Source organism: Macaca fascicularis, chromosome 10 (assembly GCF_037993035.2).
Source record: "Macaca fascicularis isolate 582-1 chromosome 10, T2T-MFA8v1.1".
NCBI lineage: Eukaryota > Metazoa > Chordata > Mammalia > Primates > Cercopithecidae > Macaca > Macaca fascicularis.
The window spans coordinates 65,924,238-66,064,479 of record NC_088384.1 but is presented as its reverse complement, the minus strand read 5'-3'; the positions used below and the strand labels follow the sequence as shown (position 1 = coordinate 66,064,479).

General features: G+C 39.7%; 3 protein-coding genes across 11 annotated transcripts; 1 reads left to right on the top strand and 2 right to left on the bottom strand.

The window, feature by feature from the left end:
* Positions 1-38,310: 38,310 nt before the first annotated feature.
* On the top strand, positions 38,311-125,347 carry XRN2 (5'-3' exoribonuclease 2). Of its 9 annotated transcripts, none has more exons than XM_005568202.3 (30): positions 38,311-38,454; positions 60,612-60,739; positions 60,823-60,934; positions 62,900-63,011; positions 65,174-65,232; positions 65,309-65,398; positions 66,305-66,377; positions 66,513-66,563; positions 67,028-67,185; positions 68,336-68,410; positions 68,495-68,628; positions 68,735-68,792; positions 68,876-68,983; positions 73,829-73,873; positions 75,497-75,628; positions 78,987-79,105; positions 81,278-81,413; positions 82,977-83,084; positions 83,185-83,274; positions 84,247-84,319; positions 89,240-89,323; positions 90,515-90,612; positions 91,206-91,285; positions 92,350-92,406; positions 100,104-100,172; positions 100,256-100,387; positions 102,992-103,119; positions 117,550-117,613; positions 122,392-122,530; positions 124,791-125,347. In XM_005568202.3, the coding sequence occupies exons 1-30, from the start codon at positions 38,380-38,382 to the stop codon at positions 124,854-124,856; spliced, it is 2,853 nt and encodes a 950-aa protein (XP_005568259.1). In that variant the 5' UTR covers positions 38,311-38,379; the 3' UTR covers positions 124,857-125,347. The 9 variants fall into 9 exon arrangements, with proteins under 9 accessions (XP_005568259.1, XP_065378771.1, XP_073860738.1 ...); XM_045362404.2 differs by lacking the exon at positions 38,311-38,454 and adding an exon at positions 38,786-38,822; XM_005568204.4 differs by lacking the exon at positions 38,311-38,454 and adding an exon at positions 38,786-39,138.
* A 5,373-nt stretch (positions 125,348-130,720) lies between these two features.
* Positions 130,721-132,459, bottom strand: LOC141407887 (homeobox protein Nkx-2.4-like). The gene has a single exon (XM_074004635.1). The coding sequence runs from the start codon at positions 132,331-132,333 to the stop codon at positions 131,485-131,487; it is 849 nt and encodes a 282-aa protein (XP_073860736.1). The 5' UTR covers positions 132,334-132,459; the 3' UTR covers positions 130,721-131,484.
* LOC102134026 (homeobox protein Nkx-2.4) lies at positions 130,721-133,114 on the bottom strand. Its single transcript, XM_074004636.1, has one exon. It carries the CDS (start codon positions 132,970-132,972, stop codon positions 132,436-132,438), a length of 537 nt encoding a protein of 178 aa, XP_073860737.1. The 5' UTR covers positions 132,973-133,114; the 3' UTR covers positions 130,721-132,435.
* Between the last annotated feature and the right edge of the window lie 7,128 nt (positions 133,115-140,242).

Sequence of the window (140,242 nt, the reverse complement as noted above, 5' to 3'; positions counted from 1 at the left end):
ATTTTGGGATAATGTCAAAAACTGAAGCAAAAAGGAGAGAGTGCATCAGTATGCATTTGCTCTACAGATTTTTTAAAATTCTATCATCCTTCATAGGAAAAGAAGGAGCGGGTTCACTACCTCCTTGGTGAAAGAAGACCACATAAAATCAAATTATATCTAGTAGACCTTACCTATTTTTTCCTTCCTTCCTTCCTTCCTTCCTTCCTTCCTTCCTTCCTTCCTTCCTTCCTTCCTTCCTTCCTTTCTTCCTTCCTTCTTTCCTTCCTTTCTTCCCTCCTTCATTCCCTCCCTCCCTCCCTCTTTTCTTCCTTCCTCTCTCTCTCTCTCTCTTTCTTTCTTTCTCTCTTTCAAGACAGAGTCTTTCTCTGTTACCCAGGCTGGAGTGCACTCGCACCATCTCAGCTCACTACAACCTCTGCCTTCCGGGCTCAAGTGATTCTCCTGGCTCAGCCTCCCAAGTTGCTGGGATTACAGGTGTGTGCCACCACACCCAGCTAATTTTTGCATTTTTAGTAGAGACGGGTTTTCACCATGTTGGCCAGGCTGGTCTCCTGACCTCAAGTGATCCACCTGCCTCAGCCTCCCAAAGTGCTGGGATTACAGGCATGAGCCACCATGCCCAGCGTTAGCCTATTGTTATAGCAGAAAATTCTTAGACTGACCCCCTATTTTTTTCTACTCCTTTGTCACAGATGTCTGACATTTCTTTCACTGAATAAAAAGGTTCTTGGTTCATGAAAAGAGATAACACTTAAAATACAATTGCCTGGTCACCATCATCACTTGTAATGGTCAGAGTCCTTAGTTGCAGGCAACAGTGTCCACTCTAGCTTAGATTAGGTAGAAAGGGATTTATTGAAAAATATTTGACAACACCAGAATCTCCAGGAGAACTAGCCAACTAGGCTGTGTGTTCATATGGTCACTACAATGAAACCAGAAAAAAATGCCTAGTTCTCGTTCTAGTGAAAATGCTGCTGCCTCCACTGCCTGCCAACTGTGATGTCACAAACTCGGCCTTGACTGCTTGGGAGGACCTGACTCCTCTGCCACTGTGCTTGCTGGAAGGCCCAGTTCTTCTACAGAGGGATGGTCCTGTAGTTTGCTTCTACATCCAGTTCTTACAGGCGTGCACATGATTGGGAGGTTCGAGGTCATATGCTTGCATCATAGCTGCATAGGAGTCTAGAAAAGATCATATTGCACACTCTCACCTCTATGACATAGGCAGACAAATCCTATAGGGATTGAAATACGAATGTGAGTTGAGCTGGCAAACCTAACAATAGCTGCCAAACTCCTGGACTGAAACACAAGCTGAAATATAAACAATGAATCAAGAAGCATAAATAGGCCGGGCACGATGGCTCATGCCTGTAATCCCAACACTTTGGGAGGCCGAGGTGGGAGGTTCACTTGAGCCCGGGAGTTTGAGACCAGCCTGGGCAAAATAGTGAGACCCTGTCTCTACAAAAATAAATTAGCTGGGTGTGGTGGTCCCAGGTACTAGGAAGGCTGAGGTAGGAGGATCACTTGGACCTGGGAGATTAAGGCTGCAACCACTGCACTCCAGACTTCACAATAGAGCAAGACTCCGTCTCAAACAAAAATCAAAAAGAAGAGGAAGAAGAAGAAGGAGGAGGAGGAGAGAGAGGAGGGGGGAGGGGGAGGAAGAGGAGGAGGAGGAAGGAAGAGAAGAAGGAGAAGGAGGAGGAGAAGGAGGAGGAGGAGAAGAAAGAAGAAGAAGGAAGAGAGAAGGAGAAGGAGGAGAAGGAGAAGGAGAAGGAGAAGGAGAGAAGAAGAAGAAGAAGAAGAAGAAGAAGAAGAAGAAGAAGAAGAAGAAGAAGAAGAAGAAGGAGGAGGAGGAGGAGGAGGAGGAGGAGGAGGAGGAGGAGGAGGAGGAGGAGGAGGAGGAGGAGGAGGAGGAGGAGGAGGAGGAGGAGGAGGAGGAGGAGGAGGAGGAGGAGGAGGAGGAGGAGGAGGAGGAGGAGGAGGAGGAGGAGGAGGGGGAAAGAAGAAGAAAATATAATAGTTAACTTTCTCAACTTCAATAAGACAGGGTCCCAAGAAGAGACTAGGGTTTCTTGGATATCTGAAGTGAAGGAAGCATCAACCTTAGAGGAAGAAAAGGAACCAGACAAAACAGGGGACTAAGGCTGGAATAGACAAAACCTCCCCATTCATCATTTGTTATAGGAGAGCCTGTTATCTTCAGCGAGATAGGACTAATAGGAGTTGTCATCCATTCTAAATCCAAGCTCTGCCGAGTCTGCATTATGAAGTTTTCCCTCCGTTTTTAAGGGAGATTTACTTATACATTGACTTCATGCCCAAAGGATTCATTGAATGAATCACACAAGGAGTACAGCATATAATCTTATTATTAGGTTGGTGTAAAAGTAATTGTGGTTTTTGGCAATAAAAATGGCAAAAACCACAGTTACTTTTGCTCCAACCTAATACATTAGACACTTGTAGCTCAAGAGATATTTTCTCCCTGAAGATCTCTGATAATTTACAATATTTGGGCTCCATGAAGCCAGGTATCAAAGACATCTGCAGAAGTCACCACACACCCCACCACCTTCAAGACCTGTGGCATGACTTGGCCTCCAGAGAGATAGCTGACAGCTTTAAGTCAACTTCATAGAGGCACAATTTACATGTAATAAAATGCTCCATGTTAAGTGTACAGTTTTGATAAATGCATACACCCATGTGATCACCACCACAATTAAGAACAGCCAGCATGGGCTTTTAAAAAGAGAAGCCCAACAAGCAAGTATTTGTAATGTGTCTTCTCCATGTTCCCAGTCAGTGTACAAAATAGATTCATTTGGCATGGATATTAGGTTTAGTGGGGAGAAATGCACAAGGCCATCACAGAAATGCCACCCACTCATTCCCCTTGCTGCGTTGTTGCTTGGCAAGTTATCTCCTGACTGTGGTTGGCTTCCCTTGTGGCCATCTTGGACTTCCTCAAAGCACAGTGGCTTCAAGGCAGCAAGACTTTCCGTGTGGCAGCTCAGTCCTCCAAGAGCGAGAATTCCAAGAGGCCCAGCCAGAGTGGCAATGCTTCTTATGACCTAGCCTTGAAAGTCACTTCTGCTGCATTCTGCAGTTCAAGCAAGTCACTGGGACCAGCAAGGGGAGGAGTATGAGACCTCACCTCTTAATGGGTAGAGTTACATGTGTATACAACAGAAACTATCACAGAGCTGTATTTGGAGATTCTCTACAACAATAGGCCATAAAATGGCTTAAAGACTTTTTGGACAGAGTATTGGACAGACCCTAAGGATCTGGGCTTCAGGCTCTGCCAGGCGTACTCAGGTGACACTCACTGAGCCCATAGAACACATCAGGGTTTCCTCTCTCCAATCACTTGGGGTCAGATGCAAATGAGGTGCATACAAATAGGGAGAGCCCTGTGAGCCTGAAGGAGGAGCCCGGGCCTCACCACTGTTCTTAATTGTGGTGGTGATCACATGGGTGTATGCATTTATCAAAACTGTACACTTAACATGGAGCAGTTTATGACATGTAAATTGTGCCTGTATGAAGTTGACGTAAAGTGGTCAGCTCCCCCACCAAAGCAGAGTGTGGGCATTTCCCATAGGAACTTGGCATACCACAGCAGAAAGTCTCAGAACTGGCCTGGCGACAGCAGCATGAGCTCTGGATGAGAAAGCCACCGTGAGAGCAGGGCCTGGGCTTCCTCTGACTTCAGCCCTCTGAGGCCACCTGCTGCCTGGGACCCATCTGTTCCCTGCCCTGAGGGTTACTGTTGGGGACGTTCTGCTAAGGCTGAGTAGAGAGGCCTCAGCCACGCTGGATATTGAGACCAAAGTTGAAAAAGAGGATTGGATTCTGGAATAAACAAATTGGAAAGAAGAATTCTCTGGCAGACTCAAGGGTGAGATTCCAGAGGCCAGTGCATTTGGGGAAGCCCGAGAAGCAGGGAACAGAGGAGCAGAGCTGTTGGAACAGCCTGCAGGGGAGCAAATGGGGAGAAACGAAAAGACACCAGGCAGGCCCCAGGAAAAGAAAAGAAATGTCTCCCAGGAGAGAGGCCAGAACCATCTGGAACTCGGGGAAGTTGTCCGCCTCAGCCCCAGCCTGGCCACCGCAGCGGGAATCTCTATGCACATACTGAAGGTGGCACCAGGGGGTGCACACAGGGGAGGAGCCCTTCGTCTGCAGCACATGCAGCAAGGGCTTCATTCAGGGCTCCAGCCTCCCTGTGCACCAGGTGTGCACACAGTGTGAAGCCATCCATGTGCCCTGAGTGCAGCAAGACCTCAACCACAGACAGCTCTTGCCTCCTGATGTACCAGAGGAGCCACACGGGCAAGAGGCCCTTTGAGTGCTCTGAATGCGGCAAGGCCTTCACCTGCAGCTCTGACCTCCTGGTGCCCCAGCGGACGCACGGTGGGGAGAAACCCCATCACTGCACCCAGTGCCCAGTGCGGGAAGGCCTGTGGCCAGGGCTCCCACCTCATCTTTCACCAGACCACTCATGCCCGGAGGAAACACCAGCTGGCTTTCCTGATGAGAGCCCAGTGTTGATGCCCCAGGGCTTCAGGTCCAACACTGAATCCAAGTAAGAGCAAGCTGAGCCTTTGTCAGCAACCTAGCTCCGTGCCAGGGCTGCGGAACAAGGCTGGGGCAGGCTCCCCCAGGGTCTTTGGAGAGACAAGATACACGCACATGTAAACATACACAAGTGACCAAATGCACCAGGTGACAAGACAGGATAAAGGCTGACGTGTGTGAGAGACAGCCAGATTGGCCTGGAGTGGGTGCCGAGGTGAGGCCTCAGTGGGCCGGTTCTGGAAGAATGGCTTGGGACCAGGTTGATGGGAGGCAACCCGGGGAGGGGACCAAGCTAAGCACAAGGATGACTGCATGTGGGCCCCAGTGAAAGGAGAGACTGAATATGGAGTCTCAAATCCGGCTTGAGATGCACATGGGGAAGTGGAGGATTCAGGTTGGAAGCCCTGGTGTGTGAGGGCTACAACCAAAGCCACAGTCCCACCCACACTACTGGGCTTCCTGTGCCAGGGTGACCCGAGGTGAGCCACTGAGCATCACTGTCATAGCTGTCCAGGACAAAATGGATGTTGTGTGCTCTGATTCAATGCCCTGTGTCCTCCACTGACACTGCCATAAGCAAGCTTTCAGCCCCAGGAGCAGTGGCACAGCTCTGCCTGCTTCCCACTCTCCAAATCTCTTACAAGCACATCTGATTAGTAGGACCTACCTAGAGCACACCAGAACCCTAGCTGCAAGGGAGTCTAGGAGATGTAGTGATTTGCTTTCCATGCTCTGTAGTGTAGCTAGACATACCAGAAGGGGCTGGAATGGATGTGGAGTACCATTCTACTATATCCACCACAGAAATCTGCTGGTACTGGTCCTGGAATACATTTGAGAAGGATTGTTCTCGTCAGGGAATGAGGGGTAAATTCTGTGAGTTTGAAGCACTAAAATCGACCTCACTGAACCCTGTCCTTAGGGACCCATCCCTGCAATCCCCAGCAGAGACCAATCCAGGGTCTTCCATCAACATGGGAAAGCACACTTTCTCCAGGCATAAACACACCAAGGTAAATCTTGGTGGGTTTACCTTACCTCACACCGATGAGACCCATAAAATCTCCTGCATTTGCTACCACTAGGACTTGGCTATCCTTGAACTTTTCATTTCAATGAATTGCTTTTCTAAATTTACTATGTGTGCTACTCAAGTGAACACAAGGAATCGTTTGCCTAATTTTGCCTCCATTTTAAAGCGTCACCATGCCCCTCCGTCCCCTGACTTTCCCCATTACCATGTGGTTTAATAGCTCAGCATGGACTTGTGTTACCAACACAAGATTTATTCAGGCCCCAGTTCTTTATTTATAACAGCTTGTAAGCCTCCTCCTCCTTTTCCTCAACAAAAAAACAAGGAAACCGAACAACTACCAATCCTGACAGCTTTTATCCAATACTCAAGCTTTCGTCCGCTCTCGATATTCCCGTCACTAACGGCTGTGTCATTGGCAGAGTTCTTCCGCAACAATCAGATCTTGATGGCTCACACTGGCAGAAACACATTTAAAAACACTGCATTAATTCCAGCCCCAAACGCAAGCAGATAAGGATGATATGACTCAAGAATTTACCCCAAGTGACAGAAACTGAACTCCTCCTAAGGAAAGACTCTTTAGCATTCAGCAGCTGAAATTTCAAGTCTCACTGCTTTTGGTGGTAGTTTTATATGTGTATTTCAAAAATCACCTGGAAATCTCCAGCTCCTTAAGGTGGCTCCCTTTAAATCTTTTTAAATGACATGGTGTGTCAATTGCCTCCTTCCACTGACATCTTCCATGTCCTCAGGCCAGTCCAGCCACTGACACAGACTAGTATTTGGTGACAGATGGTTCCGTGAGCTTCCGGGAAGGCCATATCTCACTTTTGGAATGCAAGTGGTAGCCGAGTTCCTCCAGAGCCTTGTTTATTATACTATTACTGCACACAAACTCATTAGATGTAAAACCCTCTGCCAGTCAACTTGATCCCGCTCTTCCCCAGCTGTCCCACTGGCAGCCCGAAGATGATGACAGATGATGAGACTGACAGACAGCCCGACTGCCATCTTCTGCCTTCCCAAATTTAAAGCCGGGCATTACTCAAGAGAGGGATGTGCCAGGGAAGAGAGCTAGAAAGCCTCTCTGGAGCACGCTGAGGTTTCATCACCATAGTAGTTCATGAAATGGTGTTCACAGGGTGCCACTGGCCAAGGCTTCCCGACATTTGCAAGCACACTCATTGCCACTGTATGAAATCAACCGAAATCGGATGCATCTCTCCCTCCAGTCCCCTGGGAATGCTGTCAGTCTTGCCTCCTGGTCCCAATTCTCACCAAGGACCAGTCTTTCTCTCTGTTCAGATATACCTGCATCTAGTCTCAATGCACAAACATTTCTCATTGGCATTTTTGCAGCAATATAAAAAGTAGCACTTTACTTATTCACACATTCAACAGGAGCATCACTGGGGAGTACTTGCTGTGCCCCAGGCACCATGTCAGGCTGGATACATGGAGAAATGAATTTGGCATAATCCCTGACTTCAAGGACTTCATTGCCTTGTAGGGAAAAACCAGATCATCTCAAGGTGAACTGTTTAGGGCAATGTCTCAGCTGCTGTGACAAACAGGCCCCGAAATACAGTGGCTCAGAGAACAGGGAAGTTCATTTTGCTCTCATTCATTAACAGCCTCCAGTTTGGCAGGTGGCTCTGCTCCGCACGTTCTGAAGCCCTTCCATTTCATTGCATTTCATCCCTCCACCAACCCCAGGGGACCATCCTGGTCTGCATGGCCAAGCGAGTTCCAGGCACTGGAGAAGGGAGAGAGTGGAAGTCCTAGGAAAGAGATGTCCTTTTAAGGAGGACCATGGGAATTTCTCCAGTTCTACTGGTGAATGCTTGGCTACTTGGCCACACCTAGCCATGGGGTAGGTCAGGAAACATTTACCACCTGGACAGCCGTATTCTCAGGAAGAAGAGCAACGTGAATTTTGGTGGAACACTGGCAGTCTTTATCACACAATGCTATGTGCTAAATACTGGTAGGGGAACAGCTCAGGAGAGGCCAGACCATGCAATGGTTAAACAATCTGGTTCAGGAGTCAGACAAATCTACATTCAAATCCCAGTACTCAGCACAGTGTCATATACATAGTAAATACCCAACAATTATTAGCTGACAGCATTATTATTTACTATTCCATGGAAACGCACTTGGATTCGATAGACTGCTTGTGAGTGGTTCCTGTTAGGCTTAGATAAGGAAGGAAACTTTGGGCTGAGTCTTGAAGGTCCAGTAAGAGTTCAGCATGTGCACAATTGCGGGTTCAGTCATTCTGGGCATGGGTGTGCCAAGGGAAGTGTGTGACCACGATATTATTTTTACCTGTCAACAGTAAGAATTTTCTCATACCAAGGGAGCTCATATTAGGTTCCTGAGGTTCACATTCTCACCATGTAATAACATCGAACCTCAGCAAATCCCCTTGGGAGGATGACAGAGAAGAGAGACTATCAACATACATCATGAGAATCAGTGAACAGGAACGTGCTGAAACTGAGGACAGACAGCAGAAAACCCAGGACTGTGATCTAATGAGAAACTCATCCTTATTGGAGGATTAGAATCCAAACTGGAGTCTTTATAATCCTAATGTCTCAAATGATAGTCTTTTTTAAAAAGTGTGCACTGCAGTCAGATAGGTTTGGCAAATGCTTTATTTTTTTAACTTTTATTTTAGAATGAAGATATTTTATTTTAGAATTTAGAATTAAAATATTTTATTTTAGAATTAAAATACATGGGCAGGCTTGCATATAGGTAAATTGCATGTCCTGGGGGTTTGGTGTACAGATTATTTTGTCACCGAGGTAATAAGCATAGTAGCCAATAGGTAGTTTTTCAATCCTCTCCCTCCTCCCACTCTCCACCATCAAGTAGGTCCTAGTATCTGTTGTTCCGTTCTTTGTTACCATGTGTACTCCATGTTTAGCTCCCACTTATAGGTGAGAACGTGCAGTATTTGGTTTTCTGTTCCTGCATTTGTTTTTTTGGGATAATGGCTTCCAGCTGCATCCATGTTGCTTCAAAGGACATGATCTTGTTCTTTGCTATTGTGAATGGTGCTGTGATGAACATACGTGTTCATGTGTCTTTATGGTAGAATGATTTCTATTCCTTTGGGTATATATCTAATAATGGGATTGCTGGGTCGAATGGCAGTTCTAAGTTCTTTGAGAAATTGCCACACTGCTTTCCACATGGCTGAACTAATTTACATTTCCACTAGCAGCGTCTAAGTGTTCCCTTTTCTCCACGACCTCTCCATTTTTTGACTTTGTAATAATTGTCATTTTGACTGGTGTGAGATGGTACCACATTGTGGTTTTGATTTGAATTTCTCTAATGATTAGTGGTGTAGAGCATTTTTTCATATGCTCATTGGCTGCATGTGTGTCTTCTTCTGAAGAGCGTTCATGTCCTTTGCCCAATTTTTGATGGGGTTGTTTTCTGATTGTTAATAAGTTCCCTATAGATGCTGGATATTAGACCTTTGTTGGATGCATAGTTAGCAAATACTGTCTCCCATTCTGCAGGTTGTCTGTTTACTCTGTTGATAGTTCTTTTTGCTGCACAGATGCTCTTTAGTTTAATTAAGTCCCAGTTGTCAATTTTTGTTTTTGTTGCAATTGCTTTTGGCATTTTCATCAGGAAATTTTTGCCAGGGTTTATGTTCACAATGATATTTCCTAGGTTATCTTCCAGAGTGTTTATAGATTTAGGTTTTACATTTAACTCTAATCCATCCTGAGTTGATTTTTGTTTGTGGTATAAGGAAGGAATCCAGTTTCAATCTTCTGCATATGGCCAGTAAGTTATCCAAGCACTATTTATTGAATAGGGAGCCCTTTCTTTATTATTCCTTTATTTATTACTCCTAGTGTGTATGAGCTTCTTAAATTCTTGGAGTAGTCCTGTAATAAGGAAACTCTTGTTTTCCCCATTTTTCACTGAACTGTTTGATCACTGCATTCAACTTAGGTGCCTTGTAGGGCCAATGAGCAGATAATTTTGAGACACGGTCTTATCAAGTACCCTGTTCCTGTGGATGTTGGCCCACAGTAAATTTCCACTAACCATAGCTCTTCATCCCTATGTGTGGTTAACTGTCTGTTTAGTGACCCCCACCCGCATAAGCCTCTCCTTGTATCTAACTCCTTTGAAGCTGGCCCGGCTTTGTGACCGTGGCAGAAGTGACACAGTGCTTGTTCTAGGCCTAAGCCCTGTGAAGCTCTGGCAACTTCTATTTTTGCACTTTAGGGGAAGCCAGCTGTCGTATAAGAAGTCCAGCTACTCTGAGACCACCATGCTGTGTGGAAGCCCAAGCTCACTACATGGACAGGACATGTGGAGAGAACCCAGGAACCAGGCAATAGCAAGTGACTCCTTTCAGCCCCCAGCACTGGAGCACTAGAGGTGATGCCACAGGACCAGAGAGGAGCACCTGCCCGAAGTGCAGACTGGGAGCAAAGAAGCAATTGTTGTTTTTTATGCTCCATATTCTGGGCTGGTCTATTACACAGCAATAGATATTCAGAACTGTGTTTTCCACTCTAGCTGAGTGGAGTCCTGAGCAGACCAGCTAGGTCCTCTGATGCCTTCACTCTCCTTTCCTCTGTGGTCACTTCTTTCTTTATGGCCTAAATCCCCCAGCCAGCATCTCCAAAGAACAAGGACGGCTCCTTCCTAGTCACAACACGATCATGACATGAGGACCATTGACACTAATTCAAGAATGCCACCCAACATATAGTCCATTCACAATTCCCAATTTGCACAAAAATCTTCTATTCTAGCATTTTTTTTAACTCAAGGAGCTACTTAAGGCTTCCTCATTGCATTTGGCTTTCATGAATGTGAAGAATTCCTGGAAAGCATTTATTTCACTAAAGAAAAAAGATCCTCACTAGAAGTCAGCTGGGAGTAGTGACTCACACCTCTAATTTCAGCACTTTAGGAGGCAGAAGTGGGAGGATGGCTTGAGCCCAGGAGTTTCAGACCAGCTTGGCCAATATGGTGAAACCCCATCTCTACTAAAAATACAAAAATTAACCAGGCATGGTGTCATGTGTCTGTAATCCCAGCTACTCAGGAAGCTGAAGTGGGAGGATTGTCTGGGCCCAGGAGGTTGAGGCTGCAGTGGCTGTGATAGTGCCACTGCACTCCAGCCTGGGTGACAGAGCCAGACCTTGTCTCACGGTGTGATTATTACCTGGGCAACTCTTTGCTGCTCTCTGAACTGGGAACAACACCTGTTCTACCTATTTCTCAGGTTATAAGTTTCAGTAAAAGTCATTTACTTGTGGTGAACACTATTCTAACTGGTCTTGTCTGGGTGAAAATGTGCTTTCACAGAAACTGTTTTCATTTCCGGTTACACATACACACCTGGTATGCTCACTGTCTGGCATATTGGCTTCTTCATGGGCCTCATCCACATTCTCGCTTTACTTCTTGATGGCTCATGTATTTCTCTGTATAGTAATTCCACGCTGTGCATTTCTCCTATGGAAACATCTGGTTCCTTCAGTGGATCTTTTCTGGGTAGAGACGCATCCCTCTGCAGGGGGTTGCTTAGAAGGAATGAGACCTCGAGTGGGAGAAGGGAAGAGGAAGGTAAAACAGTTTTTGCAGTGCAGTATCAGGAGAGAGGGATAGTAACTCAACACAGGGCTTTCCTGCCCCTGTTGGTGGAAGAGGCAGTAGGACATTTCCAGAAACCCAGAGGAGTCCAGGATACATGAGTCTAGAAACGCTATCATGGCGTTGAAATCAATTTTTTGTTTGCATGAAGAACCAGGCATACACACACTAATTCTCCTTGGTTTGTGCATTATCTGCTCTGCTCCCAAGCTGAGTAAATTCACAAGCTTCTTACTGACATCGCAGAGGAGGACCCTGAAGGTTACTGGTGAGTTTACACTGCCTTTACATGGTGTGGAAGTCATTATTTTACTGTAATAAACATTAAACAGTTCACAAAGATATGCAAAGGTTGACTGGTGATCTCAATCGTTTTATGTTGTGAGTCCCCATTCTGCAGTACTCTAAGGAGGGAAAGGAACCATCACCCTTGGTTTAGATGGCTCCCCTCCTCCCTGCTCTCCCCCAGGAAACCATAAGAAAACAGAAGGCTGTGGGACCCCACTGGCTATAACTAGGACCTTGGGAGTCTGATGTAAATGTTTACCTATGTTTTCCCAAGGAAACAGCATTGTCAGAACCGGGAAAGGAATTAGAGAAAAGAAGGCGAAAGAACAGATTGCAGTCTCCATCTTCTGTGTGGCCTCGGGGGACGAACCACTGATTAAAAATGGAAGGTCAATATCATCTCTGCTGGGTAAACTTGAGATCCTTGAAGAGCCTCTCAGCCCAGTAGGACTCTCAAGCCCTGCTCTGGAGTGAGCAGAAAGGAGACGCAGTGGTTTCCCCTTGAAGGCTGATCTTGGCCTGAGCTCATCATTAAATAAGAGGCACGTAGATCTTTACACTGCCGGTGCTGCCCTGGTCAGAAAGGCATTCGTCACAGCTCCAGGCTTTAATTTCCTAAAGAGGCCAAGGTGGAAGTCACTCCAAGGCTCTCTTTTCAGAAAATGGGAAATGACGTTGGCCCTGAGTCCAGAATAGCACATGGGTGCCTATTTGCATAGCTTGATCACAAGGCTTGTCTGTGACCACTCCTGACCCCTCCATGCAAACTCTGCCTCCATCTGCTGAACACAGCCAGTCCCTTTTCTAGGGCAGCCAAAGCTTTGTTCTGAGATTTCAAAATAGATGTCAAATATTATTACAGCTGCAGTTTGGGATCATGGCCATCTTAGTGGTTATAAACAGAAGTTCTGAGGTGGCCACATTCCCACTGTGGGGTGGGGGTCCAGGAGAAGCTCCTCCCTCTTTGCCCCCACCCACCATCCCTGAGCCCTTGAACCTCTCCCCATAAGGATGTTCTGCAGGGCTTTGCATAGTTGTTTGCTCTGAATTCCCTGCTTCCTTACCTGTTAGATGAGACACAGTCAGGCGATGGTGTCTGATATCCCAAGAAGATGGCTCTGAAAACAGAATCAGGTGTAGCGTGGGGAACCACTGGAGACAGCAGATACCCACGCACCTTGGCTTGTCCCATCCAGTGTGAATTTTCTGTGAACATAACCGCTTCCTGGTGATTTCTCCTGCAGGTCCTGGGTCACCTGAACACTTGGCTCTGGGCACACCTGGGAGTGGCCAAGACCTGAGGCAGGAACAGTCCCCGTTCCCGTGGTAGAAGATTCTCCCCTTTCCAGATCCCTGGCTGGCTGCTTGCTGGGACGCCGGCTGACTCTGCACCCTTCTTTGAGCGGCAGTTCCCAAACCTGAGTGACACTGGGGTCTCCTGGCGAGCATATTAAAACCTGGATCCTGGCCGGGCGCGGTGGCTCAAGCCTGTAGTCCCAGCACTTTGGGAGGCCGAGACGGGTGGATCACGAGGTCAGGAGATCGAGATCATCCTGGCTAACACGGTGAAACCCCGTCTCTACTAAAAAAATACAAAAAACTAGCCAGGCGAGGTAGCGGGCGCTTGTAGTCCCAGCTGCTCGGGAGGCTGAGGCAGGAGATGGCGTGAACCCGGGAGGCGGAGCTTGCAGTGAGCTGAGATCCGGCCACTGCACTCCAGCCTGGGCGACAGAGCGAGACTCCGTCTCAAAAATAAATAAATAAATAAATAAATAAATAAATAAATAAATAAATAAATCAAACCTGGATCCCTGGGACCCACCCCAGAGATTCAAATCCAGAAGTCTGGTTTAGGGCCTGAGGATATGAATATCTCCTACAAGTTCCCAGGAAATACTAATGCTGGACCAGGGACCACACTTTGACAACCACTGCCTTAGATCTCCGTGGTATCCAGTAATTACTCTCTGTCTCCTTGTTTTCTGAGCACATCCTCACACTGTGCGCAAACCATGGGACCCTTTTCTCTCCAGAGTTCATTTGACAGGTATTTTCTGAATTGACCCCTGGTGGAACGTGGAAAGGAATACAAGCGCCACCAACCGCAGGAGTTGACCTTTGAATTGGTTTCTGGTCAAAGGTAATCATAGATGAATAAAAGCAAAAGAATTTTATGGCCGGGCGTGGTGGCTCACGCCTATAATCCCAGCACTTTGAGAAGCCAAGGCAGGCAGATCACTTGAGGTCAGGACCAACCTAGTCAACATGGTGAAACCAGTCTCTACTAAAAATACAAAAACTAGCCGAGAGTGGTGGCGCATGCCTGTAATCCCAGCTGCTTGGGAAGGTGAGGCAGGAGAATCACTTGAACCTGGGAGGCTGAGGTTGCAGTGTGCCAAGATCATGCCACTGCGAAACACAGTAAGACTATGTTTCCAAAAAAAAAAAAAAAAAAGAATTTAGGAATGAAGGAGAATTTAAACTTCACTGACTAGTTTAACCACCTGTGAGCCCATCTTATAAATATCCCATCTTCCAAAGTCCATTTATAAATTGGTTGTTTCATGCTCAGAACTCATCTCATGCAATCAGGATTCTACATGGTGGCTAATTGAATGTTTAGATCAGTTCACAAAAGCTTAGTCACCCCATAACATGGCTGCAATTACTAATTTTGCACAAAAACAAAAAGTAGGAAGATAAATTTTATTCTAACTTTCATAAGATGTTTAAACATAAAGAGTAAATCAAAAGTTTATCTTCTAGGCAGGGAGTGGTGGCTCACGCCTGTAATCCTAGCACTTTGGGAGGCCGAGGGGGGTGGATCACCTGAGGTCAGAAGTTCGTGACCAACCTGACCAATATGATGAAACGCCTTCTCTATTAAAAGTACAAAAAAACAAAAAATGAGCTGGGCATGGTGGTAGGTGCCTGTAATCCCAGTTACTCATGAGACTGAGGCAGGATAATCGCTTGAACCCGGGAGGCGTAGGATACAGTGAGCTGAGATCACGCCATTGCACTCTAGCCTGGGCGACAGAGCGAGACTGCACCTCAAAAAAAATAAAAATAAAAGAGGCCAGGCGCGGTGGCTCACACCTGTAATCCCAACACTTTGGGAGACTGAGGCAGGCGGATCGCGAGGTCAGGAGGTCGAGACTATCCTGGCTAACATGGTGAAACCCCGTCTCTACTAAAAATACAAAAAAAAAAAAAAAATAGCCAGGCATGGCGGTGGGCGCCTGTAGTCCCAGCTACTCGGAAGATTGAGGCAGGAGAATGGTGTGAACCCAGGAGGCAGAGCTTGCAGTGAGCTGAGATCGTGCCACTGCACTCCAGCCTGGGCGACAGAGTGAGACTCCGTCTCAAAAAAAAAAAAAAAAGGAAAAAAAGTTTCTCTGTTAATAAACAATCATTTTACAATGTGTCATATTACAAATAATTAAGATAAAATAAAATGAGATAAAATTTAATTTGATATGGCATGTTAGTGGGGAGCTCAGTGGATATCCCACCAGAGCAGCCAGCATACTTTTGAGAGCTTTAGACAGGGACTAACTTCATTTCTGAACATGTAGACTTCTAGGGCAACTTGGAGAAATGGCTGATTCCAGAGCTGGCACAGCGAAAGTTCAAGATGAGCCTGGAACATCTTATTGTGCCAGAAGAAAAGGGCAAACTCTAAAAAGGTTGGAAACATCGAAAGGATGCAGGAGCTAATTTGAAGGGGCTCCCACTGACCACATTTGAGACAATATGAACGTTAACATAAGCCAAAATAAGACCGGGTTCAGTGGGTCATGCCTATAATCCCAGTACTTTGAGAGATTGAGGTGGGAGGATCCCTTAAGGCCAGGAGTTTGAGACCAGCCTGGGCAACACAGACCCTGTCTCTACAAAAGAAAAAATTTTTTAACTAGCTGGGCATGGTGGTGCGTGCCTATAGTCCCAGCTACTGAGGAGGCTGAGGTGGGAAGATCTCTTGAGCCCAGGAGTTGGAGGCTGCAGTAGCTATGACTGCGGCACTGCACTCCAGCCTGGATGGCAGAGAGAGACCCTGTCTCTATAAAAAAAAAATTTTAAAAATCAAAATAAAAAATGACAGCAAAGGATTATAACCCATAAATAAAAGAAGAATCCATCTGTCCATGGTTATTATACACACATACACTCTTTGTGTGTGTGTGTGTATATATGACAACTAATAGCAAATACATATAACATATATATACATATACATTATTAGCATATTATGTATATTATTTATGTGTATATAGTAGTATACATTACCATACTGCATTATACTACATAGTATAACGTATTCTATATATAAATGGTAAAAATAATTTTTAGTATATTATATATGTGTGTATAGTATTATACTACATAGTATAATGTGTTTTAGTATATTTAGTGTATTATGAATATGTATATATGTGTGTTATTTTTGTATATTATGAATATGTATGTATGCATGCATATTTGTATATAGCAGTTATACATTATTAGTTGGCATTCTCCTATGAAGAGCTTTCCCTTCTGGCCGGGTGCAGTGCCTCAAACCTGTAATTCCAGCACTTTGGGAGGCCAAAGCAGGTGGATCACTTGAGGTCAGGAGTTTGAGACCAGCCTAGCCAATATGGTGAAGCCCCGTCTCTACTAAAAATACAAAATTTAGCTGGGTGTGGTGGCACACACCTGTAATCCCAGCTACATGGGAGGCTGAGGCAGGAGAATCACTTGAACTCGGGAGGCAGAGGTTGTGGTGAGCCGAGATAGCACCACTGCAGTCAAGCCTGGGCAACAGAGCAAGACTCCATCTCAGAAAAACAAAACAAAACAAAACTTTCCTTTCTCTCCCATTTAGGTAACGAATGTAGAAGGAATGATGAAGTTAGAAACATCACCATTTTGGACTGGGTGCAGTGGCTCACGCCTATAATCCCAGCACTTTGGAAGCCCAAGTCAGGCGGATCACTTCAGACCAGGAGTTCGAGACCAGTCTGGCCAACATAGCAAAATCCCGTCTCTACTGAAAAATACAAAAATTAGCCAGGCATGGTGGTGCACACCTGTAATCCCAGCTACTTGGAAAACTGAGGCAGGTGACTAGCTTGACCCTGGGAGGCAGAGGTCGCAGTGAGCTGAAATCTTGCCTCTGCACTCCAGTCTGGGTGACAGAGAGCGAGAACTCTGTCTCAAAAAAAAAAAAAAAAAGAAAAGAAAAGAAAAAGAAAAAAAGAAAAAAGAGAGAAAGAAAAAGAAAGAGAGAGAGAGAAAGAAGAAAGAAAGAGAAAAGAAACATCATCATTTTGCAGCCATCATGATATTGAGTCACACAGGAATCATCAATGGATGTTAAAAGTAGTGCATGAACATATGGTTAAGAACAGGGCATTTACATATTCTCAAAATATTAACTCCCAAATTACTTATTAATTACAAAGAGAAAAATAATGACTTTCCAGTGGAGAACCCTGGGGGTCACCACCTTACCCAAGAGATCAACGTTAGTGCCGCCAGCAGTGGGACATATCGACCTTCAACGCACTATACAGACAGCAGTGTACTGCTGTGCTGTTCCTCCCCAAAATGCGTGATCTAAAACTAATGAGGAAATATCAGGCAAGCTCACACTGAGGAACAGCCTACAAAAGAACTGTTCTGCACTTTTAAAAAACATTAAGGTCAAGAAAGGCAAAGAAGGAAGAAGGAACGGTCCCAGATGGAGGTAGGGTAAAGAGTCCCAGCAGCTCAGTGCAAATGTGTGACCCTGGGGTCCCAGACTGGAAACATGGCTGTAGAGGACATTATTAGGGGACAAAGGACAAAAACTGAACATGGACTGTTTATTTAGTAGTAACAATGTATCAATAGTTTTGCTGATTTTTATCAAAATCAGGACAGAGGTTTAGAAAATGCTGTCAGATATTCAGGGATAAAGGGGAGCATGATCTCTCTGTCTTAGTCTGTTTAGAGTTGCTATAAAGGAATATTTGAGGCCAGGTAATTTTTTTTTTTTTTTTTTTTTTTTTTTTTTTTGAGATGTGGTCTCAGTCTGTCACCCAGGATGGTGCAATTTCGGCTCACCGCAACCTCTGTCTCCTGGGCTCAAGTGATCCTCCCACCTCAGTCTCCTGAGTAGCTGGGACTACAGGTATGTGCCACCACACCGGGCTAATTTTTTTTTTTTTTTTTTTTGGTATTTTTAGTAGCGACAGAGTCTTACCATGTTGCCCAGGCTGGTCTCAAACTCCTGAGCTCAAGCAATCACCCACCTCAGTCTACCAAAGTGCTAGGATTACAGGTGTGAGCTACTGCACCTGACCAAGTCTGGGTCATTTGTAAAGAAAAAAGGTTTATTTGACTCTGTTCTGCAGGCTGTAGGAGCAGCATGGCATCAGCGTCTGCTCAGCTTCTGGGAGGATCTCAAGCTGCTTCCACTCATGGCAGAAGGCAAAGCGGAGCTGGCTGTGTAGAGATCACCTGGCAGGAGAGGAAGCAAGAGAGAGTGAGAAGGGGAGGGGCCAGCTCTTTTTAGCAACCACTGCTTGTGGAAACTAACAGTGAGAACTCACTCACCCTGCTCCCAGGGCATTAATCTATTCATGAGGGATCCTCTCTCGTGTATGACCCAAACACCTCCTGTTTATTCCCACCTCCAACACTGGGGATCAAATTTTAACATGAAGTTTGGAGGGAAAAACATCCAAACTATAGCGCTAACTTTACTCAAATGGTTCAGAAAATATGTGTAATGTGTGTGTGAGAGAGACAGAATGACAAAACAAGTGTGGCAAAGTGTTTACACATCATCAAACTGAATAAAGAGTATATGGGCATTCTGTGCACCATTCTTGCAGTTTTTCTGAGAGTGTGAAATTATTTCAAAATAAACAAGTTTTTCAAAGCATAGGTTTTCTTTCTTCCTGATGTGGGACATCACTAACCCTCTTTTGTGCTCAGAGGTCACTGTCAGTGTCTCCTCACTCCCAAATAAAATCAATGTGTAAACTACTTTATTCAGATGGCAAAGCAATTTCTTTGCCTTCCCCCAGGGCACTGTTTGTGCTCCTTCCACCTTGAATCTTTCTAGCCTTGAGTGCAAGCTCTCTTTCAATTCAGGATTTCTTTCTTTTGGTCCCATCCAGGATCTTTGACTTGGATTGGAAACCAGGTCTTAACATATGGGTGTTAATGCTCAGACCTCACTTTCTGTTTACACTGTCCAGACACACCCCATCGTTGTGCACTCTCACCTTTGGGCGCTACCAGGGTCCAAGGCCATTGGTCAATTAATGTGTAACCAGGACCATTAGAATCCAGAGGATGAGGAAACTAGAGATGGGAATGTGGCGGCCTGGACCCCAAACTAGTGCTAGTGAAAAAGTGGGCAGCCGTCACTCAAGGGAGGACATGGCTTTACTTCTCCTGATCTCAGAAGATCAGCATTATAAGAAGGGAACAGAGAGGGACAGAGCATGTCATCCCTGTGCAGGGGCAGGCCGTTCGCTGGCTTGCATAGCAACCCTGCCTGCTGAGCAGACAGGCAGGAATAGAAGCAGAAGGAGAGAGAAGGGAAACCTTAGCAGCCTGGCAGTGGGTGGAGGTGCAACTCCATCTACCCACAATAAGGTAGTGGTGTTGATCAGTCCTCCCTGTGGCCAACAGCTTTGCACTGAAGCAAGGCTGGTCCTAGCTACACAGTTTATTGTCTGTGGAACCTGTTTTCTCTCTGGATCAAGACAACTGGTCCCACAGAGATGTTCCTACCACCTGGCCATATTAGGCTACTGTTCCAATTCTGGGTCCACAAAGAACAATGATTTCAGAGGCCCCTAGCCCCTTTTCCACCCCTGCTGCCATATCCAAACTCTCTGGGAAGGACTTATACTTAATGAGAAGAGTCTAGAACACGCTCAGGAACTCTCACTGCACAATTTCATCTCCTTTAATGAGCATATCTTTTTTTTTTTTTTTTTGGTGGTCTTGTTTCTTGACCTGTTATTATTTCACCACTGTCTTTTTTCCCATATAAATAATCATTCTAAAAATGTACTCAGTGGAAAAATAAAAACACAGGGGAAAATGAACGCAAAAGTCTTACCTTTCCAAGCAGGCGCTATAAATATTTAGCTTCACTTTCTTCTAGTTTCTCTACCAAATTTTGTTTTAAATGCCCACATATTAAGTAGATTCTTGTTCTATAATATTCAAATGATAAATAGCTAAGTATCCTTAGTGTTGTTTTGGTGTGCATTTACAAACATATGCTTACATTTAGGAATTTTAAGTTTCATGGTTTGTTACGAAAGTGCTACAGATTACAAAATATTACTATCTATAGATCTACCTTGGTCTTTAAAAATTGCTAGAGTATTTCCATATTAACATACCATGTTGACCTAACCATTCCTCCTTTTTCTTTTTTGAGATGGAGTTTTATTCTGTTGCCCAGGCTGGAGTGCAGTGGTGCAATCAAAGCTCACTGCAGCCTTGAACTCCTAGGCTCAAGCGATCCTCCCACCTCAGCCTCCCTGAGTAGCTGGGATTACAGGTACACACCACCAAGCCTGGCTAATTTTTATTTTTTAATTTTTATTTATTTATTTTTTTGAGACAGAGTCTTGTTCTGTTGCCCCTGAGCTGGAGAGTAGTAGCATGATCTCAGCTCACCACAACCTCTGTCTCCTGAGTTCAAGTGATTCTCCTGCCTCAGTCTCCCGAACAGCTGGGATTACAGGCACTTGCCACAATGCCCAGCTAATTTTTTTTTTTTGTATTTTTAGTAGAGACAGGGTTTCACCATGTTGGCCAGGCTGGTCTTGAACTCCTGACCTCAGGTGACCCGCCTGCCTTGGCCTCCCAAAGTGCTGGGATTACAGGTGTGAGCCACCGCGCCCGGCCTATTTTTGAACTTTTTAAAATAGAAACTGGGTCTCTCTATATTGCCCAGGCTGGTCTTGAATTCCTGACCTCAGGTGATCCACCTGCCTCGACCTCCAAAGGCACTGGGATTACAGACATGAGCTACCACACCCAGCCTACTCTCTTCTTGAAACATGTTCCTTCTCTTGGCCTCCAGGACACACTCTTGATTTCCCTCCCATCTCACAGGCTATCCTTCTCCGTCTCCTCTGAGATTTCTCTTCATCCTTTTTTTTTTTTTTTTTTTTTGAGATAGAGTTTCGCTCTTGTTGCCCAAGCTGGAGTGCAATGGCGCAATCTCGGCTCACTGCAACCTCCGCCTCCCAGGTTCAAGCAATTCTCCTGCCTCAGCCTCCCGAGCAACTGGGATTATAGGCATGCGCCACCATGCCCGGTTCATTTTGTATTTTTAGTAGAGACGGGGTTTCTCCATGTTGGTCAGGCTAGTCTTGAACTCCCGACCACAAGTGATTTGCCCGCCTAGGCCTCCCAAAGTGCTGGGATGACAGGCGTGAGCCACCGCGCCCAGCCTCTCCTTAACCTTTAGAGTTCACAATATTGGAGTACCTTGGGGCTCAGTCTCCAGAACTCTTCTCTTCCTTTTTAACATGAAACCAAAGTAATTGCATCCATATTTGTAGCTTTAAATCCACTTATATGCTGCTGACTTCCAAATTTAAGTGTCCAGCCCAGATTCCTCCCATGGATTTCAGATTCACAGATCCACCTGCCTACTCAGCATCTCCACTTGGAAGTTTAAGTTAAATGTCAGACTTAACAAGTCCCAATTTGAATCCCTGATTTCTCCCCCAAGCCTGTCCCTCTGCCATTCTTCCTGTCTCAGTAAATGACAACTTCATTCCTCCAAGTATCAAGACCTAAATTGTTGGTTTCATCCCTTTTTCTTTTCTTCGTATTCCACAGTTACAAATCCTGTCATCTTTTTCCTCACTGCCTCCACCCCTACTAACCTAGTCCAAGCCACCATCATCTCCCACCCAAACTAACAGTCTCCTCACAGGTTGTTTCAGTTTTCTCTTTCTGTGTAATGACTTGAAATTTAGTGGCTCAAAGCAACAGCCCTTCATTTATTATTTCCCATGATTCTGTGGGTTGATCAGGTAGTTACACAGCTTGATGTGATGTCATTTGGGGTACTAGGATGGCTGGAAGGATGAGTATGGCCCACTTTCATGGCTGGGATTTGGGGATGACTACCAGTGGAAGTTCAGCTATCAAGGCCCCTGGCCTTGATTCTTCTCCACCTGCGTCTCACCTTTCCACATAACTGCTTGGGCTTCCTCACAGCATGGTGGCTAGGTTCTAAGTGGGAGCATTCCAGGCACTGAAAGGGAAACTGCATATTTCTTAAATCACAGACCAGGGAACCACTTCTGCACATTCCTTTAATCAAAGCAGTCACAGAATCTTTCCAAAGTTAAGTACTGAGAAATATTATCCAGCTTTCAATGGAAAGAGGCAAAGAATTTGTGGTCATCATTAGTCCACCACACAGGTCTCTCTGCTTCTACCATTACTCCACATAACTTCTAGAAACTTCCTTTTAAAATCATAAATCCCTGACAGGGTGTGGTGGCTCATGCCTGTAATCTAATCCCAGCACTTGGGGAGGCCAAGGCGGGATGACCGTTTGAGCCTGGGAGTTTGAGACCAGCTTAGGCAACATAGTGACACTTCGTTTCAATTTTTTTTTTTTTTTAATTAGCCAGGCATGTTGGTGTACACCTATAATCCCAGCTACTCTGGAGACTGAGGCAGGAGGATCACTTAAGCCCAGGAGTTTGAGACTGCAGTGAACTCTGATCACACGACTCCACTGTAGCCCGGGTGACAGAGGAAGACCCTGTCTCAAGAAAACAAACAAACAAACAAAAACCTACAAAAACAAAACATAAATCTTAGAGCTCATCAAGAGCTTCTCCTCTCCTGGCTAATTAGACAACGTAATCTGACCCTTGCCCCTTCTCCTGGCCCCTCTCTCCTGCTTACTCCATGCAGTCCACGTTAGACTCCACTGTTTCCCAACCTCGCCATTCACATTCCTATCTGGAGGCCCTGGCAGTGGCTGTTTCCTCTGCCTGGATCCCATGGACCTTGGCACACATAATCACTTCCTTACTTCCCACAGGCGTCTAATCAAAGAGCACTTCATTCAAAGGGGCTTTCCTCTCTAGAATAAGCAAAACTAATTAATGCCAGTAGGAGAAGAATGTGGTGTCTCTGGGTGGAGGAGAAATTGTCTGGAAGGGGCATGAGAGAACTTTCTGGGGTAATGAAAATGTTCTACATTTTATTTTGGGTGGTAATTACATGGATTTTTTTTCTGTTGTCTATTGCTGCATAACAAATTGCTCCCAAATTTAGTTGAAGAAAACCATTATTTTTTACCTCTTGGGATTTCTGTAGTAGAGGAACTTGGACAGGGCACAGCGGGGACAGGGTGTTCTGTGATGTCTGGGGCCTCAGCTAGAAAACTTGAAGGCTACGAGCTGCGATTATCCAAAGGTTCATTTACTCCCATATTTGGTGGTTGGTGTCAGCTGTCGGTTGACCTCAGCTGTGGCCAGAACACCCACTTACACATGGCCTGTCCAGGGCCACTAGGCTTCCTCACAGTGCAATTGGGTGGGTTCTGAGGATAAGCATGAGGTTGGTGGTGGTGCAGGTGGGGGGTGGGGGGACGATGGAGAGGGAGGAGGGGGCAGGGGAAACCCCAGGCAAGCATGTGCCAGGTGGAAGCTTTCTTGCTTGTCTAACCTAGTCTCAGAAATCATACCATGTCCCTTCTGCTACATTGTGTGCATTGACATCAAGTCACAAGTCCAGTCTAAAATCAAGGGATGGGGCCAGGTATGGTGGCTCAGGCCTTAATCCCAGCACTAAAGGAGGTCGAGGCGGGCGGATTACTAGAGGTCAGGAGTTCAAGACCAGCCTGACCAATATGGTGAAACACCACCTCTACTAAAAATACAAAAAAGTTAGCCAGGCCTGGTGGTGTGTGCCTGTAATCCCAGCTACTCAGGAGGCTGACGCAGGAGAATTGCTTGAACCCGGTAGACAGCGGTTGCAGTAAGCCAAGATTGTGCCACTGCACTCCAGCCTGGGTGACAGAGCAAGACTCCATCTCAAAAAAAATAAAAATAAAATAAAATCAACGAATGGGATGGGAATAGTGGGAAAGATGGGAACAGTGTCATAGAATTTCAGTTCTGTACAACTGTCACAGCTTATCAACTGAACACATAACTGTGCATCATATGGTAGGTCAGTTACACTCCAATTTAAAAAATAGAAAAATGGGGCTGGGTGTGGTAGGTCATGCCTGTAATCCCAGCAGTTTGGGAGGCTGAAGCAGGTGAATCACTTGAGGTCATGAGTTTGAGACCAGCTTGACCAATATGTTGAAGCCCTATCTCTACTAAAAATACAAAAATTCACTGGGCAGGGTAGTGGGCACCTGTAGTCCCAGCTACTCGGGAGGCTGAGGCAGGAGAATCACTTGACCCTGGGATGCAGAGGTTGCAGTGAGCTAAGATTGCGCCACTGCACTCTAGACTGGGTGACAGCATGAGACTCCATCTCCAAATAAATAAGTAAATAAATAAAAATAGAAAAATGGGCCAGGTACAGTGGCTTATACCTGAAATCCCAGCACTTTGGGAGGCCGAGACAGGAAGATCGCTTGAGCCCAGGAGTTCGAGACCAGCCTGGGCAACAAAGCAAGACTTAATCTCTACCAAAAAAATTTTTTTAATTTACATTTTAAATTTAGAATTACATTTAAATTACATCACATTTTAAAATTAGAAAAAAATTTTTTAAATGTAGTCGAGCATGGTGGTGCAAACCTGTAGTCCCAGCTACTCGGTAGGATTTGTCCCTACTCGGTAGCTGGGACTACAGGATGGCTTGAGCCCAGGAGGTCAAGGCTGCTGTGAGCCGTGATTGCACCACTACACTCCAGTCTGGGTGACAGAGCAAGTCCCTGTCTCAAAAAAAAAAAAAAAAAAAAGGAAGAAGAAGAAAAGAAAAGAAAAAAGAAAAAAGGCCTTTCCTGATCCCCAAATAGAGTCTCCAGCCCATAGTTACTCCCTGTCCCTTTGCTCTGTTTTATTTTAGTTCATAGCACCTATCACAACCCATTACAGCATGACATACCGTCTTTCCCACCTGTTTGCTGTCTCTCTCTCCCCCAACCTGCCACCCCAAGAAGACCGTAAAATCTAGATGAGTAGGCACTTTGTGCTGTCCACCCAGCACCTACAACCACATCTGGTGCACATCAGCTGCTTAGTCAGGATTTGTCGAAGGTAATTAAATGAATGGAGTAACTCCAGGAAGGGAGGCGGAGCCTACATAGCTGAAAACAAGTGGCAATCAGACCATTGATAACACAGTTATCAGTGTGTTAAATGCAGATCACCAACGTCACAGGCATTCAGACGAGGGAGAGAGCATCTCATCCTGACTCATGAGAGCTGGAAGGCTCCTTAGAGGTGACTTGGTTTAGCTACTCATTTTCTGGGTGAGGGTAGTGGGATCTAAAGCAGATGAGAGAGGCTCTTTCAAGGACACACAGCAGCAGGCTTAGAAGGTAGGCCACGTGACGTGGGTCACTAGCAAGAGCTCCAGGTTCTCGGTCTTCTGCAGCAGGGCTGCCTCCTCTGCCAAGTGCAGCATCTTTTAGGAAAGGAGTGTTCCTAGCCTGGCAGTGCAGTTAGGTAGAAACGAATGAGATGTCAGAAACAATATTGACTCTGAATTGGATGTTAAAAGTCAGGCTCATACTTTGAGGGTTCCTTTTGTACTAGACAGAAGGAAAATGCATTTTCTTTGGAGTTTTAGGTCTTTTAAATTACCTTTTGTGGTGGGATCAGCCACATAAAAATATTCCTCATCTTTGGGTGTCATAATGTCCCCTTTTTTTCTAACCATACGCTAAAGTGCTCTCTGAAAAGGTAGTGATTTCTAAGCTGGTTCTCTTTAAGCAAGTGATTCCATGATAAACAGATAGAAACATGTTCCTGCCATTCACTGGAAGAAAAGCTTTTTGATCCTCAACTTTGTTACATTTCTGAGAGCACTAATTCAAGGCATTCTTCTATTATGCTGGACTAAATTCTACGGTATAAGCAGCTCCCACATTGTCAACCACAGCCAGATAATGACTCATTTTTGCATAATTCAAGTGTCCAATTCCCTGTTTTAGTTATTATTCAGGTTTATTGACTGATTCTATTTAAGTAACATGTGTTAGGACAAAGAAATACAGTATACTAGGTGGAAGACTGATTTCAGAAAAGAGTATGGGGATTCACAGACCAGTGCAAATCAGGTTCAAAAAAAAAATAGAAGAAATGAGAAATGGTTGTTAAACATGTTGTACACTAAATTCCTAATGTATTTTCTCCTTCAAATTGATATCATTGTCTACTAAGCAAAATTGGCCATTGGTGATTTTAAAAATGCATAAGTCTTCTCCCCTCACCCCCCTCCTCTCTTGTTTTCATCTTCACCACTAGCATTACCTTGAAGAAACCACAGCTGAACCCAGGAGACATTATGGAACCAAATCTTGCCCATGACGATGTACTAACAGGCACAGACTTCATTCAAATTCAGTATCACCGAAATAGATGATTTAAGTTGTTTGCTTAAGCAATGAATGAATAATGAGACAGGGTGGGTTGCATTTTTCTTTTTCTTCCTCTTTGTAATTGTCATGAACCATACATTCCAATTTTCCAGTTTGTGCTTCAGTTAAAATCACATCAGTCCACTTAGTTTCTTCAGGCTCTCTATGAGCCTCTGCTGGTTTCAAAGGCAGTGACTCTCAGCCATCCTGCAGAGACAGCACGTTTGTATCTCCCACGAAGTTTTGCTTATAGTAGATGCTCACCAAATGGTTGTTGAATGAATCTTTGAAGAGAGAATGCCCTCTGTACTCCCTTCCTTTCAAAAAACAAGATTTCTGGCTGGGCGAGGTGGCTCACACCTGTAATCCTAGCACTTTGGGAGGCCAAGGCAGGTGGATCACCTGAGATCAGGAGTTCAAGACCAGCCTGGCCAACATGGTGAATCCCTATCTTTACTAAAAATATTTAAAAAAAAAAAAAATAGCCAGGTGTGGTGGCAGGAGAATCGCTTGAACCTGGGAGGCGGAGGTTGTGGTGAGCTGAGATCACACCACTGTATGCCAGCCTGGGCGACAGAGCGAGACTCTGTCTCAAAAAAAAAAAAAAAAAAAAAAAAAAGAAAAAAAAAAAAAAAAAAGAAAAAGAAAAGGGGGATTTCTAAAATCCTAGAAACATGTTTGGTATGGTTCTCCTTAGAGACAAATAAAATTTCAAGATGGATAATGTCTGTGAAATTTGTCTTAAGAATATAGTGAGTCACATATCCATGCTGATGCCTAACCTAGATCCTGTTGAGGATCCTGTTGATCTTAACCCTGACCTTTTGGTTGGTCATTCTGTGTCATTGGCCACGTGGAAAGTCAGGCAAAAAGCAGCACTGGGCCAGGCTAAGTCCACTTGCAGCCCTGGAGGCACTGTAATGTATGGGTCAGTTGTGGATAAGTAAGTGGTTCAATGGTGAGTGAGCAAGTGAAGCAAGCATTTACCAGGTCAGTGGAAGGCCAAGTCTGGAAAGTGAAATAAGGGCAGACAGTGGAAAGCCAAGGATGCTAGACTTGGGAGTGTGAATTCCACCCTACAGATAACCAGAGAGGCTTCTACAGTTTTGGTTTTTTTTGTTTTTTGTTTTTTTTTTGAAATGGAGTCTCGCTCTGTTGCCCAGGCTGGAGTGCAGGGGCACGATCTCAGCTCCCTGCAAGTTCCGCCTCCCGGGTTCACGCCATTCTCCTGCCTCAGCCTCCCGAGTAGCTGGGACTACAGGCACTCGCCACCATGCCCGGCTAATTGTTTGTATTTTTAGTAGAGATGGGGTTTCACTGTGTTAGCCAGGATGGTCTCCATCTCCTGACCTCGTAATCCGCCCGCCTCGGCCTCCCAAAGTGCTGGGATTACAGGCGTGAGCCACCATGCCCGGCGGCTTCCAGAGTTTTTGACAATGGCAGTAATGCTCATGGAGGCCATTCCTATAATCACCAAGCAGATATTTAGGAAAAATGGCACAAGTACTTTGGAAAACAGTTTGGTAGTTTTTTACAAAGTTAAATATACACTATTAAGCAACCTTTATTTCTAGGTATTTGTTCCAAAGAAAGGAAAATGTATTTCCACAAAAAGACTTGTGCATGAATATTCATACTAGCTTTATTCCAAGAAATCCAATAGCCCAAATATCCATCAATGGGTAACTGGGTAAACAAATTGTGTTACATCTATACAAGATACCACACAGCAAAAACAAACAAACAAACAAAACAAACCAAAACCAAAAAACTACCGATTCACACAACATGGGTGAATCTCAAAAACATTACACTTAATATAGCCAGATATAAGACTATAAATAGTATGACTTCATTTATATGAAACTCTAATGAAACTAATGTATAGGGACAAAAAGCAGATCAATGGTTGCCTGAGACTAGGGCTAGGGAGGGAGTTTCTACCATAAAGAAGCAGAAGAGACCTTTAGGGGTTACAAAATTGTTATATATCATGATTGTAGTGGTGGTTGCCCAAGTGTATACTTTTGTCAAGCCTCATTGAACTGTACACTTCAAATGGATGCATTTTAATATGTGAAAATTACACCACAATGAAGTTGACCGGTTATAAACAAAGAGACCTGTATTTGGGCATAGCTTTACACAAGGCCAAGGGGAGGAAACAGAAGAGAATTTCCTAAGGTGTTCATGGTTTAGCACGAAGCTGAGGTGCAGATTCACGGCACAAGGCCCTGTACTTAGGAGCAATGGGTGGCAGAATGGATTAAGCGGCCAAAGAAGCCTACTGACAAGAAGTAGAGAAGGAGGCAGAGAGAAAGAGACAGAGAGACAGAGAGAGAGAGAGAGAGGTGGGGGAGTAGATCCACCATGGCCTGGAGTTAAAGAATGATACATCGTTTTAGAGAAGGTCTTATTTACTTCACTCGTCCATCAAGGCCTGTTCAAATCCCACTTCTTCGCAAATTCTTGCTTGAGGCCCGACCCAGAGCAACCTTCTCATCTTTCCCTCTTTTGTACTGTTATAGTAAGTTCTGTTTGTTTAATATATGTGTAAATAGCTATGGCCTCTTTTCTCTTGAACTGCTATTCAAATTGCTTACTGCTAGTTAATTTCAAATGTGCTTATGGCTTATTTCATACATAGAACACAAGTTCCTTAAGAGAGTCCTGTACCCTGGATCTCCCCACAGTTACTTAACTACAGCAGCTGGGCAGTTTTTGTAGATGTTCTTGATTCATTGATTTTCAGTTCCTAAAACTGGACTGGGTTAACATTTTGAGGTAAGGAAGAGAAACCTACAATTCTATTATGATTGTACCTAGGGACTAAGTAGGGAGGTATTGTGGTTTGTGAACCCGTTGGTAATTCATTCCACTCCTCCTTTAACTGACAGACCATACTTTCTATCACAAAGCCAAGACCCTCTTCAGTCAAAGACTTCTGTGAGGCAAACTGAAATTGAGTTGATATAGTTACCCCATCCCATGATTTTATATCTCAGTTTTTTGTTTTGTTTTTCCAATCAGGAATTTCAGCCAGGGCAGTCACATTTGTATTCGAAGCCTGCCAACTCTGACCAGAAATCAGGTCTCCGTTTAAGACACAACTTGACAAGTGGATTACATGTTCTAGTGAAAGGCAGATAAATGTCACTCATGTCACTATAAATAAAAGTCTGGGCCTGCTTATCAGCTTGTAGGGTTGAGGTCTTACCTTCAACACTTCTCAGAGTGCTTTACACTTTATTATCCTTTAAACAAGGTCTTTTCCATCCAGCTTCTTCCAGGGAATTATTACTGTTCAGCTCTTTGAAACATACGGCTCCTGTCAACTTCCTGTCTTTTCCTTTAAGGAACAATACAACCTGTGGCCTTAAATAGGAATCTGCCAGAATTTTCTCAAATGTTGTATTAGGGAATGAAACATAGTAATGGATCTAGGACACCTTTCATAGTAATGGATCTAGGATCTTGTACCTGCTTTACAAGCAAATCATGTTCTAGCAGGCTTTGGTTGCTTGGGGTTATGGCTTAGAGCATGGGATTTGTCATCTAAATCCATGTAATAACAAGTATGGTTTGCAAAAAAGGATTGTCATGGTTAGAGAAATTTAGAAATGTGCAATCAAAAAGGCTCTAAGATGGTTGCAGAAATGTAGTATGTTTAGCTCGATTTAATCCAGAATTCTCAAAGTTATCTGACCACAGAACCTCCTTTTTACATATTTTTGGATACATTACTCACAAAAATGTTTTTGGGTGACTTAAGGCATGAACATAGATTGAGAAAATTTAGAATTGAATTAAATAAATTTTCCTTTTTTTTTTTTTTTTTAATTTGAGGCAGGGTCTTGCTCTGTTGCTCAGGCTGGAGTGCAGTGGCACAATCTCGGCTCACTGCAACCTTGACCTTCTGGGCTCAAGCTATCCTCCCGCCTCAGCCTTCCGAGTAGCTGGGACTACAGGCATGTGCCACCATGCCCACCAATTTTTGCATTTTTTGTAGAGATAGGATTTCGCCTGGTCTCATACTCCTGAGCTCAAGTGATCCACTCACGTCAGTCTCCTGAAGTGCTGGGATTATAGGCAGGAGCCACTGTACCAAGCCAGAATTAAATAATCTTTCTATATTTATCAATGTACACTTATTGAGGCCCTAAAAAGGCACATTTTTGTGTCTATGTATCTGTATTACATTTCTGTACTGACATTTCTGAGCTATACTCTAAAGTTCAATGAGGATAGAACTGGATATACACAAAAGTGTTTTGTACGTTTGCTCACCAGTCTTGTTCATTTGTACCTGTGAATTACACTTAGTGATAATGACTGCAGACTGTTTTAGGTAACAAGGAACATTTCAGACAAGATCTGAATATAACAAAATCCTGGAAATGCGAAAAATTAGCTTTGGATGGGTTCTAGGAGGAGAAACTGGTAGATTCCACTTCCAGTTTTACATTCTAAGACAGAGGTTCTCAAATTTTTGGTCTCAGGACTTGTTTACACTCTCAAAATCCCAAGAAGCTTTTGTTTAAGTGGATTATATCTATTAACTTTTATTGTGTTAGAAATCAAACCTGAGAAAATTTAAAAATACAAATTTATTCCCTTAAAAATAAGAAACCCATAAGATCTTACCATAAGCAACATTTTTGTGAAAATAGCTATATTTTCGCAAAAAGATCAGTGAGAATATCGGCATTGTTCTACATTTTTGGAAATCTTTTCAATATCTGGTTTGATAGAATAAAACTGGATTGTCACATCTGCTTCTGATTCAATTTGCTGATATTGTATGTCACAGAGTCTCTGAAAAATTTCACTGTTACACTTAAGAATGGGAACAAAGAGGGTAAATAACATTCTAATATTATTATGAAAATAGTTTCGACCTCACAGACCTTCTGAGAGAGTCTCTGAGGCCCTTGGGGTCTCTGAATCACACTTTGAAACTACTGCTCTAATAATTCAATTCAATAAAAGTATTATATTTATTGAGAACCTACTGGATGCCCACCACAAGATAAATACAAAGACACGTCCTCGCCTCCAAGGAATCTGCAGTGTCCCCTTCCATACCTTATTTCCAACCAAATCTTAATATTCCAAGACTCAGTGTCATTCCATAATACTTCCTCCTTGTCATTTTTTTATCCCATTAGATGACAAGAGCTCTACTTTTTTCCTAAGTGTCTGTAGCAATTATTATCTGTGCAATTCATTTGGGATTTTAATCATACACCACAGAGGGAGATTTGTTTATTACTGTTCAAACTGTGCTTATTAATAGTTCATAGTTCATGGTTATATTTTGTCCTTGCTACTGATGGTAGGCTCTTTCAGAGCAATAACTTATTTTACTTATGGTGCTCAAGGTAAGTAGAGAAGCCTGTGGATCTTACACCGGTATTTAGTAGTTTCATTTGCAACTACTGAGTGTGGCAGAGACAAAGCTATGTGCTCACCAATCCTATTTCCTTTTCCTGTTTTTGAGCACTCAGACTCTTTCCCAGTCTCTCCTGCAATTGGGTTAGGGCCATGTGACTGGGTTTGGGCCAGCAGAATATAAGTCACCACGAAGCCTGGCCCTTAAAAACACCCAGTGCGGCCCTCCTGCCCTGTCTTCCCTTTTGGTAGTGACTGTGGTGGCCATGTTGAGGTGGCAGAATCCCAGGAGGAAAGCAGCAGGATGCCCGAGTCACCACACGGAGGACAGCTCTGAAGAGTAGCCTGATATCACATAAACTAAGCTAATGAGGTTTCAGGCATTACTTGTTACTACAGCAAAGCCTACCTTATCCTGGAATATTAGTGGAAAAAGAATGTTCATAAATGAAATAGGAAATAATGTAAGACACAACACTATGTATGAAAAGAGTCAGGAGTGATGTGGAAGATGAGAGTGGGCAAGAGCCAGTTTGGGCTCATGTGCTGGGACAGACTTTCTAGAGAAGAGGGGAAGAGATAATTTGAATGAGTAGAATTTGAACTGTAAAAAAGGTGGTGGGAAGACTAGGAGTGTAAACTTAGCAAAGTGGGAATGAGCAGGAAATATAAGTGAGGGAAAATGAAGACAGAGTCAATATTAGAAAGTTAACACCATAGCAGTGTGGTGGCATGCCTGTAGTCCAAGCTACTTGGGAGGCTGAGGTGGGAGGATTGTTTGAGTCTGGGAGATGGAGGCTGCACTGCACCACTACACTTTCACCTGGGTTACAGAGAAACATCTTGTCTGAAAAAGAAAAAAGAATGAACGAACGAGAGAAAGAAAAAGAAAGAAAGAAGGAAATACAGAAAGAGAGAGAGAAAAAGAAGAGAGGAAGGAAGGAAAGAAGGAAGGAAGGAAGGAAGGAGAGAAGGAAGGAAGGAAAGTTAATACTAGCTGGGGAGTGGCAAAATGAGGCTCTGTTAGATTATTAAATTGTCCAAAATAAGTGAAACATGCTAATAAAATAGTGAGGCTTCTTCAAAGCAAACAGTGTGGAGCACAACAGATAGCCATACAATGGCGATCACTTCATGGTTCTGGATCACAGCCCAGTTTGGGCTGTGCACTGGGCATGGTATCACTCAATTTCCACAGAAAACCTATGAGGTCTATGATCCTCATTTTACAGATGAAGAAACTGAAGTTTAGAGAGGTGAAGCATCTTGAAAATGCATTAATCAGAATTCTCCTGAAAAGCAGTACCAACAGGATGTGAGAAAGTTTTATTTGAAGAAATTGGCTCACACGCTTGTGGGGGCTTGATGAATCCAAAATCTGATGGGGTAGGCCAGCAGGCTGGAGACCCAGGGAAGAGGTGCTGCTGACAGAATCCATTCTTGCTCAGGGAAGGTCAGTCTCAGGGGCTGTAATGCTGCAGTGTCCACTTTCAGGTGGTGCCTGCACATCACGCAGAACCACCTGTAAACCAGCTCTGAGCTTTCTCTTCTCTACGTTAAACCCAAGTAGGCCTGGCATTTCTCACTTACTTACTGTGGTCCACCTTTTGTCCATGTTTCAGTCAACCAACCCATTAGTTATAGCACTAACTCCCTGAGTTGCAACATTAAATGCAGAAATCCTGCTCAATTGGCCCCTATCAATAAATTCAGCCTGATTCAATTTTATGTTTCTTCCATCTTTATCCCACACCTTTAATTTCCATTCTCATACATATTCCCTGAATTTCTGACTAAATTAGAAAACTCAAGTAGTTCTTTTGGAGTGTAGTATGCCTCATGGATCACATTTTGTGCCTCACTTTTTGGGACTGCTAGGACTTGAGTCTAGCCATAGTTCTAGAAGCCAAGCGGGGTAATGGGGGTGTGTCCTGAGGAGAATCAGCATTGTCTTGTGAGACAACTGCATCAGGGGAGGTCATGATAGATTCCTTAAGCAATGAAAGGTTAGTTCCCTCAGGTGGGGGTGGAGAGGATATATCTACTGGGATGGAGAAAATGCTTTTACGGGCAAAGATGACTCATTGGAATTTAGGAACTCAATGTCCCCAGTGCCATCAAGGTCTTTCCATATGCCCCCATTCCAACTTTCAGGATCCTATTAGTTCCCAATCAATGCCCTCAATTTAGAAGTAGACAACCTGCAAAGTCGAGAATTCAATCTGCATTTTAATTCAGCCACTTACAGGATGTGATTTGGAGTTGATTTTTAACAATCTTGGCTCTGCAGTTACCGGAGATAAGGGGTCTCTTTCAGGGCAGAAATAGAAAGTTTCAGGTCATTTACGTTATACTTGAGTGGGAATTTGAATCCCTGAGCTCATCCTTTTCTTTTCCCACTTTGTCCAGCAACATTAGGGGCAACTAATCTCATTATACTTGTTATTTTGGCAAATATGTTATAAAGTATCATACGCATGGTCACCCAGATCCTGCTTTTTAGTTTTGGTAATATTTTGTGTAATTCTATTACTTCATCATGCCATAGACTATCAGTGTTTTATTTACTACTAGAAAGTTATTCCTGTTTTTAATCTAATCAGACTAGAGTACCACTTCCAGAAACCTCAGAACCAATTGTGAAAATGCATTCCTAAGATTCTGTTTCATTTCAGCCACTTCTAGTACCAGAATCTGTAGCTGTCAGCATTCTCTAGAGACATGGAATCAACAGGTGGGCATATACAAAGACATTTATTATAAGGGATTTGGCTCACATAACTATACAGACTGGCAAATCCAAATCTGCATTGTAGGCCAGCAGATTCAGGACTCAGGAGGCAGATTACATCTCAAGGCAGTTGGCTAGAGAATTCCCTCTTGCTTGGGAGCCAGACTTTTTGTTCTATTCAGGCCTTCAACTGATGAAATGAGGTCCACCCACATTATGGAGGGCAATCTGCTTTACTCTGTAGATTAAAAATGTTTATCTCAACCCAAAACGGCCACAATTACTGTTTTAAATACATCAGGTTATTCACAATGAATTTTGCAAGGATAAAGAGGGAAAGGAAGCACTGGATAGAGGGACCAACAGTAAGCAAAAAAAACTGAGATTTTTTTTCCTACAATAATTACAATGTTAATGGGGCTTAAAAATTGATGAATATTTTAAAAATCCTAGTTTCTATGTATTATATATTTGTCATATTGCTTTTCACATTAATGTAATCCAGATACTAGCTGTGGCCTTCCTCTCTCCCTTGGAGATCTAGGCAAAAATGTTTCAAAGCCTCTGGGTTCTCTGCCTGCATAAGCCCGAAGTCTGGTTCAGTATTTCTGCTAATTTCTTTTCTTTTTTACTTTTTTTTTTTTTTTTTTTTGAGACGGAGTCTCGCTCTGTCGCCCAGGCTGGGGTGCAGTGGCCGGATCTCAGCTCACTGCAAGCTCCGCCTCCCGGGTTTATGCCATTCTGCTGCCTCAGCCTCCCAAGTAGCTGGGACTACAGATGCCCGCCACCTCACCCGGCTAGTTTTTTTTTGTATTTTTTAGTAGAGACGGGGTTTCACCGCGTTAGCCAGGATGGTCTCGATCTCCTGACCTCGTGATCCGCCCGTCTCGGCCTCCCAAAGTGCTGGGATTACAGGCTTGAGCCACCGCGCCCAGCCTGTTTTTTTTTTTTTTTTTTGAGACGGAGTCTCGCTCTGTCGCCCAGGCTGGAGTGCAGTGGCGGGCAATCTCGGCTCGCTGCAAGCTCTGCCTCCCGGGTTCATGCCATTCTCCCGCCTCAGCTTCCTGAGTAGCTGGGCCTACAGGCACCTGCCATAGCGCCCGCCTAATTTTTTGTATTTTTAGTAGAGATGTGGTTTCACCATGATCTCGATCTCCTGACCTTGTGATTCGCCCGCCTCGGCCTCCCAAAGTGCTGGGATTACAGGCGTGAGCCACTATGCCCGGCCTTCTTTTTTTTTTTTTTTTTTTTTTTTTATGATAGCATCTCACTCTGTCACCCAGGCTGGAGTGCAGTGGTGCAATCATAGCTCACTGCAGCCTTAAACTCTTGGGCTCAAGTGATCCTCCTGTCTTAGTCTCCCAATTTGCTAGGATTATAGATGTGAACCACCACACCTGGCCTCCCTGCTAATTTCTAACACTAATAAATTCTCATCTCTTCTGCTTCTAGAGCTCTGTGTTGCCCAACCCGTGGTGGTTCCAGACCACAGTGACCCCAACTGGAGACTTTTAATTTGATTTCTACAAGAAAAACCCATACCAAGCCTGAGTCTGACAGGCTTTACCGGACACATTGGGCCAGGGAAAGTGTCACAATACTTAGTCCATATCCTCCTGCCACCTTTCAAGTTTCTTCTCTCTTTACCCGCCCCTTCTCTGAGTGCCAAAACTCCAATTTTTGTACTTCTATGCAAACCAATTTCACCGCCCAGGTGAATTAGCTTGCACTCTCTAAATTTTGTTACTGGACTCTTTCCTTTGCAAGGGATAAGAATTTAGTCTAAGCCAGCTTAGGGCAAAAGGAAACTTTTGGCCGGGAGCAGTGGCTCAAACCTCGAATCCCAGCACTTTGAGAGGCCAAGGTGTGCGCATCACGAGGTCAAGAGATTGAGACCATACAGGCCAACATGGTAAAATCCCGTCTCTACTAAAAACACAAAAATTAGCCAGGCGTGGTGGCACACATTGGTAGTCCAAGCTACTCGGGAGGCTGAGGCGCTACTCGAAAGGCTGAGGTGTGAGAATTGCTTGAACCCGATAGGTGGAGGTTGCAGAGAACCGAGATGGCGCCACTGCACTCCAGCCTGGCAACAGAGAGAGACTCTGTCCTAAAAAAAGAAAAGAAAAGAAAAGAAACTTTTTTGGCTCACAGAATCAAAGGACAGACTTAATCAAACTGCAGGAAGAGAGGGATTTAACTGGAACCAGGGAATTAACCCTGCTTCTCTCATTGTCTACTGGCAACAAGTCCCAATTCTTATCTTTTAGCGTTCACGCACTGGAAAGATGCAGTCTTAAATTTCTTATGGTTCAAAGCTCAAAAGTGCTGGTAAGGCTGGGCGCAGTGACTCACACCTGTAATCCCAGCACTTTGGAAGGCCGAGGTGGGCGGATCACCTGAGGTTAGGAGTTCGAGACCAGCCTGGCCAACATGGTGAATCCCCATCTCTACTAAAAACACAAAAACCATCGGGGTGTCACGGCAGGCGCCTGTAATCCCAGCTACTCGGGAAGCTGAGGCAGGAGAATCGCTTGAACCCGGTGGGTGGAGGTTGCAGTGAGCCAAGATCTTGCCACTGCACTCCAGCCTGGGTGACAGAACGAGACTCCGTCTGAAAAAACAAAAAGAAAACAATAACCACCCCCGCCACACACACACACACACACGCCAAAATGCTGGTTGAGGATTCTAAATGGCTCAACTTGGCCAGCTATCCCTGAACTGCCTATGGTGTGCATGTTCCTATAACGCACCTCCTAGGGAAACCAGAGGGGCTGTTTCCACGTAAAAGGAGGAATTTCACCACAGACATAATACTTTGGAATAGTTTTGACTATCCTTAAGTAAAACACGGGATGACAATTTCTCTAATTTCCACACTAGTAGTTTAAACAAAGTAGTCATCAGACCACAGAGGAGGGGCAATAAATACTGCCTGCGAGGTAACTCGGAGAAATACTTTCACAGAGGCCTCTTGAGGTGAGCATTTAGCACTGTGTGATGTGTGTCAAACCAAGAGGGGATTCAGGGAGACTTCCAGGCTTGAGCAAACGGACAAATAAACCTCCTCTTCCAGACCTCTCCTTACATATGAAAAAAATTCGTTTGAGACCACCAGAAAACAAAGGATAAAAGTATCGTGTTAGAACAAGGACGGATTAAAAATGATCTTTGCTTGAATTGAAACAAGCTATGTGCGTAAGTGACTTAACCCCTCTATAACTTGGCTTTCTTGTCATTTACACGAGGGTGCTAACAGTACCCTCACAAGGCTCAAGTGATGATTACACAGGGCAATCCCTTAGTCAATGTCTTGGTACACTGTAAACGCTCAGAAAATGCTGGAAAATCACATTAGCAATTAGTTTATACCCATAATTGTAGCTAGAAGGTTGTATTGGATGCTAAACCCCGGCTAGATTCCATTCGGTAACTATTATAATTATTTATTTGCATAAGTAACAAGCAAATTGTTGGTGCAAACCAGCCATTATTACTGTAAAATACTTTAAAATGCTCCTTTCGATAGTCCAGTTACGTACTGTGGCACAAAACCAGGAGAAACCAGGAAATGGAAATAACGAGTGAGTTTTGATGCTTCGATTCTATCCTAGATAGAGATAGGTGAGAATGGAGGCAAAAGAAGACATGTTCTTCCAAACAAGAGGTAACCAAACGGGCAAGGGAGACCTCCCCCCGGGCATGCAGAGCGCACAGATTCTGCGCTCAGGGAGCCGGAGGGCTTGGGGCTGGGAGACCCCGGCGGAGCCGCGGCAGAGTAGTCGCCCATGAGCCCCCGCGACTCAGACGCGCTCGGCTTCGCGCTCCGTGGCTGGGACCACCGAGGGCGAGCTGCAGCCTTCGCTACCCAGTCCGCCGCCGGACCCCGCTTCCGACAAGCAGCCCGGCGAGGCCCTTTTCCGCCGCTCTGTCACCCAGCCGAGCCTCCTTCCCAGTTTCCCCGGCGGCGGCGCCGTGACGTCACTTCCGGTCTCAGGGGCGCACGTGGGAGGAAGTGCTGGTGCCCTCAGCCGCCGCTCCCGTCTCTTTGGTTACGCTCGTCAGCCGGGCAGCCGCCGCCTCCAGCCGTGTGCAGCTATGGGAGTCCCGGCGTTCTTCCGCTGGCTCAGCCGCAAGTACCCGTCCATCATAGTCAACTGCGTGGAAGAGAAGGTGAGGAGGCTCCAGGCGGCCGCCACACTCGAGCCGGGGGTCCTGGCATGTTTAGGCCGCGGCCCTCGGGCTCCGCCGCCTGCCCCCGGGGAGCCTTGCCGGAGCTCGCGCCCTGCTGCCAGCCTCGCGAGCAGTCGCAGCCCCACACGCGGTGGGACGCGGGCTGTGGGATTCAGGACCCCGGGGGCTAGGGATTCGGGACCCTAGGCTGGGCAAGGGCCTATCTGGTTCTGAACTCGGAGGGCCGCTCCTCCCCTACCCGCTTTTTCCCGGCACCGGAAGGCCCCGCCCACTGCTTTGTTTCCTCTCGAGACCGCGCGTTTTGGGTCTCGGGAGAGGTTCAGAGGCTGTTGAGCAATGCATGCCAGGTCGGCTGAGCTAGCGGGTTACGGATGCACGGATTCGGAGGCCTGCTTTTTGACAACCTTTTAAAGGAATCCCTGGCGGCGAGCTTTTCGTTGTTTATCAGTCGTGCCTGAAAGGTTTTCTCCTAGTGTTCAGGACCATTTGTTGTTCTGGTTAGATTGGGCGCTGAAAGCAGTATGTCAGGTCCAGGACGAACGCTATAGAATTCTGAGAAGTTACCCTTCTCTGTGTGCCCCGACTACTGGACAGGGTGGGTGCTTGTTGAAAATTTCAAGATTGCTGGATATACTCGAGCAGTACAATTTTTGTTGTTAATATGTAAGTAGATTTTTGGCCATTATTGAGTTTTGTTTTTATTGTTTTCATCATTCCGTGCGAGTTCGATTTTGTACACTTAATTAGAATTTCTGGATTGGAAATGTTCGGAGGCACATCATGCGTACCTCACTCCTTGGTTTTTGAAGGCAGTGCTTGCCTGTCAGTGTGAACTTATTTCTGCTTTTTTTTTTTTTTTTAAACTTTCTTGGCTTCTATCCAAGGAGGAACCAAAAGCCTTGTTTTAGTGACATTCCCACTATTTCTTGTTTTTTTTTTTTTTCAAAAAGCAACTGCTAAATTGAATGCTTGCTTCCTTTGTAAAATTTTAATCGAACTTTATTGAACTTTTACGTGGGTTAAACAAAAAGCAACAGTTCTTGCTCTACCCCTTCTCATCCCATTTCTCCACTTTTAACTGTTTTGGTTCTGTCTCTAAGTATACTTATACTTTATCGCTTTTAGATCTGTTGAATTCTAGCTGGATAGGAGAGGATTTAGTCACTTATTCAGCCTCCCTCTATACTCTTAATGGAGTAAATCACTATATATATTTCATTGGTAAGCTTTATAACTAAGTAATTTGCCTTTTTCATTCCATCACCTGTGTAAAGTATCCCTTGACTTAATGCTTTCTAAGGTCGATCTTAGCTTTTCTTCCCTTTCACCTCAAGTTTGTCAGCTGTACTTTGCGTTGTGAGCATCCAAAATTAAATGATCAGGGCTTTGACTATACAGATTTAAAAAGCTGAAAAATCAAATAGGATAGTTGAGCATTGACACTGTGTGGATTCAAGTTATGTACTGCGATTTTGTTTTTTGTGCTGCTTTTGTCTTTTTCCCTGGGGATGCCTTTTTTTTTTCCACTTTACATCTTTCTGCACCCAAACTCTATTTTACCAGGTAGTCTATCAAGAGTCTTTCTTCTTGAAGAGTCCTCCTTGGGGTCTTCTTTATTTTTGTTGCTGTCATACCTGGCTATTCTGTAGGCTTGCTGGAAAGCTGCATCTGGGATTTTATTATTATTATTGCTGTCATATCTTTCTTCAGTGGGAGGTACTGTTTTCTGGATCAGCATCTTTCTTCATTTGTTTTAGAAACGGAGTCTTCTTCTGTCTCTTAGGCTGGAGTACAGTGGCGTGATAGTGGCTCACTGCAACCTCCGGCCTCCTGGGTTCAAGCCATTCTCATGCCTCAGCCTCTGGAGCAGCTAGGACTACAGGTGTGCGCCACCACGCCCAGCTAAATTTTTTTTTTTTTTTTTTTTTTTTTAGTAGAGACAGGGTTTTGCCATGTTGGTCATGCTTGTCTTGAACTCCTGATCTCAGGTGATCCGCCTGCCTCAGCCTCCCACATTGCTGAGATTACAGGCATGAGCCAACACACCTGGCTTTTTTTTTTTTTTTTTTTTGTATTTTTAGTAGAGACGGGGTTTGCCACGTTGGCTATGCTGTTCTCTGTCGTGACGTCACATGATCCGCCTGCCTGGGCCCCCCTTGTGCTGGGATTACAGGCGTGAGCTATGGCACCTGGCCCGTCTTTCTTCCTTTAAATCTTTTCTTAGTTTTTATTCTTAATTCTTAAGAAATGCTGTGTGGGATGTGAGATTTCCGAGTCATTGTAGGCCCCAAAATAGCTCCATTCTACCCTTATACACGTGAGTGATCATTAGCTAGGCATGGATTTCGAGGTTTTTTTTTTTTTCTTTGAGACAGCGTCTAGCTCTGTCACCCAGGCTGGAGTGCAGTGGTGTGATCTTGGCTCACTGCAACCTCCACCTCCCGGGTTCAAGCCGTTCTCCTGCCTCAGCCTCCCAAGTAGCTGGGACTACAGGTGCGCCACAATGCCTAGCTAATTTTTGTATTTTTAGTAGAGATGGGATTTCACCATGTTGGGCAGGCTGATCTTGAACTCCTGACCTCAGGTGATCCACCAGCCTCTGCCTCCCAAAGTGCTGGGATTACAGGCATGAGCCATCGCACCTGGCCAGGAATTCGAGTTTTAGTATTAGGTTCCCTGAAAACTTTGAAAGAAATTGTTCTTTTGTACTCTCTCATCTAGTGGTGTTGATGACAAGTTCGGTGTTAATGTGATATATTTATTTAACCAGCAGTTATATAGCATTTACCGTTGTCTTAAGAACTTCATTAACTTGTTTGATCCTTACAACCACATGACTCCTACTGTTGTAATTATTTTTATTACGTACAAATAATAGAAGCATGATATTTAGAGACAACCAATATTGTTATTATGTTATGGTGGCTCACACCTGTAATCCCAGCACTTTGGGAGGCTGAGGTGGGTGACCATCCTGGCTAACATGGTGAAACCCGTCTCTACTAAAAATACAAAAATTAGCTGCGTGTGGTGGCGTGCCAGTAGTCCCAGCTACTTGGGAGGCTGAGGTAGGAGAATCCCTTGAACCCGGGAGGCGGAGGTTGCAGTGAGCTGAGATCGGGCCACCGCACACCAGCCTGGTGATATAGCGAAATTCCGTCTCAGAAAAATAATGATTATTTTTGTTTATTATTATTACAGATGAGAAAATGGAAACACAGCAGGGTAGAGTATCATAGATACCAAGGTCCCTCAGCTGATAAATGTCAGAGCTAGTGTGGAAACCAGAAGGACTTCATTTCTGTGCTCGTATGCTTTCATTCTTTTGTGATCAGTTTTCCTTTCTAGATTTTAAAAAGATCTTTTTCTTGATAGTGTAAACTTTCATTATTAGGTACCTAGGTATAGATGTTATTTTAAATTCAGATTCATTTTGATCAGTACGTGGCTCACTCTTTGAGTCTGGAGTCTTATGTTCTTCAAACAGCATTTTAGGGAATGCTGTTTGATGATTTCTTGACGTTTTTCTCTTCCCTTCCAGACTCAGGATACTGGTTCTCCTAGACTCATGTATTCTTATTTTTATTTTCTCTCTCATTCTCTGGCTTTCCTTGAAACCTCCACCAGCCTTCGGCCTTTTTGCAGCTTTGTTGAGGTATACTTGACATAGAATCAACTGCAGGTAATTAAAGTGTACAATTTTTTTTTTTTTTTTTAACTTTCTTTAAAGATGAGGTCTTGCTCTGTCACCAGGCTGGAATGTAGTGTGCAATCACGGCTCACTGCAGCCTCAAACTCCTGGGCTTAAAGTGTATAATTTAATACAGTGCATACATCTGTGAAACCAGCACAACCAAGACAGTGAACGTGACCTCCAAAACATTCCTTCTGCCCTTTTGTAGTTCCTTTCTACCATCCCTCCCTGCCACCTGTCTTGTCAACCACTGACTGATTTGCTTTCTGACCCTATCGATAAGTTTTCATTTTCTATAATTTTTTATAAATGAGATTATTTAGTATATACTCATTTTTTGCCTCAGTTACTTTCATTCATCTTATTTATTTTGAAATTCATCCATTATTGTATGTGTAAGTAGTTTCTTTTTTTTTCCCTTGTTTTTGAGATGGAGTCTTGCTCTTTTGTCCAGGCTGGACTGCAGTGGTGCAATCTGGGCTCACTGCAACCTCCACCTTCCGGGTTCAAGCAATTCTCCTGCCTCAGCCTTCCGAGCATCTGGGATTACAGGCGCATGCCACCACACCTGGCTAATTTTTGTATTTTTAGTTGGGACGGAGTTTCACCATGTTGGCCAGGCTGGTCTTGAACTCCTAACCTCAAGTGGTCTGCCTGCCTCATCTTTTAATTTTTGGATAGTATTCTGTGTGTAGATACACCACATTTTATTTATTTATTCAGATGATTGATGAACATTGGGATTGTTTCCAGTTTTTGGCTTTCAGAAAAAGAAACCTATGAACATCTGTGTACAAGTCTTTGTAGGGAAATACACTTTCATTTATTTGGGGGAAAAAAGATTAGGAGTGAAATGGTTGGATTGTATAGTAGGTGTGTGGTTACTTAAATAGAAAAACCTGCCAGACTTTTTGTTTTTCATACTGGTTGTGCCATTTTACGTTGGCAGCAGCAGCATATCAGGGTTCCAGTTGCTCAACTTCCTCACCAACACTTGATATGGTTAGCCCTTTTAGTTTTAGGTATTCCAGTGTACTGTTACCTTATTGTGGTTTTAAGTTGCATTTCCCTCAGATGCTTGTTTGCTTTCTGTATATTATCACGGGCGAGGTGAGGCATCTGTTCAGATCTTTTGCCCATTTTTACCTTCGGTTGTCTTACTTAAATGTAGAGTTTGTTACATATTCTAGGTGGAAATCTTTAGTTTGATATATCTTTTGCAAATGTTTTCTTTTAATCTGTGGCTTGTCTTTTTACTTCTTAACAATGTCTTGGGAGCAAACATTTAAAAATTATAGTGAAGTCTGATTAATTTTTTCCCTTTATATTTCTGCTTTTTGTATTTAAGAAATCCTTTGTCAAAGCCAAAGTCTCTTGTGTTTTCTTAGAGAAGTTTTATAGTTTTAGTTCATTCTGTGGTTTCCATTTTTTGGTCTAATTATGTGGTGAATTATCGGTCTTTAAATCCTAAAGCCACCTTGCATTCCTTGGATTAAACCCCACTTGATCATGTTGTATTATTTTTATATACTGTTGAAATCAGTTTGCTAAAGTTGTCTTGAGAATTTTTATGTCTCTGTTCACAAAAGATATTTGTAGCACTCTTAATGTCTAGTTCAGGTGTCAGAATAATGTTGACCTCAAATTGAGTTCCTTCAGTTTTTTGGAAGAGTTTGTATAGAGTTAGTGTTGTTTCTTCCTAAAATATTTGATATAATTTACCAGTGAAGCCATCTGGACTTGGAATTTTGTAGGAAGGCTTTAAGCTGCAAATTAAGTTTCTTTAGTAGATCTAGAACTATTGAGGTTACCTATTTATTTATTTTTGGATGAGCTTTTTTAGTTTGTATCTTTCACAGGTTTTGCCCATTTCATCTAAGTCAAGCTTGTCCAACCTGTGGCCTGCGAGCTGCATGTGGCCCAGGATGCTTTGAATCCTGCCCAGCACAAATTCGTAAACTTTCTTAAAACATCATGAGATTTATGCACAGACTTTTTCTTTTTTTTCAGCTCATCAGCTATCGTTAGTATTAGCGGCCCAAGACAGTTCTTCTTCCAAAGTGGCTCAGGGAAGCCAAAAGATTGGACACCCCTGATCTAAGTAGTTGAATTGGCTGACATAAAGTTGTTCATAGTATTTTCTTACTATCCTTTTTTTTGTTAAAAATGTTTTCACTCCTTCTGTTTTTACTTCTCTTTTGTTTTTTCTTCCTATTAACTTATTATTATCCTTTTAATATTGTTAGAATCTGTAGTGATGTTCTGTCTCTCATTCCTGATACTTGTAATTCTGCTTTCTTTGTTTTGCCCCATTATCAGTCTGGCTATACTGTTCTCAGATAACTAGCTTTTGGTTTCATTGTTTATCGTTTTTCTGTTTTCTATTTCTTTGATTCTGCTCTTATATTTATTTCCTTGTTATGCTTACTTTGGGTTTAACTTGTTTTTTCTCCTCCTTGTTTATTAAGGTAGAAGCTGAGGTCATTGTTTTGAGACATTTCTTCTTTAATACAGATCTTTCTTTTTTTTTTTTTGAGATGGAGTCTCGCTCTGTCGCCCAGGCTGGAGTGCAGTGGCAGGATCTCAGCTCACTGCAAGCTCCGCCTCCCGGGTTTACGCCATTCTCCTGCCTCAGCCTCCCGAGTAGCTGGGACTACAGGCGCCCGCCACCTCGCCCGGCTAGTTTTTTGTATTTTTTAGTAGAGACGGGGTTTCACCGTGTTAGCCAGGATGGTCTCGATCTCCTGACCTCGTGATCCGCCCGTCTCGGCCTCCCAAAGTGCTGGGATTACAGGCTTGAGCCACCGTGCCCGGCCTTGATACAGATCTTGAGTGCCATAAGTTGCCTTCTAGATATTGTTTAAACAGTGTGCCACAAATATTGACATGTTGTATTTTCATTTTCATCCATTTAGAAATATAGTCTAGAACTCCCTTTGGCCCATTGGTTATTTAAGAGTGTTACTTAATTTTCACACACGGGAGATTTTCCAGGTATTTTTTCCCGTTAGTGATTTTTAATTTAATTCACTTATCAGAGATCATACTTAATTTGAGTTCTGTTAAAGTTTATCAGACTGGTTCAGAATATGGTCTCTATGAATGGTTTATGTGCATTTGAAAAGGATACATTTTTTGCTGCTGTGAAATTTTGACTATAAGCTTTGGATTTTCCTGTTTCTCCTTTCAGTTCTGTTGGTTTTTGCTCCGTGTATTTTGAAGCTCTTTTATTAGGTACATAAATGCTTAACATTGTTCTAGTTTTTTGATGAATAATATGCTTATCATGAAATGACCTTCACTATTTTTGGTTAATATTTGCTCAGAAATCTTTTATTCGTCATTGATACAGCCAGTTATTCTGATTAGTGTTAGCATGGTGTATTTTTTTCTATCCTTTTATTTTAGTCTGTTTGCATCTTTATGTTTACAGTGGACATTTTTGTAGGTAACATAACAGTTGGGTCTGGCTTTTTAACACAGTTTGAGAATCTCTGCGCCCTCTTTTTATTGGGGTAAAACATACATAACATAAAATTACCTTTTTGACTGTTTTTAAGTGTACAATTCAATGGAACCAAGTATGTTCACGTTGTTGTGCAACTGTCACCAATGTCTATTTCCAGAACAATTTTATCATCCCAAACAGAAACTCTACCCGTTAAACAGTAGCTCCTTGTCCCCCTCCCCACTTTCTGTCTTTATAAATTTGCCTATTCTAGCTACCTTATGTAAATGAAATCATAATATTTTTCCTTTTGTGTCTGGCTTATATCTCTTAGCATAGTGTTTTCAAGGTTTGTCCATGTTGTTGCATGTCTCAGAATTTTATTCCTTTTTAAAGCTGAATGATACTCCCATTGTATGTGGGAGTATATGTCACACTCTGGACACTTTTGACTGGTTCTACCTTTAGGCTATTATGAATAACACTGCTGTGCACATTGGTGTACAAGTATCTTTTTTAGTCCCTGCTTTCAATTCTTTTGAGTGTGTACCTATGATTGGAATCATTGGATCATGTAATTCTGTGTTTAGCATTTTGAGGAACCACCAAATTGTTTTTCTAGTCTGCTTTGTAATTGGGCCATTTAGAACATTTATATTTAAAATGGTTATTGATGGCCAGGCACGTTGGCTCACACCTGCAATCCCAGCACTTTGAGAAGCCGAGGAAGATGGATCATTTGAGGCCAGGAGTTTGAGAGCAGCCTGGACAACATAGTGAAACCCTGTCTCTAAAAAAGTGACAAAAAAAAAAATTAGCCGAACGTAATGGTACGACACCTGTAAACCCAGCTACTCAGGAGGCCAAGGCACAAGAATCACTTGAACCCGGGAGACTGAGGTTGTAGTGAGCTGAGATCATGCCACTGTACTCCAGCCTGGGCGACAGAGCGAGACTCCGCCTCCTGGGTTCACGCCATTCTCCTGCCTCAGTAGCTGGGACTACAGGTGCCCGCCACCGCACCCAGCTAATTTTTTGTGTTTTATTTATTTATTTTTTAAGTAGAGACGGGGTTTCACCACGTTAGCCAGGATAGTCTCGATCTCCTGACTTCCTGGGATTACAGGTGTGAGTCACTGCGCCCGGCCTTAGGTTGTGTTTTTATGATTTCATTTTATTCTCTTTGCTTACTTACTAAGTACTCTTTACTGATTCAATCATCAGCTTCTTCACTTCATGTACTTTAACTGCTTGGCTCATACAGTCTTCCATTTATCAGCTTTCTGACCATCGGAAAATGACTTAAATGCCTAAACTCTGGAGAGCTGGAGCTTCTTGTTAAAACCAAACCCCAAGATAAAATTTTTTTTTTTTTGAAGATGGAGTCTTGCTCTGTCACCCAGGCTGGAGTGCAGTGGGGCGATCTCTGCTCACTGCAACCTCCACCTCCTGGGTTCAAGCTATTCTCCTTCCTCAGACTCCCAAGTAGCTGGGACTACCAATGTGCGCCATGACGCCTGGCTAATTTTTGTGTTTTTAGTAGAGGTTTCACCACGTTGGCTAAGCTGATCTTGAACTCCTGACCTCAGGCGATCTGCCTGCCTCAGCCTCCCAAAGTGCTGGGATTACAGGCATGAGCCACCATGCCTGGGCCCTAGATAAATCAAATAACACAGTTTAATTGAGCAGTGAACAGTTTGCCAATTGAGTGGCCCTCAGAACCAGAAGAGGTTTGGGGAGCTCTCGAAAACGGAAGTGAGATATAAAAACAGTTTGATCTTTGGCTTATTTGAATATGGCCAGGTAAGTTGGCAACCTGTGATTGACTGAAGCTCAACTGCTGTGATTGGCCGAGACTCTGCTTTCTGTTACAAAAGCGTGCTCCTAAGTTAGGCTTTTCCTTAATGGACTTTGTATAAGTAATATTGCAGTTCTTCAAGTGAAGAATCAGGAAGGAGCCATTCTCAGGCAAAATTGGATGTAAGTTATCACACTACGCTACACTGCTGCTCCCTACAGTTTTCCCCTCTGGTGATCTCTGTGCAAGGGCTGAAACCAGTAGGCTGTGTGTCCTCATTTGTTATCAGCTGGGAATGTGTGTGTTGGGTGACTCAATTTTTCACTGCCCTGTGCATGTCCACAAATGACTGCGAAAGTACCATGATTATTAATTTTGGGGTTAAAAATAAATTTCAGTGAGTAGACACATTTGCAAACACAGGATTCATGAATAGTGAAAGTTGGCTATGTGTGTATCACAGAGGGTGGTTGTGTGGATTAGATGTATTAATACCAGTTATACATTCCTAGTACAGAAGCATTTGCTAAATGGCAACTATTTGGGAAATCTGATTTCAGAATTTTATTTGGTGAATTAATTTTTAGTACTTTATGTGTCCAAGTAAAGGCAGAGATGTTTTTGAGTCTAACTCTTGGTGATGCTGCGTTGTAGTGTACAGTGTGGTCTTACTGTTTTCATGTAATGAAATCCAGGTTTCCTCCACTGCCTCTTTTCTCTCTTCCATTTCATTGAGTACTACTTTTGTGATAGGCTGATATCACTCTGAGGGAAGGGAGAAAAATAATAAGGCGGACATTTATCCTTATCCTACATTCTATTTTCTCCAATATGATTGTTTTTTTGGAGCTGGTTACCACATTCTTTAAACAGCTTTGTTGAGATATGATTTGTATACAATAAAATTCACCCATTTAAAGTGTACAGCTCAATGATTTTTAATATTTTCACAAATGTGTGCATCCATCGCCACAGTCAATTTTAGAACATTTTAATCACCTTGAAAAGAAACTTGTACTCTTTAGCTATTGTCCCTCTATCTGCTGTCACCTCTTCTCCCAACCTTAAGCAACCACTGATCTACTTTATGTCTGTGTAGATTTTTCCTAGTCCGGACTTTCACGTGAGAGGAATCTATAGAATATGGTCATTTCTGGCTGGCTTCTTTCACTTAACATTACGTTTTCAAAGTTCACCCGTGTTGTAGCACGTTTCAGTACTTTATTATTTGCTTATGGCCAAATACTGTGCCATTGTATGGATATACCACATTTTGTTCATCCATTTATCTGTTGATAAACATTTGAACAGCTTCTATCTTTTGGCTATTATGAATAATGCTGCTTTAAATATTCATGTTACATTTCTATGTGGATATGTTTTCATTTTTCTTGGGTGTATACCTAGGGGTAGAGTTGCTGGATTACATGGTTTAATCATTTGAAGAACTGCCAGCCGCTTTCCCAGGTTCTCGCTCTGTTGCCCAGGCTGGAGTACAATGGCATGATCATAGCTCTCTGCAGCCTTGAACTCCTGGGCTCAAGCGATTCTCCTGCCTCAGTCTCCCAAATATCTTGGACTAGAGGCATGTGTCACTATGCTTGGCTAACTTTTTTTTTTAAAGAGATGGAATTTCCCTGTGTTGACTGGTCTTGAACTCCTAGCCTCAAGTGATTGCACTATTTTATATTCCCACCAGTAATGTATGAGGGTTCCAGTTTTTCCACATTTTTGATGTGAAGCATGTTTACTGTGTGCCGCTTACCAACTTGTCTGAGTCTGATGAGATAAGGACATCCACGTACAGTGTTACGTGAAGAGAGTTTATTATTTACAAATAGACAGTAAAGGACAACAGAAGCCTAGGATTCATTCTGAATGGGTCCCCCATGGCTCAGGAAATGTGCCCAGGGCAGATAGAGTCTTGACTGCAGGGGCCACACTTGCATGGTGGCAGAGGAACCCCAAAAGGCAGCCCACTCTGGGTTATACACCTCAGGGTTCATGTGACACACTGAGCTAATGCTTTGAAAAACGTTCTGCTTCCGGGGGTGAAAGGTACAGAGCCCACCTTGTCCCAGGCAGTGGTGCCATCACTCAAGATGTTACATTCCTGGGAGGGACAGGAGCAAGGCTGGACATTTTTAGGCAGTTCTTCCCTATTTCAGGATATTGCATTCCCATCACATTCTACAGTCACTTTTGAGAACTATGAGCAAGAAAAGGAACTGAGTTGGTCCAAGGCCAGCCAAAGAACCATCCCACACTTGCCAACACTTGTTACCTGACTTGGCTTTAGCCGTTCTAGTGGGTGTGTGACGTGGTATTTCGTGTGGTTTTGATTTGCATTTTCCTCATGACTAGTGGTGTTGAGCATCTTTTCATGTGCTTACTGGCCATCTGTGTATCTTTTGGAGAAATGTCTATTTAGGTTCTTTGTCTCCTCTTCCCCCTTTTTCTTTGAGACAGGGTCTCACTCTTGTTACCCAGGCTGGAGGATATTGGCACAATCTCAGCTCACTGCAACCTCCATCTCCTAGGGTCACGTTCATCCTCCCACCTCAGCCTCCTGAGTAGCTGGGACTACAGACAGGCACTACCATACCCGACTAACTTTTTGTATTTTGGATTGAGACAGAGTTTTGCCACATTGCCCAGGCTGGTCTCGAACTCCTGAGCTCAGATGATCCACCTGCGTCAGCCTCCCAAAGTGTTGGGATTACAGGCGTGAGCCACCATACCCGGCCTCTTTGCCTTTTAAAAATTGGGTTGGCCTGTTATTGAATTGTAAGAGTTTTAAAGAATATATTCCGAATATAAGCCCCTTATGAGATAAATGATTTGCAAATATTTTCCCACATTCTGTGGATTGTCTTTCCACTTTCTTGATGGTGTCCTTTGAAGAATAAAAGTTTAAAATTTTGTCCGGGCGTGGTGACTCAGGCTTGTAATCCCAGCACTTTGGGAGGCTGAGGCGGGCCGATCACTTGAGGACAGGAGTTTGAGACCAGCTTGGCCAACATGGTGAAACCGTGTCTCTACTGAAAATACAGAAAATTAGCCGGGCCTGGTGGCGGGCGCCCATAATTCCAGTTACTCGGGAGGCTGAGGCAGGAGAATGGCTTGAACCCAGGAGGCAGAGGTTGCAGTGAGCCAAGATCGCGCCATTGCACTCCAACCTGGGCAACAAGAGCACAACTCAGTCTCAAAAAACAAAAAAAAGTTTAAAATTTTGATGATGAAGTGCAGTTCATCTGCTTTTTTCTTTTTATCGTTTGTGCTTTTGGTGGCATATCTAAGAATTCCACTGCCAAATTCAAGGTCACAAAGATTTACACCTGTTTTTTGGAAGAGTTTTATAGTTTTAGCTCTTAAATGTAGGTTCATGATCCATTTTGAGTTGTTTGAGTTGAGTTAAGGTGTGAAGTAATAGTCCAGCTTCACTTTCTTGCATTGGCTCTCCAGTTGTCCTATGCCATTTGTTGAAGACTGTTCTTTTCTCCGTTAAATGATCTTGACACCATGTAAAAATCAGCTAATAATAGCTATGTGCATTTATTTCTGGACTCAGTTCCATTCCGTTGATCTAAATGTTTATCCTTGTCCCAGGACCACACTGTCTTGATTACTGTTGCTTTGTAGTAAGCTTTGAAATCAGGAAATAGAGTATGATTCCTACTTTATTCTTTTCCAGGATTATTTTGGCTATTACGGCTGCCTTGCAATTTTATATGAAATTTTATAAGCAGCTTGTCAGGTTCTACAAATAAATCAGCTGGGATTCTGGTATAGATCACATTGAATTTGTCAATCAGTTTGAGGAGTATTGTCATCTTAATGTTGAGTCGTCTGTTCCATAAATATGGGATGTTTTCTATTTATTTAGAACTATTTTGATTTCTGTCAACAATGTTTTGTAGTTTTCAAAATATAAATTTTGCATTTCTTTGTTAGATTTAGCCCTAGTTTTTTGATACTATTGTGAGAATGTTTTAATTTTATTTTTGGAATACTCATTGCAGGTGTATAGAAATGTAATTTATTTTTATATATTGATTTTGTATCCTATAACCTTGCTGAAGTCATATATCCTAATAATTTTCTAGTAGATTCCTTAGGATTTTCTATATAGAAAATCATGTCATGTGCAAATACAGTTTAATTTCTTTTTTTCTAATACCAATACGTTTTCTTTTTCCTGCCTAATTGCCCTGGCTGGAACCTCCAGAATAGAAGTGGCAAGAGCAGGCATCTTTGTCTTGTTCCAGATTTTAGAGGGAAAGCATTTAGGCTTTGACCGCCAAGTGTGATGTTAACTGTTGGATTTTTTGTTTTGTTTTGTTTTGCAGATGCCCTTTATGTTGAGAATTTCCATTCTATTTCTAGTTGAGTATTTTTTTAATCATGAAAGTGTTAGATTTTTCTAATGCTTTTTCTGTATAAAGATGATCATGTGATTTTGCTTTGCAATCTGTTTATATGATGTGTTTCATTGATTGGTTTTTGGATGTTCAACCAACTTTGCATTTCTAGGATAAATCCTACTTGGTGGTGGTGTATAATAGTTTAATATATTGCTGACTTCTGTTTGCTAGTCCAGTCGTCTTGCAGTATCTGTGAGGGATTGGTTCCAGGACCTCCTGTGGATGCCAAAATCAATAGAGGCTCAAATTTCTGATATATAATGGTTTAGTATTTGCATATAATCTATGCACATCTTCTCGTATATTCTAAATAATCCCTAGGTTACTTAAATACCTGGTACAATGTAAATGCTGTAGTTGTTACACTGTATCGTTTAGGGAATAATGACAAGAAAAGGTCTGCACATGTTTAGTACCAACACAACTGTCCATTTTTTTTCCTGAATATTTTCGATCCGTGATTGGCCTATTCCACAGAGTAGAATCAACAGATGTGGAGGGCTGACTGTATTCTGTTGAGGATTTTTGCATCCATGCTCATAAGAAACGCTGGTCTGCAGTTTTTTCTTTTATGTTTTTGTGTGGTCTTGGTATTGGTCATATTGGCCCAATAAAATGTGTTCAGAATTGTTGGGAAGAATTCATGAAGAATTTGTACTAATTCTTCTTTTGAATGTCTGATGTAATTCAGCCGTGAAGCCATTTAGGCTTGGACTTTTCTTTGTGAATAATTTGTGGATTACTGATTTAATCTCTTTAACTTGTTACGGGTTTATTCGGATTATCTCTTTCTTGAATCATTTTTGGTAGTTTGTGTCTTTCTAGTAATTTGTCCATTTCATCTAAGTTATCTAATTTGTTGGTGTATGACTATTTATAGTGTTTCTTTATCATCCTTTTTTTTGTTTTTATAAGGTTAACTGTAATGTCCGCTCTCGTCTCTGATTCTAGTAATTTGAATCTTCCTTCCTTTTTCCTTAAACTAGCAGAAGGTTTGTCATTTTTTGGTTGATCTTTTTAAAAAACTAGTTTTGTTGGTTTCGCTTTTTCTCTGTTTTTGAATTTTCTTTTCATTAATTTCTGCTCTAATCTTTTATTCTTTCTGCTTGCTTTAGGTTTAGTTTACTCTCTTTTGGTATCTTAGGTGGAAAGTTAGGTAATTGATTTGAGATTTTTTTTTAATTAACTTTTTCAGAGCCAAATACTTCTGAAGAGATATTTCTTAATCTAAGCATTTACAACTATAAATTTCCATCTGAACACTGCTTTATATGTATTCCGTAACATTTTGTATATTGTGTCTTCATTTGTATTGATCCCAAAGTATTTTCTGATTTCCTGTTTGATTTCTTCCTAGACCCCTTGGTTATTTGACAGTGTTGTTTAATTTCCACATATTTGTGAATTTGCTAATTTTTTTTCTCTTAGTGATTTCTAATTTCATTGTGGTTAGAGGATATACTTTGTATTATTTCTATGCTTTTAATTTTTTCGAGAGCATATTTCATGTACACCTGAGAATGTATATTCTGTTGTTAGGTGTAATGTGCTATAAACATCTGTTAGGTCTCTGTTGATAGTGTTGTTAAAAGTTATCTGTTTTTATGTTGATCTTCTGTTTTGTTCTGTTATTGAAAGTGGAGTATTGAAGTCTCCAGCTATCAGTGTTGAATTGCCATATGTTTTGTTTTGTATATTTTGGTGCTGTTATTAGGTGCACCTGTATTTTTAATTGTTACATCTTTTTCTTGATGGATTTACTTTTTATCATTATAAAATGACCTTCTACCTCCAGTAACATTTTTTTATTTGTTTTAGTCTATTTTATCCGATATCAGTATAGCCACTCCAGTTTTCTTGTAGTTGCTGTCTGCATGATTATCTTTTCTCATCCATTTACTTTTACTCTTTTGGGTGTTTGAATCTCAAGTATATCTCCTGTATATAACACATAGTTGGATCATGTTTTAAAATCTGCTTTGACAAGCTACCTTTTCGTTGGATTGTTTGATCCATTCACATTTTAATGTAATTATTGATAGAGCTACGTTTTACTTTTTGTTTTTTGTATGTCTCATGTCATTTTTCTCTTTCTCCTTCGTGCTTTCTTTTGTAATGAGAGGCTATTTTCTAATATAGCATTCTAATTTTTTTCTTTTCTTATTCAGCGGCCAGTTACTAGAAGGATTCTAATTTCATTAGTAATTTTTTTCTACTATATATATTTTTCAAAGTCATTGTTCTAGAGATTACCCTATGTATCTTATCAGAATCAGATTCAGATTTATACTAGCTTAATTTCAGTAATATATGCTAAAATTTATTGAACTTTACTGCTATATAGTTCAATTCCCATCCCCCCTTTGTATATTATTGTTATATATATTACATATATTGACATAACCCAACAATACTTTTTTTTAAGTGTTACTTTACCATCTGCAGCCATTTCCTTAGCCCACTGCAACTTTGTTTCCATCCACCCCTTTTGTGCTATTAGGGCAAATATGTTACACGTATATTACATTCTACCTTATAAGCTCAACATTATACTATATAATATTTACACATTTGCTTTTTAATTCAGTTAATAAAGGAGGGGAAAATATACTTGTGCTTATTGTTTGCATGGACTTGCATTACCATCTGGAGTCACTTGCCTTAGTAACTTTAGTAAACTTTTTGTAACTTTATAGCTGGAATAACTTGGTTTAGTAGTTTTTGAAAGTGTGGTCTGTTAGCAACAATTCGGTCAGCTTTTTATTCATCTGAGTCTTCATGTCACCCCAGTTTTGAACCATAGCTTTCCTGGACTGAGAATTCTTGGTTGACAGGGTTCTTTTGTTGTTGTTTGTTTGTTTCCACTTCTTCACTGCTTTTTATGTTATCCCACTACCTATTGGCCTTCTTTGTTTGTTTGTTTATTTATTTATTTTGAGATGGAGTCTCACTCTGTCACCCAGACTGGAGTGCAGTGGCACGATCTTGGCTCACTGCAACCTCCATCTCCTGGGTTCAAGTGATTCTCCTGCCTCAGCCTCCCTAGTAGCTGGGGCTACAGGCATGCACCACCACACTCGGCTAATTTTTTATATTTTTAGTAGAGATGGGGTTTCACCATGTTGGCCAGGCTGAACTCGAACTCTTAAATTGTAGATCTTTCCGGGGATTAGTTTCTGAGGTCAGTGTTTGGTATTTGTGCCAAACCCAGGAGGGCTCCTCCCAGCCATCTTAATGCCTAGTTTTCTTCTGCAAACTAGCTTGTAGTCCAGGCCTGTATCTTCATTAGATCCATTAGTCTCCTCCCAATTGCTTTTCATCATAACTTGCACTGTTTTGGTTTGTTTGTTTGTATTTGAGACAGGGTCTCACTCTGTTGCCCAGCCTGGGGTGCAGTGGTGTGATCTTGGCCCACTGCGTCTTCGACTTCCTGGGCTCAGGTGATTCTCCCACCTCAGCTCAGCGTCCTGAGTAGCTGGGATTACAGGTGTGCCACCACACCTGGCTAATTTTTTTGTAGAGATGAGGTTTCACCATATTGCCTAGGCTGGTCTCAAACTTCTGGGCTCAAGTGCTCTGTCTTGGTTTCCCGAAGTGCTCCGATTATAGTTGTGAGCAACTGTGCCTGGCTTTGTGTGTGTGTGTAGGGTCTCACTTTGTCACCTAGGCTATGGTTCTGTAGTGGCACAATCAGCTCACTGTATCTGCCAACTCCTGGGCTCATGCAGCCCTCTGCCTTAATCTCCTGGGTAGCTGGGACTACAGGTACATGCCACTGCCCCTGCCTGATTCTTTTTTTTTTTTTTTTGAGACGGAGTCTCGCTCTGCCGCCCAGGCTGGAGTGCAGTGGCCGGATCTCAGCTCACTGCAAGCTCCGCCTCCCGGGTTCACGCCATTCTCCTGCCTCAGCCTCCCGAGTAGTTGGGACTACAGGCGCCCGCCACCGCGCCTGGCTAGTTTTTTTTTTGTATTTTTTTAGTAGAGACGGGGTTTCACCGTGTTAGCCAGGATGGTCTCGATCTCCTGACCTCGTGATCCGCCCGTCTCGGCCTCCCAAAGTGCTGGGATTACAGGCTTGAGCCACCGCGCCCGGCCCCCTGCCTGATTCTTGGTGGGGCTCTGGGAGTCTCTGTGTTCCCCAGGCTGGCCTTAAACTCCTGGTTGCAAGTGATTCCCCCACTTTAGCCTCCCAAAATGCTGATGACCGACCTGAGCCACTCGGCCTCACTCTACTTTCACTGTTTTTGAGAACAGCTGTGTTTTTGTTTTTGTTTTTTTTTCAAACTTTACTGTGCACTTTTGCAAATGAATTTCGTTCTAAAATTTTTACAGGTTTTCTTGAGTTGCTTGCTGTTTGCCCTCAGGATCATTTCCAAAGGCTTTGAATGTTTTTGTTTTAAAAGTAATATTTACCAGTTTCACTGGGGAGCAGGTCATTGAAGCTCTTCATGCTGTCATGTTGGAATAAAATCTTCTGATAAGACTTTATGTAGGGAATGATGATCAATGTCACACACCTTGCCTATTTTGTATCCTGTGTAGTACTTAACATAGACCTCGGCCCACATCACTTTGAATCTAGTGAAATTACAATTAATTAGTCTAACATACTGGTTAAGGTACCATCTCTTAGTCATGGTTTTAAATCCTAGTTCCTGAACCTGGCAGTAGTGTGACTTTGGAAAAGCCACTTAACCTCTCTAAGCATTTGTGTTCTTAATTGTAAGTGGAATACTCCAGACCTCACAAGGTTGTTGTGAGTATAGAATGGAATAATCCATGAGTAAAAGCCCTTGTAACAGTGCTTATCACATGTTAAGTGCTCCATAAATGCTAGTGGTAATTATTAGTCCTCATTCACTAATATCATATAAAAATGAAGATCTAACACACGTACAACTTGAAAAAATACTAATCATGCACAAGTGTCAAAATGTCTTATTATAGGTTGAATTTTTAAGCCAAAATACTGTAATTTAAACTTTTCATTAGCTCTTTGGCCATTTCTCTCTAAAATATCACCCATGTTTTGAATTTCTTTTCATAGTTCAAGCTTCTTTAAGGGAAATCTAAAACTGAGTTGTATGGTTTGGCCTGTGACTTCCCTCAGTGGGATACTCCTATGGCCCTGGAATCTCAGACATGATTCGTGGTTTTTCTAATGTTGCTTTTTAAATCCTTTGTAGGTTTAAACAAAAATAATGCATCTACTGAGCTATTGGTGGTGGTTTATCTTCATAAGGTTGACTGGGACTATAGTTGGCATGAAATTCATTTTAGGACTTCAAAACCTGTGTAATGTATTTTATACAAACATTATTTGTATATTTACTTCTTTAAATACCTTCTTTATCTTGATTTCTTGGCATTTTCATGCACAATAGAATGATATCCCAGCTGCCTATTTGGAATAAATATATCCCCTACTTTATTATCTATGAAGTCATGAAGGAGCAGGCTTCCTACTAGGCAGAGCTATCTTGACTGCCAGCCTTCTGGTATGGGTGCTCTCTGTTCCTTCCTGGGAATTGCTGCTCAGCCAGGGCACTGCACTGCCTTTCTAACCTAAGCCTTCATGTTCTCTGGGAGCTCCTTTCTCAAGTTGCCTGGCTCACATGGGACCTGGGTGGGTGAAGGGAGAGGAGAGGGCAGGAGTTGACCCACCTGGCTGTTCCTGTGACTGGCGCTGATGACTCATCCAGAAGCTGTTCCTTGAGTCTCCTCTGTGGGCCTGGAGCCCTCTTGTGTTAGCCCACCTTTGGCAGCATATCTCTTCTCACATATTGGAGGTACTGCGCTCCATCTTCAGTTAGGGCTATTGGTTCCCCATATTTTAGGTATCCCTCATCATTTCTCAGCCACAGAAATTCTGGTTTTCTGCCGTAGTTATACAGTAGATTGTTTGGTCTTTCATGTGTTCTCGGGGTAGAAAGGGAAGACTGCAGTGTGTGCTCAGTCTGTCATCTGGGGAATCCAAAAAAATAATTAAAAGTCATTACTTGAAATACATTGGTTTTAGGGTTCAGAGTGGCTCTCCTTTTAGCTGCCCTTTGATTAAGGATCTCTCTTTAACTGAACAGGAAATGTGTTGGTATAGCATTGGACAAGGTTCTTGAGGAGTCAGTTCTTTGTTGAGCATCAAAGTCTTCTCTTGATGAAAGGAATTCTAAAGTTACATAGTAAGTGTGTTGGACATATCTACAGTACTCTTGAGGGGAAAACATATTCAGTTTTCTTACTGTGAATACTCGGAGCTCTTTTCTCAAAATTAGGACCCACCTACTGCATACTTTATTTTTTTCCTAGGTAGTAGAAGTAGAAATTCTCATGTAGCTCCACTCCATATGAAGAGCTGTGCCTTTTCTTGTGCTAGGCACTAGGGCAGGGATTAGCCAGCTAGTGACATCCTGTTTTTGTGAGTCAGGTTTTATTGGAATACAGCCATGCCCGTTCATGTTGTGTTGTTTATGGCTGCTTTCACTCTTCAAAGGCAGATATTCGTTGTTGCAGTTGAGATCGTATGGCCAGCAGGTCTGAAATATTTACCGATTGCTCTCTTGGGGGACACGAAGAATGAGTTTTGATTTTCCTGAGTGTGGTGGGCCCTTGGACAGGATGAAGGTAGATTGGACTTTGCAGTATAGAGGATAGAGAGCCTCTTGCCATCATAGAGTTTGTTTTAATTTTGGGGTCATCAAATTACCTTTTTCTACAGACTCCACCCCGCCCCAAAAATTGATCTGCTTTTTTCCTTACCACTTATTCCACTCACTCTTCCTGATCAAGCCTTTTTTTCTTGATTCACAGCATGTGTGTACAGAAGATTGTCTAATGGCTTCTTCTCTGTTCTGCCTTAAATCCCTTTCGTTATTCTTTCCCTTCAGTTCTAAATGCAACTTGAAGCCCAGTTCCATTCCTGTGATTCCTTCTCAGAGATAGTCAATATCCTGAAGTTGGTGTTTATCATTCCTTTGCTTTTCAACATGCTTTTATTGCATATGTATTCGTCCCTGAGCAATATTGAATGCTGTTTTAATTCATAACTTTCTGTAAATGGTATACTGTGTATGTTCTTTCTTTTTTTTTTTTTTTTTTTTTTTTTGGTCTTGGCAGTATATTTGTGACCATCTAGCTCTAGCTTTTCCAATCTCACTTGCATCTCACAGGTATATGGATGTTATATGAGTGGTGTGATCATAGCTCACGGCAGCCTTGAACTCCTGGCCTCAAGCAATCCTCCCACCTCAGCCTCCGAAGTAGCTGAGACAACAGGCACATACCACCATACCTGATTTTAAATTTCTATTTCTTTTTCTAACAGCTTTATTGAAATATAATTTGTATATCATGAAATTGACCTGCTGAAAGTATATGATTTAGTGGTTTTTAGCATATTTACAGAGCTGTGCAGTTATCACTATTATCTGATTTTAGAGGGTCTTCATTCTCAAAAGTAGTTATCAGTTGCTACCCATCTCCCTCTCCTGTCTCCACCCTCACATGAAGCAACCATTAATCTACATTTTATATTTGCAAACATATCTGTTTTAGACTTTTCATATAAATGGGATTGTATAGTACTTGGTACTTTATGACTGGCTTCTTTCATTTAACATAATGTTTTTGAGCTTCATCCATGATGTAGTATGTACATGATGGGCTTTTAAATTGCTTATAGTTTTTGCTGTTACAAGTGATGCTTTATATGTGTTTCAGGAACTGTTATTTTAAGTGACTTTTATTGTTAATAGTAAAAATGAGATCTCATAGTCTTAATCTTTCGCTGAGGCTCTGGGAGAGAAAAACAAAGGTAATAACATTTACAAAAACATAATTGAGTATCTCTGGCAGTGAGTAAGCCCTTGCCTTTCGAAGAACTCTGTAGCTGGGGTAGATTGACTAATTGTAAAACAGTGCAAGTGCCACAAGTGAATAAGCAAAATTATGAGGAAATGCAGAAGGAACAATTAATTTCTTGGGAGATACGTACAAGATGTTATAAAGTAAGTGACATTTGATTTGAGTCTAGACCCTGGAAATTAGTAATATTTCAGGAAGTGGGTGTTGGCAAGGGAGGAAGAAGGCATTCTGAAAGAAGCATCATGTGACCACATTGAGAGATTAAAAGGCATTTTCTAGGAACTTACAAGAGAGTGAGTGGGCCTCAACAACAGTATGGCAGGATAGGAGACTAGGAAGGGTCCAGGCTCATTGGTAAATGCCTGCTGTGAGAATCATTAGAAAAACTAGGTAAGATTAAGACGTACACTTTTATGTTTTAGAAAGAGAACTCTGACAATGAGTGAGCTGGAGACCAGAGAGTCTAGAGGTTGGGCAGACTAGATGAAGGTTGTGCTCTTTTAGGTTAGAGATGGTAACTTCTTGTTGTTCATGGTGGTGGGAATGAAAGGAGATGAAGTAGGTAAGCATTTTTTACGTTACTTTGACAGGACTTACTGATGTGAGTGGTGAGGGAAATGAATTTTAAGATGACTCCCATGATCTCTTACTTGAACAACCTAAATGATTTGGGAATTTTCTATACATCTCCTACATTGTCAAAAATAACTGTGTTAGAAGCCATCCACTTCCTACAGATAAAATACCTGCTTCAGTTTGCTTTAAGGAATAAAATAACTTCTTATAATTTAAAGGTTACTTGAAGTGTTTTATTTCCAGTTCAGAAATGAAGCACAAGTTCATACTGAGCCTAGGATCTGTCATTTTTAGACTTGAACAATCAAACTACTATTAATTATCACTTCCTCATAGCCAAAAGAATGCAATGGTGTAAAGATTCCAGTTGATGCCAGTAAACCTAATCCAAATGATGTGGAGTTTGATAATCTGTATTTGGATATGAATGGAATCATCCATCCCTGTACTCATCCTGAAGACAAGTACGTAACCCGTTTTTGTCACTGATATAGCAAATCACAGAGGAAACACTATATTATATTACATTGTTTGGTTGTCATTATAGACCAGCACCAAAAAATGAAGATGAAATGATGGTTGCAATTTTTGAGTACATTGACAGACTTTTCAGTATTGTAAGACCAAGACGACTTCTCTACATGGCAATAGATGGAGTGGTAAGTGCTAAAATAATTAACTTAGAAGCCTCCATTTTGGTTTTTGCTGTGTTACCAGTGTCTAGAATGAAAGTCAGCTAAATAATGAAAAATGTTGACAGTGATGAACTTGAGAAAGAAAGCCTCATCCTTCAGTCATTCGTTCAGATTTTTTTTGGGTGTGTTTTGTGCTTATTTTGTGCTCAGTACTGTGAAATACTGGGGATGTTGGTGACTGCCCTTGCTTTTGAACTTTTGGCTTACCGTCAAAGGGAAGGAGGCATAGATAAATGAGTGAGCTTAGTTATTTATAGCCATTATAAGCACAATACATGCAGGGTGTTGAGGGAAGAGGAAGTCAGTGCTGCTAAGGAAGTTAGGATATAGAGAAGAGGTGACTTTTGTTCCATTTCTTTAACAATGAAGAATAATTGGGAGATTGGTGGGTAATGGTGGGAGATGGATGGGACAGGATTTGGGGAGGGAGGACCTTCCAGATTTCTCAAATGTGGCAGGTAAACACAGTTTCCATGCCTTTGACCACACTGACATGTTTTGGCAACTACCGGTGGTTTGAATTGAGACGCGAAGTATAGCAAAAGCTTGAGAAAGCCTTACCATCTGGAGTTTGGATTGTATCCTCTAGGCAATGAGTAGTCATGAAAATGATTTGAGAGGAGTAAGTTACTGACCTATGATAATAATACCAAGTAGCTCATTTTATAAATGACCAGCAAACTGTATCGGGGTGTAAGGTAAGATATAACTCTAAATTTATTTAGCTATGTGCAAGTAGATTATTTCTTTTAATTTTAGTGCATCCTAGTGGCTAATGGAATGAGTTTATAAATCCAGAGAACTTTGAATCCAAGAAGATTAACTTTTCTGTGAGATTCGTCTTACTCAGTGAAAAATCTTAGCTACCTGATAGCTTGCTAAGTTGCAGTTAGAATTGAGTAAAGAGCAAAAAGAAAAGGAATATGTCTTGTTTAGAGCACATTTCAGTTTATATTCAGCTAATTTTTTTTGAATAAATCTTTAGCTTTACTCCAGTGTGTTCTTTCTGCTGCGTCAAGTATAAAGTATGTACACGTTTGTATGCATATGTGTGTGTACATGTTTATACACACTTTTTTTGTTAATATATAAATGTAGATAAAGAACTTTGTACTTAAGAGGGCTACATTAGATGGTCTTGTGGTCTTGTTCTACAGAAAAGGAAATTGTTTAAAGAGAATATTAAATAACTTATATTTAGATGTAAACAGGATGTTTCACAGTTTCTTCCCACCCCAGAACTCAGTTCAGTAACTTCCAAAATCTTACAATCTGGTTCACTTTATTTGGGCTTTTCCAGTGAAATTGCATTTGGTTAGAGTGATTTAAAAGTACTTTTGGTTAAAACATTATTTCTTTTCTGACTGCTATGCTGTATTGAAAAGACAGACTAATAATTATAAACCTTATTGTGGGAAATAGAAGTGCACCGAGATTCTGCAGATAAAGAAATAGTTTTCTGTTGCTTTTTTATGAGACATTGTGAATCCCATCTGGAGACCATTCTTCCTTTTAGGTGTGGACATAGAGAAGGTCTTCCTGATCTTAGTTCAGTAGTAACTACTCATCAAATGCTGGCTGGGTCTTTTGAGTAAAGTGAGCTTTCTTTCTTGGGTGCCTTGAATCAAGCACCCTAACTGAGGGGAACTGGTGTTAGACTGGGAGGACTTGCAGTATAAGTGCTCTGGCTTCATAGGATGTTTGTCCATTTGACATGGCACTCATTCACCTGATTGAGCTCAGCTTTTAGGTTCTTGGTCCAAATTTAAGTTCTCAGGATCTGGTATCTGCCATGAAAGGATTATTCGACACACTACTTACCTTTCTTCCATTTTAGTATACTACTTTTAAAAGAACACCTGATTCAAAATAATGTACAGATTTATTTGTGAATATTTTGATTAGTATTATGGAATATGAAATTTTCAGGCACCACGTGCCAAAATGAACCAGCAGCGTTCAAGGAGGTTCAGAGCATCAAAAGAAGGAATGGAAGCAGCAGTCGAGAAGCAGCGAGTCAGGGAAGAAATATTGGCAAAAGGTAAAGAATATGTATCTTGAAGTTGGATTTTTTATAAGATGTATGCAGAATGAGGGGATGGTGGCAACTTTTTCTTACAAATAGGCAAGCTTTTAATTTAATAAGGATCCCAGAATATCCAGTGTTCACTGTTGAGGAAAAGTAGTTCATGAAATCCTACCAATAGGCTTAATAGGCTTGTTTATTTTCAAATTCTCCTGTAAAAGGGAGCCTTGGGAATAGGGAATTCTGGTGGAGAGTGCAGATTGTCAACCCCTCTCAGGGCCAGTGCAACTCTTTAACAAACTTTTATGTCTCTGTAAAATAGAAATACAGTAAGTACTATTTACTACTTTTCTCTGTGGCAGCTGTCAGAAAGCTATAGTTCTGTAAACATTTTCTTCAAATCAGCTTTGGTTTGCTTGCTTTTTGAAACTCAGGTCTATCTGAGGAAGCCAGAGGTGATTCGATCCACATTTACAGGTTGTTGCCAAGTCATTTGCATACTTTCAATATAAGTTGATGGAGCAGGCACAGCACTTATGGTTCCTTTAAGTTTGGAGGGGTGGGGTGGGATGTCTTCATTTTTGCAGTTCCCCAAAGCCTTAAAATTCCTGGTGGTGGTTGGGCGCGGTGGCTCACGCCTGTAATCCCAGCACTTTGGGAGACCAAGGCGGGTGGATCACGAGGTCAGGAGATTGAGACCATCCTGGCTAACATGGTGAAACCCCGTCTCTACTAAAAAAAAGCACAAAAAATTAGCCGGGCATGGTGGCACATGCCTGTAGTCCCAGCTACTTGGGAGGCTGAGGCAGAAGAATTGCTTGAACCCAGGAGGCAGAGGTTGCAGTGAGCCGAGATCGCGCCACTGCATTCCAGCCTGGGTGACAGAGCGAGACCCCATCTCAAAAAAAAAAAAAAAAAAAAAAAAAATTCCTGGTGGCTACATGGGTAGGAACTGACTAAGCCTCAGAGAAAAGGAGGATCAAGGAGTGTTGATGCCAGTTGGGATGGTTGTCTCCTACCATACCTGTGTGTGAGGTAGGGTATGGTTGTAGCAGAGTAGTTTGTTTGGTGTTCAGCTACTTACAGGGTTATAATAGAACAGAAAAGCCACAATGTCTTGGCTCCAGATAATTGCGCTCTACAGTTGAAAAAGGATGCCATAGTATAGTCACCTCAGGCCTCTAATTACAATACATTTTATATTACTTTAATTTTGCTGGAAGTGTACAAGTATATAGTTCCTTTAGCTGCAACTTGTAATTAAGACTCTAAAACCAGTTTGTATTTATAACAGTGTTTCTGATTTTAAGAATGTCTTTTTTTTTGAAGATGTGATGAAATATATTTGTTTCTTGAGAAGCAGCTAATAGTGATATAGAGGAAAAAATTGGATTTTTATATTCCTCTGTCTGATAATTGTATTTCTTATCCTGTAAAGCTGTGATGAACTCGGCCTTTAAAATTTCATTTCACTTAGGCACCTTTATTTTAGGAACTGTTAACAAAAATATGGCCCCTAACTGGTGTGTGTGTGTGTGTGTGTGTGTGTGTGTGTGTGTGTGTGTGTGTGTGTGTGTGTGTATAGTCTCTTGCAGAGTGAATAACTTCATAATTTTTATGTAACAGTATAATGTATTTTGTGTACCATATATTGTTTTACATTCTTGTTAAAACATAATTTAAAAGTCTGAGCATGATGGCTCACCCCTGTAATCCCGGCATTTTGGGAGGCCGAGGAGGGCGGATGACTGGAGGTCAGGAGTTCGAGACCAGCCTGGCCAACACAATGAAAGCCCGTCTCTACTAAAAATACAAAAATTATCCAGGCGTGGTGGCAGGTGCCTGTAATCCCAGCTTCTCAGGAGGCTGAGACAGGAGAATAGCTTGAACCCTGGAATGCGGAGGTTGCAGTGAGCCGAGATTGCACCATTGCACTCCAGCCTGGGTGACAGAACGATACTCTGTCTCAAATAATAATAATAATAGTAATAATAATAATAATTTAAATTTGAGAGATGGAATCTTATTTTCTTCCCAGTGAGGGAACATTGTTCCTCGGATGACAAGACTTCACTTCCTTTTGTATTTGAACTTTTTGTTTTTGTTGTTCTGGCTTAATATTGAGTAATGTATCTCACTTTTTATGGGGAGAACAAAATGTTGCCTCTTTTCTCTAGGTGGCTTTCTTCCTCCAGAAGAAATAAAAGAAAGATTCGACAGCAACTGTATTACACCAGTAAGTAGTCTCATACTTTGCTAGCTATTGCTAACTCTTAAATGATAGGTTAATTTGTTTCTTTCTATCGTTTTAGGGAACTGAATTTATGGACAATCTTGCTAAATGCCTTCGCTATTACATAGCTGATCGTTTAAATAATGACCCTGGGTGGAAAAATTTGACAGTAAGTTTCACATTTTGATACTTCAGAAAGATTAAGGGCGATCATTCAAGGCTGTACTTTGATATGACTGACATTATTTATCCTTCTGCCCTGCCCCATAAAATGCTAGTTGACTGTCGGAGGAAAGAAAAGCTTCCAGGGTTATTGGAGATGGGGTATCCTTACATGGTTAGGTTTTCGATAGCTGAATTTTCTCTTAAAGCCAATTTTGTCGTCTTGCCATCACTATGAAGCCATAAAATGGGATTCATGATTTAAAAAATATATATAGGAAAGTAATTTTTAAATGGAAATTTCCATTCTTACATATCAAAATATAGCAAGATTAGTAAGTTGTGGGTCTGCCTTAAATCGCTATGTTCCCAAATATTTAAAAAATATTTAAATGAACTTGTTTGTAATTTTAGGTTCATAAGCTGGCTTCCCTAATAATGAGAAATGGTAAATTATATTTAATAGATATCTGTTATTGATTATTCTTGGGGCATATATGGTCCAGTACTATATCCTTGCATGGCAGTGAAAATAGGAACTTGTGAATGATCAGTTTTTCTGATGGCTAGGTCTGACCCAGACATTTCATTACTTTCCATTCCATGTAGTAAGTTAATCAGTGAAATAGTTTTGGTGTCACACACACACACACACACCCCCCACTTTACTCAGAAAATTTTCAGTGAAGTAGTTTTGGCGTTACACACACACACACACACACACACACACCCCTTCAGAAAATTTTCAATGAAGTAGTTTTGGTGTTTCACACACACCCCCACCCGCCCACCTACCTTATTCAGAAAATTTTCCTGTAATACTTTTCTCAGTTTTTCTTGAGACATATAATTCATTTGATATTTGTGCCTATAGAAAATTGGGGATAAGCTGAAAGTGTTAATTTTTTTATAGGTTATTTTATCTGATGCTAGTGCTCCTGGTGAAGGAGAACATAAAATCATGGATTACATTAGAAGGCAAAGAGGTAAAGCTTACTTAACCAGTATTTGATTGTATGTTCTATTTTTAAAAAGCCATTGAATAGAAAATATTTGGTATGAAGTAATATTCTTGTGGAATATAATATATTAATATAAATATTTGTTTCTCTCTTGTTTAGCCCAGCCTAACCATGACCCAAATACTCATCATTGTTTATGTGGAGCAGATGGTAGGTTTCTTCTTTGGGATTTGCTTCTCTTGGATTAAACCATAGCAAGTCTATGGGTTGGTGTGCAGTAATGGATTATTCATGGTTACCTGGAAGTTCCAAAATGCCTTGGTTATTTTATGTTTGACAAGGAACTAGTATTGAGTTGCTGTTTAATCTGTGATCAATGATCTTTAATTTCTTTTCATCTTTTTTACGTTTTTCAACCTTTTAACTCCCCGTACCTTTAAAATGGAAAATTTCCCAAGTGTTTAATCCTTAGTGGCAGTCTATGTTGTAGGTCCACATATCTGGAGGACTTCCTATTAACTGGGAACTGCCAGGAAGTGTCAGGCTTTGGGGCTTGGCTGCTCATTTGGGTGCTCATTTGGGCTTTTCTTTGTGTTGGCATCTCATAGTAGTTTATGGTAAGAATCCTCTCAGAATACTCACTGTTCAGTGTTTTTCTCATTGTCGATTGATAGCTGATCTCATTATGCTTGGCCTTGCCACACATGAACCCAACTTTACCATTATTAGAGAAGAATTCAAACCAAACAAGCCCAAACCATGTGGTCTTTGTAATCAGTTTGGACATGAGGTCAAAGATTGTGAAGGTTTGCCAAGAGAAAAGAAGGGAAAGGTAAGAACTTTGAGATGGTAGTTGCCTCATTAAAAAAAAAAAAATCTATTGTGGTAAAATGTACATGACATAAAATATTTCAACCATTTAAAAATATACAGTTAAATAGCATTAAATATTTGAGTTACCTTGTTTTTAAAATGAAGAGAAGATTGTGGTTGATTAGTTTTTTATGTGCTTGTTCTGTTACCCTTCACAGAGATGTATCTTTTTTCTTTTCTTTTTTTTCCTTTTGAGAGGGAGTCTCGATAGAGATGTATCTTTTAAAGTACTTTAACATAAACCTGCATTCAAAAACTTGCACACACTCATCCTTTCTACTTAGCACTTTTTCTGACATCACCTATATCTGCACGAGGCTTAGTTCTCATAGATAATAATGCCCATAGCTTGTAATTTATTTGTGGAAGTTATTTGTTTGAAATACTCTTAAAAGGAACTACAACTTCTTGAGACTTTTAAGTTACTCTCACTTTTTATGTATTTTAGGTTCACTTGGTTATGTCCAGTCCCCTTTAAAGGGGCTTGTGTTTCAATAATATGGTGCCTCTTGAGTCATATACTTTATGGGGGGGGAAAAGACAATGGTGCCTCTTTCAAAGACATCGTTAAGTAAAAAAAGAGATAAATGTAATATAGTGTATTATTTCAGATATGTAATGCAATAAAGACAGTATACCTGTGTCTGTGTACATATTTCAGATACGTAATACAATAAAGACAGTATAGATGTTATCTATGCACATCTGTTCACAAGGAAGGGGTAATGGTTGGTTGGGTATAGGTCATCAGTTAGCAAACTTCAGTCCTCCAGGTTTGGCCTGTGAGCTATGTTTTTTACATTTTTAAAGTCTTGTTAAAAACAAAATAAAACACGAAAGACTATTCAACAGAGATCATATATGTCTCCCAATAGCCAAAATAATTTACTGTCTGGCCCTTTGCAAAAAATGTTTGCTGACCCCTGGTCTAGATGTGGTTGATTTTTTGGGTAATTTTTATTTTAAAATGGATTGGTGAGCTTTTAAAAATTTAATACTTGTGATATTAAAATGGATCTTGTGTTAGAAAAAGCCTTAAAATTTGCTTGGTTGGAAAAAATTACTGGACGTAGAGTAGACTTGTTTCATCTTCATTCCTGTTCTTGCAGCATGATGAACTTGCCGATAGTCTTCCTTGTGCAGAAGGAGAGTTTATCTTCCTTCGGCTTAATGTTCTTCGTGAGGTATGTAGCAATAATCATTGAAATCAGCACTCAAAGCAGGGTGCCTTTGATAGCTGTAATGGCAGCATTCCTTTTTGGTTGCAGTATTTGGAAAGAGAACTCACCATGGCCAGCCTACCATTCACATTTGATGTTGAGAGGAGCATTGATGACTGGGTTTTCATGTGCTTCTTTGTGGGAAATGACTTCCTCCCTCATTTGCCGTCGTTAGAGATTCGGTATGTGCATTTGTGTAGCTTTTCAAACTACTGTTTTAGGCTTCTTGACTTTACTGTGCCTAAAACATAATGGTCCTAATGTATAATGTTTGTCTCTTGCTGACAGGGAAAATGCAATTGACCGTTTGGTTAACATATACAAAAATGTGGTACACAAAACTGGGGTAAGTTCATTCTTGAATGATTTCAAAACAGAAGTATTTGCTTTTATAAGAAGATCATTTTACATATATTTTATCACTTACAGGGTTACCTTACAGAAAGTGGTTATGTCAATCTGCAAAGAGTACAGATGATCATGTTAGCAGTTGGTGAAGTTGAGGATAGCATTTTTAAAAAGAGAAAGGATGATGAGGTAAAGTGTTTCTATTGCAGTAGCTAAAATTGCTCCTGTCTCTAATAGGCTATGATGATCTTGTGATTACTTTTAATCTCTTTGAGTGTGTTTTTATATCATTATGGTGTGTCAAGACTAATGTAATCATCAGCGGTCAGTGCTTTGATTATTTTATAAAGGTTGTGCTGCTTCCTCTGTGAAACTGTGTATTGTACCCTGTTTGAGTTGCATTGTAATTTTTTTTCTGTCTTCATAATCTGAATATAAATCCAAACACATTTCTAATCAATAGGATTTGAAATGCCGGTACTAAGGCTGGAAGACTACTGGGATCGAACTAGTGACTGTCATGTTTTGAAGGCAGGAAGACAGGTCAAGAAGAATCGATAGTGTAGGGAGTATGGGTTGGATTATATCAGCCAGGGCAGAGGGTTAGGAGAATGTAGGATCTGTGGATAGCTGCATCTCTTAAGTAAGAAATTGAAACACAAGAAGGAAATAAAATAACAAAGCATTTGAAAATTGATTGCTTATTATGGATGAGTGCTTACATGAAAAGTCCAGGTTCTGGCTTGGGCAGTTAGGAGTTTGCTGGTGCCATTTACTAAGATAGCAAGCACTAGGGGTGGAATGGGTTGGGGTGGGAACAAAGTAGAAATTGAGTTTCATTTTGGAGATGTTTAATGTGAGGGGCTATAGGACACCTGAGAGGAGAAAAGTCCATTAAGCAGTTGTTAGATGTGTGTAAAGCTCAGGGCAGAAGTCTTTTGAAAAGAGATTTGAGAACCATTAACTAATGGAAGGTACTTGAAACTATGAGTGTGACCCTGGGAGCTTGTGTGGAGTAAAAGTACGCTTAACAGAAGTCTAGGGAACCATGGACATTTAAGGAGAAAGAGGAGCCAGTTCTAGAGAGTTAGAAGGAAATTCCTGAAGAGATGAGAAGTCATGCTCAAGGGGTCACAGTGAGATGGACAGGCACTTCGTCTGTGGACAGGGTTTGGGAGCCCCTGGTGAGCTGATGGGATTAGAGGGGCAGCAACCTGGAGGCAAAGTGGTTGAAGGGTGATTGCAGGGTGTAGCAAGGGAGGCCAGCAGGGGTCAAAATAAGCAGATAATAGCTTCTTAGAAACAGTAAGGAAATCCTTTCAGAAACTGGTTTTATAAAAGTCACATGGCTATTTTAAGCAGATAACAACATATATTACTGCTACATTGCTTCACGATCTCCCAACACATTAAAATGTGTCATTGAATCTTATTTTCTGTTTTCATCAACTTTGTATACTGTAGCTAGTGATCTCTTATTTTTAAACTTTGGGCATCATTTTATGTAACATAGTGAGTTGACTGGAAGCATTCTTTCCAAAAGCCTTCAGTACTTGGTAATGTTTTTATGTGATGTCAAGAGTTTTTTTGCATATAGAATTCAAATTACAGAACTAGCTTTGTCGGGATGATCAGATGACAACTGGAACAGACATTTTTAACTACTTTTTCAACAATTACAGTGGCATCCCTTGATCTGCTGCTACATACTTTGTACCACTTGGTTTAAAAACCTCAAGTTACATTAGCCTTCTACTTTCTCATTAGCAGACTCTGCACTGTAAGTTAGCATTAGAGGAGGAAGTATGGGATTTGGTAGATACCATAGTGTTACAGATTTAATTAATACTATTTTTCAGCTGACCTGGCAGGAGAGGGCATTTTAAAGCTTTGGATCTTTGTTGGTGTCCCTGAAGTCATGAAATATCCTTCAGCATGGTTGGACACCAGGGGAAACCCTCAGAAATGCAATAGGAAAGTTTCCGGGTGTATCTATTTTTCCGGGAAGTGTGTCCCTGGCATTTGACAGATTTCCAAAGGCGTTCATAGCACAAAAAAGGGAGAGATCCATGAGGTCCACGCAGGTGGTCTTCTGTTTGTGTGTGACTACCACCCTTAGAGATAGGCATTTAACAGACCAGCAGAACAAATGGTAGAAAAGGACTAAATTAATATTAGTTATTGGCTAAGCATGGTGGCTCGTGCCTCTAATCCTAGCACTTTTGGAGGCCGAGGAGGGCAGATCACCTGGAGTTAGGTGTTTGAGACCAGCTTGGCCAACTTGTTGAAACCCTATCTCTATTAAAAATACAAAAATTTAAAGTGGACGTGGTGGTAGGCGCCTGTAATCCCAGCTGCTTGGGAGGCTGAGGCAGGAGAATTGCTTGAACCCAGGAGATGGAGGCGGCAGTGAGCCGGGATCATGCCACTGCACTCCAGCCAGGGCGACAGAGCGATACTTTTGTCTCCAAAGGAAAAAAATTGCTTATTAAAGTTGAGCATTTAGGCAAGAAATGTGTTGCTTTTTATTTTATGAGCTTTGATGTTTGCCTTTTATCTTGGAAATGTTGTTCATTTATTAAGCAAATACTTAAGTATTTACCATGTGCCAGACAGTGTTCTGAGTGCTAGTGATACAGCAAAAAACAAAAGAGCAGACAGAAATCCCTGCCCTCATGGAGTTTACATTCTCTTGGGTGAGCTGGAAGATAAACACAGTAACTAAGTAAACCTCATTAAATGTTAGAGAATAAGTGCCACAAAGAAAACTAAAGCAGGTGAGGAAGCATCTGGGAAGGGAGAGGTTGGGCATTACAGTTCTAGAAAAGGTGACGAGAGAAGGCCTCACTGACAGCTGACCTTGATTAAAGGTGTAAAGGATGTGAGGGAGCACACCGTGCAGATGTTTGCAGGAAGCACTTTACAGACAGAGGGAATCACCAGTGCCAAGGCCCTGGGGCGGGAGCATACTCAGGATTTCACAGAACACCAAGCAGCCACTGTGGAAGGAGCAGAGGAGGCAAAGGAAGAGCAGTAGGAGATGAAGTCAGAAAGGAGATGGAGGGCCCAGTCTGGTAGGACTCCACAGGTCATCATAGGACTTTTAACTTCATTTTGCATCAGTGTAAGGTTTTGAGTAGAAAAGTGACAAGATTTGACACTATAAAAGGATCACTCTAGCTGCCATGTTGGAAGTACTGTGTGGAGGGAAAGGTCAAAGCAGTGAGCCCAGCCCAGTGAGGAGCCTTTTTTACAGTAATCTAAGGGAGCCTGGATGGTAGCAGTGGAGATGATCAGAGGCAGTTGGATTCTGAACATATTTTGAAGGTAGAACCAGTGGGATTGGCAAATGCATTCAATATAGAGTGTAAGAGAAGGAAAGGTGACAAAAGACTGAAAGATGTTTTGAGCAACCCTCATGGAAAGACTGGGAGGTGCAAAGGTGGGGTGGGGATTCTATTTCAGACATGTGAAGTTTGAGAGAGCCAAATGGAGATGCTAAGTATGGAGAGGCCCTGGTTGGGGAGCCATCAGCATGTAGATGGTGTTTAAAGCCATGAGACCAGGTGATGACTCCCATGGTAGGAGAGAAGTGGAGAAGTCCAAGTACTTGGCCCAGGGGAGCACCAACATTAACCCATTTGTGCCCAGTGTTACATTATTGGAATGATAAGCCTGTGGGAGTTATTTATATCCTACTGCTCAAGGTCATCCCCAAGGTCTGATTTTTCACACAAAAAACTTGCAGCCTCCAGCATAAATGGGTTAAGAGGTTGGGGAGTTGAGGTAGGACATAGCAAGAGGGAAGGAGATTAGGTGAGTGTAGCTTCCTGGAAGCCAAGTGAAGACTGTGATCCAAGGAGGAAAGAATCCTGGTCAGATGAGGACTGAAGTTTGACTAATGGATTTCATAGTCTGCAGGTCATTGGTGACCTACACAAGAGAAGTTTCATTGAAGATGGGACAGAAGCTTGATTAAATAAATCAGTGGTTTCTACATCAGAGGAGGTTTTAGGGTAGTTGATCTCCTGGGCTCCACTTCAGAGCAGGAGACTTAAGTATCCAGCATTCAGCTTTTTGCCTGGCAGAAAGCACCAATTTCCAATTTCCTTAAGGCCTTATATTGCAGTTGGTAGGACTGACTTGGAAGTGTACCTACTAGGATGACCGTCAGTATAGGATCCACTGACCCCTGTTTTAGGCTACAACAGCAGCTGTGGCCACCCTAGGTGTCATTTCAGTTCCTTGATACTCAGGGAAACTTGGGCATGGGCATGGGAGACCCATGAATGACCCAGGGTTAGTAGGGAACAAGATGAACACAAAATTCTGTCCAGTTGAAACCATGGCTGCAATTTGGAAATGAGTTGGGGGAAAGAATCAACGTGGGCCGGACCCTTGCCTGTGAATTAAATTGGCCCAGAGTAGTAAGCTGTGCATACATCTGAATTTCCTTCCTTTTCTTCATTGGATTGATGGAATCTGGCCAGGGGTGAGGGATAATGTTTGCATAGAGTCCCACTTCTCTCTTTTCTCTGTTGTGCCGTGCATGCTACAGAGTAAGAGCCCTTTTTGGGTAACAGAGTCTAATTAAATTGTCTTGCTGATTTTTTAAAAAATGGATACCTTAGTTATTAACTACATTCAACTAAACCTTAAGAATTGTTGAGTTTTTTTTTTTTTTTTTTTTTTTTTAAACTTACTTGTGTCTTCTCCATATTGACAGCCTGTTTGCTCCAGGATTTAAAACCAAGGATCTTTGTAATGGCTTTGCATTTTCCTGAAATGATTCAAAAGCTTTCTGAACAGAATTACTAAGAACAATTAAATTGTATCTAAATTCAGTCTTCTATTGTTAAGTTCTGATAAGCAGCGTTTTGAACATATAGTCTTGTTGCCTGGTTTAATCATGTACCTAAATTTCTGGTGTCGTCCTTTAAAACTTAAGTTGTCTCCCATATCATTCCTGGTAATGCTTAACTCTGACATTTTTGTGTAATTATTTGACAGAATATGTGGATTTTATACTTTTAGGACAGTTTTAGAAGACGACAGAAAGAAAAAAGAAAGAGAATGAAGGTGAGTTTTAATTGATTTCATGAGATTGGCAATAGCGTAATTTTACAATTTGAGAAAGATGTTCATTACAGTAGCTTTATTCCTTGTCCAGTAGGACTTGGTCAGGGACGTAAGTGTCCACCCAATTGCCTTTTTACCTGTAGAAAGAACACTGGTGTCGATTTTAAAGAAGGTCCTCTAGGCTCTGGTGTCTGAAGGGATACACTTGGGAGGTGAGAGGTGGGTGGCACTTAGCTATTTGAATGGTTTACAGCAATCAAGTATTGTTTTTTAAGTAAAAATGGTCAATCTTTTGTATCCCCTTGAAAGTTACTATACTGTTGTTTCTACATCTTTGTCAGATTAATCTTTCTAGAACATAACACTCTAAACTTGTTTCTCTGCTCTAAATGCACCACTGACTCCTTAATCCCCTTAGAATCCAATTCTATCTTAGTTTGGTGTTCAGAGCACACTGTCATCTTGTTGAATTCCAGCTGTCCAGCATATCCCCTGTTGTCTTCTAAATACACCATGTCCCTGCTAAGAGTGTTGTGTTCATTTGTGACATCTGAATGGATTTCTGACTTTGCAGCTCACTGACATCTTACCTTTTCTACAAGGCCTGCCTTCTTGGTTATGCTCATAGTACAGATTGAGCAATCCTTTCTTTTAACTCTGGTGCTTCCTACCTCTGATACATGTTTTCTTACCTAATTTCATAATGCTTTATAGACATTTAACTTCTTTAGTTCTTGTTTTCTTATCTTCCCTAGTAGATTTTCAAGCTTGTGGAGTTTAGGGACTGACTTTTACTACGTTTTGTTAGAATTAAGCAATTTCAGGAAACAAGAAGGGAGAAAAGTAGAATTATTTATTGTTGCAGTGGGTTCAAAATCATTTAGATTGGGAGGGGCATGTTTGGTTTCTACTTATATATTATTATTTTAGTCAGTATCTTTTATCAGTCAGCCAAGATTATCACCTATGTTAGCTGTAATTATATCTAATTAATTGTAAATAAAGAGTTAAATTCTAGCAAGGTGAAGGGTAAATGAAAGTTGTATTTCCACAAAAATTAGCTGGGTGTGGTGATGTGCACCTGTAATCCCAGCTACTCGAGAGGCTGAGGTGAGAGGATCGCTTGAATTTGGGAGGCAGAGGTTACAGTGAGCTGAGATCGCATCACTGCACTCCTGGCTGCGCAACAGAGTGAGACTCCGCCTCAAAAATAAATAAATTAATTTAAAAAGTTGTATTTCCTAAGTATAACTCAAACTCAACTTTTTTTTTAACCTAAATTATATTGTTTTTATTTGCCCGAAATTGTGTCTTGAATGTTTTCTGTAATTGTAAGAAGCAGTAGATTAGCATAATGAGACTTGAAAGATTTTCTCTATATTTCAGGACAATGTGTTATATGTACTTTAGGGCAGAGTTATTAAGTATTATACACTATTGTTTGGAAGGTATAAGTTAACATCAAATCAAAGTGTAGATGACCTTGTAATATTAATGAAGACCATTTGGTCTTTTAGTGGGTTTTGTAAAGTGCTTACAGTTTGGACTTTATTCCATTGCCTTCTTTGTGTCATCTGTGTTGTGATTTAATTTAATTTCTACATTAATTTCCATTTATGTTAGAGAGATCAACCAGCTTTCACACCTAGTGGAATATTAACTCCTCATGCCTTGGGTTCAAGAAATTCACCAGGTTCTCAAGTAGCCAGTAATCCGAGACAAGCAGCCTATGAAATGAGGATGCAGAATAACTCTGTAAGTGGCTTACTTTTATGTGATATTTAAGAGTGGTGAATATCACATACCTCTTGCAGGGGGATGTGTGTGTGAAATTTATCACAGCCTGGAGTTTTGTTTTATAATTTTTCTTAATTGCTTTGCTTTGAGATATTTTTAGTTCTGTTAAGTCCATCTTTATCAATATGAAAATATCCAAATCATGTGAAAGAAAAGCATGTAGGATTGGTGATAACATGCGAATATAAAGAGATAGCTAATTCCAGTTTGGGTGACAGAGTGAGACCCTGTCTCAAAAATAAGCCAGGTGGCTGCAGTGTTTTTGTAATGCAGATGGACCACACACTACTTCCCCCTTCTCCAAAGAATAGGGTGGTGAATGGTGCTAGAAGCTTGTCAAGGGACATCCATATGTCTCAAAGCTGGGGCAAGAGGAGGAGGATGGGTTTTATTCCCTTACTTCCCCTTTCCTTCAGTGGGCAGTTGTGAGCATTTTGCAAAATAGTATTCCTTAGGTGTAAACTCTGGCTCTCCAATTCATCATGAAATAGATCCGAATAAATATCTTAAGGTAGCCCTTACTATTCAAACTCTGGTTGCTCCCTGTTTGTGAACTCAGCAACTGCATGCATTTATTTGCCTTGTATTCTTCCATATTTGAACTTGGTAATCCAAACTCCAGAAGCAGGTCAACCTATCCTGCAAGGCTGTACTTTGTCCACCGCCTTCCTATTGTAGTGGAAATAAACCATGAGCTCTCAGAATACTCAGTGGGACAGCAGCAGGGCTGAGGGAACAGACCCTGATCTAACAGTAGAGGAAGGAACATACACTTTTGCTATGATATATCCAAGGAAATCGAATAAGCTTGGATATTTAATTTTTGTTATTCTGTTAGTTATCCTATTGATGCTCATATGGAACGGAAATAGCTGATGCCCATCATTCAAGATTTTAGTGACTACCATACCTGCAGAGCAGAACTGAGAGTGACTGGTGTTGTCATATGCCCTGTTGGTGGTAGAGTACTTTTTTTTTTGATCTTGGGAGGCAGGCAGGTTTAAAATTTGCCAGCTGTGGTTGCTTCAAGAAGGATTCCAGTGTTATTTTCAGGCTCGGTAGGATTACGCTGCAGGACCAGACTGTAGATCGATAACATCTGCCGCAGGAGTAGTAATGGGGAGATTGGTGATGAGGTTGCTTCTTTGATTCTGTCTTAATTAACTCCCCTTGCCACAATTATTTCTATATAGAGGAGGTATGGAATTCGAATCTTTGCAGAGTGGGATTTTCACCTAGCCACAATTATTTCTATATAGAGGAGGTATAGAATTCGAATCTTCGTAGAGTGAGATTTTCACCTAGAATGTTCTAAATTTAAGGAAATTTTGAAGCCAAATTACCAGTTTATTTAAAGGGAGCCATTTAAGTTACAGATTTCTGTTGTTTTATTTTTCTGAGCTGTTGGGTTGTAGTCTCTAGTACTTGTCTACTGATGATTAACATTCTTAGTGTTTTATTAAATAGCTTCCATTTCCTTGTATATGTGGTTTTATATTTAGCATTCTTCAGTGTGGTTTCATTATATCTAATTTGATTAAAAAACAGCTTAAGAAGAAATTTGAATTTATATGAATCTGGTTATGTTGAGAAGAATATTTTTGTTGGTAGAGGCAGAGCAGTGGAGATTTAGCATTAAATGGTGAACAGCATTTTTTTCTAGAAAGTATATTAGTATTTTTGTTTTCTAAAGATAGAGTTTATATCTTGTTAGTCAATAATTAATTTTGTTAAAGTTTGCTTTTTACACAACTTCTCTGTAGACAATTAATGGGAATGTCGCTCTCATAATTTAATCGAAATGGATTAGTGTAGTGTTGAAAAAACAATAGTGATTACTTACTGAATGGTTAACCACCATGTACCAGGTAGGCAGCGTGGCAGTTATCTTTCACATGTATTGATGCGTTTAATCCTTGCAATAACTTGTAAGGAAACAGAACATTATCATCCCCATTTTAAGATGAGGCTCATAGAGGTTAAGTAATAAATTGTTCAAGGCCACACAGCCAGTAAAGGTTGAATTTGGTATTTCAGACTCAGATCTGTATAACTAAAATACAGTAATACCTGCCTTGTTTTCCAAGTACAACAGTGCCTTCCTGTATTTATTTTTATTGGGTTTTTTTTTGACAGTATTGTCTGTACCTTTTCATTAATAACATTGACATACGTTTTTAAAAGAGAAGTGCTCTAAGTTCTATGTGAAATATGATTTCGTATTTTTTTTAACTTTTCTTGACCCGTAGTATGAACTGTGTTTATGCTGTGGATACTGTAATTGTTATATCATTTAAATGGCCTTGTGTGCTCTCAGTTTAAAAAAAATTCAATTTACTTGAAATAGCTAATACACTGTGAGTAACAGAAGAAAAATTTGACTGTGGAAATGTTTCTGCCCCTTATGTTTTTGGTGATGTGGTCCTTTAGCCTGAGTAACTAAAGTTGCAGAAGATTTTCTTTTAATTTTTAGATTAAATATTAAAATATGTTAGGGTTATATTAAAATATGTTACTTAAAATTAAACTATTATGTTAATTGAGTTAGGTACAATGGGAAGATAATACTGAATTTAAAGTGACAGCTAAGTCTCTGAAATACTAATAAAATCTGCATTTTTCTAAGATGACTAATAGATTTTTATTTATAGATTGACTTTTAAAACAACATATAAAGTAATTTAAGTTTTCTAACACAGTCTCATTAAATTTGCTTTTCAGAGTGGTTGTACTAGGTTGAAGACTTAATTAAACATTTAATTGCATTCTCACCAGCATTAGCTATTTTATATATTATTACATCTATTATTATATATATGCTATATATGTAATACATTTTATATATAACATAGAACTATACATATATATAAAATATATGTATGTTTTTTCCCCTCATAGCTTTGCCATTTGGTAGGTGGCAAATGATTGTGAATTCCTAACAGGAATTGTTACAGTTGATTGTCACAAATGAACTTGAACCACCAAGGGAAAATAAAATTCAAGTACTATAATTTTTAAAAATCTATAAAATTAAAACTTTTTTTTTGCTTCAGAAACATTTTTTTTTTTTTTTTGCCCTAATAGTGTTAATTCTTTTCAGTTTAAGCATGGGAAGTTTGGGTATTACATTACTTCTTTTGAGGGGAAGTGAAATGGAGCAAGATCAGTCTCTGTACCTTCTAAATATGTTTACCATCTCTACATAGTAGCTTTAAAAATGTTACTTGAAACACGGTAAGTAGTGATGGTTGGATGTACCTTCTTATGTAAAATGAATAATGAAATCCTTCCTCTGTAATGTCATCATTATCTGCAGAGTCCTTCAATATCTCCTAATACGAGTTTCACATCTGATGGCTCCCCGTCTCCAATAGGAGGAATTAAGCGAAAAGCAGAAGACAGTGACAGTGAACCTGAGCCAGAGGATAACGTCAGGTGAAGCCATTTTTTGGTATCACTTTGATAGCAAATTGCTGAAATAGATGCAGTCTAATTAATGCTATTTAGCTTAGAGCAGCAGTGCCTTCAGATGCTTGCCTGTGATCTTTTTATCCATCAGTAATTAATGTGGAGGGTTAGAATAGTCAGTAAATTCCAGTGAGATGTGTAAGCTATAGCTGTTAAACCTAAGTGTCTAGATTAGTATGCGTGCAGGCTTTCGTCCTCCAATCCACTGTTTCCTCTGAGACCAGGCACAAGATCGGCTAGACATGAGGTGTTTAGCTCTGACTATGTGATCTGAATGTTGCTGTTTGGAGACTGATTAAATTTTCAAGCTGCTTAACCTAGAAAGTTCAGTTATACTTAGACACTTAATATAGTTTGCCTTAATCTTCTCAATTGAAAGAGTTCTTCCTCAAAATGAAATATGCAGAAATCATTCTGTTAAGAGATCAATATGTATGTTTTTTAAAAACCACAAACTTGCATATGCACAATTATATTTCATGAGAGGAGTTTCCCTTTAACTGTATACTTCAAATTTAAAATAGGAAGCTGATTCTTTAATTCATCCTGAAGTTTGAGATCATTATATAATAAGCTTAACAACCTCTCATGTAATTAAATCCAGATTTGAACCGTGGGCTCCAAGTGCAAAAGGCCAACAATCTCAATAATTGTAGCTCATTAAGAATTTAGGAAAACAATCTATTTCAAAGGTAAACAAGACAGTAGTCACCTACAGCTCATGCTGCTTTTGCAGGACATGGAAAGTGTGTGATTTGTGTTTATGATTAGAAACTTTGCAAGGGTCATGTGTGGTTCTGCATTTTTCTAACATCCTTTGATTTCAGATCCATGTCTACTTGTGATTGAACATTTACTTACTCTGTATATCTTTAGTTTCTATCCTCTACTTTCTGTACTTTGGATTTTCCTCTTACAGCATGTCTTTGATTTTGTTTACTATGTAGCCATCATGATCAATACTAGTTTAATAGGTAACTTGATTTGTTTAGTATTTTTTTGTTTAATCCTAGAGGATAATTAAGGGTGGAAATGCCTCTACCAAGAAATGCTTGGGGCTTTTAGCATTTTTTCATTAATATTTTCTGTAAAATAGTGATAATCCACCTTATGGATAGGGGATATTTCTAATTGTTATTCTATGAATCTTTTGTGTTGTGGGAGGGGTAGATTAAAACTGATATGGTATATTCTGAAACATGACTGCAATTAATATGTGAAATCTGGCACGTGGAAAAGAGGCCTAAATGGAGAATCATCTTGATGTTCTTGATCTGTTCTGATGTTTTTAAAAGTGTTCTTTGGCTTCTTCATGTTCCTTAAATGTTAAATCTTAGAGAATAAGAAATGGATTCTTAAAAAAAAATAATACATTGGGTGAAAATGTGGTTGGTCACATTGTATTTTCAGTGATGAATGATAATTTAGTGGATTCATTGACCTGCTTCTAGATTTTACCATAACATACATGTTTGTGTGTGTATATGTATACATAGATATATAGAGATATAGAATGTGTATGTCTCTCTATATATATCTCTATCTCCTTTCCTTAAGCCATCAACAGCTCTTAGCTGAAAGAGGGATAAGGCCCAAGCAAGGATAGAGAGAGTAGGTATACACATAATTTCTGCCTAATGTCTAGATTATTCTTTTATGAATTTATTTTTTACATTTAAAAAAGTTACCTGTGTGAGTCTTAAGTAATTTAGTTGACTTTCTTTGTATGGTTTAAATATATTTTAACAAACTAAGGAACTTGAACTATATAAAATATCTTCAATATTTGAAGCTTAAAATGTAGCTTTAGAATTGTACAAAGAAACATGTAAAGTAGTAGTAAAATTTGAGCAAACATGTGTTGTATATCTTTTTCAATAACATTTTTAAAATGTGGTTTTATAATGGTCTTACCAGAATCAGTGACTGGGGTGTGTTTAACTGTCTTTAAGTTGATAATAAATCCTATGAAATTAGACTTTTTAGAAATAATTAAATGAATCTGTGTTAGCATGACTGTTTAACTCTTTCACATTTCCCCTGGATATTAAATATAAATTGATTTGGGGTATAAATTGGTAGACAGCCTGTTACTGAAGGTGTGTTAATTCAGCATACATGAGCTGTGCCTGGTTTTAGGTTATGGGAAGCTGGCTGGAAGCAGAGGTACTACAAGAACAAATTTGATGTGGATGCAGCTGATGAGAAATTCCGTCGGAAAGTTGTGCAGTCGTACGTTGAAGGACTTTGCTGGGTTCTTAGATATTATTACCAGGTACAAAAAGAATATTTTCCTCTGACTTTGTAGTTAATCATTTAAGAAAAATAGTAATTTCTTTTTTTTTTTTTTTTGAGACGGAGTCTTGCTCTGTCGCCCAGGCTGGAGTGCAATGGCACGATCTCGGCTCACTGCAACCTCCGCCTCCTGGGTTCAAGCGATTCTCCTGCCTCAGCCTCATGAGTAGCTGGGATTACAGAGTGCACCACCACGCCCGGCTAATTTTTGTATATATAGTAGAGATGGGGTTTCACTATGTTGGTCAGGCTGGTCTCAAACTCCTGACCTCGTGATCCGCCTGCCTCGGCCTTCTAAAGTACTGGGGTCATGCCACTGCGCCCAGCCAGGTAATTTCTGTACTAATAGTATTATTGAGCTGGATCCTGAAAACAAACCCAGGCTCATTTTTTAAAGCTCCCTATTCAGAAGTCCATAATTGTAAATATTTATTTGTGAAGACTTGGAAGCTTCTTAGGTATTAATATAGAACCAAAGCTAATTTTTGTTAAAAGTATTTTCAGCATCAAGAATGTGATTGACTGCACTTTGTCTTTAAGATGATGAAAGGTTAGTGCTTTTAAAATTGGAGTACAAAAATAACTGAGTAATGAATTTGTCAAGTCACTAAATGACTGAACAGAGGACAAAGCCTGGAAAATACCAGTAAGAATTCTAAAGGAATTTGAATGCTATCCTTTTCATAATATAGTGATGATACATGAAGCACATTCTAATTGGAATAACCTGTATCCTACCTTTTGATAATTGGTGAGAGATTAGGTAGACATATTGAGGATTGTAACACTGATAGTTAATATCTGGTTTCGTGCTTAGAGAGCAAACCAAGTTAAATTTGGTGTGACCTGGGAATAGATGAAGTTTGTTGACAAGTAGACAGTAACGCAGTGCACTGAGTATTGACTATTAAGTACTCTGTTTGCATGTTTTACTCCTACTGTCAAGATTTAAGTTCACTAGACACTGTCAAAACACATGTTAGATATCTTTCCTATGAGTATAACTTGCTTTTGTTTTCTTGTTGGTGTGTTTACTCACATGTTTTTATAGTCAAAAGAAACTTGTCAGGTGGAAATATAATGGTGAATTTTAAAATGAAACTCATGGCTGTTTTAGTCTAAACCGCTGTTCCAATAATGTCTCCTACCATCTTACATGCTCAGTAAATGTCAGCTGTGATTGCTTTTGGTTTTACTTGATGATGACAGCTCTAGAGATGGAAAGAAATGTCACCAAATGTATTTTAAGGATAGAAATTTTCACCAAATTCTGTTTGTGAATATGAAGTTTGGCAGGAACTACTGATTTTTCAAAGATGGTTTGTAATATTTTTAAAGTCAAAGAGCCATTGATATGAATTAGAAACTTCAAACTTAAACAATTTTTAGGAGTCATGGAAAAGATCGGTATTTGGAATATATACCAAAAGTCATGTGTTTTATGAATGAGTATTATAGGTTAACAGTCTAATTTTTGTTTTTTTAATTGTGTTCATCATTAACGTAGGCTTTTGATTTTGTTGTTACTTTTTAATGATTCTAGGGCTGTGCTTCCTGGAAGTGGTATTATCCATTTCATTATGCACCATTTGCTTCAGACTTTGAAGGCATTGCAGACATGCCATCTGATTTTGAGAAGGGTACAAAACCGGTAAGCTTAATTACTTAAAAGTCATAAAATTTATAGAATTTTGGATTAGGTAATAATCTTGGGTCTTTTAACTTTTTTTTTTTTTTTTTTTTTTTTGCAGTTTAAACCACTGGAACAACTTATGGGAGTTTTTCCAGCTGCAAGTGGTAATTTTCTACCTCCATCATGGCGGAAGCTCATGAGTGATCCTGTGAGTCTCAGTGTTTTGAATGTGTGGGTGACAGGATTTTTGTCATACATTTTATTACTATTAGTTACAATTGCTTTTGCAGCTGATAGTTAAACAGTGAAGTACAGAAAGAAAGTATGTTTTTTACTCCAAACACACATATATTTCCTGCTTTCTTTGGCCCTACACAGTAGATCGGTTTGTTTTGGGGAGAAATTTTTTGTTTGTTTTGTTTTGTTTTGTTTTTCCAGATGGAGTCTCGCTCTGTCGCCCAGGCTGGAGTGCAGTGGCACTATCTTGGTTCACTGCAAGCTCTGCCTCCCGGATTCACACCATTTTCCTGCCTCAGCCTCCTGAGTAGCTGGGACTACAGGCGCCTGCCGCCACGTCTGACTAATTTTTTGTATTTTTAGTAGAGATGGGATTTCACTGTGTTAGCCAGGATGGTCTCGATCTCCTGACTTCTTGATCTGCCCACCTCGGCCTCCCAAAGTCCTGGAATTACAGGCGTGAGCCACTGCGCCTGGCTGGGGAGAAATTTTTATAACAGTCATTTTGTTCTCTAGCTACCTGTAAGTCTTTAATTTTATTTGTTCCAGCCATATATGGTAGCCACCAGAGATGAGGAGACTGCCTTACCTAAAATCACCTGTGCACTTGTTTTGTATGCTAGCTAGAAAGAGTGAGACCCAGCCAGAAAGTAGGAAGTGTTAGAGTACGTAAACCCTTTACTTTCTGCCTGCCTGAGGCCCATAGTTGTCAATTCTAAAATTCTTCTACAATAATGCTTTTTCTTTTCATCTTTTAAAATAACATTGTTCATTTTGTTTTACTATACTTGGGATTAATGACCTAATATCTCAACATTTTTTTAAAAGGAATGTACTTTATTTTCTCATCAGACCTTATTACTTGAATGAAAGTCATATCAAATTCTTTATAACAGAGATGTGTGACTTCTGTTTTGATTCTTTACTTTTCTCCCTGATACAGGATTCTAGTATAATTGACTTCTATCCTGAAGATTTTGCTATTGATTTGAATGGGAAGAAATATGCATGGCAAGGTAAAATTTAGATGTTCTTTTCTGGTAAAACTATGAGCAAACATAATTTTTGAAATGAAAGAATTCTGTAAAAGATAAATATTTTAGCCTGGGCAACGTGGTGAAATCTCATCTCTACAAAAAATACAAAAATTAGCCTGGCATGGTGGCTTGCACCATGTAGTCCCATCTACTTGGGAGGCTGAGGTGGGAGGATTGCTTGAGTCTGGGAGGTCTGGGTTACAGGGAGCCATGATTGCGCCACCGCATTCCAGCCTGGGGGACAGAGTGAGGCCCTGTCTCATAAATAAATAAATACTTTAAAAGGTAAATATTTTCAGAATTATATGTGAAATGTTGATATTTCTCCATCCAACTTGGGATTAGCAATGATTAATAGTAAATTTAATTATAACATTCTTAGAAGCAGTAAATTGGGTTGAAATAGGTTGATGATTACATCTTTTATTTCCTTTGTGATTAATTAATGGGGCTTGTTACATTCAGTGGTCAGTAGCTCATTAACACCTTTTGAGGTTGCTGAGAAATACAGAAACACAGGAGTGTCCATGTGGAGATTTACGTATACTCCATGGAAACTTTTGAAAAATATGCCAGAAACTTTTATTTAGTTTAAATACTTGATGTTGATCATTACTTTTCCTGCTACTTTTTCGTTCCATTAACAGATTTTGTAGGAATGGCTATATAAAATTAGTACTAACTTTAAGGTGCTGTTTACCACTCAACCAATATGTGATGATGATTGAATGTAAAATACAATAAAGAAATATCTCTTACACTGTAAACCAGCTATTGTTTCACACTAAAGCCATCCTGCAGCAAATTATTTAACCCTTTCTTCCACCAAACATTTTCCTAGGGTAATAAACACATTTGGTAAAATCATATTTTCGTTTTTTTCTTACTGTTCCCTGTGGTTGGAATGTCCAATGAAATGGCTTACAGAGAGTCTTGAGACAAAGGGGAGTAAATAATATAATTTACAAATTGAAAAATCATGAGGCTTTGGAGTTGGCTTGATTTATGTAGTAGCGGAAGTATATCACTTCAGTGGAATGATCATGGAAATGCACCCATTGGGGTTGTATAAGTGTTGTGTGCTTCATGATCATGTATTATTCCATGTTAAATGGATTGGAGATTCGGGTTTTTCAAGATGCTTTGTGGAGGATGTCTTGATTAAAGCAGAGAGAGAAGATGCATAGGACAGTGAGAGATGTAAAAGTAAATTAAGAAGCAAATATATGTTTGTGTTTGTTAAATAAGTAAATTATTAAATCATTGGGTTTATTAAGTAGATAAGTATATAAACATGCAGGTGACTTGTCAACTCTGTCATTGTGGTATGTATTATTTCTTTCACTGACGGGATATTTTCAATATAACTTAACTCTAGGGGAAAAGTGAGATAATGTACAAGAGTTTAGATTTCTTCATATCCTCTCCAACATTTGTTATTTTGTTTTCATTAGTAATAACCATGCTAATGGGCGTGAATGGTATTTCACTGTGGTGGCGATATGCATTCCCTAATGATGAGTGATACTGAACATCATTTCGTTTGCTTTTTGGCCATTTCTAAATCTTTGGAGAAATGTCTTTTCAGGTCCTTTGCCCAATTTTGAGTTGGGATTGATTTTGTTTTTTGCATTATAGAAGTTTTTTTTATATATTCTAGACATTAAGCTTTTATTGAATATATGATTTGCATAAATTTTCTCTCATTCTGTGGATTATCTTTTCACCGTGTGATGATGTCCTCTGATGCACACAAGTTTTAAATTTTGATGAAATCAAATTTATCTTTTTTGTTGCTTCTTGTGCTTTTGGTGTCATATCCAAGAAATCTTTACCAAATCCGACATCATGAATCTTTCTTCCTATGTTTACTTCTAAAAGTTACACAGTTTTAGCTCTTACATTTAAGTCTGTGATCCATTTTGAGTTAATTTTTGTATATGTTGTAAGGTAATGGTCCAGCTTCATTCTTTTGCGTGTGCATATCCAGTTTTCCTGGCACCACTTGTTGAAAAGACCATTCTTTCCCCCATTGAATAAGTTGGCACTCTTGTTGAAAATCAGTTGACCATATATGTAAAGGTTTGTTTCTGGGCTTTCTATTTTAGTCCATTGAGCTATGTATTCTTATGCCAATGCTATACTGTTATAATTACTGTAGCTTCGTAGTGAGTTTTGAAGTCAGAAATTGTGTTTTCCAACTTTATTCTTATTCAAGGTCCCTTGAGATTTCACATGAATTTTAGGATGGGTTTAAATTTTGACCTCAGATATTTTTGTATTTTATACAATGTTTTATATAAATTTTTTTACTTAGCTCAGTAGCGAGAACACACTTTTCTTGAGGTAAAATTTAGTACTGTTGGGAAATATAGTTTCTTCCTCATACATGTTTTTAAAACTTACTTAGTGAAAGTTATGATAATACTTAAACTCTTACCTGGATGAGTACGTCTTAATAGAAGATAAAATATATCTGGATACTTCAACATTTTTAAACTTGTGCTTATCAACATTATATGTAATTTTTTTTTTTAAAGACAGAGTCTCACTCTGTCACCCATACTGGAGTGCAGTGATGTGATCTTGGTTCACTGTAACTTCTGTCTCGCAGGTCCAAGCAATTCTCCTGCCTCAGCCTCCTGAGTAGCTGGGATTACAGGTGTGTGCCATCACACCCGGCTAAATTTTTGTATTTTTTGTAGAGGTGGGGTTTTGCCATGCTGACCAGGCTGATCCTGAACTCCTGACCTCAGGTGATCCACCCGCCCCGGCCTCCCAAAGTGTTGGGATTATAGGTGTGAGCCACCGCACCGGGCCCAACATACGTTATTTAAAGGCAATATCGTTTTGGTCCATTTGCCTAGTACTATATAGATATATAGCATAGTAGTTTTGATTGCTGTATATTTTATATATGAATAGAAAATTTAAGTAATTCCATCAAGTCACATAGTGGCAGAGTTAAGACCTGAACTCAGAAAGTCTGATACTGAGCTCATGTTCAAAGTGACTGTGTAATACCTAAGTTATTATCACTACTTGGGCTCCCTCTGGGTATTGAAAGAATTCAGTGAGATAATGCATATAACATAAGAAGTGTTCAGAAAACAGTAGCTGCTATTCTCATGCTTACTATCAGCTCACTCTAGCTCTGTCATATCTGGATGTAAGGCATTCCTTTCTATGCTGGCCAGTAGGGCTAATTTATTGCTTAGTAACTTTCTTGCTGTTGAGTAACACTTCACATTGTTAACTGATTGGATTTAGCTTCTGGAATTGATACTGTAGAAAAGTCTTATTATATATATATTATATATATATAAATATGTAGCATGGTTATATATATATATAAGTACTGGGTAGGACATATATATATATCTTAAATGTAGTGGGTAGAAAACAAGCTACATGATGCTGTAGTTTCCCCTTGATATATTTCTCTTAAGTGTATGACTAAATAATATTTTAGCAATTTCCTAGGTTTTCTTCATGTGTTTACCAGTAATTGAAATAACTTGACTCACATGTTAGATATTAAGATCCTTGAAATCACTCTTTTAAGCCATTCAAAATTCATACTAGAACTTAGTTTCTTTTTAACTTAAAAAAAAAAAAAAATCAGGTGCAGTGGCTCATGCCTGTAATCTTAGGACTTTGGGAGGCCAAGTTGGAAGGATTGCTTGAAACGAGGAATTTGAGACCAGCCTGGGTAACACAAGGAGACCTCATCTCTACAAAAATTTTAAAAATTAGCTGGGTGTGGTGGTGGCCTGTGCCTGTAGTCCCAGCTACTCAGGAGGCTGAAGTGGGAGGATTGCTTGAGGCTGCGAGTCTGAGACTGAGGCTGCGAGTTTGAGACTGCAATGAGAAATGATCATGCCACTGCACTCCAGCCTGGGTGACCTTATCTTAAAAATTAAAAAAATATATCTTACTAGGTAGTAAAATTGAACATGTTTCCTAACTTTGAAAATGCAGTAGCTAAATAATTAAGACTTGGAAACCTTTTCATTTCTCATAATTTTAAAGGGAATAGTCACAAATAACAGTGGTTTTGAGTAGCAGTAGTTTCAGAATTATTTAACACTATTTAGCATTTGTCTTTGCTATGTATCTTAAAATTTTTATTTAGCCAAAATACTACCTATACTGTGTATAGCAGAAAATATATATGCTTCAATAACTTTGTATATTTTTCTTATAGCATTGTATTAGTGATGTGCTTCTTCAAAAATTATGCATCTGGGTCCAAATAAGTGCCCTTAATTTCAGCATACTCCAGAGGATCATTTGAAGCCCCAAATGAATAGCCTCTGTTCTATCCCCTGCCCCCAAGTTATTTAAGCAAGTCTTTAAAAATTCTTTGTATATAATTAGTAGGCTTTAAAATGTAAAAAGAATACTATGAAATTTTAGAGCAGGAGGAGATCCTTGAATTCTGGTTGAACAGAATTGAGTATTTTGGTTGAAATGCTCTCATTTTACAAAAGATGAAACCAAGTACTAGAAAGATGAAAGGACATGCTTAAGCCCTAGAGAGAGTAACTGGCTTGCTTGGGGGCATCTTAGTAACTAAAGTGAGAACATATACTGGTATCCAGGTAGCCATTTGTTCATTTATTTAAAATACTTATCACCATGGAGTTAAGATTCAGAAAACATGATTTTCCATATAAGCCATTAAAGAATAGAAAATATGTAGAATTTTTTCTTCTGCCACTACATGGAAAATATTAGCATCTGAGTTTTGGTTTAATGAGACAATAAGAGTTCAGTTCCAAAATGTTTTTGTATCAGCAAGGAAACTCGACTAGAAAGGTTGATTTCGACCAATGATAAATTGGAATTTGGGTGATCCTGGTAGCAGGGGTGGTTCATTTGCACTTGTTTTCCCAGGTGTTGCTCTCTTGCCATTCGTGGATGAGCGAAGGCTACGAGCTGCCCTAGAAGAGGTATACCCAGACCTCACTCCAGAAGAGAGTAAGAATTATACTTCTTAGTTAACATTGATCTGTGTAATATACACTTTATATTTCTGTATAAAATTAGACCTTCCTTCCCCCATTTGTCAAATTTCCCATAAAGGGGGGCATAAATCATTGATTTTATTTTCTTATTACAGACGTTGACTTTGCTTCTTAATTCATTATCTGTAAGTTGAGTAGTAGTTAAATAAAATGTTTTAACTTACAAGTATTTGTTAAATTTTTAAAAAAGCAATACTTCACCAATATCCTTTGACATTTTGATTCTTATATGATATGCACGCACGAAAGTATCTTTTGCCTGTTGGGAAGATATTATTCATTTTCTCCATCTGCCTTCTCCCCTACTCCTCCTTCCCCCCCCAATAATAACTACTTTGTTTAAAAGGTTAGGGTGAAACAAAAACATATGCTCTTTGAGTGCTAACTTGAAATATGACATAAAAGGAGGTATTTTGTAATTAATACTGACAATAAAAAGTATTCATATTCAGAAATTGCAAAGCTGGGCTCTATTGAAAAATTTAATACCATTATAATAAGCCTCTAGAAACAATTTCTATATCAAAAAGATTGTCTTTTAGAACGATCTTGTCATCAGATGACACTGTCTGTGTTTCCCCAGGGAATGATTATGTATTATACTAAGAAATTGAGTTTATTATAAATAAGAAAACATTGTCCTTTATCTTGCAGTATGTTTATATATATTTCAGTGGGTTTTTTTTAAATGATCTTTTTGAAACTTTTTTGTTAAAATATTTTTTTTTCCCATAGAGGCACATCACACATTTAGATTATCACTATAATTAAAAAATTTGTTTTTAATTGATACGTAATAGTTACATATTTTTGGGGTCCATGTGGTATTTTGATACCTATATACAATATGTGCTGATCAAAATAGGGTAATTGGGATATCCATAACCTCACATTTATCTTTTCTTTGTGTTGGGAACATTATAGTTTTTTTCTTCTATTTTGAAATATGTAATAAATTACTAACTTCCTCACAGTACTATCAAATACTAGAACTTACTCTTGTCTAACTTACCACTTTAAAATTATTTTTCATAAATTTTATAATTAAATTCTTAACATTTAGGTGCTTTTCCTTGTTTTATGCTCATAAAAATTGGTCTTGCAGTTTTTTATGTGTAGGTCTTATTCTTTTCTTTCCCCCTAGCCAGAAGAAACAGCCTTGGAGGTGATGTCTTATTTGTGGGGAAACATCACCCACTGCATGACTTCATTTTAGAGCTGTACCAGACAGGTTCCACAGAGGTATGTTACGCAATTTGGTTAATTAGAAATGCACTTTTTAAAATTGTGGTAAAATATGCGTAACATAAAATTTACCATTGTAACCATTTTTAAGTGGTTATAATTCTGTGGCGTTAAGTATATTTACAGTGTTGTATAACCATCAACACTTTTTCAGAACTTTTTCATCTTCCCGAATATAATTTCTGTACCTTTTAAATAATATTAAATAATATCTCCTCATTCTGCCCTTCTCATTCTCTAGTAACTTCTACTTTCTACCTCTATGAATTTGATACCTGTGTTCTCGATACTTCATATAAGTGAAATGATACAGTATTTTGTATTGGCTTTGTGTCTGGCTTATTTCAGTTAGCATAATGTTTTCAAGGTTCATTGATATTGTAGCATGTATCAGAATTTCATACCTTTTTATGGCTGAATAATACTCTATTTGTATGCGTACTTTTTAATCCACTTATCTATTGGTAAATATTGGGTTTGTTTCTGCCTTTCGGCTCTTATGAATGATGCTGCTATGAACACTCAAGAATCTGCTTGAGTCCCAGTTTTCCATTCTTTGCATATGAGATCAGGAATGCATTTTTCCACAGCCAGTGGATGTACCCCCTGAACTATGTCATGGGATTCAAGGAAAGTTTTCTTTGGATGAAGAAGCCATTCTTCCAGATCAGTAAGTTTCATTTTGTATATAATTGAGGTGACTGGAAGGAAGTTTAGTTAGGATTTTTTTCCTTGTTGTCTAAATGTTTATTTTCTAATAATAGTGAGAAAATTGTGTTTAAAATAAGACAAAACCTTGCTGACTGAAAAAGGCTTGGGTCCAAAGCCCAGCTCTTTATAGGAGCTGTGTCACCTTGTGCAGGGAGATCTGGGAGTCCCTTGCAGGATATCCCGAAGATCAAAGCTCTTTTCATAATGATACTAAGATGTTATGGTGTTACTTGCTTTTCTTATACTTTCTCTCTTGAGTGCACAGTGGAGTTTTTCAGAGGCCTCTCAAGAGATAGAAGCAGAGGAAAGTAGCTATTAAACAGATACTAACCAGATATTAATAAGATTTTTGAAAGTGTACAACAATGACATTGTTTTGCTTTGTAAAAAATAGCTTTTCATAAGAATGTTATTTATGTTAACATGTAGGGTTATCTTTAATTATTTTAAAATTTCATAGTCATAATTTTTAATGGGTAAATGTTCATAAATATAACCACTATAAACAAAAGCCCTTTGAGATTTAAGAAGGTAAAAGGGTTCTGAGACCAGAGTTTGTGAACCACGTCTCAAGGGTACATTTCCAGGAATGGAACTGCTGGCCATAGAGTATGTGTATCTTCATTTTTTTTCTAGATAATATTTCTAGATGGTTTTTCAAAGTGGTTACACTGTGTTGTAATCCCAGTGGCAGTTTGTGAGAGATCTTGTTTCTCTATATTTTGGCAAACCCTTGTCACAACTTTAATTTCTGTCAGTCTGGTGGATGCTTATTGACATCTTGTGGTTTATAGTTGCAGTTCTCTGAGTGTTAGTGAGATTGAATGCCCTATGTTAATAGTTAGCCATTTCATTTATGTGGTACTTACTGTTTTTTTAAAGATATAAATGGTTTTATTGTTTGTGTTAGTGCATTCTAATGATTTATCTTTTCTGAAGACTAACAAACGTAGCAACGTCTTATTTCCACTTACCTAAAAGGTTAGTTTACAGATAGATGTTTCTTCTCTTGTTTCGTTCTAGAATAGTATGTTCTCCTGTTCCTATGTTAAGGGATCTGACACAGAACACTGTAGTCAGGTAAGTTTTCCAAAATTCATGGCATTCACTGAGAACACAGCTCTGAACTTGCAAATCCATTTTAAAAGACCTCTGATTCACAAGGAAATGGCAGCTGTTAATCCACCAATGCTTTGAGATTGGAGAGTCCCTGTGTTGCAGACCTTAGAGCAGAGCCTCTTGACTCTAAATTATGTATATTGTTAAGGTTACTGATTTAACATGCTTGCTTATCTGTTTTCTGGTTTCCCATGACAACCTGTAATTCTTCCTGGATTAGGCAAGTGGGAGGTAAAGAGTAGGAGTATCTAGCAGTTTGTTATATAGGAACAAACAGAACTCTACACCCCAGAGGTTCACACAGCTTCCCTGCATTACAACAGACTATTTTACTTATGTTTATAATCATGGCCCTGCAGAGTTTGAAAGCAGAAATATTCTGTAGTATATTTTAGTTAAGATGACATAGAGCAGAATATATTTGTGAAAATTTTTATTAGCAATTATAAACTTAAAGGGCTAATTTCTTCTCTCTGGAAAACTAATTTATATCTCAGTTCTTTGGTGCTGACAGCATATTCTATTGAGTAAAAATAATATAAAATGTAATATGACCGTTTGGACTAAAATCCAACAAATTGACTACTCTTTTGTATTATATAATGACAAATTTTGATGGCAGAATTTAGTTGTCATTTTCACCAATCTTTAGGTAAGACTAAAGCAAACACATCTCAGGTATTCAAGAATTTGATAAAAGCCTGCTAATCCTGAATCCTCCTTTTCCATCCATTTTTGTTTCTCTCTCCCTCAGGAAATATTTTAGATTTTTTTTTTAGATTTGCCTTTGTGAAGTATAAACATGTTTATTTCCTATCTTTAATGGATTCAGGTAGTAAATGATTGCCATTCTGGAAAGGCTTTTATTTAAAGAAAACTATTGTGAATGCGGAAAATCTTTCTGGATGAGTTGCTTACGTTTATCTTTACGTATAAGTTTTTGTTTATCTTTACACCTAATTTGTCCTGGCTCTTTGTCTTTGTGCTCTTTTGTTAAGGGTTGGGTACAGAATTGAAAGCCACGCTCCTAAACCCATCACAAACAATCTGGCTCTGACAAATTCATTGTGAACACTGTATTAACCCTTGGGGTCTCTGGCTTGCATTAAAGCATTGGCGCTTCAGGCCAATTAATTCCACGGTTCTCTCTTTGGATTGTCACATGTGTGCTTGTGCTTCTCAATTTTTCTGCATATATTCAAGGGCCTTCCTGCCTAACCCTGTAGAAATAGTTAATTCTACTTAACTTTCTAATTAGGATAGAGAGGCTTGCCTAGAGGAGAGTTACAGAATTAATGGACACATTTTGGAATTTTTGTTTGGATGATGATGATGTTGGTTGGTTGTTTCTGAGCCTAAAGGGGCCTTTGGTATTTAGTATACACTGTGTTCACAATATTATTAAATTTATAAAACAGGCCAGGCACGGTGGCTCACGCCTATAATCCCAGCACTTTGGGAGGCCAGAATGGGTGGATCATCTGAGATCAGGAGTTCAAGACTAGCCTGGCCAACATGGTGAAACCCTATCTCTACTAAAACTACAAAAAATTAGCCGGGCATGGTGGTGGTACACACCTGTAGTCCCAGCTACTCGGGAGGCTGAGATGAGAGAATTGCTTGAACCTGGAAGGCCAAGGCCTCTGTGAGCCAAGATCATGCCACTTGGGCAACAGAGCAAGACTCCATCTCAAAAAAAAAAAAAAAATGTATAAAACAAATCCCAGATCTAAATGCATATTCAGGTGTATGTTGAAAATAACTTTATAATAAAATCAATTAAATTAGGTTAATTTGCTGAAGATTTGTGGGGATTTGTGGGAGACTGAAGTTAACTTCCTTTAAGTAAAAGTAATTTTCAGTGCTTTCTTTGAAGGGTGGCAACATTAGGCTGAGATCCAGTTTTTACAGCAGATTTTTGCGTGTGTGTTTTAGGGCTCATTGTAGATTCCAGTGTTAAATTTGCCTTATAACTTTAACTTATAATTTTCAGATTTAAAAAGTCTCAAAATATACTCACCAGTCATTTGCCAGTTATTTCTCTTTTGACTCCTGGCATTTTTTCCTCTTCCTTATTTAAATACATCTAGTATCTCATTTGATATTTGAGAAATCGTTTCCTTAAGTTGAGTTTAGGTAAGTTCTTCCCATTGTATTCATTCTTATCTCTAGTGCTCAGAAAGTATGTTATACAGGCTGTTGAAGTTCCTTAAATTCGTAGACAGACCCTTAGAGAATATGGTCAACTCTAACCTAGGAGATCATATTTTTTTTCACATTTCTAACTCCATAAATTACTCAACATATTAGCTTCTGCATGTGACTTTAAAATCATAGAAGAATTTTCCTCCCAATCTGAAGGGTAAGTGCATTTGTGTGCTTTTACTTTTTCAAGGCCTGACGTAGCTTGGCAGGGCCCTGGCTCTGTGCCTGAACCCCCAGGTCCTCAGGATGCTTCCTTCCTGCCCAGGCTGATCCCTTCAGTACCCTTTGACCTCTGCCCCTCTCTCCTGTTGTTTGAAGTACTCTTCCTTTCTTTTTTCCACCTGCCCCATAGCCTGCCGTTTATTGCTTTTCTTTTGTTCTAAAGCGTAATTTATACAGTTTTTATGTATGTTGTTTCCAGCAGTAGTGTCGTTAGGTTTTTTTTTCCTCATAGCACCCAGCAGCATAGTTCTAAACTCATATTTAAAAAGCTCAGTTGTTCATAAAAAAGCTTAGTTGTTCATAATGTTGCAACCAGTGTTTTCCAAAGTCTTTGAAGAGCCTGAACTTTTTTCTTCAGAGGAGTGTTTCTCAGACTTTTTGTATTCATTTTTGGATGAATCAGACAAGGTATAGAATGTTTTATCTCTTCAAGGAGATTTTTTGTTTTAATGTGGATGTGTATGAAGATGGATTTTTAAAGTAACTATTTCTACAGCATTTGCAAGGCTTGTGCTTGGCAAGCAGATAACTCGAAATTCAAAGCCTGAAGGAAGTGGAATACATGTAGTCAGCAGTGGATTTGATGGTGGAAAACAGTTGGGAAAGTTTCACTTTCACTGCCTGCAGTACTTTATAGGACGCTGAATTGATTAACCTCTTCTGATAGAATGTCACAATTCTATAAACTCTTTAAGTGTTTTAAAATGTCAAGTATATGAATCATGAAATTTCCCTGCAAGAACAGTTTGCCTTTGTATGCCAATTTAGCATTAATTATGGAATATATCAGGGAAAGGTTGTGTAAAAATGAAACTTGATATTTGGAGTTTTCTGCTTTCTTTGTGAAGTGTGCTAACCCTCTCTAACAGTAATACTTAAAATAGCATTTCTAAGGATAATTCTTAAAGCGAATCAGAAAAAGGCGTTCTGTATTCCATTCCTTTTCTGCTGAGACTTTGCTACAATATTTTCTTAACAGCAGTGCTGAAAGTGCTACTTGTGATATAAACAAAAGCACTGTTCAGTTTTCTTATTTTCAACCATGCTTAGGTTTTAAATTTTTATTTACTTTTTCCTTGGTGTGTTTATGAAGACAATCAAGCGATTAAAATAGGTTACCTGTCAAGGAAAGGATCTGTTATGCTCCTTGGGGGAAAGCTGGTCTGGTACATAAAAGCTTGATGCATCAACAGTGTTTCACCTGCATTTGGAAAAAGTGGATAAAAATACTATTGTTTAAAAATACTTCAGTTTACAGAATTAGATGAAGTAATACAAATCTAAACACAAGTCTCTTACCTCAGCTGGGCAGACTGTTGAGTCTATAGGCTGTGTTAACTCGTTCCCTTCCTCTGCTTTTCAGAGCTTGTGTGAGGGTGCTTCTCTCTTTACCTCAGTGTTACTTACTACTTCCCTAGATAAGCTCTCCACAAGTAAACCCTTTTGCGTCTGATGATGGAATTTAAATGACATAGACATGAAAAAAATAAAAGACCTTCAAAAGTTTGGATCCGTATAAAAAATTACCTTTTGAGTCTTTGCCTAATGGGTTCCTGCTTAGTCTGTGTGTTTGACTTTTAGGAAGTTTGTTTGAGTCTGAGTCATGGCTGTTACCATATTGGAAAAATACATTTCTAAAAACATAATAGATCTTAGCATACATTTTTGGGAACAAATTAAAATACTAAAAATTGTTCAACCCTTGGAAGCTTAATCCATTTTAGGAGAGAGTGTGTCTTCAAATTGTTCTCAGGGATCCAAGGAAAAATGGTATTAATACTTTGTTGTCATTAGTGTCCTTGTCTTTGAATGGAAACTTCCAAACATTTTTAGATACTCCTTTTCTATCTCGTAATGGTTTGTATTGTATTAAGTGTGTAGATCTTTTTGTTGAGTGTGGTTCTGAGGGGAAGTAGGGATGATCTTGGAGACTGTCCTATTGACTTGGAAAGTTTTTCCCTTTCAGAGCAGGAGCATGAATAATGGAATTTTAAAAACAATTTTGTTAAGGAACAATTGGGAAATAGATGGATTTGTTTTCTCAAACTTTAGTTTCAGCTATCTTATTAAATCTTTTGTTATAACCATTCTCCTGCAGAAGTGATTATCTCTGTGACCCTGGGATTTTCCCTTCTCCCTGGGAGCTTACTACCTTGGCTATTTCCTTCATTTTCTTAGTTTCAGGTCTTTCTGTGCATGACTTGGAGATCTTCATCTGAGCTCCATCTCCATTCTAGTTCCAGCCTTACCATTTTATTTACTTTCCCAACATTCCCATCCCAGATGTGTGTCGAAGACTGTTGCTTAGGCTCTGTCGGTGACCTCTTTGTGGGTGTCCCTCTGCTCTCGCACACTGCTGCTGGGTTGTTCTTTCTGAAATGATCTTTGATGACTTTTACGTCCTTATTGACTACTTGCAAAGGCATCACATTATACTCACACAAACCCTCCATAACCATAACCTGCTTCAGTTACCTTTCTTCCTGCCCCACTTCTGCCCAAATGCATTTTTACTCTAATCTAGCCCTTCTCAACTGGAGTTCCATGGGAGAATTCTGCCTTGAGATCTTAAAGCATCTGTTGTACATATCAGATTGTAGGTAGCAGTTTGTGTCCTGTATCTCTAGAATGATACTAGCTATGTTTTTTCCTTGGGAGAATTGAGAATGTACTCACTCATCATTTTTTGTAGGGCTTAATTCCCTCCCACGTCCCCATTGAGAAGGGCTGCTCAAGTAAAACTGTACTGTTCCTTGGTCCTGGGACCCCTTTCCATATCTTTGTTCCATTTGTTTCCCTTGCCACCCTGTAACCAATCCTGTCTCATCTTAAACCGCAGCCTCTTGGATGATGTTTTCCTTGGTCCTTGGGTGAAATAATTCCTGTCCTCCCCCTTCCCTCCCCCCAGTACACACATATCTTTAGCCTACGCTGACAAAGATGTTTGTATGGAAGGTGTATAGACACACATGCTTTGACTCAGCATCTTTTCTGTGCCTGTTGTTGCATTTTTCTACTTTCTTCCTTATTTCTCTTATTAGAAGGGGAGGCAGGCCTGATGCCTGGCGGTGTGCATAACCCCCCTCCCACCATGAACCATGCATGCAATAGATATTCTAACAGTTTGGCAAACTGCTAAAAAAAGCCCTGCTGAAACACAGATACCTGCTTCAAAACACTATTTGCAAGTCTTGCTTTGTTACTTGACTTTTTATCTGCAAAGCCCTAACGAGCCCAAATACTTAAGTACCATTTTCTGTCATCCTCTTAATTTATCGCTGTCTGTTCTACCTTGCCCTGCCCCATGCCATCTTGCCAGTAGAAAAAAATCTGAGCTAAAGACAGTTGCCAGTGAAGAGTGAGCTGTAAGAAGAACCAGTTGAGTAATAAGTATTGTTCAGCTGTTTTTGAGCTCATGGTACATTTATTGTAAGTGAATCCATTTTTGTGTACTTAAATTTAAAACGAAAATTTCTGTAAAGCAGGTGGACTCTAGTTAAAGCGGCAGTATTCAAAAAGAAAATAGCTAACTAAAAATGTCAACCAGGTTAATAAAACTTTTTTAAAAAACCTTTTTAACTGACTATAAGTGTAAGTGTAATCATTGGAGGAATTTTGAAAAATAAAAGGAAACAAGTTACTAACTTACAGAGAAAAATCACTGATAATCGATTGATGAATATGTCTAGTCTGTTGTATATATGTTTCCCATGTCATTAAGGTCATTAAGTATTCTGCTACTGAATTTTTGGGTTTTTTTTGTTTTTGTTTTTGAGACGGAGTCTCCCTCTGTCACCCAGGCTGGAGTGCAGTGGCACGGTCTTGACTCACGGCAGCCTCCACCTCCCGGGTTCACGCCATTCACCTGCCTCAGCCTCCCGAGTAGCTGGGACTACAGGTGCCTGCCACCACACCTGGCCAACTTTTTGTATTTTTAGTAGAGATGGGGTTTCACCGTGTTAGCCAGGATAGTCTCGATCTCCTGACCTTATGAGCCACCACGCCCGGCCTTCTGTTATTAAATTTTTTAAAATGTTATCTGAGTTCTTCCTAAAAAGGAAGAACTCCAGTGTTTTAACCAGTCCACTATTATTCATACACTTGGGTTTTACAGTCTTTGAAACATTGTGAATAATAGTGTTATAAGCATCCTTAAGTATAAATCTGGTGTATAAACAGAGTCCTGGAAGAAGCATTGCTGTGTCAGAAGACAGACTTAGGTACTTACCAACCTTTGGGATAGGTACATACACACACATACCGCTACCACCGCCATCACCACCAGAAAAGAAGTTCAGCCCAGCTTATACTCAAAGCCTGAGTGTATATCTTTTAAAAATTGGCATATTGGCCGGGCACGGTGGCTCATGTCTGTAATCCCATTGCTTTGGGAAGCTGAGGTGGGTGGGTCTTATGAGTCCAGGAGTTCAAGACCAGCCTGGGCAATGTGGGGAAACCCTGTCTCTACAAAAATTTTAAAAATTAGCCGGGCGTGGTGTTGCATACATATAGTCTCACCAGTGACGGAGACTGAGGTGAGAGGATCTCTGAGCCTGGGAGGTTGAGACTGCAGTGAGCTGTGAGTTGCCACTGCACTCCAGCCTAGGCAACAGAGTGAGACCTGTCTCAAAAAAAAAAAAAAGCATATTTGTGTAGTTGTCAAATGGTGAAAATTATTAAAATCACACATTAGGAGAGAAGGATACAAGGGTCCAACTGTGAAGTTCAATTTTTTTTTTTGTAATTCCCCCCCCACACCCCATAGATTTCTTAGCAATTTGTGTGCATTTTTTGATTTTGCAAATATTTCTATTGGTATATCAATTATTAAAATAGGGGCTAATCTGCCTCAAGATGCTTAGGGGTTTTTGCCATGGACTGAACAAAATTAAAGGTTATTTTATTTTTATTTTTTGTTGTTATAAACCTCTTCGACCTGTCTACAATATCATATTGAAATTTGAGTTGGGGCAATATCTGTTATTTCTCTGTCATCACCAATAGTTAACTAGACCATGACTTTTCCCACAGAGAAAAAGTTACATGAAGGTTATATGTACCAGGAATTAGAGACAGTTTGGTGAGGAAGATACTTAGCCATTTGGCAAACCCATTTATTAACTAAAATAATTTTTGGAGAGGACTTAAACATGAAAAATACCTCAGTCTACATGATAATTAAGACAGGCTAATATAATCAGATCATTGAATTGTTTCTTGTTCTTTTCCAGTATTAATTTTAAAGACCCACAGTTTGCTGAAGATTACATTTTTAAAGCTGTAATGCTTCCAGGAGCAAGGTAACAACAGTAAATTACCTAGGTTTATTTTGTACAAATGGTTTTCATCCCTATTACTAAGGTTTGTCTTTTTAAATGGTCAGAAAACCAGCAGCAGTACTGAAACCTAGTGACTGGGAAAAATCCAGCAATGGACGGCAGTGGAAGCCTCAGCTTGGCTTTAACCGTGACCGGAGGCCTGTGCACCTGGATCAGGCAGCCTTCAGGACTTTGGGGTGAGTTGTCAGTTTCTAGCCCTTGTATGTTTTGCTTTTTCTGAATCATCTCTCAAGACAAGTCAGTATTTATGCCATAATTTTTTTTTTTAAACTTTATGAAAATATGGGGTTTGGGCCAGGTGCGGTGGCTCACTCCTGTAATCCCAGCACTTTGGGGGGCCGAGGCAGGCAGATCATGAGGTCAGGAGATCGAGACCATCCTGGCTAATATGGTGAAATCCCATCTCTACTAAACAAAATACAAAAAATTAGCCGGGCATGGTGGCGGGCACCAGTAGTCCCAGCTACTTGGGAGGCTGAGGCAAGGGAATGACGTGAACCCAGGAGGTGGAGCCTGCAGTGAGCTGAGATCACGCCACTGCACTCCAGCCTGGGCGACAGAGCAAGACTCCGTCTCAACAAAAAAAGAAAAAAAAGAAATACTCAGTTTGTTTCACACTTACATTTTTGTCTCACCACCACGGCTGACCACCACTACTACTATGTCCTCTCATAGATACTTAAAACCAAGCAAAGAGTGGAGCTCCATCTTTAAAACCTAAACGGGCATTTTGGACACATTATTGTACGCCACAGATATCTAACAGACCATAAAATACAACTGTTTTGTAGATATTTTAATAACTTTGATACTGCTCTGCTTTTCTTCATTTTTAAAAATTCACTTCTCCATTTATGTATTGCTATTTGTGTTGCATGAGAATTCTATTGCTTTCTCTAAGATGTTTTACTATTTTTCTGACTGTTACTTCAAGGGAATAAAACCTCCTCTTTACCCGCAAGAAAGTTTTAGCTGAATTAATTAATGTATGATGGAGACTCTTTTTCAAGTATTGACCAATACATTGGTATGGAAGCCTCCAGTCTTTTAAATTTTTGTTTGCCCAGTGCTTGAACAGTGGTATCTCATAGTTGCTTGAATTGGCATTTCCCTGCCTACTGAAATTATCTTTTAATATGTTTATTAGTCATTTGTATTTCCTCTTCTACGAATTTTTGATTTTTATCCTTTGCCCTTATTAGTTACTGAATTGTCTTTTTCCTAGCTGTAGAGATACTATAGAGAGAGGGGACTTGTAAAGAATAGCAGGTAAAGCTAGTATAGAAAGAGCAACAGGCTTGCCATAATATTAATGAGTTAGGATTCATGCACTACTAATGATAACTTATAAATAGATATTTCCAATTAGTGGGGAAACCTTAAGATTCAAAAAACTGTTTAGGCAGAAGGTCACCATCAGCATGTAATTTATACAACAAATATTAAGAGGGATAGTGTGGCAGAGTGATTAAGAGCATGGGCTTATAGATCTTAAATGTCTGGATTCAGATACCTTTTTTTTTAAACCACTTAATATATTTGTGAACTTTACTAAACTACTCTATGCCTCCATTTCTTTATGCCTGAAGTGGAGACAGTAATTATACCTACATATTCTTAAAATTATGAAGTTGTAAGAATTAAGTGAGCCCAATGTCTGTCACGCGCTTAGGGTAGTTCCTAAACACTATGTAAATGTTAGCTGTTATTGTCATTGTTTTGGAAAGTCTTCATTCTTAGTAGCAGTAAAAGAAATGCAGATTTGAAATAGTCCTAAGATAACTTTTTTGCATTATTTCAGCTATTTTGGAAAGCAACATAGTATTTCCTCTAAATAGAGCGGTGAGTTCAGAAGATACTCTTAACCTTTGGTCCAAATTCCTACCTCTTGGATTTTTAAGGAGGAAGTAATTTTAGATGAGCATAATTATATGCCCAAATATTTCTATTGTATTGTAATCTATACTACTAGTACAAAATGAGAGAAATGGTTTAGTAAAGTGTAAGATATCAACATAGTAAAGTATTCTATAGGTTTATGTGTTAGAATTACAAAGATGGGCCGGGCGCGGTGGCTCATGCCTATAATCCCAGCACTTTGGGAGGCCAAGGCGGGCGGATCACAAGGTCGGGAGATCGAGACCATCCTGGCAAACACGGTGAAACCCCGTCTCTACTAAAAAATACCAAAAAAAAAATTAGCCGGGCATAGTGGCAGGCGCCTATAGTACCAGCTTCTCAAGAGGCTGAGGCAGGAGAACGGCGTGAACCCGGGAGGCGGGGGAGCTTGCAGTGAGCGGAGATCGTGCCACTGCACTCCAGCCTGGGCGACAGAGCGAGACTCCGTCTCAAAAAAAAAAAAAAAAGAATTACAAAGATGAAGAAAAGACATAGGCAAGTATTTGATATAGTAAATTAAAAATAGCAAGATGTAGAGTAGTCATGTATACAGTGATAGCAAGAACGTGGATCCTTAAGGACGAAACTGAAACATAATGCAAAAAAAGAAAAACATTCAAATTATTTTTTGTGTGATGTAAGTTGTAAATATTTAAGTGGTTATCAATTAAGAGTCTTGGTGTGGCAGATGAACATTTGCTCTCACTATTACCATTATGTAGTTTTGAGCTTTAATTATAAACCACCTTTTTGTTTGTATTATCTTGATCAGATCTGTTAGTGAAGACATGGCTGTGAGCATTTGTTTTATTTGTGTCAGCTGTGTTATGATGGGTATATCACTATATAATTTTTTTTTCTTGTGTTGGGTCCTTTTATAGCCATGTTATGCCAAGGGGCTCAGGAACTGGCATTTACAGCAATGCTGCACCACCACCTGCGACTTACCAGGGAAACTTATACAGGCCGCTTTTGAGAGGACAAGCCCAGATTCCAAAACTTATGTCAAGTAAGCTTTTACAAATCGGTTATTTTACATTATGAATTAAATATCACAGCAAAGGTTGGTTTCTAATCTTTGTTGCTGAAAAAGATTTGTTGTATCAGTACAGACAGTGAACTTTAAAAACATGTTAGTTAGAAGAGTTGTAAGAGAATACCTTATGCAAAATCTTTCATATATTTTTTATCTTTATTTTTGTGGGTACATTGTAGCTGTATATATTTATAGGATATATGAGATATTTTGACACAGGCATACAATGAGTAATAATCACGTCAGAGTAGATGGGGTATCCATCACCTCTAGCATTTATCCTTTGTGTTAGAACCAGTCCAATTATACTCTTAGTTATTTTGAAATGTACAATTATTGACTATAGTCATCCTGCTATGCTATCAAATACTAGATCTTATTCATTATTTCTAACTATTTTTTGATAGCCATTAACCATCCTCCCCTCCCTAACCCTTCCCCTACTGCCCTTCCCAGCCTCTGGTAACCATCCTTCTACTCTCTGTCTCTGTGAGTTCAATTGTTTTAATTTGTAGCCCCCACAAATAGTGGGAACATGCAAAGTTTGTCTTTCTGTGCCTGACTTGTTTCACTTAACATAACGACCTCCATTTCCATCCACGTTGTTACAGGTGACAGGATCTCAATTCTTTTTTGTGGCTGAACGGTACTCCATTGTGTATATGTGCCACATTTTCTTTATCCAGTCATCTGTTGATGCACACTTAGGTTGCTTCCAAATCTTGGCTACTGTGAATAGTGCTGCAGTAAATGTGGGAGTGCAGATGTCTCCTTGATGTACTGATTTCCCTTTTTTGGGGTATATACCTAGCGTTAGGGATTGCTGGATCATATGGTAGCTCTATACTAATTTACATTCCCACCAGTGGTCTACGAGGGTTCCCTTTTCTCCACATCCTTACTGGCATTTGTTATTGCCTGTCTTTTGGATGAAAGCCATTTTAACTGGGGCAAGATGATACCTCATTGTAATTTTGATTTTCATTTCTCTGGTGATCAATGATGTTGAGCAACTTTTTATGTACCTGTTTGCCATTTGTATGTCTTCTTTTGTGAAATGTCTGTTCAGATCTTTTGCCCACTTTAAAATTAGGTTACGTTTTTTTCCTATAGAGTTGTTTGGACTCCTTACATATTCTGGTTATTAAACTCTTGTCAAATGGATAGTTTGCAGATATTTTCTCCCATTCCATGGGTTGTCTCTTCACTTTGCTGATTGTTTCCTTTGCTGTGCAGAAGCTTTTTAACTTGATGTGATCACATTGGTTCATTTTTGCTTTGGTTGCCTGTGCTTGTGGGGTATTGCTCAAGAAATGTTTGCCCAAACCAATATCCTAGAGATTTTCCCCAAAGTTTCGTTGTAGTAGTTTCATAGATTTAAGTCTTTAAACTATTTTTATTTGATTTTTGTGTATGATGAGAGATAAAGTTATAGTTTTATTCTTCTGCATATGGATATCCAGTTTTCCCAGCACCATTTATTGAAGAGACTGTCGTTTCCTCAGTGTATGTGCTTGGTTCCTTTGTCGAAAATGCGTTCACTGTAGATGTATGGATTTATTTGTGGGTTCTCTATTGTGTTCCATTGGTGTGGGTTATCTGTTTTTATGCCAGTACCATACTGTTGTGGTTACTATTGCTCTATAGTATAATTTGAAGTCAGGTAATGTGATTATTCCAGCTTTTTTCTTTTTGCTCATGATAACTGATTATTCTTGGTCTGTTTTTCATCTTGACTATATATAGTTAAATGAATAAGATAATTTGGATTTCTTCCTTAATCTTCACTTACAAATCTGTTTCTCAGTTAATAGGCAAAAAAAGTATGTGGAAATGATTGCAATTTATTTCATTAATACAAGTATAATTAAATCAGATGTGATAGATATGGATTGTCATCACTTAGTTGCCTGAAAGACAAAGGTGTCCCTTTCTTGATTCAAATTGTATCTCAGTATTACCTACAGTATAGCCAGGCACTGCTTTAGGTGGACTATACCTTTAACCCCATAGTTCTGGAAGACCTTAGTCTTTCCTTAACCCCTCATAATCTGTTCTGTGGACAGGTCAGAAATGTTGACCACAAAAATTATTAACATGGCATTTGGATTGCGGTGGGAAAGGGAAAAGATAGTTGAATGTTAGACTTCGTAGATTTTACATTAATTTTAAATTGTATCCCCATTTAATGTTATTTTTGAGCTCCATTGTCATGCCCATTTATCAAAGAAGTATAAGTCGTGTGCCAGTGTCTCAAAACAAATGTCTTCATGAAGGCTTTGTTTCTCCATTCCTTGTTGTCTGGTTGCTACAAGGGCAGCATAGGGGAGAAGAAACAGTGTGGCAGGATGCTCAAGTTTGTTAAATCTGAGTGTCATATCATTAAAACATTTTTTTCTGATTGTTTGAAATATTTCATAAAAATTTGATTTCCAAAACACAGAGTGATACTTTGTTATAGACACCCCTCAGAGCTGTTTTTAAACCGAAGCTGTACTTATTAAAGAATGTGCCAGGTTAAAAATGGATAATTGATGGGAAATATTTGTACTATGCACCTAGCACTGTTGTAATGCCAGTTAATTTACACACCAGAAGTCCAGATTTTCTGGATGTAGTACCCAAGAAGAAATTGGTTCTATAGGTCTTACTCTTTCAGGGCCCTCTGTTTTTAGTGTATTCACTCTCTATCTCTGTCCCTCTCTCTGGCGGTATAGCTTTGCTATATGGCTTAATGACATTGAGTGGAGCTTTGTGAGACTCTATCATGAAAACTATGGACTTCTATTCAGTGAAGCACAGAAGGGGTACAGAGGTACAGAGTCAGTGGTCCTGTGGGAATCTGCTTGGTGCAGTGGTTAACAGCTGCTTCCCATAAGATTTAGCAAATAACATTTCTAGGTATTTCCATATATTCAGTATCAAGTCATACCATGTACAACAGGAGAGTCTAATCATTTTGAATGAACTATCTTTGCTGTAAGATTTTACCAATAAATGGTGAAAGCATATCCAACATATTTTTAAAGCCAGCTGTTATTGACACATTCCTATCCATTTCTTTTTTCTTGTTACTCTTTACCATTTACATGGATACCATGGCCTTCTGCTTCTAGCAGAAGGATCCTGTTCCAATAATAGGGAAAGAAAGAAGCCAGGTTCTTTTATTTATTAGCTTTACACCAAAGGAGAGAATTTCATGCCCTTAGGGGTCTACAGTTCTATAGTTCTTGGTCTGCCTTCTTTGGAAACAGACAACTCTTGTTTGCATCTGTGCATTTTATTTCAAATAGTGGAGTCCCCTCTCTACTTTTATTAATATTACTTTGGTTAAGTAACTCCTTATTTGCCATTGTTGTGGCTGTTACTAGATTTAATGTGTACTTACAAAGTGCAAAATACTTACAAACGGACTTTAATTAGAATCTGTTCCAGTTAGAATATCTTTATTTCAGTTATGTCATGAAAAAATTGGGAGATATGTTTTGTAAAGTAGGGATTGATTTAGAGCAAGAAACAAGTACCCTCTGCCTGGTGACTTGTAAACATTGACTCAACTGAGGATTAGTGCTGGGACTCTAATGACATTTAACATCTTTTCAAAGGGCGTAGGAATGGGAGGAGTGAAAAAGTTTATGGACAAAAAATTGGCAGTCATGTGGTATTTAAATTGAGCCCAAAAGTGGGAAATTTGGGCTACTCTAGGCTGAGAGAAAACAATGAACTTTGAAGTACATGGCAAGTAGTTGGGTGGTATTAAGCATAGCATAACTGATACAAAATTAGACTGGGAGCATACTTGGAATAGATTACGAGGGGAAGAAAACTAATTTAAAAAACTTTTAAAATGCATTTTTAACTACAGTACATGTTAATTGAATAAAATGTGGCATGTAGCAATAAAACATAGAAAACATCAGTAATTCCATAGTCCTGAAATAAGCAGTGTTTCTTTTTATTATTTCATGTGTCCAAGTTTTGAAAATTAGATTATTGTATATGTATTTTTACATATACTTTTTTATTGAAATGTAACATATATAAAGTGCCAAATTGAACTGTACAGTTTAGTTTTTATGAAATGGATATATTCATGTATCCACCATTCAGATTCAGTGGAAACCCATCAGTCCTCAGAAGCCCCCCATTGTGTCCTTTCCTGGCACTACCCCCATTAAAGGGAACCGCTATCCTGACTGCAGTATCATAGTATCATACATTACCTTTTTGTTTTTTAACTTTACATAATAGTTTAAAAAGCTACTACATGACTACCCTTTTAAAAGCTTGCCCTTTTTTTCAATCTTTTTCTCTGAGATTTATATTGCTTGTAGCAGTAGTTCATCCATTTTCTTTTTCTTTTTTCTTTTTTTTTTTTGTCTCCCTGAAATGGAGTCTTGCTCTGTCGCCCAGGCTGGAGTGCAGTGGCGCGATCTTGGCTCACTACAGCCTCCACCTTCTAGGTTCAAGCAATTCTGCCTCAGCCTCCCGAGTAGCTGGGATTACAGGCTTATGCCACCACACCCGGCTAAGTTTTGTATTTTTAGTAGAGATGGGGTTTCATCGCGTCGGCCAAGCTGGTCTCCAACTCCTGACCTCGTGATCCGCACGCCTTGTCCTCACAAAGTGTTGAGATTACAGGCATGAGCCACCGTGCCCAGCAGTTCATCCATTTTCGTTGCTTATAGTGTTGAATCATAGGACTATATCACCATGTATTTACCTATCCAGTAGGAATAACGTTTGGGTTGGTTTCTGGTTTAAGGTTGCTGGATTGGACTGCTGTGAAACCTGTGCGTCCTTCGATGCACACATGTAAACACTTATGATAGGTAATGTACTCCATAGGAGTGGAATTGCAAGATTGTAGGATTGTGTGTATGTTCAGCTTTAGTGAATGAAAGTGTCAGGCACATTTCCCAAATGACATTCAGTTTGTGTGAATTTACACTCCTTCAGCAGTGGAGGAGAGTTCTGGTTGCTTCATATTGTTGCCAACCCTTGATGTTATCAGTCTTTGCACTTTTAGCCATTTGACTAAGCAGGGAGTGGGTATCTCACTGAACTTTTAGTTAGCATCTTCCTGGTGACTAATTAGAGCAGTTTAAAAAATGTTTATTAACCATTTGGATATTTTTGTTTGTGTGATGTAGTGTTCAAGGTTTGTGTGGTTTACATTGGGTTATCTATCTTTTTGTTTTGTAGACGTTTTTATATTCTGGTTATGAGAGTAGTTTTATATTTCCACTTGACAATTTGCCTTTTCGCTTTTTTATTGGTGTCATATGATGAATAGAGGTTTATGCCAGCATTTAGGGAATGTGGGTGAAGGGGATGTGGGAATTCTTTATACTCATCTTGTAACTTTTAAGTCTGAAATCATCACAGTAAAAAATTCAGAAAAAAAAAACAGGACAAAAAGAATCAATACTATATAATTGATGTGTTTTGATGTTTTAAGTAACAGTATCTTAAATATCATTTTGTAATTGCTTGTTTGTATATAGAGATAAAGTTGATTTTTTCAACTTCATTGAAAATTTGTTTTCAATATTTGTTTCTGACATCTTTACTAGATTCATTTCTTCTAATAGTTTGTATGTTCTTTTGAATTTTTTTGTGTACACAATTACGTCATCTCCAAGTAGTGACCATTTTATTTATTTATTTTCTAATCTTAATGCCTTTTTTGTTTGTTTTGTTTTGCTTTATTGCACGAGCTAGGACCTCTCATAATTAATAGAAGTGATGATGGTAGATATACTCATTTCATTCCCAATCAGTTTTAAGGGGGAAACTTTTACTATTTCATCATTAAATATGATGTTTGCTGCAGTTTTTTTCTTTGTAGATAACCTTTATCAGATTGAGGAAGTTCTATTCTTTGTTTCTAGTGGGTATTGAATTTTATCAGATGCTTTTTTTTTCTCTAAAACCTGGGGTTTTGTTTGTTGTTGTTTCTTTGTTGTGTTAATATGGTAAATTACACTGATTGATTTTCAAATGGTAAACCAACATGGCATTTCTGGAGTAAACCTAATTTCTGGAATATATATCATCATTTTTTATATGTCACTACATTCTGTATGTCACTGTATGGTGGGATTTTTAAAATCTATGTATTATGAGAGAGATTAGTTTTATTACTTTCCCTTTTTTGGATGTTCTGGGGTAGAGTTTTTTTGGCATTATAAAACAAGTTAGAAAATATTTTCTACATTTTTGTTCTCTGGGTTATCGTAAGAATGTTGTCATTTCTTAATTTTTAGAAGAATTCAGTGGTCAAGCCAGTTGGGCTTAGAGATTCCTTTATGAAAAAGTTTTCAATTATAGATTTTTTAGTACTGGCTTTTCAGATTTTTCAGTAATTCTTATGTTGGTTCTGGTAAGTTTTTTGTTGTTGTTGTTGGGAGTGTGCCCATTCTAAAATTTCAAATTTATTGCCAGAAATTGTTCGTAAGATTTTGAAATATATTTTTATAGCAGCATGATTTATAATCCTTTGGGTATATACCCAGTAATGGGATGGCTGGGTCAAATGGTGTTTCTAGTTCTAGATCCTTGAGGAATCGCCACACTGTTTTCCACAATGGTTGAACTAGTTTACAGTCCCACCAACAGTGTAAAAGTGTTCCTGTTTCTCCACATCCTCTCCAGCACCTGTTGTTTCCTGATTTTTTAATGATTGCCATTCTAACTGGTATGAGATGGTATCTCATTGTTGTTTTGATTTGCATTTCTCTAATGGCAAGTGATGATGAGCATTTTTTCATGTGTCTGTTGGCTATATGAATGTCTTCTTTTGAGAAGTGTCTGTTCATATCCTTTGCCCACTTTTTGATGGGTTTGATGGGGTGGTTTGTTTTTTTTCTTGTAAATTTGTTTGAGTTCTTCGTAGATTCTGGATATTAGCCCTTTGTCAGATGAGTAGATTGCAAAAATTTTCTCCCATTCTATAGGTTGCCTGTTCACTGATGGTAGTTTCTTTTGCTGTGCAGAAGCTCTTTGGTTTAATTAGATCCCATTTATTAGTTTTGGCTTTTGTTGCCGTTGCTTTTGGTGTGTTTATTGCAGCACTATTTGCAATAACAAAGACTTGGAATCAACCCAGATGTCCATCAGTGACAGACTGGATTAAGAAAATGTGGCACATATACACCATGGAATATTATGCAGCTATAAAAAAGGATGAGTTCGTGTCCTTTGTAGGGACATGGATGCAGCTGGAAACCATCATTCTCAGCCAACTATTGCAAGACCAGAAAACCAAACACCGCATGTTCTCACTCATAGGTGGGAATTGAACAATGAGATCACTTGGACACAGGAAGGGGAACATCACACACCGGGGCCTATTGTGGGGAGGGGGGAAAGGGGAGGGATAGCATTAGGAGATATACCTAATGTAAATGACGAGTTAATGGGTGCAACAAACCAACATGGCACATGTATACATATGTAACAAACCTGCACATTGTGCACATGTACCCTAGAACTTAAAGTATAATAAAAAATAAAATAAAGTATATATTTAATGACTGTAAGACTCCAAAATTAAGTGCTGATACTGATAATATACAGTCACTCTTCATGATTAGCGTTGCTAGAAACTTTTTTTTTTTGAGAACCTATTTAATTTTATTGTTTTCTTTTTCCCCCACTGAACTAACCTTTGGCTTTCTTGATATATATATATATATATATTTTTTTTTTTCTTTTGCCTCCTCCATGTGCATTTGTTTTCTATTGATTTTACTTTTGTCTTCATCATTCTCTTCTACTTTTGGGGGGGATTAAATTGGTATTCTTTTCCAAGTTTTTGAGATGGAGAATTAGGTAATTTGTTTTTGGTCTTTTCCAATATATATACTTCAGTGTTACAGATTTCTGTCTAATCACTTTAGACTTATCCCACAAAGTTTTGTCTCACATATTTATTATCATTTAGTTCATGGTATTTTCCGATTTTTATTTTTCATTATGTACCCATGGATTATTTAGAAGTATATTGCTTAATTTTTTTTAATATCTAGGGCTTTTCTAATAATCTTTTAAAAAATATTTATTTCTTAACTGCAGGCTAAATTTCTAGAAATGGTATTGCTGGGTCAGAAGGTATGGTGAATTTCTAGACTTTTGGTCAATATCACCACATTAACCTCTAAATGAGAGTATACCAATTTATACTTCCTACAATAGCATATGAGAATGTCTAATATCCCACTCCCACCAATACCAGGTGTTATTTTTTAAAAGTTCTTGGGCGGGTGCAGTGGCTCACACCTGTAATCCAAGCACAAATTTAACCAGGCGTGGTGGTATGTGCCTCTAGTCTCAGCTACTCAGGAGGCTGTGGTGGGAGGATTGGTTGAGTCGGGGAGTTTGAGGCTGCAGTGAGCTATGATAGCGCCAGCCTGGGTAACAGCAAGACCCTGTCTCTTTAACATAAAATAAAGTTCTTGCTGATTTGATAAGAAATAATGTGTCTTTGTTTTAAGATAAGATTTTTCAATTGCTACTTTGGTCATATTTTTACTGACCAGTTTTTCTTTCGTAAGTTGGCTGTTCTTGTCCCTTGCTGATTTAATTTGGGCACTAGTCTGTTTGTTTATAAGGTTTTAAAAACTTTAGCAGAAGAATGAACCAGATAACATTTCCATTCTAGAACCACAACTCTGTGGGTTAAGGAGAGATGATGAGGGTCTGAACTACACTGTGGCAGAGTGGATCCAAAGTCCGGAAGGTGGGAGGAAGGGAAGGCTGAAAGTCTGGATATTTGAATATGAAGAGTGAGGAGGAGAGGGAGAAGGGAATGAAGAGTCCTGTGTGTCCACTGTGGATGCCTGGGTGCTTCCTGAGGCCTTTCACAGACTTTGGAAACCCAAGATGGTGAAGGAATATGAAAGAATGTGATGAGTGATTTGTGAGGGTCGGCGTGCCCGAAAGACATTAGAGGCATCTGTGCTAGGTGGTCATAGGAGTCAGGTTCTTGCTCAAGAGAGAGAGGACGTAGTTGGAGAGAAATTTGGGGATTGTCTGCATATAAACTAGAAATGTAAAAGCTCAAAAAAGATTTGAATAGATTAATAGATTTTGATTGCTCTTGGTTATAAGAAAACCTTGGAAAGCTTGGGTTAAGAATTTGGACTTCCTTGAAGGCAACCATGTCATTTCACAAATCATTCCCTGATACTTTTGTAAGAAATGTATTGGATAAATAATTAGCTTGATCTAGAATGGTCATTAAAGTATGATAAGCTCAGGCAAATGCTGCAGACAACGAAAAAAGGAAATCTGATGTTTTCCTAATATTCTTTACACATAGTCCAACATATGATTTGTTGGTTTTTTTTTTTTTAGTCAGAGTCTTGCTCTGCCACCCAGGCTGGAGTGCAGTGGCACAATCTCAGCTCGCTGCACCTTTGCCTTCCAGGTTCAAGCAATTCTCCTGCCTTAGCCTCCCAAGTAGCTGGGATTACAAGTATGCACCACCATGCCCAGCTAATTTTTGTATTTTTAGTAGAGTCAGCGTTTTGCCATGTTGTGCAGGCTGGTCTCAAACTCCTGGCCTCAAGTGATCCACCCGCCTCAGCCTCCCAAAGTGTTGGGATTACAGGCGTGAGCCACCACGTCTGGCCTGTGGTTATTTTCTTTTAGTTTACTGTCATTAAGACTTCTGACATATTTGTTTTGTGATCTCGTTACTTCGATTCAATATTTATATAGAACCAGTCCTCACCTGTGTATCAATCTTTCATCCATTCTTCCATATCTAGCTATAAGAGGAAGAAAAACACAAAAGGGAGGAGATAGAGGGCAAGGAAAAGCATCTTTAAGATGATTCGGACTTGGATGGACGGGATTGTAAAGTGAATCTAAGCGCCACATCTCTCCATTGCTTCCTCTGGCTATGAGGGCAGAGAGGTACCTTTTTGTCTCTAGGGAGGTAGGCTTGACCAGGAAGGGGACCTGATTCATTTCGCCCAGGCTGTCACAGCTTCGAGAGCGCCTCTCCGCTCTTTCTGTCCCTCGACAGACCAGCTGAACTCTTTGGAGTGATGTTGGGTTTTGGTTTGCGCTTCAGGAACCTCTGATACTGATTTTTACCTGATCCCTTCTCTTTATATTTTAAGTGCCAGATTTTGAGGGGCAGTATTATCCTTTTAAAAAGAGCAGAGATTCCAGTGTTTTAGCCAAGATGTTTTCTTATTTTCTCCCTATAAATCCTGTATTTGCCTAAATGTTTACAACTAAAATGTGTGTTATTTTTCTTTCCTATCCTAATTGGCTATGAGTAGTAATGTCAGTTGTAAACCTTTAAGATGTTGAGAGTAGTTGTTAAACCCCCCATCCAACCTTGTTGAAACCCTAAGTTTCTGAGCCTCCTGATTAAGCAGCACAAAATCATGGGTGATTCTCCTCTGCTTCTTCTGAAATAAATTAATATGAAGTGCCATCTCAACCGACAGCATAAATGCATGTGAAACTTTGAGATTGCACAGTGTAGTAGAGAGTGGTTACGAAAACATAGCCCCTGGCCTCACTCTGACCCTTAATAGTTGTGTGACCTCTGACAGGTTTGGTCATTGCCCCAGTTTCCTCATTTCAAAACTAGTACAGAGGATAAGAATATTTATCTGACAAAATAACCAGACTAAATGAATTTAAGAAGCTAAGCACTTAAAATAGTACCTTGTATATAGTAAGTACTGTGAAAGTATTAAGTGATAAAAGATCATCTTTTATAGAATTTTGAACTTTAAAATTTAGTCAAATAGCTTGTTTTAGTAAGATTGAGTTCTAAGGCATTTATTCAGTCTAAAGTATTTTTAGTATAATCATTTTCGTGTAGTATGAAATTGCACTCAAGAAGGGCCATTTTTGGCCGGGCGCGGTGGCTCAAGCCTGTAATCCCAGCACTTTGGGAGGCCGAGATGGGCGGATCACGAGGTCAGGAGATCGAGACCATCCTGGCTAACCCGGTGAAACCCCGTCTCTAGTAAAAAATACAAAAAAAAAAATAGCTGGGCGAGGTGGCGGGTGCCTGTAGTCCCAGCTACTCGGGAGGCTGAGGCAGGAGAATGGCATAAACCCGGGAGGCGGAGCTTGCAGTGAGCCGAGATCCGGCCACTGCACTCCAGTCTCGGCGACAGAGCAAGACTCCGTCTCAAAAAAAAAAAAAAAAAAAAAGAAGGGCCATTTGGTCCAACTGACAACTCTCTGACAAACGTCTGCTGTAGGTGTTTCTTATTGTTGGTGTTTGATTTGTCTTTGATATGTCAGTTTTGACTGATGAGTAATTGTCAGAGTACTGATAACTTGTTGGAGTTGAGTGTAGCCCTGAGTACTCAGTCTGAATAAAGCATTTGGTTTTTGTAGCCCAGAGAACCTTAAATGTGACTTCTCTTCATTTTAGTCTGTAAACTTGTCAATTAGCCACATTGAAAAGTGATTTTTGCCTAGTGCAACAGTAAACATGGAATCTTTTCTGTGATTGCCACGCTGATTAGGTAAATTGTCACTTGAGAAGCTATTGGCGAAGCTTGGTTTACATGGCCTTAGAGCTCTAGAAAAGGGGTAAGTTTTTAAAGACCAAAGGAAAAAATTAACTGTCATTTTTCTACTCTCGCCTGTACCTTCTGAAGTGCAATTCACTATCTCAGAATTTTTTTCCTTCCTCTCAAATGGATCTTCTGTTAGAGCCATACAAATGAATGATAATAAGTTTGTTTTACCATCTACTTCATTACAGATCAGCCAGGAAATATTTCTACTTTATGAATACTTCCAGGTTATATATGTTACTAAGAGCCATATAAAGAAATTTGGTTAAAAATAACCTTGAAATATTTCTTTGAGCCTTTTTATTTTTCTTTTTGGATTGAAAACAAGGAGTGTTTTAATAATTGCATCAGAGTTTATTGAAAGTTTTGGAAAATTTGCTTAGGTTTTAACAAAAAACTGTTATTATTCGTATGTGCTGAATTTATATGGAAAAAAAAATTGTCCTGGCGGTGAGAGATAGAAAATGGAAAATAGAGAGGCAACTGGCACACTAGAAGTGATATATTAGGAACATTTGCTGTTTTTTAAGACATTTCTAGGTGTATAGGTTAGACAATTATTTCCTCCTCCAAAAAAAGCATTTATACTTAGTAAACTTTACATTCCAGTTCTACTTAGAAATACTGCTGTGCTTAATCTAAGAATAGCATGTTTGAGTCTAATGAATATATATTACGGGTGTTGATGGCTTCATCTGCATTAGCACAGTTTCTAGGAGAAAATATACAAGTTTTTTTCCCGTCTTTATTTTTCTTAAAACATTAGATTGTTTCTGAAGGTTTCTCTTAATGTAGCTGTATCTTTGTATTGTCTTCATTCGATTTTAACGTTATTAGGGAGCCACCGTGGAAGCTTTCATAAGTACCATGGAGAATGTGTATCCTGCGATTATACCATATGTAAAGAGACACCAGGCAACCGCAATATGGAATTAAGTCCTAATGGTAAAAAAGGGTGTGTTTCCAGGGTAACCACAGTGATTCCAGGGGATGTGAAGTATAGAGGTAGACAGGGGTCCGGATGAATATTTGCTGTACTGCTTTTGACTTCTGTTTTTTACATTTGTAAATTTTGTATATATAAGGGCACTAAAATGAAATTCTTCTGGGAACATTTTAACTGATTCTCACTAAACTAATTTTGTACATGAGCTGAAAAAGTGACTCAAACATTGATTTTACTTTCAGTAGATTACTTTCTCACAAATGGTAACTCACTGAAAGTCATATGTAAATGTATCTTAAGTTTTTGCATAGAAATAAACCATACAAATGATTGCCATTATTGTAAGAATTTTTTACTTTTACCTCTTCAGAAAATTGATTTTTTGATAGTGTATAGTCTGTAGTAATGACTCAGAACTTACTCTGGGCCTAGGGTGGGGAACTGTCTTCCTCTGTTTTCTGTGGAGTGTGTGGTAATCAGCATCTTCCACATTGTTACTCAGTTTGACTGCTAGTAGTTTGGTTTTTAAGAGATGAAAAAGGAACTTAATTCCAATTGACTAAAGATACTACCTTTTAATTCACAATGGGAATCTGCCTGGAAGTGACAGCTGGTGAAGGGCTTCCTGCACCTTTCTGAGAGGTATGTTTGGCACCCATGGGTATGGCTGCAGAAACTTTTCCAGCTGGCCATGGACTGAGGTGGGAGTGGCTGTGGCAGCTGCAGATTGCCCACCTTCAGGTAGTTTGTCCACATAAAGAAAACTTTCTTCAGTCTGGCCTTCTCAGCATGTCAAGATGGGAAGAAAGCCCAGGGCTGAGGCCGCCAGTTGTGAGCTAGAATCATTGTGAGCAGCTAGATATTTTATTGATTCCATGTTCTTTGGTATGGGGCTTTTAAAGCGTGATTCTACTTTTTTCTTTCTCTCTCTCTGTCTCTTAAGTAAAAAACCATATATATTTTTGGTTTCTAACCAGAGATAAGCTGTCAACTCTTCTATTCTTTAAGCAAGTAATTTTGAAAAGCATTTTTTAGTTTGTGTTTCTATTAAAATGTGAGCCTGAATACATTATGGTAAGCCTTGTTGTCCTTGGTCTCGGGAGTCTAGAGGAGGTTACTGTCCTCGCACGGTGATCTCATTAGACAACTTCTGGAACCAGCAGTTTTAATTAGGTCACAGCAGACTCCGCTGAAGGTGAAGTGACTGCAAGCTGTGGTTCGTTGATATAGACAGGCCCAGATGTTTCTTTCATCCCATATCCGTCAGTTTACATAGAAGAGCTGGAGCCATTTAATTGTTTCTTCTAGTTAGATGATGTTGCTAGTTCAGCTTTGTGTTACAAGAAAACTATCAGAAAAGATGGAGAAATGGGTGGTCCCTTCCTTAACCTGTTTTCTTGGTTTGTGTTGGAGAGATTGTGTGTGCTTTGTTTAATGTTAGTGATAGCAATTTATGCCTTCAGAAGGGAAATTTCAGGATTTCTGTTATAGATACTATTCATTCAGTTTGTATTAATTCTATTTATGGAAAAGAACTAAACCTTTCCTTTTGCACAGCATTTAAAATATAAATGTAAAAACTGTGCAAAATATATATATCTTTACTTACACACACACACACACACACACACACACACACGATTATGTGAGTTTAGTGGCCAAGGATTACTAAACCTATTTTGTTATCAAAGGAAAAATAATAAAACAAAAAATTTGCTGACCCTGTTAGTTACCTATCTTTATACGTTTGTGGCGTGTGTTATTATGATACTAGTTTATTTAGTTTACAGTCTTTCTCAGATTCTTTTCAAGAACTTTTAATTATAAAATATTGGGTAGTCGAATATTGGTTACTTTAAAAAATCTTCTTAATCCTTTCTGTTTCTTTTTCAGATATGAGGCCCCAGGATTCCTGGCGAGGTCCTCCTCCCCTTTTCCAGCAGCAAAGGTTTGACAGGTAATATTAAAGTAGACATGACTTTTAAATACTTTCTGACACCAACATTTGGGGCTTACGGGTTTTATGGAAGCTAAAACCTCCATGGTTTGAAATGTACTTTTTCCCACCAAAAACAGTTTCCCTTGTGCCTGTCCTTTAAAAAGGAAGTATATAGCTAATACTTTGAATTAAAAGACTCATGTTTAATATACTTTCTTACTTTTCTTGGTTCTTTGCCTTTATTTTATTGATGCTTTTGAGATGCCCTGAAAAATGCAACACAGCTTAAAACGGTATTAGGTTTTGGTCAGGCTAAACAAATTTCTTTTTAGAAGGGTTGTGCAGCTTAATGAGGCATAACTAATGGTGTTCCACTTTTATCATTTCTGTGCGGGCAATGCAGCGTTAGTACAGACCAACCATTGATTCTTGCTGCAAACCTCTTGAAGTCCTAATCAGCTTCTTTGGTACAACTTTTTCAGGGCTGACAAGCCTATTGTAGGGCAGTGTCACTGTAGGTCAGTAGTTATTAGTTGCCACTGAAAACAGTTTCTTTAACTACTTAAGACTGAACTGAATTAAACGCAGAAGGGACTCAGAAGAGGATTATGGGATCTGCAGTCTAATAAGTACCATGGACTAGGAAGAATGTGACATGGTTTAATAACAAGGGATGTTTAACATGTATTCCTTCATTGATAAGTTGTATGCTCATAAGTCAGATGGACTCTGTACGACAAGACAACTAGGCACGTTATGAATAATTAACTTCTGCAGAATAATTTTTAAAGGCCAGCTTTAAAATGCATCATTTCACGATGGTTTTGCCAACATCAGTAAATGCAAAAACAAATTAAGCCACATCATAATAAGGCTTTCTTTTTTGCCTTCCCAGTTTTAATCTGTTCTATTATCTTCTCCTCTGCCATGTTAACAATCTCAATCTGTTCACATCTGAAATGAATAAAGTGTTTTTATAAATGGGGTTCTAAATGCAGCTCCCCTTTTAAGAAAACTTTATAACTCTTTAGAGACTCCAAAACTTCATTTCACTGTTATCTTCAAGAGGATAAAAGGAATCATGTTATTCGATGTTTACTGATAGTATCAACTTAGTGCAAGTCTCATTAAATGTAGTACGACTAGCAATGTGTGTATTAATGTTTTGATTTTAGTATATTTTCTGAAAGCACACAGTATGTGCTGTTTCATTTTCCTCGGTACCACCAATTTTAAGCAGAAATTAAATGAGTAAGGGGTAAATTTTTCCTAAATTATATACTTGGTTTCCCTATCTTACTGATAATAATGGCAAATGTTTGTCTGCTTACGAAATGTTAACACTGTTCACATCCTTTAATAAGAATGATTTCATTTATTCCTCCCAGCAATGCATTGAAATAGATGCTATTATTTTTACATTTTTGCAAATGAAGAAAGTGAGGCACGGAGAAGTTCAGCAGCTTACCTAAGGTCACTCTTTTGTGCCATTCTTTACCAAGAAACTTTTCACTGGAACAAAACTTACCAGAATATTTACTCTGAGCATAATATAAAGACGTAGGGACTTCAAAGGAAGTAAAGGATCTGTTTCCACTTCTAAGGCCCCAACAGCTTTCCTCCCCTCTGTTCACATTAAAAGTTTTCCTAAGATTGTCATCATTGTCCTTTCCCGTGCCCTGCTGTCCATCAGGTTTTTTTCTTGTTCTACCCTAGCCAAGTACTAGTATTATTCTGATTTTGTGAACCCAGCAGGTTAGTGACAAGTTTTGTGGGGATGTTTTTTGGTTAGTTTTAGTCAAATACTTAAAATTATACCTGAAAGCAAAAGGTAAATGTGAGCATAATAGAGTTCTATCATAAAAGTCCTACAGATATTTAAGAAATACACCATTTTGTCCAGAACCAGATTTTTACCAGTCCTTAGTTCAGTATGTTTCCATGGCACTATTCTGAGTGTTCGTTGAGAATCCTATTAAGAGACTTTTGAGTGTCTTTTTTTTTTTAATTACATTGCATTTCTTGAATATATTCTACTTCAAGATGGTATGTATAATCCATATATCCAGTAGATTTAAAAATACAACAGGAAGATCCTCCCAACACAGACACAGCCTAGAGTTAATAGATACCCAGCGTTATCTTTGTCACTTGAGTTCTGCCACATTGTTTGGATTCTTCTTGTCGATGGAGGCCTCTTTTTCAGTCATTTGCAAGGCAGCCATTTAATTTTTTTCCTATGGGTGTTAAGCTCAATCATGAAATATCTTTTAAAACTCTGGTTTTACCATATGTATACATTTAAAATACCCAAATTCATAGTAGTTCACATTGCCAGTAACTTTCCAAAACAATCTGGAAACTTAAGAATATTGTTGTCATCTACGATGCCAAATGGCTCAAATAAGTTGCCTTATTTATTAACTTTATTTATTTATTTATTTACTGAGACAAGGTCTCACTCCATCACCTAGGCTAGAGTGTAATGTCATGATCTTGGCTCACTGCAGCTTCTGCCATCCAGATTCAAGTGATTCTTATGCCTCAGCCTCCCAAGTAGCTGGGACTGCAGGCCCCTACACTACCATGCCTGGCTGATTTTTGTATTTTTATTAGAGACGGGGTTTTGCCATGTTGCCCAGGCTGGTCTCAAACTCCTACTGAAGTGATCTGCCTGCCTCGGCCTCCTGGAGTGCTGGATGACAGGCTGAGCTACTGTGCCTGGCCTCATTGCTAATTTTTAGAAGTTAGGATATGTCAGTCTCTGTGCTTCCATCCCAGATTTTAAAACATAATTTCCTAGGCAAATTTTTAGTTTTGTAAGTATTTGCAAATTATATAATTAGTCTAGACATATAGATAAACTTGTTGAAAATAAAGGCCTTTTTGTCATAAAAGTCAGAAGAGGGTAGTACATGACATCCTTGCTTTTTTCTTCTGTTTAATTTTAATTATTGATGATTTTTTCCATAAAAATTATCTTTGTCAAAAAACATTATAAGTAATCAAACAAAAAGAACTTGTGTTTTTAAACTGTGGCTTTGTTCTTAATCTGTTTTTGGAACATAAAATAGTTTTGAATTGCATTTATAATGTATATTATTTATGCCAGCAGATCTTCCTAAAACTCAGTTGAATTTTATTATTGTAAGACTCAAAAGAAAAACTGATCATAGTTAAGATATGAATTGTATTTTTAGCCTATAGGTTTTGCATTAATTGGCCCAGTTTTGAGGAGACTTCGGTTACAGCACAAACCTTAGTTTAGCTCTTCACTCCTGCAGAGACTGGAAGAGACCATTCCTATCTCTGCACATGGAGCTGTTTTTGCTAAAATAAATGGAGGCATTCTTGCTAAAATATATTTGTGCTAGTAATTATCCTGAAAAATAATTAAAAGCCCTAGCCATATGCATTTTCTTTCTGAGATAAAAACTTATTTTTAATTGTATTCTGAATTACTTATAACATATTGTTATTAGAGCTCTGGTTTCAGCTACCAACTGTAAAGAAAAGCTTTAGTCTTTCTAGAGTTCTTCAGAGAGCAGTTCATCTCTTCGAGCCATCACACAAAAATAATTATCTCTGGTGTTGTTTTAATAAAAAGAAGGCAAGCTCCAAGTGAAGGGAGGAGAGTGGGGGTAGAGAGGATGGATTCAGGCTTGAATAGATGTGAGAAGAATGCTTTACCCAGTGAGCCCAGCACCGGGCTTTTTTCCTCTAAGACCTCGGAATTGAAATTCTTATGCTGCTATGGTTATAACTGATTACCAGCTAGTCAGCACTTCAGTGAATTTAAAGTTTTATTGAATTCCTCCTAACATGGTCAGTGGCCCCAAAGCTTTTAATGTTCAAATATACTGGCGCATTTGCCTCTGTTTATTCTTTATAGTGCCTTCCATAAAATGGAAGTTATGGAAAGTGCCTTAAGGGGAAAGTCTTAAATGGTGATTGCCTTTAGAAGGTATATATCCTTGCTACATTGTTTATGTGACAGTTTTTAATTAAGTTATGATTTAGTACATTATACCTTTTGCTTTGCATCTGCAAAGTTAAAATAGGCACTTGAAGACAATTAAAACATTTCTTTCGACTAGTAATCTGGGACAGCAAACTGGGTTATAATAGCCGTTGAATCTGTGTTCCCATGTAAACTGTACACCAAATGCCAGTCAGCCCATGCCAATTAGTGCTCATGTTGCTAGGTCACCGTGGTCAATTGAAAGCTGCATCAATAGAACTTGAAAAGGTTTCCTCCCAATCAGACCTTCTGACATATTGAACAGAATAATGGATGGGAAAAAACAGCCAAGTCTCCTACCCTGGATTCAAAATACTCAGCAGTAAGAATTCATTTGCAACCTGCAATTAAGTAGAAAGAATGGATCCAAGAACGAGTCTGGACATTTTTGAAAATAAAGCCTCATTCTCCTGTCGTGTACATGTTTACTATTTGGATAGCATCTTAAATGTAGCCAACTTGGTGATCTTGGGTCTACATCTTTAAGTGACTAAAAAGGAAATTTCCCAATTGAAAATGAACAAAATAATTTTTAAAAGTCAGAACTTCTCAGTTGAGTTTAAACATCCATTGTAATAAATGCTCATGCTTCATGAAACATGTTAGATTATACTGGATATAAGGGACACAAAGGCCATTCTGATACTCTGTATCCCATATGATAAATCCAGGTAAATTGGATTGTACTAAAATTTGGAGATGATACCTGCCACTTTTAGGCTTTGTGCTGTATAGTAGGCGTGGCTTCTGATGTAAACCTGGTACTTTTCTACAGAGGCGTTGGGGCTGAACCTCTGCTCCCATGGAACCGGATGCTGCAAACCCAGAATGCAGCCTTCCAGCCAAACCAGTACCAGATGCTAGCTGGGCCTGGTGGGTATCCACCCAGACGAGATGATCGTGGAGGGAGACAGGTAAATGGGTTGTGGGATGAAAAGCATACTGCTCACTTTATATTTCAACAAGGCTCACAGGACTCCATATTTTCTTACCAACATTTCTGGAGAAGACACTGATAGAGTATCTTGGCTGAACTTTGGTCTGTCATTAAAAATGTATATGGGTTGAGTACCTGCCTCACTAAATAGGTTATATACCTTGAAGATGCCAAAGAATTTCTAACCCAAAAGCCCTTTAAATCATAGCAGTCAGTGATAATTAGTCCAAATGTAGTCAGTCACCAAAACATTGTTTTTTCTTTAAGGATATTGTTCTTTAGTAGAACCTAGATCCCTCATAATGGGTGATTTTCTGGAAGCTGGAAAGTAAGTCTACTTTTTCAGCTGTTGTCTTTTAGAAGTCATTTTAAAATGTCATTTTAGAAGTCTCCTGTCTTGATTCATCTGATATCCCTCCTCATAAATCTCTGCTTGATAATCTTCCACATATTTTTCTTCTCAATGTAAGCAGCTGTATCACTGAATGTCATAATTCCTAGACAAATTTAGTATATGTAAGCTTCAGTTCTTTCTCTTTACAGCATCCAATTTTAGCAGCATTTAAGACTGAGGTCTGTTTGACATAATTTCCTCCAGCAATTTGACAGCCTGGCCAGTATTTACATGCTCTTAATGGAATCCTTACTAGAGAACAAGATTGGAATGCTATGATTCAGAGTGTAGTGTTTATGGAGTTTGGCACCTGCAGTGATGTGAAGTGGTTTTTAAATTGCTTACCTGGTGTTGCCTCCAGGCCTTCTGCAGTGCTTCACATATTAATTAGTAAGACCTCTCTTCTCACAGCTAAGGAACATATTTTGTATACTTTTTTGATGTATTCTTACAAGTATCTCCACCTTACAAGAAGATAATCACCTTAACTGCAAATAGTTAATGTCTTCTGAGGGGATTTTTTTACAGTTTATTTAAATCAGTTTATAGAATTTTGCTTTGAATTATTTCAAACCAGGACCCCTCAAAATCACATCAGTGAATTAAGGCTCTTTATGTTACTGTGGTTAGATGGCACTAGGCAGTTTCAGTGATGAGCATTTTTGAAGTGAGGACATATTTGTAACTGAAAGAAACTTGGAGAATGTATAGTCTAGTCACCTCATTTTCCAAGTCAGGAACTGAAACCCTAAAAACCCCACACAGTTGGGCGGGAGAGCTGGGGGCTGGCTGCCTAGACTGCTGACCCCAGTTCATCCATTTTCCTTCCTCCTTTGGAGATCTTCCTTTTAAAGGAACTCTCTGCTATTGTAGGAGGTAAAATTCTTATTTACTTAAAAGATATAAACTAATTGGTAAATTTATTATTCTTTTAGGACTTTTTGAAAATAACATTTCTTCTTTCTCAGTCTCTTTTCCACGGAGATACTTTTTATTAAACCACAATGTTTGAAGCACTATTAAATTGCAGAAGTCTGTTGTTAAAAACATAAAATCATTACTTCATTGTATGTTTAGTGAAGTTTTATATGACCAAACAAGGCCTTAGCCTACATTCTGGCTTTGAGTCTGCACATGTTCATATTTAAAGTACTGAAGTGCTCTCTGGGTGGCAAAATGAGGTGGGAGGGGGTTCCATTTCAAAACCCTAGAGGCCTAGAAAAGGACTTCCAGTGAAGAGGTGTCAGGTTTATCTTTTGTTATACAGAAATGTTATTTGCAAGCATTCTAGGATATGTTTGTTATAAAGGTCATTGCTAATGGATTGTGTAATAACCTTAATATATCATTTAATGTCCTACTTTTTGTTGCTAAATAAAAAAATCCCTAAAATCAATTTGGCCTTAACTGACTTAGCAAGCTCTTGCCTTGTTTAAAGCAAAGTTACTTTCCTTGTGTAATAAGTCTAAATTGATGTGGGTATCTTACAACAAAGTGACTTGAATTACTACTGCTAGGACGGTGGGAAAATTGAGAACCACTGTCTGTACATGTTGTTTACACAAAACACTTAACTCTAGTGCATTTGTGTGCATTTGTGATTGTTAAGGTTTTTTTTTTTTTTTATTTTTCAGTAATAGCATTTGTGCTAGCCTCCAACTTTGCAACAAGTTTGTGTTAAAGCTCTGGATCAAAGCACCTGTTTATGGGACCTTTCCATGTGCTGTACCTTTAACACATACTCAGTTTCTTTATGATGTATTTTTCCATAGAAGTGTAAAATTAACTGACTTGCAGGAGTATCAGTCCAGAAAATAAACTCTTTTCTTTTGTTTATTTTCAGGGATATCCCAGAGAAGGAAGGAAATACCCTTTGCCACCACCCTCAGGAAGATACAATTGGAATTAAGCTTTTGTAAAGCTTTCCCAAATCCTTTCATCATTCTACAGTTTTATGCTATTTGTGGAAAGATTTCTTTCTCAAGTAGTAGTTTTTAATAAAACTACAGTACTTTGTGTATTTCTTTTAACTGTGTATATTTCTACTGATCTGATCTCACTGTTTATGTTGCTTTCCAAAGATGTATGTTGCATAATACAGTGGATCTGAATTTATTATTGCTTATAAAACACAATTTGATGGAATAGGAGTACTGGTTTTTCATTATGGTTAAAAATGAAACCAGCTGTGGATTTCAAAACACAGTGTATTCTAGATCATCTAAGATCCATGCTGATTTTTATTGCACAAGAATTAGGTTTGAACTCTTGAGCTGGAACCCTCAGCAAACTAGAGTATATATTGTTCAGTATTTCTTTGGAAACATTTCATTAATGTACTTGTCTTACAGAAATTTCTGGACTTTAGTAAAAAAAAATAAAGTTAAACTTTTGAAACTCTGTTTTGTGTTCTTGTTATTTTGCAGTATTTCTACTTTGAAAATCTTGACCAAGCATGGTTTTTTAAAACTAACTTTTGCAGAAAACTATTTATTTCTATAATCAGATGTCAAACCAAAGGACAAAGAAGTCAATTTGAAGAAGTAGATTTTAAAAGATAGGGTCAGCAAAACATAACAAAAGCTTTAACTTTGTTGTATTAGTATGTCAGTGACTGATCTGGCTAACTCAAAAATCTTTGTGAGATAAATAACATTTTTACAAATTTAATGTAGACTTGTGCTCCAGTTTTAAGGACTTGTTTTAAATCTTCAAGTTGACAATTAATGGCCAAATAGTCTATGCTCCTTAGCATATTTTTTGTATTTCATTAGATTGCAATTTGTACTCATGTTTTTCCTTGCTACACTAAGCACACTATAAATTGCTTAAATTTGTGTTTGGAGTTCACATACGGCACTTACGTATGCATTTTCATTTGATTACCAAAACATATTTAGACATACATACAAAGACTATTGCTTTGTTTCAGTTTTTCCCTCCTACCCCAAGATTGTGAGGTAAAGTTTCTCTTTGACCTCCTGACTTAGGGCATTTTTGCTTTAATATTCAACTGAAGCGTACTTGCTAAACTTAGTCTGGGGGGGTGAAAAAAAATCTCACCTCAACCTTGAATAGGAAGGTATTTTGTAGCTATTGAGTTCATTGCTAATGATGGGTGACCAGAGCAGGATCCTTTATTGTTGAGACAAAGAGTCTCTCCATCAGGAATTACCAATCCAACCCTTACATAATTGCCTTCGCTCAACATTCAAGTGATAATGTCTTCTATTAAATTTCTCTATAAGTTTATCTCCCAAGTATTAAAAATATAGATAGCTATCTCAGTAAAGCATTGCATTTTCCAAAGGAGTAAATGTTTTACTGTTCATAGTTCACAGTCAAAACCCACAGTTCCACTCTTTATATTCTCATACCTTTAGTTTTGACTTAGTTTTATTTTAAGCTGTCTTGAGAATTCAGTTTTTGACTGAATGTTTAAAGCACTGTTTGGAAGACATCTGAGCAAAAGGCCTGATGGAGAAACTGATGACAGCAGATTTCCTCTGCAGAATTGGCAGGTGTTCCCTCCCTGAGCCAGCTTCAGGCCCTGCTCCTGACCTCACCCCTGCTGCTGCCTCTCCATCCTTAGTCTTCATCTCTTTCCAACTTGTCTCCGCGTTTGAATCTCCCAGGAAAATGCCCTGCCCATTTCAATAAGCACAATGCTTTTTAGAGCTTTAATGTTTAAAGCTGTAAATATCTCCTCCAAATTCTGATGTAAAAATAAATTCGTTGGGCCAATTTTAAGTAGTTATTTGTACGCAATTATATTCTCTTTAAACGGCACATTTTTTCAGGGTCTTCTATTAAAGTTAAACAAAAAAAAAATCTTAGAACCTGGAAACAGCTTGACTACTCTGGGGCTAAGGGCCCGTAATGAGCAGTTGTCTTCCCTTTAAAGATCAAATGGGGTAATGTATGTTAATGTACAAAGCCGTCTACAAACTGGTATTAAATTGCCATTTAGCGTTACAAAGGCAAATTGGGTGTAATGAGCGATAGGTTAATTTTCGTACGATGACGTGGGATGCCAGGAACAGGCCGGGTGAGGCCGGGGTCCCAGCACTTCCTTGCTGGGAGCGCCTGGACCGAAATGAAGGGCCCGGGCGCGGCGACCTCGCAGCCGGGGGCGGGATGGTGGCGGCTCCCGGGACCCGCGGGCTACTCAGGGCTCAGGTCCTAGGTGCTTGGCTCAACTTTCTCCCAGCGGGGTTGGGAAGTGCCGGCCCTCGATGCACGTGGGGCACGCGCCCGGCGCCTGGGTCTCCCCAGCGGCTCATTAGCCGCCCGGCCCACCCCGCAGACGCCGCGACTGGCCTTCCCGGGAGCCCCGCGAGCCGGCCGCACGCACAGGATGGGCGCGGAAAGCTCCTTCCTCCACCCTCGGGCGCACCCTCCTTCCTCGTCCGCGTCCCCTCACGCGGCGCCGCAGCTTCTCAACCTGCCGCTGCATCTCAACTCCCTGTACAGATGCAAGCAGCAGAGCTGTAGAATACCAGAAATGGTCTTCCTTCCGAGGCTGCTGTTTTAAGTTCCAAGTGTGAAAGTAACCGAATTTAGCTATGCTTTGAAATCTAAAATCCGGACATTCCCTGAAGAGTCAAGTTAGAGCTCCCAATTCCTCGATCTGGCTCCGTCCCACTGACTGACGCCTTCTGCCCACCCCGAAAGGGTCCTGGAGCTGCGATCTCGCCAGACTCTATTCCTGGTGATCCACTGCTCTGCTATTTCCCATCAGGAATGAACGAATGAACTAGCAAACGGCCCATTCTCGATGGATTTCTCCTCCACCCAGTAAAGCAGAATCCTCCTGTGGCTTGTTTCTCCATGCCTTATTTATGGAATGAGGGCCAAAAGAGAACAAGCTTTAATTGATGTGTATGAAATAGGAATGAATACAGCTGTTCACTACTGCAAAACAGTTTGCACAACTTAAATTTAGGCAATGTTCCTAGTGAAACTTTTTTTTTAGAAGTCACCTAAAACAATTACTGAAGGTTACATGGAATTTCAAAAAACGAAAGGCATTTCATTCAATTGCAGGTAAACATTCTAAAGCAAAAACAAAACAAAACCCACCTCTCCCAGAAACTTCCATTACCTCTAAAGTTAAAAATAATAAAAACAAAAGTGATATTGAAATCACAAAGTTATCTCAATACTTACTGGAGAGCGCAAATTCCTGATGGGATGCGAATGCAGTTCCCCAGTCTAGGTATCTTCTTTGAAACTTCCCCAGATGTTCACCAAATCTCACTAGTAGTGAAAGGGTATTTATATGTTTAAAAATGTATCATTTTTCTCTCACTGGGTTGCAGGATAACAAGTAATAGTGTTTCAAAAAACTGTACTCAAATAATTAACATACAGGGTTTCATCCACACATTAGGGTTATGGTAAGCAGTGAGGGAGTATTATCCATGCTTTGAACTCTGTCTGAAATTTGTGTTGCCACCACATAATGCATTATGTTCTCTTCGGCACAAATTCACATCTAAAAATCCAATTGATAGGTCTTTATATAATTATGGCTCACAAATTTATTCTAAAAAGTCTTTTAAAATAATCAGTATTCAATGAAGTTAACAAAGCAAGTCTATGGAAGATGCTTGCATTTAGTGAACAGGACTGAGTCTCTGATTTGCTTTAAATTGAAAGTAAACAGTCGCTAGCCGAATGGAGTTTGAACACAACATCTGTGTTGATAGAAGTCTGACTGACTACTTGTTCTGACCATTAAGTTTTAGCTCTAGGCAAAGACTTAAATAGAAGACAACTGGGTTACACCCCCATCCTTCCATATACAAAACACCCTTCTTGTGTCCTTCTAAACTGCACACACTCTCGCACACACAGCACTTCAATATACATCCCAACACATATTACAGAAAAGTACCTGCAATCCCTATGTTCCTGTCTGCAACTTTGATTCTGGCTTTTGGTTTCCGTGCCTCAATTGGAAAAGGTAAGTCAGATTCTTGTAAAACCCAAAAACATTTAGGAAAAGGTCACATCTGCTGAGTAAGCATTTTTGAAACAGGTTTGCTGTGGCCTCTGCCAAACTTTGAGGGGCCTTTGTTTCACTCAGACCCTGCGCCAGTCCTCCCTCTTAGTTGTGGAGACACTTATCCTCCTCTTCAGTTAATGAGTTTCACCTAGTCCGGCCGTTTGTATTTTTATAAAAGATCTGCAAAGCACTAATTGCAGAAAGAAGAAAACAGCTCTTGTTTTGCATTAATCAGAAGGTGGGATTCTATGGTAAAAACATTTCTATTTTAAGCTGCAAGAATCAAACCTTTCCCTAATTTCAGGATATGCACACATACACTCAGTAAGTCTCTGGGTATAGAATGTTAAGCCCTTTGCAGCAATTATTTCTGGCTTGGGGTTTTTTACTGCTTAGAGGAATGCTGAAAGGAAAAAGATACGCCCACACAAAATACACTTTCAGAAAATACTGTATATAAAAGTTGTTTCTTCTTAATGTGACATATTTTTAAAAGAAAGTGCATGCCTTCAGTCTAAAGGATTTTTTTGTTCCAGAAATAAACTGTCCATGAAGACTTATTTTCTTTAAATATGTTACCCGGAGCCCTTGGACTATAAGCTATTACTGTTTTTGTAGGTATTGGACTGTAACAAAAAAACACTGCCAACCATGTGGACTTTTAGAACGTTTTCTACAAGTAAAATTTCAGAATTATGGTACTATTGTGAGGAAATCAAACTAATATAAACAAACATTCTGAAATCTGGCACATCAATAATAGTCTTGCTAGCTTAGTTAACATTTCTAAAGTCATTTCCATTAATATGCCAAAAACCCCCTAAGTTGAGAGAATTTTCTGTGGGTGTATTGTAACATTTTCATACAAATCTGTCTGCTCAAATTATTTGTTCTTACATAAAATGTCTCAAAAATTAGATCTCATTTTCTAAAAATTCTTTTACAACCCCTTGATAAAGGGTGATTTCCTTGCTTCTTTAGTGGTTTTCTCCCTCTGTGAAAGAAACTAGAGTTTTAAAAAATTACTATGCAAAAGAGTCTAGAAAAAGTGCAAGTTTAACTTCTAAAACACCTTCTTATGAATTCATGTTGCACATTCAGAAAAACGTTCTAACAATGAAGTGAAACACAATGTTTCAGCCCCAAGCTGTAATTCTAAAATCTCAAATGTAGAAGAGGTTTGGGGTCTCCGGTAACTATTTGTTTTGATCATTTGCAAATCATGCTTTATCCACGTTATTTCTTTAATTTTCATTAATTTTATAAACACACATTCTTCAGCTTTTAGTATTTTTACTCCAATACCAGTCATTTATGAGTTAACTGAGCTGTGTTGTCACATCATGACAACTAGTATTTTAAAAACGCATCAAGTCCTGTATAAACTTAATGAAAAAGAAATGACCACTTGACTTTTAGAAAAAAGAACTTAAGTTTCTTTTAAGTTATATTTAAATATCCATTTGAAACATAGGAAATATAAATCGACATATTAAAGAGTAAATACATTATTTGTACAATAAAACACCAACAAAACCAGTGCAACTCCTAAGTTCTAAATATGGTGGGAAAATTATAAATATTTTAGTTACTCATTCCTTATATCTTGATTACAATTCAATACATCACCTTTCTTCTTCTTGTCATGCTTTGAATATAGATTAATTGATGTAAATTCTAGAAATTTTAATTGTTTGTTCTAGTACTTTATCAAGGTATTCAAATTCAGACAAGAAAATACCTCAAAAAGAGTAAATACCATGTTTACAGAAGGATAGGGTTATTTATTTTCTCAGTTGATTTTGGGAGACCAGATTGCATATACAAATAGTATACAACCTTCCTTTCTTATGGTGAGCTGCATCTTAGGGGGGAAAATCCTCTTTTAGGGTAACATACAAACACTCATTTGCCAAATAACCATCAAAACATTTTGAAATCAGCATTAAATTTAAAAAGCTCCATCAATCCATATAATCAGTATTCTATTTTGATTCCATTGCTCTATTACCTAAATGGCAGTAATTCCTCTGCAATAATGTTGCTATGTGTATGATCCACCTTGAGCTACAATTCAATTTACTTTCAATCAAACATTAATGAAATTGCACTTATGGGGCCCTTCGAAAATTAATCTCCCAAGATAAATTCCACTTCAGAAAGGACTCATTGTTAAAGCTGGGTTGATTTTTAGAGTTACAAACGCCAACAAAGTTTCCAACTTTGAGAGCTGTGGTTAAGAACGCCGTGTGAATTTCTCCATCTTTTCGCGTCATTTAAGAACTTCTAGGACGAGAAAATCACCTCAAAGTCTCGTGGCATAATGTTACACTACTCGGTTTCCGGGCTGTCGCCGTCCCCCGCCCCCAGCAAAGAGGTTCACAGCCTGCCCCTCTCTGAGATCGGTTCGTTTTGAATCGCCGTTTACACGCGCGAGTCAGTTTTCGCATGCCTCCCCCATCCGTTCTAGCAGTTTCTTGCAGACCCTTCGGCTGCACCAGGTCCTAGCCCCCGGGCGCCCTCGCTGTCACCACGTCCTGCCATAGAGCAGGTTGGCGCCCAGGACACCACCGCCGTACTCCCCGGCGGCCGGGTCCAGGGCCGCCAGGCCGCCCCCCGGGCCGTGCAGCGCGGGTGGGCTGGGCGACAGCTCCTCCAGCTCAGGCGCGGGCGTCGGGGCCGGCGGCTGCGGACCGGCCTGGCCAGGGGTGGGCGTGCTGGCACCGTTCTGGCACGGCTTGCCGTCCTTGACCAGCACGGGCACAGCCACGCGGCGCGGGGACGGCGGCGGAGGCGGCGGCGGGCCCAGGCCACCCTCCTGCTGCAGCTGCTGCGCCGCCTTGTCCTTGGCCTGCCGTTTCATTTTGTAGCGGTGGTTCTGGAACCAGATCTTGACCTGCGTGGGCGTCAGGTGGATCATGCTGGCCAGGTGCTCGCGCTCGGGCGCCGACAGGTACTTCTGCTGCTTGAAGCGCCGCTCCAGCTCGTAGACCTGCGCCTGCGAGAAGAGCACGCGGCGCTTCCTTCGCGGAGCGGCCGCCGCCGCCGCCGCGTGCAGCGGGGCCAGCGACTTGGCGGCGTCCGCGATGCCCGTCAGCGACCCCATGCCGGCCACATTCACGCCCGCCGACGGCCCCATGAACCTGGAGACTGGGGAAGAGGCCCAAGGGGGAAGGCGGGTGAGCTCCAGGCCCGCCGGGAGCCGCTCCAGCCGCCGCTCTCTTCTCGCCGCGGCGGCCGCGACGCTGCCGGGCCCTCGCTGAATCCCAGGACCCCCTGAGCGCCGCGGCCCCGGGCCCCAGCACGCCCCGCGCTCCCTCGGCCGGTCCCAGGGCACCGCACGCAACAGGTCCCAGGACCCCGCGCGCGTAACCATTCGGGTCCCAGGACCCCCCGCGCGCCCAGAGTCCGCGGAAACCCCCCGCGTCCCGGGCCGCGTCCCAGAACGCCCAGCGCGCCCGCTAGGTCCCAGGACCGCCTAAGCCGCGCGCACCCCGTCCCGCGCCCCCCGGCTGTGGCGGGAAACGCCTGAGCCGCCCGCAGTCCCGCGCTCCTGGCCCCTCTCACTTGACGAGTAGCGTGGGTCCGGGTTGGCGCCGTACCAGCCGGTGGCCGCGCCGCCCCGCATGCCGTCTGTGTAGGCGGGCAGCTCGCCCATGTTGCCCAGGCCGCCGTTGCAGTAGCCGCCCATGGCGCCGTGCGGGAACTGCGAGACGCCAGGCGGCATGTGGTAGGTGGCGGCCGCCGCCGCCGCCGCTGCTGCCGCCGCCGCCGCGGCCGCCGCGTTGTGACCCGCCATGGCGTGAGGGGGCTGCATGCCTGCCACGGTTGCCGCCTGCGAGGAGGGCCCGGGTGGCGGCGCGCGGTAGGCGGCGGCGGCCGCGGCCCCCAGGGGCGCCCCCAGGCCGGGTGGCGCGCCGTCCATGGCGCCGCCGAACTTCTTGTAGGTCTCCTCGATGGGGCTCAGGATGTCGGACACGGAGAAGGGCGTCGTGTGCTTTGGGCTCAACGACATGGCTCGGCGGGCGACCAGGTAGGGGGCCCGGGGCGCGCGCCGGCAGGACGCGGCGGCCGCTCGTCGCCGCCACCTCGGCTGCGGCAGCTGAGCCTGTGACGAGGAGTCGGCGGCTCGGCGAGCCCCCCGGGCTGCGGGATCTGGGGTTTATTTTAGTCCGGCGCCAGGTTTACGACAGACTCGGGGGGCGGAGCAACATCCCAAACGAGCAAACAATGGTCATTGACATCTTTTTCTCTCGCTCCCCCCAGCCCCCGCCCCATAATGGAGGCAAAAAAGGTAAAAGCGGCAGTTGGGTGTTTCTTGGAAAGATCACCCCCCGTTGCTTTTCCCATCCTTCGCCTCTCCATCTGCGGCCGTTACCCCAGCCCTCGAGCTCCAGAAATAGAAACTCGGAGGTTGGCGTCGAGGCTAGACAGGAAGGACTCCTCGCCTGGTCCCGTCCAGACCCCAGTTTTCTAAAGCGACTTCGATGCAAAGTCTGGTATAATTGCGGAGTGGGGAACATACTGCTAAGTTTGGGGGGAGGGTGTTGCGGGAGCTCGCTTCGTCCTCTCCAGTTACCAGTCCCTCATTCGCTCCATCACCTAAAGTGTTAAAAAAAAAAAAAAAAAAAAAAAAAAGACTCTTGGGTCCCACCGTAAGAGCGCATAAAGAGAGGAGGTACAATGACCGTCCTTTGCCATTGTAGGGCTCCCTAATTTATGCGTCTTTAGACCCTTAAGCATCATTTTGTGGGCAACCAAACGGGCACTTCCAAATTAGCTCAAAGTATCCAAGCCCAAAGAAGAGAGAAAACACATACACTGATAAATACGCAGATACTAACTTGTAAGTATTCTGTTTTTCCTCTGTGGGGATGGAGATTGAACAAGGGAAAGAGGGGGAACATTTTTATTTCCTAAAATATTTCATACTGAGTTTACACTTGAAAAGTTGTTTTTACTGCTTTCTTTCTCTTTGTGTGTGTTCTTTCTCTCTTTCTCTCAATAAATATCTCTGACTTAAGTTTATTCTCCCATCACTATCATGATCAAAAAGAAAAGACAAAACATCAAAACTTCCAAATATTTCTAGTTGTTCGCAATGGGCCTTTTTGTTGTTGTTGGAAAAATATAACCTGTTCAAGCGGTATGAAAATGGATGCAGAAATCAGGTGAAAATTGTAGTTTCTTTGGAAAAATACAAAACCATAGATAAACAGATTTTTAAAACTTTGTCATCCTTTGACTTGCAGTTTTATCTGAATACTTAGACATTACGAACTCTCTACTAAATACTGAACAAGACAAAGCATAAGACAAAAGAAGTGCAAAGCATATTGATTAAATTTTGAAAACAATCTTGCAGCAATAATAATGATAACGGGGAAATGAAGATAAAATTTGTAAGTTTTCCTGGAAACTGGAGCAGGAGAAAGAAAAACACGGAGAGTACTTTCTTAAGCAATATTTTACGCGGTTTTTTTGGTTTTTTTTTTTTTTTTTTTTTTTCCAGAAAAGGGTGTGTGGAAACGATTTAAGTTTAACCTGACAGTACATGTTTTGAAGGCAAGAACAGTATTACATATTCCTTTTTCTGTTTGGTTTTAGCCCTTTGGTGGCAATGTGTTCCATGGTTTTGTTCTTATGATTTAAATTATTGTTTTGTTAATCTCAGTATAGTTTTGCAAAGAATCTGCCCTTTCTAGGGGGGAAAAAGTCATAGGTCACCTATGGGAACGAAGTGACAGACGAATGTTAAGAGTAATGTTTTAATATACTGTAAAAATAAAATGCAAGGTTACAAGAATTGTTTACAGACATCAATATTGACTTAGCAAGATTCATATTGCTACAGTTTTAACATGATGCTACTTTTACAGGCCTTTTATGAACTTGAAACACTTGGGCTATGTCTTCATCCTCACCTGCACTGGAATTACCTACTTAAAAAAACAAACAAACTAATGATACACAAAGAAGCATTTATGTATGTATTTAAACACTTGCTGGGATCCTTCTGAAAACTACAGTTTGGATTTTACGTTTCCAGTTTAGTTTAAATTGTATTGTTTACTTGTATGTATTAGCTTAAATAACATAGAAAGTCATTTCAAACGTTTCTCAGAGACAACAGGGTAAGTAAAAAATAATTGTGTTATGACATCTGTGAATATAAAAGTTATTTGTAGACCATTATATTTTATTTTTCAAGTTCAAATGTATTTCAAAAATAAAATTCATTATCATAATCTCCATATTGATTAGTTGTCCAAATTGAAAGGTGTTTACAATTCTAATTTTTTCCAGATGATTGTTAGTTACTCTGTTTTCAGGCTATACATTTCATCTCATGTAATTTTCTTTGTAGAACTTTGACATCCCAGTTAACATTAAGTGGTTGTATTACAATTTTTGCTTACTTTGTTTTTCAACTGCATTGGGTCCTGTTATGAGTGCATATACATCTGGAATGCTTCCATCTTTAAATTAAAAGCACTTTATCACATCTGAAGGTTCTCTGCAGTAAGTCACTTTCTGACTGCTTAGGAATTTGATAAGCCAAATAGTATTCCATCACTATAGGTAAACAGTTCTGGGGAAGAAAAATCTACAATTTTTGACATTTCTCCCTGTCAATTGTTTGTATCTCATTCTAGAAATTACGTATCTTCATGCCGGAAACACTATTTGGATGTGTGTGGATGATTCTTAAAATTGATATAGTCTGAAGGATGTGTATGTACATTTATATATAGATACAATATAACCCAATTGATATTCCATTGAAGCTTTGTATTCATTTCATCAGATTATCGTGTACCTAAATTACGTGTGGAAATTTATACTTAGTATATTCTCAAATATTATTGACTAAATTGCATTTCACAGGAAATTTATTTCTCAGGAGTGTTTTCTCATTGTTTTCCTTAAAAAGCAATGCTGGCACCCAGCAAAATAATACAATTAAAAAATAAAATAAAATGCAAATACTACCTAAGGGAATACAGTGAAAAGAAATGGTTCTCACTCTCCTATCCTTCAAGCCTCCCAGTTCTTCTCCTCAGAGTATTTGGTGTTACCTGTTTCTTTTGGAATAGCCTGTCCATCTAGAAGCATACTACCATTTTACACACAAAGGATAGCATGCTCTATGTGATTTGGTACCTGCCTTTTTCATAGATTAGGTTTTCATAGTTTCACACATTACAACATTGAAAGCAGACTAAGGCTGTGGCAGATACAGAAATTTTTTCTAGACAAAAAGACAAGATTTTTCTAGATAAAACACTCCCCTGGCTTTCTAGCAAAAATGTGGAATTTATTGAAAATCTCTGATGTGTTGGATAGCCTTAGTGCCAAAAATGTTTAGCAAAAAAATTCTGAAGAAAGAGTCTTCTGCAGTTTGGATTTGCTGTTGGCAGACAGAAGCTCAGCAAAAGGGACTTGGGAGGAGTTGAGAAACTTCTGACATACCCACTTTGAAGTGGGGGTCCAGCCAGTACTTAGAGGGAAATACTGTTTTTCTAGGTGGTGAATAGGTTTCCAGTGGGTCTTGTATTTCCTCATCAAGACTAACTGAAAATATAACTTTCTGCTTGATACCCAAAAACGTAAGTGCCTTTTAGAACTGAGACACTTGCTACATTTGCAGTTAAACTAGTTGTGAAATAATTTGATTAATAAAAGTTTTATGTTGTAGAAGTAGCCTTAAAATACTGTCTTTGCAGTTGGGAAGGTAATAAAGAAACATCTTAAGGAAACTAGTATTTTGCAGCAAAATTTGAGGTTATAAAGAGGAAAATAAAACTACTGTAGAGATGAAGCACAAAGTTTATTTGAATTATTTTACTTTTTTTTTTGCTAAATTCATCAGTTTCTGAGATCTGGTTCTCATTTCTTTTTAGTCCCTCTATAAGCCTTTTTCCAATAGTGTTCATTTCAATTATTTTAAATGTCTTATGGTAATTTTACACTTGTGTTTATAAAGCTTTGTTATTTCTATGTAACACAGTAATCCTTTCATATTTTCTTCACAAAATAGAAACTCCTGGAAGTTTACTCAAAAAAATCTTGTGATCCTTTTCCTGAGATTCAGATATTTTCGACTGAAAATTGTTTTCTGACCAATGATAATTGGTACCAATGAACATATTTTAAGCTAACACAATCATTAGTACAGTATGAGAATGAATAGTAGGTGATGAAGACATTTTGTTGTCAAAATTATTGTAATATGGTCCAATGAAATGATTCCTCCTCCCATCCCCCTAACGAAAAAAACAAAACAAAACAAGAAACCTCCCCTTCTAGGGTCAAGCTGTAACACCAGTTTTTACAGTCAGAGTAGAGAATAACATTGGGCTATAACAGGGGAGTAAAAATAGGGAAATTATCCAGTATGTCCCAATTATCTCACCCTAGACTTAGGAGCTTGAGCCACAAATTCAAATTTTTCTATGTTAAAAATTATTTTTTAGAGTAATAATACATGTATGGGAAAAACAATGGCAATATTGAGATACAGTTTTTTATTTCTGAATTACAAGTTTATTGTGTATTTTGTGCATATAGAAAGTTTAAAATATTTTAGAACATAGTGGTATTTCCATTGAACAACATTTTTTAGATGTTTTGGAATGTCATTAAATGACTCTTTTATAGGAAAAAAGAGTCCTTTGAATTTTAAGCAAAATTACATTTCTGTTGGTTATTTCGTGTGAGGGGTTAGTTTTTCTAAGTGTTCTACCATGTTTCCAACACAACCTAATTAGAGTAAATACACAAAGCTTTTAAAAATACTTTATTTTATAACTTCTCACATACTGTCAAATTTTTCAAATCTGAGATTTAGTGACTAATGTAAACTCTTTTTCTCCTACAAGTCTCATTAAAGGTGTGTCATCTTACATTTACAAATTACTTTGTAATTATCAAGGAAGGTGTCAGTTTTTAACATCTGGGCTAAGTAATTGGGTTGTTGCCCCCATCAGTTACTTGAAGGAGAACTCCAGTATTTGATGTTTTGGTAAATTGATTATTAGGTTGTTGGATTTGTTAATAAAAAGTTTTCCTGTGTACATTTTAGAAGGAACAGCTATGACAATATAGTAATTAGAGAATAATTTTGCCTAATTTTGTCCCCTTTTGTTCTTCTGTGTACTGTTAATGTTGAGGGAGTAGTTGACAGATACTTGTATTTATGTGTATCTGTCTGAATTGTAGGTTGAGAATTGTTCTTAAAAGGAAGCAATAGGCAAATGTTTACCTCATAAATCAATGCAAATTTTGGTAGATTTTAAGCAATTTAATTATTGCTTAATAATTTGCATTAAAAAGCTTAATGTGAAACAATTCATTAAGCTACTTTATTCAGATAGTGAGTGCCACAAGGAAAACCTGACTTTTAATAAAGTTGCCTTATAAGATTTCCTCAAGAAAACCAAAACCCAAAAAAATCTAATAAAATGAGAGTCTTAAACCACAAGAGATGTGTCAGATGGACTTGAAAATTACTGATTATTGCCCCAGAATATCCAGTTTGTGAAATAAATTGTGGGATCTGACTCTAGTAAATCTAGGGTTTATTATAAAGTTTTTAAAAGTGAAGTACTAAATGTAAAAGGCAATTTGATCTTGTCACTGTATAGGGAATTATGTAGGGGTAATACTGAAAAGGTGATTCAAAAATGGTGTTTTTACTTTTAGAAATCATGGAAATTACACAAAAATGTCACAAACCACAGTCATTGGAATTTGGCCCAAAATACCAAGCCAGAGAAATAAGAATTGCTTGAGAAAATTGGAACCAGCTTAAATGAAACCAGCTTATCATTGGCATGTAGTATGTCTTTAAAAATGTATAATTATCTAACAGAAGGAAAATAGAACATTTGGAGTAGATTACGTCTTCAAAAACAAAAAGCATATGCTATGTATCCAATATAAATTTTTTAAAAAACTAACTCAACCATAAAAAATGGCAAACTTCAATGAGTGAAAGTTTTTTTAATAACATTCAAAAAATTTTAAATCAAATTTATATATGTTAAAGTTCACTTTTTAATGAAGAACTAAATCTTGAACTGTAAAGGGTATATTAAGGTTAAATGTTTTGCATAAGTTATTGTTCTAGGATTTGGATAATAGAATAATTTACAAGGCCATTGTTTCAATACATTCTTTATATGTTCACCATTACAAACATATAAACAAAATACTCTGAAAGATCTGAATGGAAAGTTATATGAAATTTTATTTTTCTATAAATATTGAGGTATATATAGTTAGTTTTTATTTTTATTTCTTAGCTACACCTGCTGGAATGAGATGTATGATGATTTAGAGTTGGTTCTCTTAAGTGCAGTATTTCTTTAGGATAATCAGTGATAGTGCATATATGATTGAGCTACCGTTGTAAAATAATTGATGGCAGAATGCCTTGATGCAGCTCTTACCAACAATTTATGGAGATTAAAAGGGTGGTAGAACTGGTGGGTTAGAAATTGCTTTCTAAAGAACTGGAGGATCGAAGAGAAACCTGGGGTTTCCAGTGCCCTCTGAAATAATCTTTACATAAAACCCAGGTTTAGTAGGTACAATTATTGTTTAAGTGCTCTGCTCATGAAAAAAAAATTTATGTGGCAGAAAGAGATTATTTGGTCATGGATATTGTATGAACGAATCAGGGCTTCTGTACCAATGTTAAAGGAAAACTGGAGGATGTTCTGTATATTTAATATGCACATGTGACTGTATTTAACTTTATAGGTAATAAATGATATAGGTAAACACACTTATGAAGATCAAACATGTTTCATGCCCAAGAAAGTCTAATCACGAATTGTCCTTATCTTCCTGTATATGGATTGTCCCATTTCCACATGTTCAAGCAAGATGTATCTCTCTCACATAGATATTTTGACTTAGAGACTCAAGAGGATATATGTACGGCAAAAAAAGAAAAATGTAAACATTTATTCTTCCTCTGCTTTGATTCATAAAAAATCTGAGGCAGTTTATAAATAAATATATTTGTGTGCTTTAAACATTTAGTAAGACTCAAGACCTCATAACTAAGGATCTTATAAAAGAGTAGGAAGTTAAGATATAAGTTGAAAAAACATCAACTAAATGGGCTATAAAGCCTACTGAATTCCTACAGTTGAGCCTCACATTTGGCTGTAAGCTTCCTCGTGGTCAGTTGAAAAAGTCAGTTATATTTTCCTTGCATTTAGGAAGAACACCCTCCCAATACACACACACATACACTCAACATTTCTCAAGGA

Excerpts from the sequence above, each read along its gene's own strand:
- XRN2 (XM_005568202.3), top strand. The coding sequence starts at position 38,380 with ATGGGAGTCCCGGCGTTCTTCCGCTGGCTCAGCCGCAAGTACCCGTCC. Across the intron at positions 75,629-78,986 it reads TGAGGATGCAGAATAACTCT|AGTCCTTCAATATCTCCTAA; the intron begins GTAAGTGGCTTA and ends CATTATCTGCAG. Across the intron at positions 92,407-100,103 it reads ACACAGAACACTGTAGTCAG|TATTAATTTTAAAGACCCAC; the intron begins GTAAGTTTTCCA and ends GTTCTTTTCCAG.
- LOC141407887 (XM_074004635.1), bottom strand. The coding sequence starts at position 132,333 with ATGGTTACGCGCGCGGGGTCCTGGGACCTGTTGCGTGCGGTGCCCTGG.
- LOC102134026 (XM_074004636.1), bottom strand. The coding sequence starts at position 132,972 with ATGTCGTTGAGCCCAAAGCACACGACGCCCTTCTCCGTGTCCGACATC.